The sequence below is a fragment of the Equus asinus genome, chromosome 24, assembly GCF_041296235.1.
Source record: "Equus asinus isolate D_3611 breed Donkey chromosome 24, EquAss-T2T_v2, whole genome shotgun sequence".
NCBI classification, from domain to species: Eukaryota; Metazoa; Chordata; class Mammalia; order Perissodactyla; family Equidae; genus Equus; species Equus asinus.
Genome location: NC_091813.1, coordinates 28,721,591 through 28,865,769, shown reverse-complemented (window position 1 = coordinate 28,865,769; position 144,179 = coordinate 28,721,591). Strand labels below are relative to the sequence as shown.

The window sequence follows — 144,179 nt, the reverse complement described above, 5'->3', positions numbered from 1 at the left end:
AAGCATAATTCTGAGCTCTCTTTGTACATGCTAATTCCACAACCACCAGATGTAAAAGCCACACAGAAATTCCTATAGAGTATTATTAGCTTGCAAGGAGCAGAATTAAGATGCACAAAAGTATCTTCTATAGCAAGTAAATATTTTGGTTTTAATTACATTATTACCTTGTTTTATGCTACTAATTACTACAATTTATTGTATAATTGACTCTCAGAAAAAAATATCACCAGAGCAGTTCTGCAGGCTTAAACTGACGATAGTATATACTAGTGATTTTGCCTAAACTCTCAATTTACTTAAAAATATAAAAGGAAATATTATTGGTAATAGGTTTGATAAATCTCTTTCCTGTTCTCCCATTAATATATAAAGTTCTTGTGTACTAAATTATTTGCTGATTTATTTCTCTATAAACCACAGGAGAATTTTTAAAAAATGTATTTTCAAGCTAGGGACAATGTATTAATCTGTCTCTATTCCCTAGCACCCAGGCCAGAACTTGAAACTTAGCAGGTGCTCAACTAATTTTATTAAATAAATTAATGAATTAATCATTTAAAGTATTCCTTTAACATCTTAAAAGCATTATTGTTAAATACTAGCTAGTATCTATTTCACCCTTTACAGATTAAAAACTTGCAGCCTTTAGAGCAAAAGACTGAACATTAGAAATAATAACAGTTTGCCGTAGATTGAAAACAAATGAACTCAGTCTGAGACTCGGCAGTCATTCATAAGCCACTTGAGCTGCCTGCCCTCTTGTAGTTTATGACCTCAGTCAAGCCTTTCTAGTGAAATAAAGCCTTGTGTTCACTCTGGGGCCATCTATTGTTCTCTCTGTAATTTGTACCAAATTTTAAAGGTTATAAATACTTGCAGGGAAGCATAGTTGCTGAGCTGCATTCATTCACACTGAGGTGCCTTTTTTTTACTAACAACAAGACCAGGGACTGGCATTTACTTACTTCATAATAAGCTAATTATACATACCTTTGAACTCAGGATGTTCTTCAAATGCCATGATTTATGATATCCTCCTTGGTCACATTATAGTCAAACTCGTCAAATTCAACTAGGCCAACCTCATTCTCCTAGGAGTGGTAGCTAGCAATAAAAAGTCAAGAGCTATTTCTTACATGAAACTGTATATACTTGAATTCTTTTCAGATTAAAAAAAAACCTCTGATAAATTATGTTGCAAATGACAATGAAATGAGTGAAAATAAGCACAGTTAAATAGAAAAATTTTCTCTGTCTGCTACTTCTAAGCCTATTTCTGTGCTTTTTGTCTAATTTTTCTTGAACCAATGTGCCCTCTAATGGTTAAAATAAAAATATAATCAGAACCATAAAAGAAGTGCCAACATATTAATTTCAAAGACTATTTCTATTTAAAAGATACTTCTTTGAGTCAAACCTGTGCCTTCAAGATTAAAACAGATATGTCTTTAATAAAAACAAAGAAATATATGCATTTTATTTGTTCTGTACAATGGACAATACAAATGAGGTGCAGCAAACAGACATTTGTCAAATAGACTTAAGTGTTAGTTCCTACTAAAAAGTGTCAAATATTTTTAATGATGTCTATAATTAAGTCTTACATGTGCTGAAGTTGAAATATAGATTGGGGTTATGCCTATTCTAATAGTATAATTTAAGCATTTAATATAAGAAGATATTATGCTAAAATATATTATTTTGGTTCTTCCTTTGTTTTTATTTCTCTAACCTGAAATGAAAGTCCGCCCCAACTTCTAAAAAATATAAACATATGTACACAAGAAAAGTTAACTAGCTATGCTATTTGTTCACAATTTATCCCCAGTGTTCATGCTCTCTTATTTTCGGTTCAGCTATAATATCAGAAAGTAATAGAGATTCAGTAATTACCCAGTGAATGTGACCAATGGCAATAGCCCACTGAGCTAAGGTAGGGATTCAGGGAGAAACTGCTTGAATGATTTAGCTTGGCTTACTAAATTCAGGCAAGTTATTGTAGTTTTACAACACAATTTATCTCTAAAAGAATTTAGTCAAGACAGAAAAACATATATACGGAAAATATATTTAAGTCTGTCTATCTAGAAGAGCAGAATTGAAATGAAAGGCATAAACAGAGAATATCATGCTTAAAGATTCTCTGTTTTAACCATTATTGTTAGTACTTTAGATAATTTGCTTCTTATCAAAACATAATAGTATGTCTATAACATGGAATTTTCAAGTACCTTCCAATTGTTGATGCATTAAGAAAACTCACAGACTTTTCCCTGCTTCAGAAAGTAAAGACATATTTTCCCTGTTGTATACACTGGGTAACCATCGCTGAGGTGCAGTGCGCTACCAAATACTACACAAATACAGTGCCAGAAGCAAGATTAGAATTTAGAATTACTTATGAACTTTGCTGATTTTGGCTAGTGCTTTGTGTGCATCACAGGAATGTGTTATTTTGTTAGAGAAAAAAGTTACATTTTCCTGAATTAGGTTTCTGCCTTTATCTATCAGCACTAGTTTTATAGAGCACATTCTGTATTCTATAAATGTATTAATTTTTTTTATTTTAAGTGAATACAAAACTATCAAAAGGGCTACAGACTGAGGGAGAAGAAACCTGGATTTCAGTTCTATTTGTGCTCCCAAGTGAACTTGAGCAAGGCATGGAAGATTCTGATCCTCAATTGCTCACCCTGTAAAGGAAGAGATTGAATTAGATAATCTCTGATCTCCCTTCTCATTTAAAACTGGAGGGTTTTTTTAATAGTACACATGGAAAAATATATAGGCATTTTTTAAATAAAATAGAAAATTACAAGATGCTAGTTAGCTTTTTTAAGATAATATAATTTTTTTCTTTTATATTTTATCATTGCTCTTGACCATTTTGCAAAAATACTTGATAGTATTCAAACAGATTAGGTGTGAAGAAAATATCTGGTGAGTGCACTTTTAAACTATAACCACTGAAAATTAATGTGAGTAATTCCCATTATCACTTGTCCTTGTTAATGTTGCTTTTGATTAAGTTATCTTTTGTTTTGTTTTGTTTTTTGGCATATGTTTCTACTTATACTTTGAAGACAGCAACTATTTCTTTCTCATGGTATCACTATTTAATAAAAGGGTCCTGAATAAGATTGATCAACACAATCAAGACTGAGTTTGCCAGTTTAATGAATACAAACAACTGAGACTCAGATGAGTAAATTAATAATAAAAGAGGTGAATGAGTGTGTTATAGCCTTAAAGGAAAATTTAGACACAATATGTCAAAGGGTTTTAAAGTATATGTAATAAATCTATGTTTGCATCAAAATCAATATAAAGATAAATGACTGGAACTAGAGATATCTTGGTTGATAAGGATGAAAATAACTGCCTTAAAAGACCAACACAACTCACATTAGAACTGGCAGTATATTGCCACCAGCTTTTGAATCTCATAATTTTCCAGTATAAAGAGAGCTGGAAATCAAGGAATAACTGGCCCAGTGGTTCCTCGTGATTTCTTAGCACAGCCTCAGTGTGGTGAAACCTCTATCGAGGTCTCCACAGTTTAGTGGTAGCCAGGATCGGAAGCTATGCCAAGCAGCCTTAGTGATTGACTAGAAATCTCCCTTTGCCCTTGCTTCCAGTAGCTCCTTTGCATCCTTTTATTCCCTAAAAGCAAGAGTAAGTCTTTCCTTTCTACCAACAAAAACTGAAGCCAAAGTTGAGTATATAGCTCATGTGTAAATCAAATGAACGGTCAGGAAGCTCCATTCCCTACCTTTACTCCTCACCTCAGTCTGATACTCCTTTTGCCTCTGACTGCTTGCCCTGGGCTCACCACGTGGTTATCATTCTTTCTCCCTTGAAGCCACATGTGAGACCCACACCTTAGGAAGGACAAGGAGGGTCATCCATAACTGCAGCCTCATTCTTTAATTTCTGATTTATAATATCAGATATTTTGTACTGGTCTCTAAGCATCTACACAACCTCCTACCCTGGGCTTCCAATTTGTTATGGCCCCTAGGATTAAAACCTCTGAGATCTGCTCAGGCCTTCAAATATTATTGCTATTCAAGACCTGCCTCCACAACCATCAATGCTAGATGCATGAGAAGCAGAATAAGGTGATGGTTAAAACATGGACTCTGGGGCCAAAATACCTGTATTTGAATCCTAGCTCTTTTGCTTACTAGTTTTATACTTTGAACAAGTAATTTAACCTCTCTAGACCTCAGTTTGCTCTTCTATAAAATAGAGACAAGAGTAGCAACCTCATAGAGTTATCATGAGGTTTAATCATGTTTTTATGAATAAAATACTCGAAATAATTCCTGGTACATAACAAGTGATCAAAAAATGTTAACTATTATTAAAATGGCCAGTTTAACTTTTTCCCTCAGTCATAATGGCAGAACAGTAAAAAAGCAATTAAATTAATTTTAGTGACTCAATCATCTGGCAATCTTAGTTTCTATTGTTTATAATCGAGGTGCTCGTAAATCCTCGTCTCCCAGTTTACACCTTTATTGTTGTCCTGGGGTAGTTATTAATAGCAACCTCTTTTTTTCCCAGTGTCCAGATTTGGACAATAAAGTATGTAATCTCCCTAATTATCAGATAATATATAATGTAATTAGGAGAATGAATTAGATGGCCTCTGAGGTCATGTAAAACATGAGGGTTTTTCTTAAAATATATAGGTTATAAATGGAAAGAAATATATGAATGCTTTGTAAATAAAGTCTAAAATATTATAAAGCGTTATTAACTTTGCTTAAGATGACATAATTTGATGGCTTTTTTATTTTTGTATAAAAGGAATTTGACTTCCATGTGGACAGCTACTTTTATTCCGCTTATTCAACATGCACGGCTCTCTCTAGCACTGTGCCCTCACTCCCCTTCAGTTCTCCCTCCCCTCCCTAGATGCTTGCTTTCCTCTTCTCTCCACTAGATGTGAGCTAGATTGAGGAGTGGTCAAGAAGAAAGAGAGCTTCTCCCCTCTCCTTACACTCGACTGTTAAATCAGGGTTCCCCCAAAAGCTGGCCAGTCTCCAATCCAAATCTGGTGAGCAATTACTACAAAACAAATATTAACTGGACTTCTTAAATATAGGGATGAGAAAAACAGATTTGTAAGAGTCCTCTGTCACTGCATGATATCTATAGAATGACAATATCGAACCTGAGAAGTAATAACCTCTTCATTTAGCTCATTACTAACATTTTAAAGTACTTACAGCCAGAAATAGCTTCTGCAGGATGACAGAATTTTTTTAAGATTAGATTAAAATACACCACATGAGAATTGTTTTTATTTATCTCTTTTCTATCATACAGTTTTTCCAATTTGAATATTATTCTATTTATGTCCATCTTTAAATTAATCACATTGCTTTATTATAAGTCATTGATTGATAAAACTTGTAAAATTTAGGCCAAATAGATATTACTTGTAAAGCATATATTGCAATCAATACTACTTACTTAAAAAGTTGATTGATTATATAAACATGGTTCACAATTATGAAAAGTAGAGATTTTTCTATACCTCAGTAGACATGCAAAATTTAATCTTAAATATGAATCACACTATAATTACTTGATTGTTGCAATGAGCTGAAAGAAAAAAACACACAAGGATCCTGAAGAGAACAAGAAATTGTGAAAGTAATCATAGAGGGAAATAATTGTTACATTTATGATTCTTTCAATTATGGATTACAGAGACGACTGCACGACAACCTCTTCAGTTTCAAGACAGCATGGTGTTTTATATAATAAGACTCTGAATAAAGCAACTATTACCAATAGTGTTTGCAACTTAATTGGCTACCTTTGAAGCTAAAAAGGTCTTTTTGCTTTCTAACTTTGATTCCCAGCTATATTTTAAAAACATTGGCATTCTGTCCAGCTGTTTAACCTCCACTTATGTTCTCAGATTCTCTGGAGGATAGTGCAGGTACGTTTTACTAGAAGAATAAGCACAAAGGAGGAATAAGCACAGAATCTGTTAAGCATCTGTAAGTTTATGTGTTTATCCAACAACATGCCTACGTGGCACCTCTGCTGTATTATAATTACATTTAATGTTAAAAGGAACATCACCTAAAGCCACAAGGAGAATTTGTTAAGTCCTCAAATAAAACCAGCCTCTAATGCCTGGCCCATTTACCAGAAATAGTATTAAGAAGGATGCATTCCCTTTTTAAAGGTTTGTCTAGAAAAAGCCTTGCCTTAAACAGTCTTTGGTTCGATGAAGGCTGATGTTCTCAAAGGTATCTGCCCCAACAGAAATGCCAGTTAATGAGGATGGCAGCTTGAGAAATGACAGTTTCACTGCCCTGGTTTAACCAACCAAAAAAGAAGGGAGTTGTAGTGCAACCAAAAAAGGGAGAGGCTTACTAATATAATAGTGTAAAGAGGGAAGAAAAGAGGGTGAAAATGTGCACCTCACAATTAAAAGGGGAGATCGAGAATTATATGACCTAAAAATCCTGGAAGGTTAAATTTGGGGGGGGCGGAAGGACAGAGGAACATTCATCTCAGGCAAATTTCAATGATCTGTGCCATTTTTTTTCCTCTAGTGAGGTCTCAGCTATAATATGACAACATCCTCTTTAATTCATGCCATAGAAAAGAAGTATTTATTTGACATCTATTAAGTGTCATTCGATCAGTAATACAAACACAGAAAGTGTAAGAGAGTGTATTATTAGAGACAACAGTATTTAAAGAGCCATACACTGATTCACAATGTGAACTTTCCCACTGTGATGTTACCTCAAGCAACTCGGTATTTTGACGAGTTTCACTAACACTATTTCTGTTTTTCCTGGATGATCTGTGCTTATATAAAATCATTTGGAAGGAAGTAAATGCAGTTCTGGGCAGTAAGATCCCAGTCCTGGCTCCCACTTCATCAGTCCCTTCAGGGAAGGAGTCCTCCTGTCCCGCAAACATTTCCTCCTGCTGCTGGCCCTACATCCCACCGGCCCTGAACAAAGGTATGTTATAATTTCAGAGACATTGAAAGGCTCCCAAAATACCTCCCCATGAAATCCAACACTGATAAATTCCCACTTTCATGGCTTTTCCTGTACCTCAAAGAATTGATTCCAGAAAGCCCTTATTAAAATATAGATATGTTACGAAAGACCTAACAGTTTTTCATCCACTATGAGAGCAATACCAACTTCGTAATTTCATAAGCTCTTTGTTAGAAAAGGCGAGGAAAAAATGAGGTTAGTTTTCATTCATTCAAACATATGTTGTCAATCTACTACAGCTAGGCTAATTACTGGGAATCTCAAGACAAATTAAACAGTGTCCCTACCCTCAGAAAGTTTACTATCTGGTAGGGAAGATGGATTTATATACAATCATTTTATTGCATATACTAGATGATTCTTAATAAGGAATCATTTGATAACAAGGAATAGAAACTCAAGTAGGCAAGCTAAATAAAGAAGATATTAGCATAAAGAGTTAAGAGTGTCTAAAAAGCAATTGCAGTCTCAGGAGGGACTCCAATAGGAACTGATAAACCAACGAGAACCAAGACAGCTCCCCATTCATTCTCTCTTTCTTAGCATATCTCTCGTATATGCTTTTCCCTGCAATTTTCCTACCTTTTCCAACCTATCAGCTCTCTTGGTTTGCACATATGACCACATCAACATTGGAGACCATAAGATCTTACTCATCCAACACCTGTAGCCAACCAATTCACTCTCTCTCTATCCCCAATTCCTTGGAGAGAGAATCCGATTTAATCCTACCCTAGTCCAAGGGCAGAGTCTCTTAAAAGGAAGTGTGGGGATGAGGAGAAAATAATTGCCATCTCCAGTCCAAAAGGTAATAACAAGGTGAACCTTGAAGGAAAAGTAGGCATCTTCTAGAGAAACAAAGGGGAAAATGCAATCCAAGTAGATAAAATGTCACATTCAAAGGCATAGATGGAGCCAAGCAGCCCGTATAAAGATTCCTGTATAAAGATCCATGGCCAGGAAGCAATTGATGAGGCTGGGAAGATAGCCAGGGAGCAGATGACAAAGCACTTTTTATGCTCTGCTAAGGAGGATGATTTTTATCTGGTAGCTGATGGAGGTGGGGTGTCAAAATTTTTAACCAGAGGAGAGACAAAAGCAGACCTGTGTTTTAGAAAAAAACTCTAACAAAGGGTGAAGGATGGACCACAAAGAGACCAGACTGAATGCACCACTCAAGAAGCTATTGCAGTAATTCAAACAAGAGATGGTGCAGTCTCAAAACAAGGTCATGGCAAAGAGGATATAGAGGAGAGGAAGGATTCAAGAATATTATGAAATCAGAATCTAAAATGGAATGGAGTTAGTTCAAAAAAGCGAAGAATCATAGCTTTGACACGAGGAGAAGGAAAGTCTAAAACAAACCAAGGCAGGTGCTAAGGGGTGCACTAGATAAAGGGAAAACACACTGGAAGAAGGGATGGGCACAGAAGAAACACTTTGCATTCTTTCCAATCTTTCCTTCGGGCAGCCTTTCCTATGGTCTCTGAATATTTTAACCCAAATGAACAAATAAAAGCAGACTCCAAATCTTCAAGACGCGAGCACAAGGGGCAGCAAAATAATTAGTAATCAAACTTAATCAAAGACATACTCTAGTTATCCCGTCATTTTATTAAAATGTCTGTCAATTCAGCCTATCACATAAAAGGACAAGAATTCATTCCTGGTGAAGCCTTAACTTGCGAGTGCTGGGCCCTGTTTCACTATGTATTTAATTAGAAGTTTTCACAGAGTTGTTTCCCTTTCAATTACAAGAATAAAAACTAAAAAATGAGAAATGCGAACTTCTCAGATGATCCTATGACTTTGAAGCCACATATCTGAATATATGATCTCTTGCTTTTGCATTTAGAAGCCCTGGGGAGCAACATTATCAGACTGATTATGAATGCGTATATTTTCATAAGAATATGCAATCTTAGCCAGCTCAGCACAGGACACTGAAGTGAGTAAGTATCAAATTAAAGATTATTCTTTTTTGTGTGGAATTCACTCTAGCCAGAAATTGAACAAGGGGATTTAAAATCCAAAAACAGTGGGACCACCTCCTGAGACATTATTAATTATTAGTGGGCCCTAGTCTTCCAGTTTCTTATCTCCCTATACACCCAATGCTCCCATTGCTTTAAATTATTATCATTATTTGTTAAATGCCTTCACTGCGCTTGGTACCCTGGCAGGCACAGAAAAAAGGTATCATGCCTGCCCAGGGGCTTTCTACCTAAATTGCACAGATATAATTTAAGTTTGAAAATGGGTTGTAGTTGTCAGTTACAGTCTTTTATAAAGGCTTAGAGCAACAGAACAAAACTAAGAGTATATAAGTTCATACGCCTCCTTTTTCCCCCCTTGGGTCTTCTTTATATTCCACAGCCTGGTCTACTAACCCAGAAAGCAGTATCACAAAAATATGCCACAGGTCAGTAATGAAAGTCCATCAAGAGCTCAGAGGAAATTATCAACACTTAGAAACAATTCTGTGTGTCTGACTTCTCACCTTGCTCCCTGCTGTCCTGGGTGGGGAGGCTGTGTTCAGAAGAAACAGCAAGGGAGGAGAGTTGACTGGAGGGTAAAGCCCCAGAGCTGACTTCCCCTTCCCTGTCCTTGCCCCACCCAGTCCAAGCCTTGACATCGCCAGCAGTGCCCACACCCCTATCCAAATCTTCACCATCCTCTCAGAAGCCTTGTTCTTCCCAGACGTCTATTTCAACCCCTGTGACAAATGTCTGGAGGCATTGTCTGAAACTTAGGGTCTGATTTAGGTCCTTCTATATATATTTGTGTTTCCATAAACTAAGTATACTAAAGAAAGGAAAAATGGGGGTACCCTTTCACCTCTATCTGTTTGCTCCACATCTGTTAATAATTAAAACAATCCTTTTTAAAAATCAAAAACGCTGTGTCTGTCTCAAGGTCAAATGGATGATAGGGCAAAAGCAGTGAATCAGGGCTCTATTTCACCATAGCATGAAGAAAATCCCAGAAAAAAACACAGGAGACAGATGCGGAAAAAGAAAGCAGGCAGACCAATCCTTGGGCCAGTGAAGAAAACAACAGTTAGGGAGATTGGTGGAAGGAAGGGGGAATTAGGAAATGGCCTGAGGCTCCAGAGAATGATTGGGGGTTTACTCTACTAGAAAGTTCCCCACCCCATAACCCCACTGCCACTGCAGCCATCACCAAATCAACACCACCCCCTAGGTCTCAGCCCAGCCTCTACCAGTGGCCTTGGGATCTAGCACCAATGCTTTCTCACTAGGGCATTCCCTGCATCCTCCACCCAGCAAAGAAGAAAGGGAGCAGCTGTTCCCAACTGCACACAGGGGCACCGGGAGATACACCCAGAAGTTCAATCACTGAAAGTCATTTCCTGACACATCATTACACATAGTGAATTAAATAAATTTGAACTTACATGTTTTTCCTTTGAAATATATTTCTTGAAGGCAAAACTCTTATCTGAGCATGAATATAGTAAACAGTACACATGGTGCATGTGTAGTACATATGCCAAGGATAAGTCCTCATATATCCACAGCATCATTGCCTACTGGTTCTACCCTCTGCCCTAATTCCCACAGACCCAGCTCCTCAGTCACTGCAGCCCAGCAAAGCACCGCCACTGTGCTCACTTCTACAACTAACAATGTGCAACTCTGCTACCTCTTCTGGCCTTCTCATTTGTTTCCTATCTGTATCCATTCCCTCCTGTATTCCCTCCCCACGCATGTGTTACACACACATCTAGTATCATTGTAAGATTATTTACTGAGTGCCTACTATGTACAAGATATTGTACTGAGTACAAGGCATCATTAAGTTCAGAGTCCCTGGAGTTTTAGCATTCCATTCATGTCTGCTCTCACCCACCAATTTCTAAAATGTCAACTAGGTCTTAGTCCACTGATGCAATATGAACCTAAGTTCTTATTTCTCATACTCCTGGCATTTGTCTGGAGATTCTTGAATGCATGCCTAGTTCTCTTCTTACTGATCCTTTGCAGTCTTATTGTTTGGACCACCAAAACCCTAGCCCATTTTCTCAGAATGAACCTCAGTCGTTCAATCATTCAAATAAATGAAATTGCCTTCAATAGATAGCTCAGTGAAACTGTTTTACAGAGATTGTATAAAAGTAACTTTTAAATGGTTATGTGAAGAGACAACTCTGAGGAGATAGGGAGCAAAAGGAGATGAAACTACAATAAAAGTAAAATAAAATTAAAATAATTAAAATTCTAAGAGGTACAACTAAGAGGTACATCTGTGCCATGTTTATTGAAAATACAGATTTTGAGGGAAAAAAATTGAGGCAGAGGTGAGCTTTCACTTGACAAAAAGATTTACAGTATCACTTTGCAATATGAATAAAGTATGGTTCAATTAGTAAAAATATATATCTTTTCTGGTATATATGGATATAGCAAATCTGTAGTATTTGTACACTAATCACTCAATATAAGTTTGTTAAATAATAAAAGCCCATTTCTCAATTTTTAGCTCCCATTTCATCTTCAAAACCTTGCCAAATATCTACAAAAATAAGAATAACCAGGCGGGAAGCATATTTTAAGAAGAAGTTAAATGATTTAAGATTGAATCTGTCCTGTGCATTCTCTTTGCTGCCCAGACAAAGGCTAATATATGATTGTCAGATCTGGAATCCATAAATGTCATAAGCACAAAGCTGGATAATCCATATCAGCAGGCAGGACGGAGGAGGGGGTGCAGAAGACGAAAGAGAGAGAGAGAGAGAAAGAGAGGCAGAGAGATTACATTTAAAGAAAACATTTTATAATCAGTTTCTAAATGTTGGTTAAAAGAAGTTTTAATCTTATTGTAATGTATTTTTTTCCTAGTTTCTGTGCTGCCTAAATTCTTTCTATCCAAATTACTGCTTAGAGGTATTTCTTCCTTGCCAGTAAATTCCTTTTTTCCTCCATCTTTTCTATAAATCTTTTACTCTTACGTTTCTCAAGGTTTCCTCATCCTTGCCTCCCCTCCTCTTTTCATTAGTCTACGTTACTGATCCTTCTCTCAACCATTTTATTTTTTTCTAAGTTTTTCTTATCTTAGATCTGGTTTGTATACAATCAGGTCAATAGATAACGGGAGTAGCTAACACAGGGGCTAAAAACAAGTATAAGAACAATAGCAACATCATCTTATTTTTAAATTTTCTAAAAAATCAGCTTTTTGTTTTTCTTAGGGAGGATTCTACCTTTCTTTTTATTGTTAAAAGCATCTTTACTCAGTTAAAGGTATAAGTGTGAATCAAGGCTTCCAACAGGAGCCCAAACCCCAAGCTAGAAACCCAGAGAACTCAGGGTCTGCAAAAACTTGCCAGTGCCTCCACTTTTTGATGAGAATAGATTTGGGTCTGGATGAAGTCACAGATGTGCCTCTGAAGAAACAAATGTCAGCTCGACCTATTAAAGTCAACCCTGAGCTAGGTAGCAACAATGAGCTGGGGATTAGCATTGACAGCTCCCTTAATGTGATTCTTTTGGACAGGGATTAATTTAATGTGTTGCTGTCAAATGAAACAAAAAACGAGATGGATTTACTAATGACTCTATTCTATACCACACACTTTTCCACCCCTGATCTATGTCAGAATGAATCTGACAGCAAAAGAAATAATTTTAAAAATGAAAAGAAAGAAGGCATTGCCTTCTCGACAAACTTTCAAGAAGGGAGTTTTTACTGGGCTCCCAAGAAGGAGGATGAGCATAGGGTGCAGGTCCACATGAAGGGAGACATTGGGAGCAGTCCCGTCACCACTTCCACGAAGACGCAGAGCACCAGGGCCAGGTCCTGGGGTCTGATCCCAGGCTTTGGCACGAACTGGCAAGATGGCCTTAACTTCTCCAGGTCCCATTTACCTCCAGTGTGAAAGTAAAAGGTTGTATTATGAGGCTTCTAAATTTCCCCTTAACTCTAAACTGCTAATCTCTAAAAGAGGGGGCTCCCAAACCTGCCAGGAGCATTAGCCTTGTTGCAAAGACAACTCTGCAGTGAGGGTGTGACAGAGAGGGGGCGAGTCAAAGAGCGAAGGTTGATCTTTAGCAAAACGGTTTGCCAAGTCAAATGCTAAAGCCTCCTTAAAATAATTTGGATTCTTCTTTGTTCTCCCTAACAAAGAAACTTTAATTCGCAGTTCTCTGCGAAGAAAGACAATGCAGACAAGCCATTTTCAGGTGAAAGGTGTCTCGTCAATTAATAATTATTGAATAATCACCAAGGATTGGCAGGAGCTATTCATCGAATAGGGTGCTCATAACATGAAACTGCATCGATTTACAGTATAGACTGTTTGGGCATTATTCTTTCTTGTGATTGTTTTGTTTTTACTTCCTAGGAGATGCACATGCCCCCAGTCTTAGGAATTTGTGCATATTCGTGTAAGTTACCGGCAGGTTAGTAAACAGCCCCGGCCTCCTGATGTCTGGATCTGGTCTCGTTGACAGGGACGCTCCTCCGCAGAGCTTGAGCCCAGGCGCTGGGAAACGCTGTCCCCGCCTGGCGCCTGAGCCCTCGGACGTGCGGTCAACTCGGTACCCACCCGGTGTAGCCCCCGCCTGCAACCCTCTGGGCGCGTTGGTGGGTCCGGGGGCCGGGGAGGGAGGCTGGAGGTGCGGACCTCGGGATGGCGTGGCTGGGGGATTCGAGTGCGGTGCGGGAAGAGCCTGGGCGCGACCCGGAGCGGAGGGATGGGGCGCCTCTCCGTCGCCGGAGCCCAGTGCCGCTTGTCTCTGGCTCCTTGGCCCAGACTCGGCCTGGGGAGGAGACGTCTGGAGAGGCCGCGCCCCGGTAAAGTGCTCTTGTTTGCAGAGGTAATGACCGCTCCTTGCCCGGTCGCCTCTGCTGCTAGCTCCTGGAGCGGCGGCTCCAGCCCGGCTCGGGCTCCTCTGGCCCTGCGCATCTTTTCCCTGGGTGGTCGGCGCTATCCCGTCAAAGCTCGGATCAGAGTCCAGAAGCGGTGAGAATCCTGGCTCTGGCACTTAGCTCGGCGACCTTGAGCAGTTACCTAACCTCTTAAGGTTGATGTTTTCCCACCCGTTAAGCGGGACCGAATATGCTGTCTCCGTGGGCTCCCAGTAGGATGAAATGAGAGGACGAACACCCAGCCTCGAGCTCAGTGCCCTGCCCTGTCTTCGTTCGATTCTGCTTCTTTCTCTTTTTTCCATATTCTGCCTTCTCTCTTCTCTGGCTTTTGCAGTCATTTTTGATCCTGTGTTTTACCTTGGTTTTGTCCCCCAATCTCTCGCAGAATCCTTTTTCTTCTCTTCTTTCATTTCTCCTTTTCCTCCCCTGTTCATTATTGTAGCCAACAAATTCATCAAAGATTTGTTTCCGCTTCCTAGACCCTGGGCTCCCCAAGGCAAATCCCCATAATCTCCATCCGCCCCCTCCCCGGGCGACCCCAAAATAATCGGGCAGTCAAGAAAGAACCCTGCTTACTAGGTAAACGCAGTCTCACGCCCCACACATCCCCTCGCCCCACTTCCAACCACTAAATTTCTGCTACGCGGGGCCCCTGAGACCACCGCAGCCCTGAGGGCAGGAGCCGCCGTGGCTTCTTTGTCACTGTGTCTCAGACGCCAGGCCCAGACATCTATGCAAGGATTCAGAAAACGTGCGCAAGCGACCAGCGGGAGGAACCAAGAAGCTGCAACCGGAAACCAGCCTTGCAATTACTGAGCTTGATTTCTTACTACAGAGAAAAACAAACTTACGTATGATGTTCCATACTCATATATGAATATATCTTTTTAAATCTTCAAATAAGCCAAAAGATACAATGTAAAAAAGAAATAGCACAAGATCTACTCAGGTGGTTTGTTTTTAAACCATGTTCCGTAATTTCTACCTATAGAACAGAGGCTTAGATCAAGTTATTAATTATTGAGATTGGTTGGAAGAGAGAGAAGATTGAATTGTCTAAAGCTTGAATTGCCTAAAAATGATGAGCTGCATTTATGCTCATTTAATGAAACATTTTAAAGATCCTGATAATGTTCTTTAAAAGAACAACAAAAAACTACTACAATACACACTATCATAGTATATATATTATAAAGAGTACAAATAAAATACCATATATATATTGGTATATATGTATGTTGGGGTGTGTGTATGTATATATATATGCCATACCATAACAATAACCAAAGTTTGTAAAAGAACTTTTTTTTAAGAAGCAAAAGGCTAAGGGGAAAAAAACTCTTTTAAAGAAGCCTAAATAGAGAAGTTTTAGTTGCTTGCCAGTTACCTCAAACCTAAAAGTATCAAGTTTCCTTTGAAATTATTTCTCATTTTTATTAGAATCTAATTGAAGATCACCTGTAAAATGTTGGGGGAAGGAAGACAGTGGAGAAATATCAATTCTATGCTTAGATTTTTGAAAGAGTAAAAGAACCACAGTACCACCTTGTGGGGAAGAGAGATTTTTTTCATCTTCTCTATTAACAGTTGTTTTATTTCCCTGTACTATATCTCACACACACACACAATTTTAAATAAAACTAAATAAAGCCATTTAAGGCACAGGACAAAAACTTAGGTCTATATGAATAAATTGTGACAAGGTGCCTTCTCTATCATTTTAAACACACTAACATGTCTACATCAAAATAACCTTTAAGTTTTATTAAGTTAAACACTAACAATATATGGTATTAAGAAATTGTGCTTCTAATACCAGAAATCAAAGGTTAAGCATGAAACAGTAAATATAAAATTATGTGCACATCCTAAAAGAAGAATAATTCTTTTAAAAATTGGTTTAAATTTCACTATTAAATATTATTTATGGTTTTTAAAAAATACTTTTCTTTGTTCAGTTGCTAGGATCTGGAAAAGGCATATTCTTAGATAAATACAAAGTAATGTTTTATTTTTTAAAGTCGCTTGTCTCATTACATTTAAGATTGGCAGAGCAGCCAGACATTTATAGAACCTATATTTGTTAGTTTCGCAAAACTGTTCTAGTCACTTTGAGGATATAAAAAGGGCATAGATCATAAAGCTTGGATTTTAAGGAGTAAGATTATAAGACTCTAAAGCTAAAAAATGCAAAATAAGAACTGTTTCATTTCTATTGTACATCTGGAAATATCTTACACGACACGAATGTTTCCTGCTCTAAACGTGTTTTCTGTAAGGCAAGAGAGAATTCCGGGGTTACCTGTAGGCATTCTTTATTCTCTGTGCTTTTGAATCACAGATCTGGTATATCCCTCTGACCTTCAGGAAGGACTAAATCAAAAGCATCCCGGGAAGAGACCAGTGTATTTCAAACTGTGTTCAGCAGAGCCCTAGGGGCTGTCAAAAGATTATAAGGGGAGGGGAACACTGAGAGAGGCCCCTCACTCTCAGCTTCCACCAACTGACTCTGCTTTCATCATTTTCACATACAGCAAGTCTGTCTAGGATTGAGTTTAAACAACAGGCTCCATGGCTTTAGAAATGTTAGAAAATCACTAATCTAACCTAACCTATTTTGTTAGTTAGGTCTAGTAAAGAATGGCTATCAGAAATGTCCTGATGCTTCTTGCGCATTCATTAACAAATACACTTTAAGAGCAGCCCACCATGCTTCCATGTACCTCATTCTTTCCTTTAAAAAATAGTGCATTACAAAATGTATACAGGTTGGCTGTAAAAAAAAAAAAAATACACAATTAAAACAGAAGTATATTAAATTAAAAATCTCCATATTACAACCCCAACCCACTCACTTCCCAGGAACAACACAGTTAACATTAGGGTTTGTACCTGCCCAGACACTCTTTCTCCATAGGCACAGACACCCCCACACAGAGTATTTGTTTCAAGAAAACAGGATCATATCACCTGTGTTTTCTCTCTCAATAATATAATATCTTTCTCTGTCAGTACATACAGAATGACCTTATTCCTTATAGGGACTCCATATTGATGTATGTAATTTACTTAATCTCATCTCTATTGTTGAATATCTGGATTTTTTCTTTTATATCATGTTTTTGCATTTGCTCTTCCCTCTATCTAAAACACATTTTCTACACTCCACCTGGCCAACATCTACACAGACAAGTTTCGTTTTTTTACGTTACATCACAGTAACCACACCATCAACCTATAAGCAGCAACAATTTCAAAATTTTAAAACATAATTTCTCAATACAATATACTCTCTACCTGAACATTTTAAACACAATAAAATGGGGCTTTTTAGCATATTAATTTCTTCATAAGAAAACAACAAACCTACCTCCTTTTTAGATTTTTCCCAATACCTCGAGAATGGGATTTATGCTTCTTGGAGAGCAATTTGACTGCATCTGTCAATATTTAAAATGTGCATATTTTTCAACCTAACACCACAGTAGCTTTTCTATAGGAATAGTCACACAAATTCATTAATTCATTCAACACATTTATTGAACCCATCTAAGTGCTAGTTACTTTCCTAGGTTCTTATGGAAGATTGGTTAAAAGAAGAGAAAAAAACTCAGGGAGAATACAGTATACTGGAATAAATCTACACTAGATAAATAATCATATAGTATGTTTGTCACTATTAATTGTGATAAATAGTAATAAGAAAAATACATTATAATAAACTATTTTAGCATTAGGTTTTCTTCTCAGAGGGCTAAAAATGTTATAAAATATCTCATTGTACTTTACCTTTTAGACCCAATCTTTGAATGGTATATTTCTACAGCATCTCACATACGTTCTTTTTTAAAATATATATATATATACCTCAACATACAGACAAGCCGCTTAAGTCTAATGAATCTTTGATTGAGATTGACAAATTACTGCTTTCAGCTCATTTTATAATTTTAGTCTTTGTCCCAAATTTATTCAGATATTTAGGCTTTTGTTTCTCATCAGCCCTTTCATTTTTCTATTGTGAATTCATTTTTAAAATAAGGATAAAATATAATAAGATATTCAAATCTTAAATAAATACTCTTGCTTGGATAAAGCTAAGAAGATAGGTGAAGCTAAATTTTTGGCTGGTAGTCAGTGCCAATCCTGCACTATTTCAAAATCATTGCTGATGGTTTAGAAGAGTCCAAATTCAGTGCACAGAAAGTAGTTTGGGTGTGTCAATGTTTAATGTATTAAAGTCTGTACTTTAATACATAAAAGGAATGTGTGAAAGCTAAACCCAATGAAATATAAAGTGTTTTCCATTCTGTTGGAGGACTAAGGGCTAGAAAAATGGTGTGACCCTTATCAATGGTTTAGTTTTCAAGGACGTCATTTGTAATAGTATCAACAGATACCAAGATGAAGCTAAGTTATGAACCCACAGAAAATTCAGACATGTCTGAGTATATCTAGAGGACAAGTGAGCTCTGGCCACCAAGATCTATTTCTAAGAGACCAAGGATGCTCCAGGAAATAACTCATCTTCAGGTTAACAGAGACTTAGGGGTACCAGTCTGACCCAAGTAAGGGCAACAAGCTAGTGTCAACAAGAAGGATGATTTTGGCCATGTTAGCCAGCTTATGTGAGACATGTATAGAGCCTCCTTGAAACCACTGGCAAGAATTTAAAAGGTCAAAATGACCTCTGAGTGGGCTGGGGTGGAGAATGGAGGGGAGGTGATAACCAGAGAAATAGTATTTTGTTTCTGTTAATGTGACCCTGTGAGCCTTGACTCCATGTTTTTGTTTTTTTGTTTTTGTTTTTGTTTGAGGACAGTTAGCCCTGAGCTAACATCCACTGCCAATCCTCCTCCTTTTGGCTGAGGAAGACTGGCCCTGAGCTAACATCTGTGCCCATCTTCCTCTACTTTATATGTGGGATGCCTACCACAGCATGGCTTGATGAGTAGTGCCATGTCCACACTGGGGATCTGAACCCGCGAACCCCAGCTGCCAAAGTGGAAGGTACACACTTAACCGCTGCGCCACTGGGTCAGCCCCTTGACTCCATTTTTATTCTGTATCTAGTGCACCCTGAGGGAATATGAGTTAGACAAAATAACACTAGGCCTTAACTGGGAAAAGTCATTATGAAACTGACACTGTGCCAAGTTCTTTCTTTCAGGTTTTAGTTGATTTTGAATTTTGTAAGCAGAGTTCTTTTCTGTTTGAATCATGAGAAGAAAAGATAAATACTGAAGAAAGATTATTTGAGGGCTCATTAATGACACTAACTGGTATAGATCAATGTCCTGAAACTATGATGGCGTCTCTGGAGGTTGGAGCAGGAAATGACTGGGAAAAGGCATGAGGGAATTTGCTAGGATGATCATAATGTTTTATACTTTGATCAGGTTTGGATTATACAGGTATATTCATTGTTGAAACTCAGCAAATGTATACTAAAGATGTGTGCATTTATTATTTGTAAAATTTACCTCAAAAGAAAAAAAATGTAAAAAATATTGAACTCTTGTTAATAATATGAAGAACAAAGTATTTAAGGGAAAATGTACCAGTGTTTACAATTTACTTTCATCAGTGAATACATCAAAAATTAAGATGTATTAATGGGTGGGTAAAGTGCTAAACAGGTAGACAAAGATGTGATAAAACAAACAAAATAAAATGTTAATTATAGAATCTAGGTGGTAAATATTTGGGTGTCCACAGTAAAATTATTTCAAGTTTTCTGTCTGTTTGAAAACTTTCACAATAAACTATCAGGGAGGAAAATTAATTCTTTAGGTCTAAGAAGGTTTGAAGTCTGAAAGGGGCCAGAGTAGGCTAAGAAAGGATCTGTTTATACCCCATCTAAAACCAACAGAGAACCAGAATGGGATGGGAATAGGCAAGATCAGTATGTCAGCTCATCTCATTTCCTCTGCTTCTGCCTCCCCCAGGATCCTCCAGCACCCAGGTTATATTCATTCTCCCACTGGAGAGTCAATCTTCACCTGGTTATCCAGCCGTCCCATGTGTTAGGCAATCAATATATAAACAGATATAGCTGTCCACTATATAACCACTCCCAACACACACACACACACAATCATACTCCAAACAGACAAGATTAGAGGTTGACACACTTGCCCACATTCCCAGTCTCATTACTGGCTTCCATGTTGCTGTCTGAGCCTTCTGCTCACAGTCGGGCTTGGAATTCAGTACCCCCATGATGACCAATGGGCTTCTGGGATTACCCTGCCCCTTTCAATTTCAGCTCTGGGAAGCTCTAGTTGTAAGGGCAGAGTTTCTGTTTTGGTTCCTGTTATCTCATCAAGTTTCTGTGGTCACTCTCCCAGTTTGGTGCCTGAGGCCCAGCCTATCACATAAATAGATGATGACTGCTGTACCAGAATGACCCCTAGGATAGACAGCTAAAGAAGAGGGCTAGAAAGGGTCCTTGACTTGAAAAGCATGAAGCTCAAAAAAGGGTTGGGACAGTAGAAGCTACATCTACAGAGCCTGAGGTTAAGTCACATAGTTATGCAACAAATATATTTAACTTCCTACAATGTACTAGGCACAATGCCAGGCACTGAGTAATTTGGTGGTGGACAAAGCAAATATAGTCTCTGACTTCACAGAGCTTACAGTGGTAGGAGAGGTAGTAAATAAACACTAAAAAACCCAAATATATACAAATACATATACATATTAAAAATTTATTATAAATACTAAGAAAAAATAGAGTTCTTTGATAGAATATTAAGGAAACCCACTTTAGACTGGGTGGGGAGGGAATGTCTCTCTGAAGAAGTGTCATTTAAGTGTGACCACATGAAGTGTTAAGGGAAAGAGAGAGACAAGAAGGAGGGGAGAGGCGAAAGTTTGTGAGACAGATTTATGTTAGAGGAAAGGGAAGAAAGCTTGTTTGACTGCAGCAGCATGAGTAAGGGGGTATAAGTTCTTGGATAAGGTGTCGGACAAGTGAGCATAGGCCAGATCTGTGCAGTCCTAGTAAGCATGTTAAGGCCTTTGGATTTTATTTATTTACAACAATGAGATACCATTGGGTTTTAGCAGAGGGATGAAATCTTTCTGAGTGCCCCCTGCCCCAGAAATGGCTCCAGTTCTGGGTTCCAAGTCTTTGGAATAATACAAGAATGTCAGCGCCAAAAGGTCAGGGATGTTTTATCTGTATTGCTCTATTCCCGTGCCTAAAATAGCAGGAACTTGGTAAACATTTGTTGAATAAACAGTATATCTCTAAGGACAAATAGGCCTTCTTTATGATTGTAGATTTCGGGCACACTCAAGAGTTTCAATAGCTCCGCTCTCCTTTAAGCATCTAACTATGGTTTCAACACCATAGACACTTATTGCTTCACAGAAAAGAAAAGCCTAACTCTCTAGCACATACCCCAAAAGCTGAAAGGCTTTTAAAACAGAAGTCTATTTAGTGTTTTGATCACAAAAGATTTGTTGGGGGAGAGAGAACAATGGTTTCATACAGTCTATATAGTAAGTATTAGGAAACCTACAGTTGTAAGTGCAAAAAAAAAAAAAAGCAAACTGTGAAGGGGTGGTGGGAGAGTTTTGGTGGAACAGTTGGGACTTGATGGTTCATATAAGTAAGAGTTAAGGAGTGGATCTCCAGGCACCACTGGACCGAGATGCTCAGGCATTGTTATTAGGATTCTGTCTCTCTCCATACATGCTTCAATTCCCTTTACAGGCTTTGTTCTCAAGCAAGCTCTTCCCAAAGGGTTACAAAGACAGCTCCTAGCAGCTCCAGGTATACAGACTACCAGTCTAGCATCTCTAGCAGAAAGTGAATGCCTCTTTCCCGTAATTCCAGCCCAAGACTATTGGCTCTGATTGGCCTGACTTAGTTTATATATCCACTCCTGAACCAACGACTGTACTATTCTTCATGGCCACACCTAGATGGTGTTCCCATCGCTGAAGGGGGCAGTAGTTAACCTCACCTGAAACTCAAGCACAGAGAGAGGTCATTGTCCAAAGGAAAACCAAGATGCTAATACGAGAAGAAGGGGAAGTGAATGTTAGGTGGACAAATAAAAAGCTAACTACTAAATGTTAAGAATTATTTCTATGTGCAAAGAATATTGAAAACAGAGAATGACTAATAAACAATTGTTTTTTTCAAAGGAATGCACATATTATACGAATACAAACCTTCAAATAACAGACTTTGTGTATATAAACTTTGCGCTATGTTTCCTCAAGGTTCACCTGAGTGCAAATTTCAGGTGAACATTCCAATCAATAAAAGCACATGAAAAAAAAACCATAGCTTTTAATTTATAAATGTTTACCCTGACATGTGACAGGAAGGCAGTAACCATTTACAGAAATTTTATGCATTTCTAAGAATGTTTTAACGATATTTTTTAAACTGAGCTAAAAATTGCTACAATGTGGAAAGCTAAGTGTGGTACTTATTTCAAACTGATATATACTATTTTGCATAATATTAAAAATTATTTCTGTTTTGGACCACTTATTTACTAGTCAAAATGTATTCAGTTTTGAGCATTTTTATACTTAATCAAAAACTTAAAAAATCTTCAGTGTAAATATGGCTGAACCAAATATGAGAACGTTGAAAAATGCTAATCTCAATGAGACATTAGTGGAATAATAAAGTAGACCTTGAAACAAATTCTACAATAATGAAAAGTCATTCTTGAAAAAGAAGAATGACTGAAGAGGAAAAAACTAATTAAGTATACCAACCAGATATGCAAAATCAGCAAGCTGCAATCAATATGGAAAAGCATAACAGAGGAAATGTATTACAACTCCAAGTCTTGCAATGCAAGCACTAGGAAAAGGAACTAAACACATTGAGTGAAACCAATAACTTTCTATTAACAACTATTAAGATTTGCAAGAACAGTATACATTTGCAAGAACAGCATGTAAATATAGCTGGAAACAACAAAATAAGCTCAACTTTAAGCTTCCATGAGGGCAGAGTTAAGACTAAGTAATCGTTAGTCTTATTTATTGCTATATCTCTAAAGCCTAGAATAGTGGCACATAGTGGATGTTCACTAAGTTTTCTTCAATTAAAGAATGGCATACATAGTCACTGTACCCATTTATTTCCATTATTTAAAGTGAACAATTTGGTGGATCACTTGGTGATCTCAAAATGAAACCAGTTAATCCAATACAGCATTTATATGAATGTGAATCTACAATCAAATACACCCAGTAAGATTCTGCCAGTCAGATGTTGGGGTACGTAAGTTTTTAGGCCTGAAAAAGAAACAAAAATCCTACCCACTGTCTGTATTTTGTAGACTTGTACTGCCACAACCAAGATTCTACCTTAAAGGCTAAATAGCCTTTAAGGACACTATAGTCTAGTGGCTACTACTGTCTAGATTCAGTAAATCACTGTTGCTTGATAAAGGAGTGAATAAATGATTTAGGGCTAAGTGATCCAGGAATAGACACAGCAACCCACTTGCACTGAGCTGTGAATTTTAATTTTTTTTAAAAGTTAACTTTTGACAACCTAGCCAAGAGGGGATAGAGTTGACGCAGGACTTTTTCTTCTGTAAGAGATAGTCTTATACTCTGTTTTAGCCATAAAGTATCAAGAATAAAAGTAACATTTTAAACCCTAACAATTTCCCCCAATATAAACACAATCATATTTATATAGTCAATTGAAAACCTAAAGTAAAAAAGTATCTTGAAAGAAATACAGTCATTTAACTTCTTGTTCTCTACATATCCTAGGTCTCCAGCATTCTTTCTCAAGATCTAATGGCACTTCAAGGCTAAATTTTTAATCTGGATTTCACAGCTTATTATAGTCCTGCAGCTAAATTTTGTTGCTTTCAGAAATCATTTGAGTGCTAGTTTGATATATTTCAATTGGAGGTGAATTATCAATTCTGATGACATCTATTTTTTTTTTTTGATAAATTAAGCTAGAGACACAAGAAATAATGTATTCTTTGTTTTCCAAAGGGGATCAATCTCAGGTTTATTAAAGTTGATAACGAATCATTTAGAAAAAGGTAGAAATCAATTGTGAGCAAGAAAGTTAAGGTAAGAAATACTATACCAAATTGAAACCAAAGACAACTCCATTTTTGTTAGTTTAATAAACACCATATGTCAATTCAAATATGCTATTGTTTTCTTTTAATGAAGATGGCTTATATTGATTAATAAACTTTTGATTTGTCTGGATGTATGAGGAGGTGTAAAACTTACTCTCATTTAGATTGATCAAGATTTGTTTAATTTGATCTCAGAAGGAAATTTCCCTTTAGGTTGTGAATTTCATCCAGTTTGGATCAGGATAATGACATACTAACCTTAAGTAATTGTCATTTATCAAGGAAACCAGAAGTATTTACTGGAAAAGTTAAAGAAATTTAGAGATTTAAAACCCTAACATAAACTGAATGATAATATTTGTTATTTTCCATCCTCCCCAAATTACCAATTTCTACCTAATGCCATGCAGTATAACATCATTACACTCGATGTACTCATTACAGTATGATCACATTCCTGAACACCCCTGAGGATTCATTCCTAAGGATTAATTGACCTTACCCTCTTTAAAATGTCTTACTCTGCTTAAATTCCAACTTTAATTTCTTCTCTCTGAAACCAAAGAATTTCACCACACCACAGCCCAAGTTTTAAGCATACTTGGCCTTAAATCAGTAGTAAATGATCAGATAAGAAAAGAAAGGGAATACTATATAAAAAAATCATAGTGATGCAATCCTAAAGTATAATTATCTCATCAAATAAATGAATAGAAAAAGCTCCATATTTTTCCAGGGAACGTCTATATTCAAAAAACATTCTTCAAAGAAATAAGTTAACACTCATTTGTCTTAAGGGACTCCAATATGCCCAAAAGCAATCTGATCATCTGATAGCTCGATAGAAGCCTAGAACTAGTAATCTAGCTCTAAGCCTTTAGGCAAACAGGCTTTGGTGATTTTACAAGGAACTTCTGGGGCCCATTAAAATGAGATGCCTTTCTATGGTTATAAAGCTAGTTGTCTTTTCAAACAGTGCTCAGTGTTGATAAAATGATTTTATAGGACACTAGTGAGGTCATCACAACTGTACCAATATCTTTAAACACATTGCCCCTTTCAAGTCTCCTTTTGTTAATCTACTCTAATTGTTCCCTGCTTAACTAGGCTCCCTCTCTCCAGGCCCTCATTCAGAAGGACTAGTATACAGTATTGGCTTTTTAGTTCATATGGTCACTAGTGGTTTCGGCAAGGAGGAGTCAAAAGGCTAATCATATTCTGAGTGAACCAATAAAACTGAGTTATTGAATTTACAAAACCAAAGATTACAGCCAAGATCAAGGCATCCTTACCAAGGTGAGTTGTCCCATGCACCCTACTGGAATCAGTCTTCAGCTTCAGTCAAAAGAAATGTATTACAAATCAGAATAGAATCACTAACATCAACTTTCTTCTTTTAAACAATAGGAAAATGGGGTGGGCCCAAGACTAAAACATTATCAATAATTTTTAATTCTTCAAAATTAATTACTAAAATCATTTATTAAAATACATGCTCCTGCCCATATGTACCCTTAACAGTTCTCAACTCTGACTAGGCTGTGAAACAGACACTAAGGCTGGCTCAGGCACATCTTAGACGTACTGGATCAGGATCTCCTGCAATACTAATCACTGACTGATCTGTAGGCTGTGGCTAACTTCTGTTGTTTCATCATGTCATCTATTTCTGTTCCTCTATACAGTATTCAATTCATAGTAACATTTTTGAACACCAAATATCTTTTAGGCATTAAACTATATACTTTCACATACCATTTCAAATACATTAAGATTTAGAGATGGAATGACATTTTAACATTTAACAACATTGATATGATTCATATCCCTATTAACCACACCAAAAAAATACTTTAATATTGATAGGAATATGCATAACTCATATAGCATAACTCCTTTAGCTCAATACTGACAGCACGATTACTCAGGCTTCAAATATTAAAAATTTATCAGATGATTTCTTTATTTAACAATTCAAGCTAAAGCTACCAGCCTGGGTTTAATAATCCATGCTAAAATTCTTCTGCACTTCAGGTAGGAGATTGCATTAAGGAATAGTTGTCATAATTCCACTTCCTAAATGTCTTCTAACACTTCCAGTACTTTTTCAAATATCTGAGCACTAAATATTGATTTCTCAAACTTATCAAAAGTGATAGAACAAGTGAACATTGAAGATCAAACTAAAACACCGTTCAGGGATGATTTTCATTTAGACTATTTCTGTTAACTTTCTGAATGCCTCTGGGCATAACTGATAGACCCTGTTACTTTTCTAGTACCATGTGTTAAAGTTTAAGTGCGTTACATAATTGAATTGATTAACAATTTTTAGAAGATTAATTAGCATCCCAAAAGAAATTTAACAGACCTTTTCATTAATACCTTAGTCTTGATAGTACCAATTTTCCTCTCAGAACGCTTTGAATTCCCAGAGATGGCTTCTAAATACGGAGCCTCTATTTACTTAATGGAGTTTTGCGCCACTAAGAGTAGCTCTGTGGGGTGCTAGGGAACTCGGAGGAAGACATGAAATGGGCTGCTTACCAATGAGAATGCAAAGTAGGCCCTCTCAGCCTTGCAGGTTTCAAGCACTATACATCCCTTACCCTAATTACAACTTTAGAAGAGTGGAGTGGTTGGTTTGTTGAAATAATGAATTGTAGATGGCATCCCTTTTAGTGGAAAGTTTTAATTTGTGATTCCCTGAGGCTGTGTGATATGAAACACTCTTATTTACTCCATAAATGAAGTCAAATTGCTTCTGGAATTTCTTTTGAGAAAAACTATCTAAGAACACTGATGTGACATATTAGTCTGTGAAATAAAAAATTTAATGAATGCGCTTTTGTAGTGAAGAGCACTATTTCTATGAAGGTTACTTTTACTTCTGAAGTATGTTCTTGTCTCATTACGTTTCTGCTTTTAAAAACTGAGGCTGAGGTACACCATGATGTTGAAGCTTGCCTCAGAAGCTCAGAAAATAAAAATCTGTCTTTTCTGTCTGATTTTACATCTATTTTGGTTAAAATATCAGTTATTTCTGAAAGCAATCACTAGTCCCACAATAACTTTATTATTAAATTTCAATTAAAAACACAATTCAGGTGGATTAAATAGGAGTATTTGGAAAGAAGAGGAATTAAAGTTTACCCTTGCAAAATCTAGAAAGAAAGATATCCTAAAAATTAGTAATTTTAAGTTGGAGAGAGATTTAAATTGACCAGAAGAAAGCATTTTCTTTTTTCTTTAAAGATTGGTACCTGAGCTAACAACTGTTGCCAATCTTTTTTCTTTTTTTGCATTTTTTTTTCCCAAATCCCCCCAGTACATAGTTGTGCATTTTTTTTAGTTGTGGGTCCTTCTAGTTGTGGCATGTGGGACACCACCTCAACATGGCCTGATGAGCAGTACCATGTCCGCGACCAGGATCTGAACCGGCAAAACCCTGGGCTGCCAAAGCGGAGCACACAAACTTAACCACTCGGCCATGGGGCCGGCCCCTAGCATTTTCAAAACTCACAAATACTTAAGAAATCTCCATGATAAATAATTGGTATGCTACTTGTATATCAATTTAGCTATTTATTAAATCTTCCCTCAATGATATTATAGAAAATATTTGGCTAACCCATTCCTTATATGTGAAATAAATTAAACAGTATTTACTTAGAAATGTAGATACTCATTTATGTTTTAGAAAATTATTAAGTGTCTACTATCTTTCAGATGTTGCTCTAAATCCTGAGGAGACAGTGGTGAACACAATGCTTATGATCCCTGTCCCAGTGGAACTAACATCCAATGGCAGGAGTGGGGAGGGGGTGGGAGGACAGAACATAAGGCAGCAAATAAACAAGATAATGTCAGACAGGTAAAAGGCTAGAAATAAAATAAAACTGAGTAATGGATAGAAAGGGGTAGAGAGCTGACGGTGGGGTAGGCAGCTAATATAACTACCTCAGGGGTGTTAACTGAGCTGAGACCTAAGTGATAAGAGAGAGACATCTGTGGGAAATTGCAAATCCAAGATGGGAACAACTTGGCTGTAGCACTATTACACAGGAATAGAAATCTAACACATATAAAAACAGGCCTTCTCCTAACATTTGTGGGGCCTCAAGCAAGACTAAAAATGGGGGCTCACATACTGTATGTCTAAATATTTATGAGTTCTAACTCAAGAGAACAAACTGATAAAGAAAATATAGTCCATCCTCCTACCTTGACAATATTACCTGCACCAGAATGTGGTGGTATAAGCAAAGCTGGCTTTCAGCTCCTGACCTATCCCCCTCTCCTCCTATTCTGGACTTAATTCTACACTGCAAGGATCCTTACATGCCCACACATGGATACTCCAACCTACCCATCTGAGCCCATTCACACCCCTTCCCTACTAAGAGATACCCCCTGACTAGCCCTCAGGAGGCAAGACCCAAATCCAACGGATACTGTTGAGTTTTTCTCCTGTGTAACTTCTCAGAAGTATTCAACACTGTAACACCCTTTTATCTTGGTTTCCACATCATAATTTTATTTTTCCGCAAATTTCTTTGTCAGTTCCTCCACCTCCACCCATACCTTAAACATTTTATTCCTTAAGGCTCTGTTTTAAGTCTATTCTTTCTCACTTTACACATCGTCCCTAGATGATCTTATCCATTTCCATGACTCAAATTATTGTCAGCAGGCCAGTATCTGTTTCTCCAATCCATCTTTTTCCCTACAACTAACTGCTTACTTGATAATTGTACTTGGAAATCTCTCAGGTATTTCTACCTCAACATGTCTAAAACTGATTTCTTTATTCTCTTCTCCCCCAACCTTGTTCCAGTCTTCCCTGCTTCCGTAAACAGTATTCTTCCTATCCAAGTTGCACAAGTGAGAAATCTGGGAATCATCCTTAAAATTGCCCTTTCCTTTACCTCCTTCCCCCACATCCAGTCAATCACTAATCTCACCAATTCCATTTCTCGGTATCTCTCAAATATATCCATTATCTATACTCCTTATGCCGCTATCCATATTGTCAAATCACTATTATTTCTTGCCTTGACTACTGCAACAGCCTCCTAACTTGGTACTTCTCAAACGTTTTCGTGTCATGGCACAGGCAGAAAACGATGATATTGTAAGATACTCTGGGTTCAACTGGAAAGGATTTGGAGGTAACTATTTGGGACTTAATAAAAAAAATAGCATTGCTTTTCTAACACCATTTAATTTTTTTTTTTAAAGATTGGTTGAGCTAACAACTGTTGCCAATCTTTTCTTTTCTTTTTTTTGTCTGCTTTATCTCCCCAAATCCGCGCCCCCATACATAGTTGTATATCCTAGTTGCAGGTCATTCTAGTTGTGGCACATGGGATGCCACCTCAACGTGGTCTGACAAGCGGTGCCATGTCTGCACCCAGGATCCAAACCAGCGAAACTCTGGGCAGCCATAGCAGAGAGCGCAAACTTAACCACTCGGCCATTGGGCTGGCCCCTAACACTATGTAATTTTGAAAAATAAATACAACGTATTAGAGACAAGGTTAAATATTGAATTTGTATAAATATCAAATATAGTTTTCAAAATATTAATAGGAATTTTTAATAAACTTTCCTCCATGATATATAACTTTTTAATATAAGACTTTTATACTTGAGAGGCTGGCCCCGTGGCCAAGTGGTTAAGTTCACGTGCTCCACTGCAGGGGGCCCAATGTTTCGTTGGTTCAAATCCTGGGCGTGGACATGGCACTGCTCATCAAACCACGATGAGGCAGCATCCCACATGCCACAACTAGAAGGACCCACAACAAAGAATATACAACTATGTACTGGGGGGCTTTGGGGAGAAAAAGGAAAAAAATAAAATCTAAAAAAAAAAAAGACTTTTATACTTGAAATGCCTACTATCAATTCCTGATCAAGACTTTCTAAGGATGATCTCTTCAAATTCTTATAGTCATCCTCAAAGAGAAATTTTGTTCATACAAGGAAAAAAGTGTTTAAATATTTTTACAACCATTTTAAAATTTACAATGTAATGTTCAAATTTCTTGTGATAATATGAAAGGATTCTGAAACCAGTTGAACTTTTTCATATCAAGTATTTCAAAAACAATGACAGAGATTTTATCCACAGGACACATGGCACCATCAAAGCAGTTGCCTTGCAGCTAGCTTGGTTGACGGCGGTGGGGGTGGGGGGGAGACGGACAGTTAGCTACAAACAGATATGTCAGCTTTATGTAATGTCAGAGAATGCCCTGAAGCTGCACCTGCCAGAAACCTCTATTCTGCCTTTGCAGGCCTACTCTTACCAGCCACACTGTTGGCACCTGGAACACAAATCCTTCCAAGAGCAACACAGGCTGCAAAAGACCTAGGATGACAATGTGGGGAGTAGAAACTATGGGAATGAACTCAAATATCAAAGAAACGCAGGAATTTGGGGAGCTGCCCTCCAGCAGTGTCACTGAATTGCTAAGGGGTTGGCTATCCTCTGTGTCCTGCAATTTTGAATACAGTACAGCAGAAAACTATTTGTGAACTTCCTGGAGAGAATAATATTTGATTGAGTTGGGCTAGTTTGGTTCAGGGACAGGAAGTAAAGATAGCACTTCCTAGGTACAGAGGTCAACCTGATAGACGTATGAACAACGAACATTTGTTGGCTGCATACCCAGCAACCATTCCCTGCTTTGCCCCTCCTGAGTTTTCAGATTTTTCTTCTGGTTAGCAGCTCCTCCTTCTCAAAACCCATGCTTTGTGAGTCCTGGTTCTAAGTTTCTAAACAAGATGTTTACAACCTCAAATCTCCTTTCCCTCATTCCTCACTCAAGGGTACAATTGCCAAGGGCTTTTGAAAAAGAAAGTTCCCTGCTCTTCTGAGATAGCTACCGAAAGAGATGCTCTCTGAAATTGTACTGGACAGTGTGACACGTCATATGAAAAATGAAACTGCTGGAGCATGCCTTCTCAATGAAGGTGGTATCACCTCTAAGGGGGGGAAAATTAAGGAGAGAAGAAATTTACATTTTATTTATAAAGCATAAATACGCATTCAGTACACAAACAGATATACAGCATATCTGTGGTATTAAAACCTTGGGAGGGCCACTAAAAAAATCTTAAAAGGCTCCTTGGCGGGCAAAGGGGGAGACAGTAATGAAAAAATAGTTGAGAAACTCTGTTCTAGAGCAATGGCCAATACCAGAAAATGCAGAAGACAATAACGGAAACTCAATTTTTGATGCTATCATTAAGTTTATGAATCAAATGACACCTGAAGCCTCTTCTGGCTCTTGACTTTCCATTTAACTAAGCCAATAAATCCTCTTTAATGTTTAAACTATTTTGTGTTGAGTTTCCTGTTACTTCCAACAAAAGTGATATTAACTGATAAAATATGAAACTCTTTATCTAATGTACTACACATGCCAAGGCAACAGAACTTTAAAGTGGAACTATTTTAGTCTGTTTCTGCTAAGTCTCCATGAAAATAGGTGGCAGGTGTCCTTATATCCAAAATGAGGCAAGTAAGATGAGAATCCCAATTAGAACATGCAGAGATGGTGGGAAACAGATTTTGAAACTCCTGGCCCTTATCCCCTGGATAGTATAAAAGTGTTAAAATTGAAGACAGAGTTGAAGGTTAGAGTAGCTATTAGGACATTGACATGAGGGTGGGTGGTAGAGAGTGCTCAAACTGGGAGGGACTTCGAGAAGACCACTTAAATAGTTTGAAATGTATCTCTGGAAATTTGTGGAGACACGATAGACTGGTGACTGAAGCTGACATGAAATTGTGAGGTCCATGATTCCATCCTTAACTCATGAAAATTAAAGAAGTTATAGGGAATGCAAAGTCAACACTGAGGTGAACTAAGATGGGTTCAGCTCCCCTCCCTCTTTTTTCTGGATTCAAACTGTCTTACTTAGAATTCTTTGATTGCAAGTGACAAAAATACAATTTGAATCAGCTTAAATGAAAAACTGGGAATTTACCAGTTCACATAACCACTCACAGAATGGGAGAGGTGGACCGGATTTGGGGGATGACTGGATGCAGAGACATGAACACTCCTGGGACCTTGTCAGAAGCTAGTGAAAAGGGGCCAAGCAGACCAAAAGGTGGTCTGCATGCAAATAGGACAATTGATTTTAGACTAGTATCAATATCAGAAGTCCAAATCAGTGGATAAAACACAAAAGCAGAAGTATTAGGGTAGATGATGTTCAAAATCATCCAGGAAATTCACTTTGAAGTGCATTCAACAAAGATAAATGTACGTTTGTATGGGTGGATGGACAGATACATGATAAAGCAAGTACAGTAAAATGTTAACGGTGGAATACTGGTGCTAAGTATATAGGTATTCACTGTAAAATTCCTTCAACTTTCCTGTATGTTGATATTTTTCATAAAATGTTGGGGGGAAATCAAGGAGGAGAACAGCAGCACAGCTGTAGTGATTAGTCTATTATCAGCAGGATTCTAGCCCCAAACCAAAGGTATAGAAAACAAATTTTGCACTCCAGGGAAAAGGAGGACTGGCAAAAGCTATTCATTCATCCAGAGTATGTAACAAGAATATTTTGAGTTCCCATTTGGTAGCATCCACTGCATTAAGATCAACATGTTAAAGAGAAATCAGATACAACCTGCAGAATGATAGCACAAGGTTAAGGAGTGACCATTCCAGTTTGGGAATTTGAGTAGAGAAATGACAAGATAAAAATGGTTATCCCATTGGCTTAATCTGGTTCCATTTGGTGATTAGTGCCCTACCCATCGTTTTACATGTAGAAATAAAGCCCTGATTTCTCACTTGGACAACTGAGTAGATGATGGGATCCTTCACAGAGACAGAAAATGTGCGTGGAAGAACATATTTGTGGTGGGTGATAACTTGAATTTGCTTTTGGAATCTTCAAGTTTAGGTGTTTATGTTACATCTAAATAGAGATGGCCAAAAGGTCTAGCATTCAGGAAAAATTCGAGCATTGGGAGATGCATGGATTTAGCATCATAAAAGTGGCATAGGTGGTGAAGACCCTGAGTAAGATCACGCAGAGAAGTGTACAGTGATAAGAAATTCTTCTTTCCTCTCATTCTTTTATCCACTAACCAAACTGTCATTGAGTGTTACTAGAACTATGAATTAAAAACAGACAATGTTTTCCAGGAGTTCCTAACTTGATTGCCAAATCAAATGACCTATTTGCAAACCCAAAAATGTTGAACTTCTCTACAGCATTTATTTGGTTGGTTACTCCTTAATTGGAAAGCTCTCCTCCAGTGATATTAGGATCATCATTCCCCTCACTTTCTCCCTTTCTGTACCTTTTTGGTCTCTCACTGAGACTTAGAATTTGACATTGGCAGGCTTTCATCTCGGGTCCTTAAACCACCATCTCTAACTCCAATTTTCCCAGTTGGTCTTCAGGTCAAATTGACTAAATAAAGTTTAACAGCTAGTTCAAAACTAAAAATTGTGTTGATAGCACAACACAGGCAATACTATCCACCTTGGAGATATACCGACTTAGGTTCTACTAGCTTGTGAGGGTCATAATTGTTTTAATCTCTCTGGGCCTATTTTCTCATGTCCTGAAAATGGCAAAAAAAAAAAAAAAATCAGTTAATTTGTAAGGCTTTTGTTAAGAACTAAATATACATGTAAAGCATCTAGCATAGTGCTCCACACTTGATACCTACTGTTAATACAACCCATAACTTCACATGAACACCAATTACGCCAAATTACAAATATCTACCTTACCTAATATTAACTTCTGTTTGTGGGCACTCAGCCTAGACAGTGTTACTCAGGTTACATGCAGTGGCTCGCTCTGTATTATTTTCTTTAGAATCTCTGACAGCGTCAGGGAGTGGCTCAAAGTAACAGTAGCAACTCCTTCCTTCCAGGCACCACATTGGGGGAAACACGTTTTCCAAAGCTTCTTAAAGAAACAATTCCTCTCAGCTTACTTTTAGCTTAGCTGAAAACTAAGCTTCGTCACAAAAATTCACTTCAACACTATCCCGTCCGTCTGCAGGTCTCAGAGAAAAAAGGAAGTGGGGTCTTAACACAGGACGCCAACCAGAGTTCAGAGCTTGGCTTTTTATCTTTCCCGCGGGTTCCTAAAGGACCAACCGCACCGACACTCCGGCGCCCTCCGCGCCACTTCCGTTCGCGCATTTTAATTACGACACTGCGTCAGCTCTCGCGGTATCATCCGGTTGCGGAGGCCCTTTAACAAAGATCTCGCGAAATTTGTTCTACAAGTCCAAGATAGCCTCTCACCCTCCCCTACTCCACCCCCCAACCTGTCTTTCCTTTCTCCGTCTCAGTCACAAAATTCTCCCCTCCCCTCCCTCGAGCTCACGGCCTTCCTCCTGTTTCCGATTTCTGGCCGGAACCGGAAGTTTAGTGGGCGGGGCCCGGCGGCGGAAAACGCAGCGGAGCCGGAGCCGGGACTCGGCTGTGGCCGCTGCTTCTGTCCCCGCCACGCATCGCCGTGGCTCCAGGGTGAAGGTCGGTCCGGAGGCGGGTGGGCGCGTGTCTCCCCCGGAGTGTCCGGGCGGCAGCCTTCCCTGGCCCCCCGGGCTCCGCGAGGGATCATGTCTACAGCCTCTGCCGCTTCCTCCTCCTCCTCGTCTTCGGCCGGTGAGATGATCGAAGCCCCCTCCCAAGTCCTCAACTTTGAAGAGATCGACTACAAGGAGATCGAGGTGGAAGAGGTGAGCGAGGCCTGGCACGGGGCTCCGGCCCCGCCCGTCGCCGCTTCTGCTTTGGCCCGGCTCTTAAGGCGCCTCCCGTCTCACCCTCCGGGCCCCGCAGGGTCCACCCCGGAGTCCCCACAGAGACTGGGTGTAAAGGGGACTCTCCGCGTTCAGCTGCTCCGGGGTAGCGCTCTTTTTTTCTCACTTCGGCACTCTTGAGTTTGGATTTGATAGTCTAGTGCCTGGATTTGGGTCATCTCAAACAGAAGGATGGACTGGTGAGGTAGTGTGGTCCTCCAGTTATTATGTCTGTAAGTAGTAAATTCATCAAAGACCGCGGCCGCTTTGGAGTTTCAACTCACTAAGACGTGGTGTTCTTAAGGGCCAAGGATTGTTTTCTGTTCGACTTCTAGCGCAGTGCCTGGCACGTAGTGGATGCTCAATAAATGCTTGGTAAATTAGCACATCGTCGTGTCTAATAAAGTGTTTCCCGAGTACCGAATGGTTCTCAGTTTCGCCGATTCCGCAGAGCAGTAGTCGTAATATTAAATCTTCTGCCTTCAGTTTCACTAATTTAGATGAATTTCACCATTAGTAATGTAGACTGGTCTAGAAGAAAAGATATTTCCAGTAGCATTTTCTGAAGAGATAACTAATGATTTCCGTGACAACCAGAATATACCACCAGACAAATCGCTGTTAGAAAACCTGAATCCATTCTTTATTCTGCAATAATTTGTGTTATTTTAGAGCAAAGTAATAATGTGCCTTTAATACATTGCTTCTTTTCAGATTCACAGAGGAGTAAATTGGTTATAAGGACCATAAAATTTAGAAAAGTAAAAACTGTGTATATATATTTTAAAGACACACTTCAGAAAGTGTTAAAACTTTGGTTGAAAATAGTATTTATCAGTTGCCATTTATTTATCATTTTTAAAGATTATTAAGCCCTTTGCTTAATATGCTGTAAAGAACCTGTACGTTCTCTATTGTAGATTCTCAAAGAGTTATCTCTACTTTAAAAATCCAAAATTATTTTTAGGGAATGGCAAGCTGAAAGTAGTGAGATAATTATCATTCAACAAATAAAATTTTTTCTATGCAGGTTTTGGAAGAATAATGGATTACTCAGTCATATTTTTTTATTGCATGAAGTGACCTTAGAGATCACTGAGAACAACCTCATTTTACAAGGTAGTGTAAGTGGGAAGGAGGCCTTTGCAGTTAGAGGAACGTTCAGAATATCAGTTATGCAGCTTATTAGGTGTGTGATTTAGAGCAAGTTTCCTAACTAACCCCTTTGAGCTTTACTTTACTTAACTGTAAAATAGGGATAATAATTTCTATTTCATTTTATCTGTATAACAGATCCTGTTAGGCAGTATGTGCAAGACACCCAACACAGTGCCTGACACATATTACTAGGAAACAGTTCCAGAGAGAGACAGTGACCTGCTTTAAGGTCACATGGCTAAAAGAAGGACCTGTATTTTGAAGAGAGGGGAATTTTTGTGTGTGTATGTGTGTTTTCTGTTGAGGCTATGATAAATTCCTTTTTCAGAAGTGGATAGTTGATCCAGCTTTCATGGCTAACATTCTTTCTTTTTTAAGAATAAAACTTCAGTGAGTCAGTATAAAAGAATTGCAGTTTTTAAATAAGCATTTACGTCTACTCTGTGGCAAACTGCTATGCTTGTAGACTACAAATTGTTATATAATAATAACTTGTACTTCATAGTCTAACAAATGCTTTCACAGACTTACATCATTTGATTCTTACAACCGTAGTTTTCACACACTACTTTCTAAAGCACTTATATTCTTGCTTCTTGGAAGAATGAAAGTTACTAAGGAGACATCATTTTGTTGCTCTTCCACCAAAGCCATTTAACTTCTGATTAGATTTTTATGTTTCCCAAGACCCTCTTTCAGTTTAGATAATGTTTCAACCTTTCTTTGGTATATTTAGGACATTCTTGAGGAGTAGATTTTTGGTTTTAGATGAGAATTTCTAATATTAGGCAGTCATTTAGTTTTTTTTTTTTCATTTTTTAATACTAGTTTATTTTCACTTTAGAGATTGACTTTGGATCTTTCTAATGTTGAGACTATTACATAATTTCCATCATATTCTTCACTTGCACATACTTTTTTTAATATCAGTTTATTTTCACTTTAAAGATTGAATTTGGACCTTTCTAATGTTGAGACTGTTACATAATTTCCATCATCATTTGCCCACATTAAAACAGTGTTATATAATCCAGGGTGCACCATGGGCACTCAATAACTATTTCTCATCTTAGAATCTGCTTCTAAGTCAAAATCATGAATAAGAGAACAGAGGAAGATGACCAGAAACAAAAAGTATTTTACATTGTTTTCAGTATTTTGTATGGTACAAATATATTGCCTATAAATAAAATTATATTCTATATTTTTCAGATAACAATGTAATTGAATTAGCATCCTATCAATTCAGTTAGAAACTATGTAAAAAAAATACTCCAACCACAGACCAAATTTGCAGTCATTTAATAGTGCATATTTTTTAAGCATCAGCTGATTTTAATCCTTACATTCCTAATATTTTGACTCAGTAATATCAGCGTGACGTTTCCTAAATTGAATTCTGATATCAAATTATGTAAGGTCTCAGCTTCAGAAATGTATGTAGGTATTTTTTTTTTAAGTCATTTAGTTTTTACCATTCTGGATCTGAGTATAAAAATGTTAGAATAAATTGTGAGGTATGTACATTGGGGACGAGGTTGCAAGAAGCAGTAAAGGCACTGCAGAGTAGTGAAAAGCGAACTGGGCTGGGTATTTAGAAAATTTAGATGCTGTACTGATTCTGCCATAATGTATTTCAGTAACCTTGAGCAAGGCACTTCATTTTTCTGGGTCTCTACTTTCTCGTGTAAAATGTGAGATTGAACAAGATCATTTAAGGTCTCTTCCGGTTCTAAAATGAAAACACATTTGTTGTTTCCAGTATTTATGCTCTATTTCCATGGTAAACTTTGACAGTGATCATCTTCTGTGGAATGTAGTTGGTGACCAAGTAATCCTGGTTAGACAGGGCAAGTGATATCCCCATTTTGCAGATCTTGACAATTGGTCAGAGTTTGATTTGCCAGAAACCTCATGCCTAAGTAAATGGTAGAGCTGGCAATTGAATTTGCAGTTTCTCACTTCTGAGTCAGTTGCTCTTTCCGTGGGATTTATTTACAGTGTTGTTTTAGTTCTTTCTGAAATATTCTGTAACCAAACCTTATTCTGAGGATGGGGAAACAAAATACTGATTTCCTTTACAGTAGTTAGTTGAATACTCTCCTCCTGTGCACGAATACTGCTAAGGTACTGTGAAAGACGAATAGAATAATCCTAGAGTTCTCTCCTTAAAATTTTTGACTTACTGTGAGACTAGAGTAAACACAGAACAGTAAATAATTACATTTTCAGAACCATAAATTTAAAACTATGAATATAATGTAAATTGAGCACTTAAGCCAAAATAGGGTTAATCACAGAAGGCTCCATTGAGTGGAAGAGAGTTTGAAACTGGATTGTGAATGAAGTAAGCATCATAGATTAGGAAGGGCACTAAGAGGAATTGTCTTTGCAGTTGTTCCTCTGGCTAGAATGCCCTTCCCCCCAGAACTTTGCATGGCTGTCTCCTTCTCACTGTTCAAGTCTCACCTCAAATGTTACTTCCGTAGAGGAGCATTCCCTGAGCACACTAGGTCTTTGTCACTTCTGTTATCCTTCATGGCGCTTATCAGTACCCAGAATTGTATATCCCCCAGCAAAATGTAAGGTGCCTTACTCACACTTGTAACTCCAATGCTTAGCACCTAGAAAGTTTTTTAATAAATATTTGTTGAATGAATAAATGAAGTTACCACAGCATAATCATGAGAATTCAGTTCCCATCTGGTTCTCTTAAATTACATGTTATAAAAACCAGTGGTTAAGATAAATGTAGTGATTTAAGGCAGCATTTACACTAGAAATGAAATCTAATTCTCTTTCCAAATGTTGATTCCTTTATACCTAGCAAATAACTTTTGTCTAGCAGGGGCAAAAGATGCTGTAAAGGATAAGATGCCATGAGTAAGCCGTTTATTGGTGGGCCTTTACTAAAATGCTAAAAAGACCCTCTTTGGCATGGTTGCTTTTTTAAATGGAGACCCACAGTGTTGACCTAAGTGTAGCATATGAGCAAAGCGTGTATAAACATTGCAGCATTTATATGCTCTTAAGCTTTATAATAGCGACACAAAAATTTTGTTTAAGGGGAAATGAAGAAAGAACTTTGACAGTGATATATATTTTGTAGTTTTAGGTTATAGGTATATGGGCAACTGATAATAGAGAAAAACCTGATTTATAGTGGCCTGAATAAACTGAGTCCATAGATTTATTAGTCAGTTTTTAATTATGGATATCCAAAATTATTAATAAACTCTTCCATGTGAAATTTAGTGGTCGTTGGTTTCAGTAGAAACCTGGAATTGTTATCACAGTGAAGAGGTAGACACAGCAATAACTTTTATATTGTGCATGTGTAGCTTAAAAGATGACAAGGGCATATTATTTGAAAGAAAAGCCTATTAAATGGGTCAGATGTCTTATGACAGGCTTTAAAAGACTACAAGAACAATTCAAAAGAAAGTTTGAATAATCAAAGCTTTACTTTTGTGTTATCAAATCTGTCTTGTCAGCAAATGGCAATTGCACTCTGCCACAGTTTATTAATAGATATTGAAGTTCTGAAATAGTTGGAGGCTCCAAGTTCTAACTAATAAATGTAAGATCTATGCTTGTTCTGTCATGTTCCAAATTTCTAGCCAGAGCAATGGCAGCATAGCCAGGGTCTATTCACATAGTCCACAGAACAGGGCCAAACCAAACTGACAGCTATAGTCACTGAACTAAAAATAATATGAATGGGGGACAATTAAGAATTATTTCTTAGTAAACTAAGAGCGCAAGGGCATACGTCCTGTTCCATTTAGTCTAGTTTAGCTGTTTTTTTGTTTTTAATAATTTGACTTGGATGAAGGAATGAAGTAGTCTTCCGTCCTAAAGAAAATTAGTCTTTAAAGGAATTACTTTCTCTAAATACAGACAACAAATTCTGGTTTTGATTTTTATGCCTTTTAATACTAATCACACGGAAATATTCTATATACCATCTCTCATGTACTTCTGTTATATTTTTTGTTAAGAAGTTAAATTTAGAGCCAGCCCTGATGGTCTCGTGGTTAAAGTTCAGCGTGCTGTGCTTCACCGGCCTGGGTTCGCTTCCTGGAAGCGGAACCACACCACCCGTCTATCAGTAGCCACACTGTGGCAGCTGCTCACATAGAAAAACTAGAAGGGCTTACAACTAGAATATACAACTATGTACTTGGGTTTTGGGGAGGAAAAAACAAAAAGGGAAAGCTGGCAACATATGTCAGCTCAGGGCAAATCTTTCCTGAGGGGGAAAAAAACGAAATTAAGTTTAAATCTGCTTTACTGTATGAGACTAAAGTTGTGGACCCGAAACCAAGAGGCTGAACCACAGGAGGAAGGATGCATATCATAAGAGAATTAATCTAAGAACATTTTAATTTAGAAAACATCCATAAATTTAGAAGGAAATATTTCTAAATTGACTTCCCTTTTAAAACCCAAGTACTCTTTGAACTCCTCTGTTCTTCTATTTTTACAGATGAGGGATTTTGAAAAATATCTAAAACATTTATTTCTAGGTTCACCATTTTGGATGGATGTCTTTGATGGGAGAGTTACTTATACTTTGGATGTCTGCCCCTTTTTACACTCTTTTTTTTTGGAGGAAGATTAGCCCTGAGCTAACATCCACTGCCAGTCCTTCTCTTTTTGCTGAGGAAGATTGGCCCTGAGCTAACATCTGTGCCCATCTCCTCCACCTTATATTGGGACGCCTGCCACAGCATGGCTTAATGAGCGGTGCATAGGTCCACGCCTGCGATCCGAACTGGGGGACCTCAGGCCGCCAAAACAGAGCACACAAACTTAACCGCTGCGCCACCAGGCCAGCCCCCTTTTTTACACTCCTGGTGAAAGTTGATCTTTGGGGAAAACTGTCATTCAAAATAATTGTTAATGATAATGTGTTGAAGAAATGTATATTATTCAGATATGAATGCAATCCAAAAAGCATATTTGATTTGTGAACTTGAATTCGAAATTTAATAGTAAGTAAAAAGTGACTTCCTTTCAGTGTTTGTAGTTTGATTATTAGCTTTTTCAGTGTTTACCTCAGTTCCCACTGTCTTAATTTGCCATCTCTGCCTTTCTTTTCTGTTGATCTACCATGTTTCACGAAAAGCAGTGGATTGCTCACGAGAATTCTCCTTTTTCTTTCTTCTTGTCTCAGTGCCCTGGAAAACTTTCATAAATAATATCGACAGCAGGGGAGTGCTCTCTGGTATTTGTGATGGCTTCCACTGAAGTATCTTGTCTTACTGTTAATTATGTGTTTAATGTAACCTAATACAGTCATTCTCAAACATCAGAATCACCGGAAGGGCTTGTTAAAACACAGATTTCTGGGCCCTACTCTCAGACTCGGTAATTCTGGGTTGGAATCTGAGAAATTAGATTTCTCACAAATTTTGAGGTGATGCTGGTGCTTCTCCCCCAGAGACCGCATTTTGAGAGCCATTGGCTTAATGCTTTTGCTGTTTTTCTGTCTGCTTTCTTCTTGAAAGTCTTCTTTTGGCTTCTTGTGACACTCTCCTGGTTTGCCTGCTTCCTTATTGATTGCTCCTTCTCAGTTTTTCTGATTCTTTCTCCTCTGTTTGTGTTTTAAATGTTGAAGTGCTTCAGACCTCAGTTCTGGGACCCCAGTATTTACATATTATTTTTTGGTGATCTCTTCCCGTTGATTGACTAGAAATACCAACTAAATGCTGATGACTCTCCCAAGCTTTTATCTCCTGCCTGACTTTTCCTCAACTCATGTTTCTGCTTTGTTTCTGGGTATCTCCACTCAGGTATCTAATACGCATCTTAAACTTTATATGGCTAAAACAGAACTCACTGTTATTAAAAAAACAAAAATCTGCTTGCTCTATTCTCTCTTCTCATTCATTAAAGTGTTGCCTAATCTAGACGTTATCCTTGATTCTTCTCTTTTCCTCTCCACCCTTCCTGCTGCATGGAGACCATCAGCAAGCTCTTTTGACTCTACCTCTAAAACATATCCCAGATCTGCCCATTTTTCTGCACTGCCATTAAGCTTGTCCTCGTTAGGAGAGCTATTCTCTCTTGCTTGGGCTGCTGTGATAGCCTCCTTCCTGGTCTTATTTATATACTTTAACTTTCCTACAATCCATTCTTCACATGAAAGTTAGAATGATTTTTTTTTTAATGTAAAATCATATTATGTGTCTCCTCCTTAAATTCCTCCACTTGCTTCCCTTTGTACTTAGACTGAAATCAAAACTCCTTTTCATGGTGCAGAGAGCTGATCAGAATCCAGACTGCCTCTGTCTCCAGCCTCAGCTTGCATCACTCTTCCCTTCTCCTACTATGCACCGCCCACACCAAACACTGCAAGTATTTCTCCAGGTCATCACTAAAATGGCACCTTTCTCAGCGAGGCCTTGCAGGACTACCCTGTTTAAAATTGCATTGGGGAGGAATACACACACACACACAAAATTATGCTCCTTTTCTTAGCACACTTAGCATTTTCTAAAATATTATATCTTTTTCTTATATGCCTTGCTTTCTCTTTATTTGCCTCCCTCCCTAAGAATAGGAGCAGTAAGAGCAAGGATTTTTGTTTGGTTTGTTCACTTCTATGTCTTGAGTGCCTAGGATAGTACCTAGCCTATAGATGGGGTTCAAATATTGTTGAATAGGGAATGAGGGGTTTTTTTCCCTTTACATTAGTTGTTTCTTCTTTGGTTGTTCCTTGAGTCATTCAAATATCAAGGTAGTAACCTTCTCAGATGGCCTTCCTCTGCTCGTCGGCCTGAAGTTTCCACCAGTCTCTTTGTTATACCTTCTTATGTTTTTGTTTTCTACATGGCATTTTTTTAGTCTAATACTTTTCTTATTCATCTTTTTATCTATTGACTGTCCTTTCTCCCCTTAATTGAAAGTACACTCCATATAGATCAGGGCCTTTGTCTTATTTACTGCTCTATCTCTGGTATCCCAAATGGCACCTGAATATAGTAGACATTGAAGAGATATTGGTTTAGGGAGTAAACAAATGAAGTTCATCATTGTCCTGGCATAAGCCTCACTTTTTCCCCTTGAAAGCAGGAGACCTTGCCCATTTCTTTCTGCTCACTGACTAGGCCTTCCGCTTTGATGTTCATTGATCCTTGAAACTCAGCTGAGCTCTACATTTAGTTCCCTGTCTTTGAGCCGTCTACAGCCTCTGATATGTGTGCCAACGCTCTGCCCTACGCAAGCCTCCTTCCTACTGTCAGAATAGTCTTTAATTTTCAGTTACCATGCTTTTCTCGTGGGAAGAGTTTTTCTGTATCATTTCCATGTCTGTTGGGGCTGAGATAACATGAGTAGGGCCTCCCGCTACCTATCTCCCTTGCCAGTCTTACTCATTTGTAGCTTCCCGTGTTGGCAAAGTATATTCTATGAGGCTGCCTCCTCCTGGGCATCTCAGTGAGAACTGGGTGAGGGTTAAGTCCTTTCTGCCCTCACATCCATAAGTGTATCCCAGAAGGGGAGGAGGTGATTCTTGAGCCACCTTCACAGCCTCTCACCTTTGGCTCTCTTCAGCTGATGTTTAAAAAATTGTGTTATTATTTTGTCTTGAATTTCTTCTCTACTTCACTTGCATCCCATGAAGGTAGGGGTCAATTCTTTATATATATATATTTTTTTCACCCCTAATAACTCCACATTTGTGCCATTTGAAAAAATGGAAAGTCATTTTTTAATACTGTGATATGGTGTTTTATAAGAAATATATGTTTAGTCATTCAGATGACGAAAATATATTTCTCATATATATTCCATCTTTGTCCGTGGTTCCTGGCTCACAGCTCCCAAAGCCCTCCAAATTTCCTTCCTAAGTGATGAGAGCAATAAAGATGTCTCTCTCTTTTTTTCTTTTATGTCTTTTTTTATGTCAATGAGTTACTTTTGAAGCACACCTTAGAATCGGGGCTGGTTGCCAGGAGAACCAATCATGTGATTAGAGGGTTGGAAGTTTTAATCCCAACACCACCACCCCCGCCACCACCACCACCCCACCTCTGGGGAGACGAGAGGGGCTGGAGGTTGAATCAGTTACCAATGGCCAGTGATTTAATCAGTCCTGCCTATGTAATGAAGCCTCCATAAAGACGCTAAAGGATTGGGTTTGGAGAGCTTCAGGGTTGTTGAACACGTAGAGACGCGGGGAGAGCAGTCCACAGAGAGGGCTTGGAAGCTCCGCACCCTTTCCCCATACCTTGCCCTGTGCATCTCTTCCATCTGGCTGTTCCTGAGTTATATCCTTTGTAATAAACTGGTGATCTAGTAAGTAAAATGTTTTTCTGTGAGGTGCTCTAGCAAATTAATTGAACCCAAGGAGGGGGTCACTGGAACCTTTAATCTGTAGTCAGTTGGTCAGAAGCTCAGCTGGATTGGGGGGGCAGTCCTGTAGAACTGATCCCTTAACCTATGGAATCTGATGCTCTCTCTAGTTAGATAGTGTCGGAATTTAGCTGAATTGCAAGACACCCAACTGGTATCTGAGAATTGCTTGGTAGTGTGGGGAAACTCGCCTCCGTACATTGCAGTTAGTGATCAGAATCATTAAGTACACAGAAATTTTATTCTTTAAGCATTGACTCTGCTTCTAACGTCACTCCTTTGAATTCATAGCAATTTTTTTTTGTCGTATATTTCAGTTTATGTGTACAACCTTGGGCATCTTGGACTTTCTTTATCATCATTTTAGATCTTTTGTTTCACCATACATATGAAATATCTTACGGCCCTAATGTGAGTGGAGGCTTCTTAAGGCCATGGGTTCTCATCATACATGAATATGCCTATTTTGTCTTTCAGGGTGTTCCAAAAAACTGCTTTCTTAAGCAAAAGGGAGAAAGTTTATCATGTCCTCGTTTCCCCACATTTTGTTCCCATGCTTTTAAGTCAAAAGATCAGAGTCAGCCATCATCTCAGCACTAGGTGGCACTTGTGCATCACAGTCAGTCATACACACCTGACAGTTTTTGTGACAAGTGCATGATCCACATATATGTTTGGAATCCGTGCATGGGCATTCCTGAGAATAGGAAAATGAAGCAAGAAGAGACCTACTAAGTACTAGTTTCCTTGATGTATTTGTAAATACGTGGTTGAAGAATAAATTAAATTACTTCATAATCATTATTTCTTAGTAATATCAATAGGTAGGCTGGTCTCCATCCACAGCTTATTAGCCTAATATCCCCCTAAAGTTGAAATTTGTTTTAGGACCTGTTTGCTATTCATCGTGGTTAATTGTGAGAAATGAGTAGCACAGCTCCTTCCACTGATTCCTACCCAACTCCAAGCACTTATTGTTCTTTTGTAGTATTTAAGGAAATGCCCGGTTTTGACTTATGAACCTTATAGATATTCACTGAGGAAAATGTAAACATCTCCTTTTTACTCTCAAGAAAACAAAAGCTGAAAGATGTTAACTTGCCCAGCATTAATTGCTAATAGGTTCCGGAACTTAGATTCGAACTAAAGCCTGTGGATTCCAGAGCCCAGGCGTGCTCTCCATTATTCTAATGCTACTAGTTTTAGCCAGTACCTATTCATGTTAAAGTAACTGGATGACAAGTGCAAATGACTGATAATTGCTTCCTTTCTCTTATGAGAAGTGTGGAGGAGAGCAAGAGCCTAAACAGCAGGAAGACCCTGAGTACCGGGGGGTTGGAAAGGGAAAAAGGGAAAGTCACCAAAGGAAAGACTAACCACCAGAGGTGCTGGCCTTCTTTGGCCTAGAGGCAGCCCAGTTTCCTTTAAGCCAATGATGAATAGAAGCTGAATATAGAGTGAATTGGTTATTATATACCCTAGGCTTCAAATCCTGGGTTTTCTGAATACTTACTGACCAGTGGGATCTTGGGCACTTTGCACTGTGTGACTCAGTTTACTTACCTTTAAAATGGAGGAGGATTAAATGTGTTAATACATGAAAAGCTACCTGGCACATGGTAAACATTCAATAAATGTTAACCTTGTGTGTGGTTTTTATATGTTAAGCAGCATGAGAAATGTCCGTACCACTTTGCGTAATGTATGAAGTAGAATTTGAGCAATGGCTAGAGTGGCCGTACATCCCAGTTTACAACTACTGTCCTGCTTGTTACTGTTAACACCCCCTTCTTTCTCTACAAAGAAGCCGATGTTGATGATAAACTATTTGATCACCCTAGCTGCAGCTGACTTTGTTATAGAAGAGTTTTGTGCCCAGGATTTATTTGTGTAGGTTTGTGTGAAGCGAAGACTCCTCCTCCAAGGGAAGCTGAAACTGGTACTTTCTGATATATAATACAGATGTATGTGTACAAATTAGGATCTCTAACATTCTGCTGTTAGACTGCCTGACTTCAAACCGCATTTGCCATTTACTAGCCATATAGCCTTAGGCAAGTTAGTTTATGTCTTTAAACCCAGGTGCTTCCTCTGTACATTGAGGATAGCATTAGTACCTGTCTCCTAGGGTTGTGTAAATGAGGTAATGGAAGTAAAGCACTTAGCTCATTGCCTGCTACATAGAAAGTACATGCTAAAATGAGCTGTACTGGGAGGTAGATTTTTCACTTGAGGAAAAGGCATTGACACGAAGTACTTAGATCCGTTGAAAGTTGGAAGATCGGAGTAAAGGACACTTAACTTTACAATGATAAAATCTGATGATTTTGTTCTAACAAGTATCAGAAGCTATTTTTTTGTTTTGTTTTCTTCTTGTTCTTTTTATGTTATAGTAAGTTCATAGAAGTAGAGAGAATAGCATGAGAGAACAATGAACCCTTGAGGGTACCCATTGGTTAACTTTAACAATAATACAACACATAGCCAATCTTTATTTTATAACTTTTTAAAAATAACGTTTAATAACCCATATTTTACATATCATAAAATTCACCCATTTGAAATGTACAATAATTTGTACAAATATACTTGTTTTTACAACCATTACCATAAATCAGTTTTCAAACATTTTCCTCACCTTGGTAGGATTCCTCTTACCTGTTTACAGTTAATCCCAATTTCCACTCTCAGCCCCAGGCAACCACTGATCTTCTTTCAATCTGTGTAGATTTGCCTTTTCTGGATATTGCATATAAATGGAATTCTACATTATGTGGTCTCTTGTGTCTGACTTCTTTACCTTAGCATAGTGTTTTTAAGGTTCATCCGTGTTGTAGCATATATCAGTAGTTCCGTTTTCTTGACAAACAGTAATTCATTCTGTAGATAATAACACATTTTGTCTATCCTTCACAATCACCAATCTTTTACCATCTATATTTTCATCCTTTCCCGTCTACACCCTATTGGATTATTCAAAAGCTATTTTTAATTTCATGAATATGATAGGTCAAAACAGTTTTTAAATGTTCCTGCTTTTTATTTTTTCTAAACCATATTCTCTCTATCCTCCCATTCATCTTGCCTGTTTTGGTTTGATTTTGTCTCCAACAGTCTTTTTTGTTTGTTGTTTTTGGTTTTACTTGAGAATGAAGAAGTGTCTAGACCATAAATTTTCAAAAACAAAGACAAGTGCATGTCATTCTCTCCTCACTTTAATAAAAATTCATACTTGTTCAGTGGCAAATCCAGAGAGTACTGGTTTCTGAAGTCTTCTTCAATTAGTCTTTCAGATTGGCTTCAGTGTTATATGTTAGGCTGGATCTATTTGTTTCTAATTCTTAGGGTGTTTTTTTTTTATCTCAGGTTGTTGGAAGAGGAGCCTTTGGAGTAGTTTGCAAAGCTAAGTGGAGAGCAAAAGATGTTGCTATTAAACAAATAGAAAGTGAATCTGAGAGGAAAGCTTTTATTGTAGAGGTAAGTTGAGATGTCATTTCTGTTGTCGTATCTTCACCCATGATACATTGTGAATTTAATATTATGAAAAAAAGTGTTTGTCAAGTGTAAGGTTGGAATTACTAAGGCATTGGTAGTGGGAATGGAGAAGAGGGAATTAATTCAAGAGCTGGGAGATGGAGTGTAGGGAAGAGTGTACAAGTAGGCAGAAAGAGTGCAGATTTTAGGTCAGAGAGACCAAAGTTCAAACTCTGGCTGCACTACTTCCTACCTGTAGGTATAGCAGCTCTCCTACCCTCTCTGAGCCTTATCTTAAAGGTCCCTCATCTTTAAGATAGAAATTATAATACCTACCTTGCAGAGTTGTGAGAATTATACAATATCTATAAAGTGGCCACCAGGGCCCAAAATAGAGTAGGTGGATTATTCAACCATAGCTATGAAGATGATGATAATCACAATGACATGACTTCTTCTGCTTTGCGTAAGTCAACTCAATGCCATCTCTGGATGGTGTCCTAACATTTCTTGGGAAAGTTAATTTCTTCTTCTTATATGTGCTTACATGTACTTATCTTGTTCATAACTCCTGTTATAGAACTTTGAACATTGCTTTATTTGTTTACATGTCTGTCCCCCAACTAAGCTCTAGAGCGGTGATTCTCTGCCATTCTGGGCAGGGCCTTAGGACCACAGTGCCTGCTACATAGTAAATAGTGATTTGAATGATTACACAGTTGATTAATGATTAACATTTTGTACAACCCTAAGAGTTTAAAGATGCTTTGAAATCAGTTCTTAAAAGATTAGCACTTTTTTGGGGGCCAGCCCGGTGGCTGAGTGGTTAAGTTCGCGCGCTCCACTGCAGGTGGCCCAGTGTTTCGTTGGTTCGAATCCTGGGCGTGGACATGGCACTGCTCATCAAACCACGCTGAGGCAGCGTCCCACATGCCAAAACTAGAAGGACCCACAACGAAGAATATACAACTATGTACCGGGGGGCTTTGGGGAGAAAAAGGAAAAAAAAATGTAAAAAAAAAATCTTAGAAAAAAAAAAAGATTAGCACTTTTTAAAAGAAACTTTAATTTGTTACAGCTTCGGCAGTTATCCCGTGTGAACCATCCTAATATTGTAAAGCTATATGGCGCCTGCTTGAATCCAGTAAGTTTGTCACTTTTTCATTGTCACCTGTCTATAAGAAATGACATGGCAGGTGTGTGCAGTTGTATAGTTTATGAAGCTATATTGATTTGTTATGTTAGATTATTTCTGAAAAAAAATTGTACTTTATGTATTTGTTTCTAGTCTTTGAGTAACACAGTATATTGGAGGAGTTGTCTTAGGTCGTCTTATCCAGTAACCTCATCTTTTTATGAGGCTTATGATCTCCTGTGACAGCACCTACTCATTAGCATAGGAGAACATCCCCAACTTCTTGTGGTTATATTTTTACGTACATCTCCACTCTTAGACAGTGGGCCCCTAGAAGAGAAGATCTTAGATCATGGATACTTTTTTTTTCCCTCTAGTGACATTCACATGGTAGGGGCCAAAAGAATGATTTTTAATGCATTTATAAAATCAAAGGTTGAACTAAGTTATCTGTGATGTCCCCTAGAAGCTACAGCTCTGTAGTTAATTATTCTGGCATGTGTTTCCTTTAGGTGTGTCTGGTGATGGAATATGCTGAAGGGGGCTCTTTATATAATGGTGAGTGTCATTAGACCTGTCTTTAGTAGAGTAAAATAATTGAAAAGCTTTTAATATAAACTATAAGTTACTTAATGTTCTTCACAATTTACCCTCAGAGTCCCAAAAGGAGGTAATTAAAAAAAGAAATCAGCTCAAGATTAAAAATGAAAAGATGCTACAACATTAGTATATGAAATTTAGAAGTCTAAGTATATCAATCTTTTAAATGGATGGTACTTTTCATAATGTTAAAAGCATTTAAGTAAAGTAAAATTTGCTTTTTAAATAGATTTTAAAATATCTTCATACTTTTTTTCCTTTTGCTCTATCTTAGCTTTGAGCCTCCTCATTTTAAAACTCTTTAACCATACTTCCATTTCATTCTGCTTTCTTTTGATTTCTTTTCAAAAATAAAATTGAAAACTCACTTCATAGAACATTTTAATTATAACAGTGGAAGAAAGCTGTGTATCATCTGGTTACCTTTATAGAAGAGAGCTCTTTCACTCTAAGAAATAGCAACCATATATGTAAATGTATTGTCTCTTGTTATACCACTTGTATAAAATAAATTGTTGCATTTTATTTTTTAAATTAACATTATTCTATGTAAGTTTTTACTTATGTTTACTGCCTATGTGTTCATCTGTTGTTAGTGGGTATCTAATATGCCATTGTTTTATTTGGGTGAACTATTTCTAGTTTTTAACTATTATAGAAAGCATCACTGTAAACATCTTGATACATATTAAATTGCTTCCTTCTATACTGTTTCTCTGTATCTCTTATAGTAGTGTGTCATATTGCTTATAGTTTATATTATTATTTCAAAGGCTGATCTATCAATATGAAAAAGTTGGTAATGTATATTAATTTTACTTGAATATATGTATAACATTTAATAGAAGCACTATTGAATGTTAGGTACTTATGTGGTAGTTATCCATTTGAAATTATTAGATATTTCCATCACTTTATTTAGAAAAGACTTAAAAGCACGATTGATGGGAGCATGTGTAGAAAAATACCCAGTCATGTGTATTGTGATTGTGCTTGTGCTCACCTTGTATCTTTTGTTATATGCAATAAAGTTCTTTTTAGTTTGTGCCTTTGTTTTGCAGTGTTGCATGGGGCTGAACCACTGCCGTATTACACTGCTGCCCATGCCATGAGTTGGTGTTTACAGTGTTCCCAAGGAGTGGCCTATCTTCACAGCATGCAACCCAAAGCTCTAATTCACAGGGACCTGAAACCACCAAAGTAAGTTCTAGTCATGTGGTGGCTCTCTCGCCACCCCTCACCCATCCCCTAATTCAAGCTGATTGTTGCACATGAGTTTCTCTTTTCTATTCCCTTTTGGCTTGCATCAAGAGTGTTTATTTTTAACTCCCGTTTATCATTTAGTCATTTATCTAAGCTTGCATTTTAGAATCTTGTCTTTAGTGGGATTTTTATTTTGGTCAAATTTTTATTTTTAATAACTCCTACTTTGGATTAGCGTACTTCTAGAATCATTAGTCTATAAATCTTATTTCGCACCTGCAGTATATATTATTGTCCCTAGACAGTTAGTTCCATGAGAACACAGACACATCTGTCTTGTTCCCTGCTGGATCCCTAACAACTAGCACAATGTCCACCCATAGCAGACATTCTAAAGAAATTTATGGAGTGCTTATTATTTGCCCTTTCAGATGAAGGCAAAAGGGCATGTCTGGCATCCCGGATTTCTCCATCTTAAGGATCCTGGGACTTGGAAAGATCTTCAAAATTCCCTAAGTAGGCACTTTAAAAGTCTAAAACTTTTGGGGTTTTTTGTTTGTATAGGTGCTCAATTCAAGAAAACATACATGTGGTATTTATTGTCCCCTTTTTTCTCTAATTTTTTTCTGTATCTACCCGTGACAAAGTAAAAAAGTCCCCACATGCCCTCTCCCCACCACGCATGGCTGCCATATCAGTCCTCAGATAAGAGGTTCCCCCTAGGAAATCAGTCTCAAGTATTCCATTCTCTTGATACTGGTTTAAAGCATTAAAGTGTCCCTTCTGGATGTAACTTGTCACTCTCATGTCTAATCTGATACACTCTACATAGGTTCCAGCTTCTTGGAATCACTGTTCTCTCTGGTGTACTTTATTTCTACTCCCAGCCTTAAACTGATTTCTCTTTCCCCAGTTCCCTGGTCAAATGTTTAAGCCCCAGATTCATGACACTTTTATTTTTTTTAACTCCTGAGGCTGTTGTCTTAGCTATCTATCCTGGCTGGTAAAGAGGAAATCACGTAGGCTTTTTCTCCTGGTTGTGGAGATTGAGTCCTCCTTATTCACCCTATAGTAACACAGAGCTGAATTATCAAAGCAAACTCATGAAAATCATAACTCTTATCCAGCAACAAATTGCCTAATGATTCAAAGGGTACAGGCAAGCATCAGGCATAAAGCATTCTTTTCCTGCAAGAGCCAGAAACCATCAGATGCAACTCCCCAAAGTGTTCCTTTTCTTCTACATTAGGACCTATTTTGACTTTGGAATAACTGGCTAGTTATTAAACGATATACGTGAAAATATCTCACAAAACTTTTCTAACAGCTTTTCTATTCTGTAATTACACAGCTTAAATGACTACCTCTGTTCTCCATCCAACCGCACCCCATAAATCCATCAATTTTAGGTTTATTTAACCAGCCTATTTAGACAGACCAGATATGTCCTAGTAAAATCATTGTAGATAGGGACTCTCTTTTTGTTAATAAATACCATTAACATGTTTACAAGAGGTCTGGTCTAGGTCATTCATTCCTCCTGGGCATTGTTGTGGTTGGACTCACCTGTAGTATTGCAAATCATCTTTGGGGCACGCAGTATTCAACTTGGGCTTTAGCATTAGAATTGATTTTTCACAATGTACTTGGGAAAAGAAAGTTCTTTGGAATGGCTATGCTTTCATGTACCATTGCAAGTACAAGCACACATGCTATATTTTGTTGTCACTGGAAATTCCAGCGTACAGATGCTGTGGTCAGGTAGAGTTCCTCAGAATGGCATATAAAGAAGACACCTGCTGATTTGGTTGGGTGTTTTATTCGCTATCAGTTGGTGCTTTTGCCCCTTTTCTGTTTATCTTTTGCAAGTTCATTGCGTGTTCTTCAATAATAAAAATATGGTTTTGGTCCTAACTGTGTGAAAGTAAGCCTACAAAGATAATTTAAGTTCATATTTCAGTGAGCCTTAAATGTCATGCTCAGAGCTTGTGAATTATTAAAGTCTTATGAGTAAAAGAGTGCTAATTGTAATAGTAATAGTATATAAGTCATTCAGAAAAATTACTGTGTTATCTTGATTGTACCAGAATGAAACAGGGAAAACAGTTACAGAGTTCTTATCTTTGGTAAAGAGTAGTAAGAGCTGCAACAAGAACAGTGAAATGGGAAAAATGTTTTTGTTGAAGTGCATATAAAGGTAAATTACATTTAGCATTCTTTCCACTTTCTGTTATCATAGAAGTATTTGTGGCATTATGGAGATGACAATAGTAGTTTATCTGGCTCATCTTAGTTACGTTTGACTAAAAGAAAACTAATTTTCTAAATAATCTCTCCAGTTAGAATTTTAGTACAAAATTATATACAAGGAATTTAAGTGTCTCAAGCTCTACAGACTGAGCTAACTGGGTGACTATATACAAGGAATTTATAAAACTTGTCCTTAGAATGAATCCCCATATACTGCTGTTGAATACTACTGCAGTATAGTATGATGACACAAAGTACACTGCGCATCTGTATTTCTCTTTGTTCTCAGAAGGAAAACCTAAGTAAGAATATGCTGCTTGGTGATCGTGCTTAGGTAATACAGCACCTAGGAAAGTCAGAATCTTAAGTTCAGAAGATTTTTCTGGAAATCATTAGGTCATTTTAACCATAATAGAGTTATATTCCTCCCCCCAACACATACTCGAAATGTAAAAATGGTTTAGGCATTGAGCATTTTTAGAAGTCTCTTCGAAATAAGGACATTGAAAATGAGGACCATTTTTTTCCTTCTTATATATTATTTTGGTTTACTTTCTTTAATTGTGTGTTATTTTTAAAATAATACACGTTTGTGATTTAAAAACAAATTCAGATATTATAGAAAAATATGACATAAGTCTTTCCTGCTTCACATTTCTACTCCTCAAAGGTAACCAGTTTTTTGGGGTTTTTTTGCTCAGGAAGATTAGCCCTGAGCTAACATCCATGCCAGTCTTCCCCCATTTTATATGTGGGTCGCTGCCACAGCATGGCTGACGAGTTGTGTAGGTCTGCATCGAGCATCCGACCCCACAAACCTGGGCTGCCAAAGCAGACTGCGCCAATCCCAACCGCTAGATCACAAGGCCAGCCCCCCGCTGTTTTATTTTTTAAGTATATATTGGATTATACTATATACAATTTTGCTTTTTTCTCTTACATGGACATCTTTTCATATCAGTATACACAGATATTTACCTCTTTATTTTTAATGGATAAATAATATTCCTTATTGCCTGTTAAGGAAGGTGACTACTTAAAATAGAAACTATTCTCGGCCTTAGGAGCAATCTTAGACTTGGAAAACTTGATTTATAGAACTGCTTTTAGAAAATACAATGCTACTGAATCATTTGACGTTTTGAGATTCTGTAAAGTTTTCAGTGCTCTAAATTGGTGCTTCTCAAACTTTCTTACCCGCCTAGAACTAAGTTATGGTATAATATAATCTCAGTAGGTCTGAGAGTAGAGCCTTCTTAAGGAAAGTTGCATGTGAATTTTGCATTCAACTTCATATATCATGCTATTTGTTTTAAAGTTAATGTTAGGATGTTAAAAATACCTACAACTGAGTAAAAGTGATGGTCCAGGGAGACATGCCAGCTTTAACCTGGGCCTCTGTAGGCTCTCTGCCACTTATCCCAGCATACGCTGATATACTGGCAAGGTTTCATATGCTTCTTTGAAAAGCACATAAAGTTTAAGCCGTGATATGTATGCTTTTAAATTCTAACATCCTGTCTGTACTTGTAGGGATTGAATAGAAATATGGCTTTGATTCTTATTCTCACATAATAAGAATTTGATACTGCAGCAATATGGCAAAGCAGATGAAGTGAAAACCATCCTACAGCAAACCCCCAGAGATGCTACATATTACAACAAACATCCTTTTACATGTATGGATGATCTTACTAAAAAAATAAGGGAAATCATCAGGGCAAAAGGTGGAGAGAACTGCTCCCTGAGTGGGAAGCAAGCATGGAAGCCAAGGGCTCTACTGTGAGCCTCGGCCAGTATCAAAATGTGAGCGCCAGGTTTTACTGGCCCCCGTGTAACTGGAGACAGGTTCTTTGTTCTGTACCAGGTGAGGTAGCAGAACTGAGACCTCTGCATAAATTCAATGTCCTTGGAGGGAACAACTTAAAGAAAAGCGGGCTAGAAAACAAAGTGTTCTGACAAGGCAAACTTCTCTCTCTTAACTGAGAGTCTCCCCCCCTGCTACTTTGAGTTTGCATTTTCCCTACTTACACAATCAAGAAAACCCCAACAAGACAGGTTGTAAGTGCTTTGGGATTGATAGTGTCTCAGGACATCTAAGAGTGAGTGAAACTCCATTTTAAAGTCATGTACTTTCAATCCAAGCCTTTAGATTGTTGCAGATTAAGATCAATCAAATGTGAAGCCACAATAAAAATTACCACACCTATAAAGATGCAAGTTCCCATGAGCGAAAATCAGCAGAAATAAACAAAGCAGAAATAAGCCCTCAAATATTAAGACTCCAAATATTTGGAATTATCAGATATAGTATAAAGTATATATGCTTAAATTATTTAAAAAGCTAAAAGAAGGAATTAAAATGTGCAAAAAAAATGAAAACTATCAAAAATGACCAAAAAGAACTAAGAAAAGCATTTAAAAATGATTAAACTTTTAAGTAGCAGATATGAAAAAGGCGATGAGAATTAATGAGCTATAAGATATATATTGCTTATCAGCCTTTTAGGTCATGATATAGAGAATGATTTATATTTTTAAATATAATTAGCTTCTTTTTAATAATAGTAAGCTAATAAAAATAAAAAATAAAAATTTTAATAATAGTAAGCTAATAAAAAATAGTAATAATAAAAAAGTTACTTTCATAGTTCTTTTTACACTTTCAAAATACTTTACAGATTTAGTTTTTATAGGAGTAACAAGTTACATTGGGATATGAAAACTTTAGATTATGAGTATTAGTTTCTTAAAGGAATCTTAATAGCTGAGTAAATTAGTTGTTTTAACACTACCTGCTGTAGCCGGTATGAGGCTTGTCACAATAGAATTTATTTCTCACTCATGTGAAATCCAAAACAGATATTCCTTTTTGGCAGACGACCTTGCATATGGTCATTCAAGGACCTTAGTTAGGCGCCCTCCATCTTGTACTCCTGCCATCTTCCAGGACTTTGGGGACCTCTGCATTCAGCTAGCAGATAAAGAAAGAGAATGGAGATCCTCTATGAGAGGTTTTTTGAGCCAGACCTAGAAGTGACCCATGTCCCTTCTACCCACATACCAGTAGCCACAACTAAATCTTAGCCACACCTGCCTTCAAGGGAGGTTGGGAAATGTCCTGTATGCTCCAGAAGAAGAAGGGATGGGTTTGATAAGCAGTTGGCCAGTCTCAGCCCTGTCTGCCTTTTGGTCCCCCAAGATCTTTACTATTAGCACAGGTAGAACCACTCATGCCCTTTGCCCATTAAACGTCCCAAAGGCTCTTTGATTCACCATCCAGCTCACGGTCCAGGATCTTAGGACGATTTGTAGTCCTCTCCAGCTGGTCTGGATGTGGTTCCTCACAGTCTGGAAACAAATGAAACAAAAACACAAGTTATCTGTGTCTTCTCCCTCCCGCTTCCAACACACATGCACACGCAATGGCCGAAGAGAGACAGGACAGTGAGTGGAAGTCTCCATTGGGAAAAGGGAAGAATGGAGGCATACAGCAGTTACTGGTCTGTAGGGATGAAGTCCTCCTTTGTCTAGTCCCTCTGCTGTGGAATTGGGGAAGGTTTCTTGATCAGACTCTGATTCTGCCCTTGAAGAACTACTCCCTTATCCATTGCTCATGACTCCTCACCTCACCCTTTTGTAGGCTCCGCCCTGTCCATCTCCAGAGGCTTATACTCTCTTCAGAAGCTGTACAACTTTGTGGCCTACTCCCTGCTTATGCAGATCCGGGGTCCTGAGAGTTGTTGTAAAACTCAAACTGTCAGAGGCTTTTTTATCCCAGACTTGTGGTTTCTTTGGCAATATAATTTCCTTAAAAGTAGGCTTTTGATCTCCCATGTTCCAGTTAGTTCCATGTGCCTGTGACTACTACCAGAATTCATTCTTAGACAAAATCTTAAACCTGGTTTACTTAATTCCTGGCCTCGATGTCTTTTCTCAACTGAATGGAGACACCTTGAGGACATCAAGTTCAGGTGAGAAGTATTTTCTCTTAATTTGTTCTTTGCTGCAGTGCTGAGTCCTCATGGGCCTTTGTCATTCTTAGTTCCTGCTCTTTGGAGTCTGGAAGCAGTCAGCTTTTCCAGTCTTTTAAAGCCACAAATTATCACAGGAGACAAATTTTACCACGTTTTGCCACATCTTGCCACATCTTTGCATAGATCTCTATCTTTCCAGCCTCCGGTTGCAGTTTTCTTGCTGCCTACTACTAAGCCAATGCCCAATATATTTGGTTTTTGTTATAGCTTCATCCACTTCAATATCATTTTCTTATATTGGTTAGAGTGACACTGTTGTAATAGATAAGCCCTGAAATCTCATGGCTTAACAAAGTACAGGTTTTTTCTTTTCACTCATATGAAGTCCAAAATGAATGTTCCTGATTAGTGGGCAGTTTTTCACATAGTGGTTCAGAGTCCCAGGCTCCTTGTGTCTTGTAGTTCATAATCCTCTGCATTCAGTGGCATATGGGGAAAGGAAAAGGAGTATATATTTGGGAGATTTTTATGGGCCAGGTTTGGAGGTGAAGTACATTGCTTTCACCCACATTCCATTGGTTAAAATGGTCATATAGCCACATCTAACTGCTCAGAAGACTGGGAAATGTAATCTTGTTGTGTGTCCAGGAGGGAGAGGAAATGAGATCAGTGAACAGCTAACCAGTCTTGCTGCATTAGGCTAAACTAAAGACTCTCATTACTCTTTACCATAAGTTTAATAAGAACAGAGCAGGTTTGCAGACTTTTGGACCCGGATCCACAGTAAGAAATACTTTACAATCTATCCTGTGTATACACATCACTGTGTATAGAAGTAAAACAACTTTCGTGAAACAGTATTTAATCTTACTAGTTGTGATGTACTTTGATATTTTCTATTGTTTTGTTTCTTAAAATGGTGTCATAGTCTGAATTGATTTTGTGATTGATTTTTTAGGTTTCCAGCTCTATGATCTAGATTTTTATAATACAGATTTTATAACTAGGTTTCTGCCTGAAGCTTGAGAAACACTGGGATAGATAGATTAACTATAAGGGGCAAGTGATTTATGAAGGTATAGATATCCATCCGGTCCTGTTTCAGGACACCATATTGTTGACCTACTAGAAGTTTTTTAAACCCCATGTTTTGTTTTGGCCCCGAGAGAAGTGTAGTCAGGAAAGATGGAGATGGAGATGGAGACATCAAAAAGTGGGTCTAACAGTCCCTCTAAGAAAACTGGGTTATGGCCAGTTAATTTTTACTGATACTCCTCTCAAGTATTGAGCTATCATGCTGACCAGGTAACATTTCACGGAAGTGGAATGGTGACATTTTGCTTAACCCTTTCTATTTTCACAAAAGGCTCTTCTTTTATTATAGAATCATATATTGGTCTTAAAACCTTAGGTTTTCTGTTTTGGTTTTTTTTTTTTTAACAGCTTGCTGCTGGTTGCAGGGGGGACAGTTTTAAAAATCTGTGATTTTGGTACAGCCTGTGACATTCAGACACACATGACCAATAACAAGGGGAGTGCTGCTTGGATGGCACCTGAAGTTTTTGAAGGTAAAATGACAAAAGCATAATGTGATTGGTAATCTGCCTTATTACTCATGTAAATCCAATATGTATTTATAGCTTTTCCCTGTTTCCGTGGTTTTATTTCTGCATAGTACATAATTATAAGCTAGATACAAAAGTCTAAGGAGGTATTAAATAAATGTAGCCTTAGATCTTAAATCGAATAGCAAGATTTAAGTTGTCTAGCACCTTCTATGCAAGTTCAATCATGTGTACACTTCATCCTCATTCTCAGATTCTGTAATTGTAAAATCTCCTGTTTGTAACCCTAAGATCAGTACTCGGTGCTTTCATGGTTATTCTCAGGCCTGCACAGAGCAGGAAAAAATTTTGAGTCACAAAACACACGCATTCCCAGCTGAGGTCAAACAAGGCAACACTCTGCCTTCTTGTTTCAGATCTTATACTGTTGTTTTTGTGATCTATTTAGTACCACATTTTTTCACTTTTTTGTGCCTTTTGTTGGTGATTTCACTGTTTAAAATGGCCTCCAAGAGTAATATTGAAGTGTTTTCTAGTGTTTCTAAGTCTACTGTGATGTGTTTTACAGAGAAAATATATGTGCTAACCAATTTTCATGCAGGCGTGGCTTATAGTCTCTTGGCCATGAGTTTGATGTTAGTGAATCAGCAATATATATTAAATAAGGTATTTGAAGCCGAAACACATGTAAAGCAAGGTTATGTATTGATCAGTTGACAAAATGTTGTGAAGAGGCTTGCAGGAAAAACCTTGTATTTCCCTAGGAGCAGATGACTCAGTGTTCACTAATTCAGTGTTACTAGCAACTTTACAGAGCAGAAATACCAGGAATAACGAGTCAGTTGTGCTTTTGTATTGGTTTCCTAGCAATTAAAACTTCACAGTCTCAAGTTTAAGTGAGCATGCCTTAGAAAGAACACAAGTAATTGGACAGTTACATGATACTAAAAACAACAAGTAAAGGATAAGCTTATGTTAACTTTCTTTTATATCTCCATATCTCACTCAAGTTCTAAAAGAGTGATTCATAAATTTCGTGCTAGGTTTCTGTATAAAAATTTCAAACTGTCTTTTAAATGAGAAAAGTTGAACTGAAGATGTATGATTTGTATGTTAGGAAGTGTGAATACCCATAAAATTCAGATACATTCAATAATCAGGTTCTGATTATGGCTTATTTCTTTTAATTTTGATGAATTTAAAGTTTCTTGTTTCTTTGTAGCCACCCAAAAGAGAAATTTGCTATGCAGCTGGTCACTTGAGTGGAGCTATTTTGCCATAAAATTCTATTAAAAAGTTAGTAGACAAGCAGGTGTTAAATCATACAAAATTAGGGGCCAACCCGTGGACAAGTGGTTAAGTTCATATGCTCTGCTTTGGCAGTCCAGGGTTTTGCCAGTTCAGATCCTGGGCACGGACCTAGCATCGCTCATCAAGCCGTGCTGAGGCAGCATCCCACATAGCAGAACTAGAAGGACCTACAACTAGACAATACAGCTATGTACTGAGGGGCTTTGGGGAGAAGAAGAAAAAAAAAGATTGGCAATAGATGTTAGCTCAGGGCCAATCTTTAAAAAAAAATTACACAAAATTAATGATGCCTCCTGTTTTCAAATTCATATACAAAATACATATAATTGGCATTGTTTTATAATTATTTATTTAAACCTTTCTGCGAGTTAAAATAACACAATATGGAGAGCCAAAAGATTTGTTTATACGAAAGAACCCAGAAATAAAAGTTCCTGTTAATTGTTGAGAGCAACCAAGCTCAGCTCAGACGATTAGCCTATGTAGATTCCTTTATATCTGAAGGGTGTCAGCGCCTGTGGTGCAGATTAGATTGGAACCTCATTGTAATGCTTACAGTGCCCAACTCAGAGCAGGCGCAGTACGCATACTAGATGCGCACGTGGCTATCGCTGCCATTGTTCATTCTTATATTGGGTTGTTTGGGGGGTTTTTTGTTTAATTTTTTTTGTTTTATGGCTGTTTATTGTGCTGATTCACCTGCCAATTTAGTAAACCTGTAAATTTTGCTACATAATCTGCTCACCGTAAATTTGTTATCCATAATTTTCACTGCTTACAACTTATTTTTAAGTTTTCACATTAAGAATTTCATCTCACCAGATATTGAAAAGAAAATCCCAGCACTAAATTAGAAATTTCTTCTGCTTTGATAGTAGAGTAATACTATCCATTAAGAGAATGGGGGCAGAAAATTTAAAATTAAGAAATTAAAGAAAGGAATGTACAAATGCTTCCTACTCTGCCCCTCAGAAAGTACAGTCTAAATAAATAAAAGATAAGCCCTGTGCTTGTTGATGCAAAGGTAGAAAGTGACCAGCTTTCTAAAGTGGATTTTTTAGTGCATTATTAATACTTAATTCATGAAAAAGGTGTGTTTGTTACAAAGACTTAAGGTACTTCAGACAGAGTAATTTCTCAACTCTACATGTGGCATGCTCTTGTTTTTGTACACAATGCTAATTCTTAAAATTTACGAAAGCAGTTATTTCTGTAAGTGATGTGGAAAAAAGTCTTGAAAGTATCCTACCCTTTTTTCTAGGTAGCAATTACAGTGAAAAATGTGACGTCTTCAGCTGGGGTATTATCCTTTGGGAAGTGATAACGCGTCGGAAACCCTTTGATGAGATTGGTGGCCCAGCTTTCCGTATCATGTGGGCTGTTCATAATGGTTCGTGAAAAGAAATTTTTTAAATGTTTTGTATATTTCCTATTCAGAAAATTGTTTCTCCTCCAAAGAAGACCATTTATCCCTAATATTAAAATGTACAATTCTTTGTTACCAGAATACTTTCCTACCATCAGTCTCCAACCCTCCGCCAACCCCAAAATCAGGCAGGGCAGGGCAGGGCACGGTCCTGGCCTTTGCACAAAGCTAGAGGTCTGCACACTGTGCTAATTAGAGAAAGGCCATGCCTGGATGGCCAGAGCCCACTACCTAAGTTGGCTCTCTCCAGGGGATAGGGAAGCATCGGACTGGACTCTGTGGAGAAAATAAAATTTAAAAATGAAGTAAATGGATAAAATGTGTCACATGGTTAAGATAATTTGGGAGCTGAAGCCTTTTTCTCCTAAGGAAGCAAGGGTTTCACCGAGGAGAGAAAGCAAAGAATGATGTTGAGTTGTTTCTTAAGCTTTTCATAAAGGCAGAACACAAAGTGCTTCACATCCTCTTTCCTTGTGTCTTCTCATTCATCCTAATGAGCTGAGTACAATTATTGCCGCATTTTACAGCTTTACAGAAACTGAGACCTAGAGAGGTTAAATAATTTGCCCAAGGTCACAAGATTAGTAAGTGGTATTGCTGGGATTCAAATCCAGATCTTTGTATTCCGGTGCTCTTATTTTTAAGTTGTGTTGCCTTATGGACTCACTGGCCTTGCATCCCACCTGTTCCCTTTTATACCTCTATTTATGATGTTTCTAACCACCCATGATGTTAGGATACATCTTACTTATTAATCAAGTTACTTCCCATTTGCTTTGGAAAATAAACTCCATGAAGGGAAATTGCTTAACTTTTAACATCACCCTCTGTTATTTAATTTCTGTCACTTGAGTATAATCATTCTGATTAATGACGTTTTAATCTACTATCCCACAAGCAGTACGAACACATATCTGCCTATTTAAGTCATTCATAGACTTGTCCAACAGTACCTTCATCTGAGTAATTGTGAGCGCGTTTACCAGTTTCCTGTACTACCTTTCATTTTAGTGACTTTAATGTCATTGTGGAGAATGCTTGAACATCGACCAAGACAGTCTGTTTTCTTTTTCTTTCTGTCAGTTGTCAGTAAATAGCTGAATGTCAATGAAGTAAGGAATAAAAGAACTAACTTGTTAATTGATGAAATTACAAAGATTTCATTATATTTGAGGACTTCTTTAAATTAGAGACCTTAGTAATAATATTACAGTCTTGGTTACTGCACAGAAGTTGGCAGTTTTCAGCTTATGAGATGACTGATTCACAGCAGCCAAAAGGTTTGCCTTCCACAAGAGAGTCACTTGGGAGGCCAGTGAGTATAACACCAGAGTTGATGACTTTTAGATGTGGAAGATGATTTTTCAAACACATTTGAAGTTTTTGCAATAAATCTAAAAATAAATATCTCAGGTAAGATTACCTCAAGCCAGGATTTTATTTTTCTTAATAAAACACATTAATCCATTATTATTTGTTGAAAGACTGTTTATAACGAATGAAATAATATTAATTCTCAGTCTTACTGTTACCCTAACACATATAGAAATTTTAATTTAACTCTTCAAAAAGTAACTATACCTTTATTAGCCTAAAGGACAGAAAGAGTACTTTTATTACTCCAAAAAAAAATCTTAAATTACAAGATCTATAAAATAAATACTGCTTTGGAAATACATATACAAAACTTATACCATTCTTTGGGTAAATACATTCTTCCCCCCCCCCCCCCCAATTTTCAATTGTAGGTACTCGACCGCCACTGATCAAAAATTTACCTAAGCCCATTGAGAGCCTGATGACTCGTTGTTGGTCTAAAGATCCTTCTCAGCGTCCTTCAATGGAGGAAATTGTGAAAATAATGACTCACTTGATGCGGGTATAATCCTTCTTTTGAGGGGCTTTGGGTTTAGGGGAATTTGATATATACTGAGTTTTAAAGGGGTTTTAAAGTAAAGGGACGTTATTGCTATTTTCTGCTTTATACTATTCTGTATTTTCCAAGTTAGAATGAACATTCATTGCTCCTATAATCAAATGAGGAGACATTATTTTGAGAAACGAATATCTAGTTCTTTATAATGGAAAGATGGCTAGACTCCGTTTCCAGACTTGCTTTTTCCTCCTGCTTAACTTAGTGGACAAATGTGTTTCTGGGCATGTTGCTTCATCTGTAATGAAAGAGATGCTGAGTTAGATACTCTCTAAAGCCTTTCCGGGGCTTAGGTATTTTATGACTCTAATGCTTGCTAAAGTAAATTTTAAATTTTCTTTAGCACACATCTTCATCAGGCAAGCAGTCTTTTATGCAGGGCAATAGAGAGATTGCATTCTCAGACATTTATTTAAGTGATTTTGACCTTTTGGTTTTTCATTACGTATTTTCAGCTTTTCATTTGCCATTAAAAAGTTAAACTTCCTTCTAGGATTTATAGAATTTTTGAATTTAGAAGAACCCTTTTAAATGATTATCAAAATTTCCTAGTCTGTAAATCAAACACTTCTTTAGAATTATTTGAATAATTTTAGGCCTCTAGTTTTTGGTGCACTAACAAAATCTATCAAATAGTACCTTGACTTTAAAAAGTTCATGAAAGTTCCTGAATTTCAGAACAGTTTGCTCAGTGAAAGAATCTTTCATTCTCCTCAAATATAGACTAAGTGATTTCCTAAATGGGTGAAGATTTAGTTTGTTCATTCTATTGAAAATAACTTAGGCAAACCTGCTTCAACTTCTTACCATCATATTCGGATACCAGCTATATATAGAATCCTGGGCCCTAAAGATATGTTCATAAGAAAGCAACTTAGTCTCTGTAGTCAGATAGCTTTAAACACTGGCATATATAAATTGTTCAAATTGTAATTGTGCTTATATGTGCTTTGTCTAATTTGAGAAAAAAACTTTTCTTTTTTTTCCCTAAATTCTAATTTTTATCTATCCCGTGTTTCCAATATTACATCTTCAGTTCAAAGAGGGACATCCATAATCTATCCTTGATATTTAAAATATTAGTCTAATAATTATTCTATGGCATACCAGTCTCAGTTGTCAGACTAAGAATCATTTCATCAACTTGGAAGTTTACATTGCTGCTATGAGAACATAAATATGTTTCATATAATTATGAGAAATGATACTATTGTATTTCCTGTGTTTCTCTAGAGAAATATTTGCTATTTTCTTCAAGACTATCTAGGCTCTGTGTAAAATGGATACTTAGGTAGATACATGGCGTTGATCATGGTTGAAATTCAGAAGAGTAGCACATTATTGTTATCTTTGTAAAATATAAAACTTAGGTATTTACAGATTCATTCTATGCCTTAGGGAAAATAAAGCACGATCTTTGCTACATTGAAATTCTACAACAAGGAAGTAATTCAGACGTACTCTTCAAGTTAATTTTTACAGGAGTTAAATTTGTATTAAAGAAATTTTAAATTGTGATTTACCTTTTTATATATAGTACTTTCCAGGAGCAGATGAGCCGTTACAATATCCTTGTCAATATTCAGATGAAGGACAGAGCAACTCTGCCACCAGTACAGGTAAATGGATAGATTGGAAGAGTAATAACCTAATTTTTTTGTGTCTCTCTCCCCATGAAATTATAATCAAGAACCAGTGAGTGATGTCCCCATTTGCATTGTAATTTCTTCATTACATATGATTGACTGCAATTTGAGTTTCCAGGTGTATCAATCTTCATGAAGGTGCCCAGATTAAAGAGTTACTGAAGACCCGCTTCCAAGTCCTGGAATTCTTGCATGGTTATATATAAAAAGATTGAATATTATATTGCTGTGAGCATCATTCTTTATTTTAAAAAGTTTTTACACAGACACTGTCAGATCAAATAATATTAGAAAGTATTGTAAATATATATAACAACATAATTTCTTCATCATGAATACCCTACTTTTTGGTCTTTGTAGAAGAGTCTACAGAGACTCTTATTTAAGAAGCTGAGTTTTAGTTCAGTTTTCTAAATATGAAGTTGTAGTGGTATTTGTAGTTTGTGGTCATCAAAAAAGATAGTCTAATACTCTAACTTAGAGAAACTGTACTTCTCAACATATATGGCATTTTAAACATTTCATTATTAATTTAATTACAACTAAAAGGTTTATGTGTATATGTTCACATATATTTGTCCATGTATTTATCCCAGACTTAATTTTTTTTTTTTAAAGATTTTATTTTTTTCCTTTTTCTCCCCAAAGCCCCCTGGTACATAGTCTTATATTCTTCGTTATGGGTCCTCCTAGTTGTGGCATGTGGGACGCTGCCTCAGCGTGGTTTGATGAGCAGTGCCATGTCCGCGCCCAGGATTCGAACCAACAAAAAACTGGGCTGCCTGCAGCGGAGCGCACGAACTTAACCACTCGGCCATGGGGCCAGCCCCTTAGTATTTTATTTTTACTAACAAATATTTGGACTGGTCTATTTTCTCCACCTCAGAAATAATTATATTTATTTTAAGCTGGTTTAGTCTTCCGCTAGTTATTCCCAAATTCCAATTTTACTGAAAATCTTTTGAGGGGCTCTGAATCCTAAAATGAACTACTCTAAAATGACATTATTTACTTCTACCACTACCTTCAAACCCTCCTCCCGTTTCCGTACTGTGACCCTTAGTCCTTTGATTCTTCCACCTTTTCACTGACCCTCAGTCCTCTTAGATCCATCCTTCCTCCCTCACTCCACTTAATTCCAGGCAGCTATTATAAATCCTTTAGGAATAATCCTCAGCCTTCTAGCCCTTGTCTCAGGGTTGTTTGGCTAAACTGTAAGCCTAATTAAATCTGACACTCAGCTTACTCCTTGCCTGTACCAGTGCAGCTGAATGTGACTGGAGATGACACATGGTTACTATCCTCCAGTGCCTCTTTAGAGCTGCTGGACAATTGTACTGTATTTTAATCCGTCTCCCCTCTCCTAGATGACTTAATTTTATACTTTAGCTTCTCTCCTCAAACTTCAAACACCTCCTCTAACCTTGTTTACTATTTTTCTGAGAAAATTGGAGTAATCAGAAGATAGCTCCTACAAGTTCCCCCACTACATCTACCCGCCTGCCTGTACCTGTGCCCATCTTCTCTACCTTGTCTTCTGTTGCTGTGACTGAATTCTCCATGCTCCTAGCCGAAGGCAAGCCTGTCTGCTTGTGCATTGTATCCCATCTGCTCTTATCAGTTCTTCCTTCTGTGTCCTGTTCTTCTGGGATCATTTGCAGAGCATATATAGTCTGTATTTGCATTTTCTAGCTTCTCTCTTCCCATTCTCTCTTGTGCCCTCTTTATTGAGGCTTTTATTATACCACTACTCTAGAATTGCTCTCGTCGAGGTCACTGGTTATGTCCATATTACTAGCGCTAAATGAATGATTTTCAGTTCTCATCTATTTTGACTCTCAGTAGCATTTGACACAGTTCATTACTCTCTTCTTTACAGCACTTTGGTCTCCAGTATACCATACTAGCCTGGGTTTCGTCTTACATCTCTGGCTACTTGTTCTGATGGTTTCCTGTTCTGGTTATTCCTCATCTTCCCAAGCTATAAATGTCAGAGTGCCCAGGGCTCAGTCATTTGGCCTCTTCACTTATCTGTCTATACTCATTCCCCTGGTAATCTCATCCAGTATCATGGCTTTATATACCATCTATTTGCTGATGTTTTGCTCCATCCCACACCTGAATTTCATACTCGTATATCCAAGTACTTGCTTGATACCTAGTAGGAACTCAAACTTAACCATTTTCAAACTGAGCTCCTGATGACTCCCTTCATTCTCACTCCTCCCATGGTCTTCCCCATCTGATTCATATAAGCCACTTCATTCTACTAGCTCAGGCTAAGAACCTTAAAGTCATCCTTGACTGTTAGAAGACTTTTTAGGCATTTTTGTTCTCTTTGTGTGCTATCCTTAAATTTCATTTAAAATGGGTTTGTTGGGTATCTTCATTAGCTTGTAAAGTCTTATTTTATTTTTATTCATATCTTGCTAGTTTGGAAAAGAATTTAAGTTACATATTATTGAATGAAGCATTTGTATTATTCACAGCTATATTCATAATTGTTTCTGCTTTCCTAGGCTCATTCATGGACATCGCTTCTACAAATACCAGTAATAAAAGTGACACTAATATGGAGCAAGTTCCTGCCACAAATGATACTATTAAACGCTTAGAATCAAAATTGTTGAAAAATCAGGCAAAGCAACAGGTTTGTTTTACTATTAAAAGTAAAATCATGTGGTAACCTTAGTTATAAGATTGTACTAAGCAGAAGTTATTTGCTGTCTTCCATTATACAAATCCTGAATCTTATTCCTGAAGCAGACAGATGAGCTTAAGAGTAGAAACATATAATGAGATTCTCTTACCATTTATTACCAGGTTGTTTTCCTTTCTGATGATTGCTGCCTTTGCCAGCTGTGCAAAAGATGATCTCTAACTTTAATGGTTGATGGTTAAAAATATAAAATGGGTATTTCTTGGCCGTACTACCCTGTTAAAGGAGTTGTCCTAAATCTGTCGTGTCATCTTGTTCATATTTATTATATTTTTGCTGTTGTTAGTTTAAAAATATTTTAAGGAGTGATTTTATTCATCTCATCTGAGGCATTTAGGTTAACTAATAATTGGGGCATTTAACTCCCAACTCCAGTGACCAACCATTCCTAAAGGCCAGCATTTGCAGCTTGCTCTCCCTTACCCTTGTAGCTCCCTCTCCCTGAAAACTTCCCTTTTCTTTCAGACTGGAACAGAATCCGTAAGAATCCCAGTTGATATCTTCCTCCTTCTAGACTGCCCAGGATTTTTAAATCTAAAGAGCTTCAGTAATTCAAATTGACCTGTAATTTTAACAGAGTGAATCTGGACGTTTAAGCTTGGGAGCGTCCCGTGGGAGCAGCGTAGAGAGTTTGCCCCCAACCTCCGAGGGCAAGAGGATGAGTGCTGACATGTCTGAAATAGAAGCCAGGATTGCTGCGACCGCAGGTAAAAAGGAAATAAAAGTCTGAAGAGGAGTGAAAATGGTAGTTACAGTTGTTTCAATAGGGGAAATGTCAAGGTTTTTTGTGTCTAAAATTTTTTTAAAGCAGAAAGTAGGCTTACAATATACTTTCTAAGCTTCTAGCAATAATTTATACATTTATTTCAAATTCCGTATAAGGAAGGTATGACTTGTAAAATTATTTGGATCATAAAATGTACCTTCCTAATTATAGATTTTATTGAATGTAATTCTTTCAACTCAAACATGAGCTGAAAATCTAAGTGAGAGGTTGGAATTTTGCCAAAACCAGAATGTTTTGGAGGATTTTGAGTGCTTATACTAGAATCTTGTGCTGAACTCAAGTAATAGTGAGTATTTTGTTTTGAATTTAGCGAAAAAAATGTACTCCAGATCCAAATATGATTTGGCCTTACTGTCTGCTCCTACTCCTTCCAGTGGCAAAAAGTAGCTAAGTTGGTTGTGATCAATTCTCTTAATTGTAAAATAAAAGATCATTATAATTTTATTTGATCTTGAAAAAGGTAGCATTTAAATTCCATTTTTTCAGTTCTTAAAATGATTAATTATGGAACGACTGGTCAGCACAAAAACAATTATATGTTTTGTTATCTGAATGAACTTCTTACCTTCTTTTCTAATCAGGTTTCATTTTAGTAATGCTGGTTTAATTTATTTTCTTTCATATTCCCCCAGGAGTGGAGGGGAGCCAATTATAAAAGTAAATACTTTTCTGTTGTGGAAAATGTGGAAATGTAAACGAACAAAAAAAGCCCAGTCTTCCATAATTGTCCCACTCAGAGATAAACAAAAAACCAGTCTTCCATAATTGTCCCACTCAGATAAACACTTAACATTTTTGTGTATTTACCTCTGGTCTTTTAACTATGTATGTGTATACATGTGTATTTCCATGGGTGTTAGCATATATATTTTTTAACTTAGCTAACCAGGTTTGTTGTGGGGTTTTTTTAGGTCTTTTTAGACATTCATTTAGTTTTTTTCTAAATAGAATATTCTCATTTTGTGTGGAGCTTTTTTCAGAAAGAAGTTGTCCAGGGGACCATCATAGTATACTTGTTTTCAACTAATCTTGATCACTGACTTTATTAGTTAGCGTTAGAATTGGTTAGATATAACAGAACATCCAGAATAACAGTGTCTTTAACACTTAAGCTTTATTTTGCACACGTGCACAAATCTGGAGATAGACTCCATGATCATTAGGCAACTGGGCTCCTTCTGTCTCTTTGCCACAATCCCTTTTGTGTGGCTTCCATCTTCAAGGTTACTTTGTGCTGCAAAATGGCTATTACAGCTCCAGTCATCACATCCACAATCCAGACAGCAAGAAGGAAGAATTAGAGCAAGGCCAAAAGGGCACATACCCAAGCTCCTTCAAGAAACTTTCCCAGAAGTCCCTGCTAACAGTTTCCACATAGAAGTCATTGGCCATAGTAATAGGATCAGATGGCTACAAAGGGAAGAAGGATCTACGATCTTTTATCTGAGAACGTTGCTGTCCTGAGTAAAGTAAGGGTTCTGTTGCTGAGAAAGAAAAAAATAGAGATTTGCAGGAGACTAGCAGTCTCTGCCACAGAGATGGAGCTTCAGAAATGATCTAGTTGAATGGAGGTCACCAGCCACTCACAAGCCCTCCTGGTGTCTATGAGTCACAAGTGTTTCTGTTGAGTGAGAGTGTCTCAGTGTAGTGTCAGATGAACAGTGCACACACAGAGATACTCTCACACTTTGGGGAACCTTCACTTGAGGAATATCAGTCAAGTTAGGCCTGCCAAATAGTGTTTGCTACCCTAAAACAGGAAGTAGTGTTATAATAATTTTATATCTTTGCTGGTAATTATAAAACTTGATAGTTTCATATCTTTGCTAGTCAGTTACTGCTTTATAATTATTCTTTACAGAAGTGATATTTCACTAGGTTAAAGGTAACCACACACATTTAAATTACCCTAACTATAGAACAGATGCTATTGAACGTCCATTGAATTTTATACAATTCAGATTTTTAAGAGAATTGTCTTACTTTGAAAGGTTCATATTCTCCAGCGTTTCGACACTATTCGTGTTTACCAAGATTGTACCCTAAACTTTGGAAACTACAATAAATATTCAGTTTACTAGAAGTATGTGTAAATATTTATAGTCATAAAAACGTACGCTTTTCATAGTTGGTTCAGTAATTATCATTTAATCATTGAATTTTATTTTATAGCACACTTCAAGAAATGCCTAATTGAACATGTACTCCTGTGTTTGTGACATTAAAACAAATTGATAGCTTCTTTCTTTTTAACTCCTCTCTTCCTTCCCACGTTCATCCCAGCCCCCCATCGCATATCAGTGGTTTCAGTTAGGTAGATTGTTTCTGTGAACATGTTTGAAATTTAGCTTCCTCAGTACCCTGCAGCTTTGTTTGTCTGTGTCCTATTTTTTTTTTCTTTCTGCTAATTAAAGCCAGTATATGAAACATCTTGTATTGGTAGTTATTTGCTCCTTAATCATGCCTTTTCTAAGCATGCATGAAGTTATATAGTTCTGCATGCCATTCTGCATGAAGTGTTATTAACAAAACTATTTGAAAATTATTATTTTTGTAGTTAATCGTTTTCTGTGTTACTGTTTGTGGTTGTTTGCATGTATACTGTATATATGTGTTTTTACAGCCTATTCCAAGCCTAAACGGGGCCACCGTAAAACTGCTTCATTTGGCAACATTCTGGAGATGGCAGCATATGTCCCTGAGATCATCTTATCAGGTATCTTAGACCACCTGAGTTGGTCTAATAGCTGTGGAACTGGAATAATGATCCCTGGTACTTATAAAATGCTTCTTGCTCCAATTTTTATAGGATGTGAAAATAGATACCTTGCACTCAGTAATTAAGAAGATAGATTGAAAACTGTGTATTTTTATCTACATTGAAGCGAGCTTGACAGAATACCTAAGATCTCTAAAAGTGAGAATAAAATGGAAGGCAAAGTATACCTTTTCACAAAAGGGAGAATGCCAGCCCAGAATTCTACCAACTTCCTCTCATCTTTTAAGTGAGCAGATGAACTGAACCAAGACCTTTTTTGTATCCAGTAGCATGAGGAAACAACTATTGAAAAGTACTTGTTGTCGTTGGCTCCTTTCCTTCCTTGGTTACTACTTTCTAGGCTCACTCTAGATTTCTATCCCAGCCTCTTTCCCTTGGTAGCAAGTGAAATATGAAGTTGAGAAAAAGAGTTGCTAAATAGCATTTTGCCTTAACCTGGAAAACAGAAATAAAGTAAAACTAAATGAAATTTGCTGTTTTGCATGGTATCTTGCCAAAGAATCATGATCAGTTCTGATTCTTGTATATTATCAGGAGAATCTTCTTGCGGGTTACATATTTTTATATTTAACTCACACATGGGTCTGAAATTGGTAAATTGCTTTTATTTCTTATGGTGATCATTTTATAGACAAATCTAAATCACCATTTTTGATAGAAACTTAAACGGCATATGTAACCTTCAGTATTGGTTATTATTTGTTATCAAAATTATCATTTATTTATCCCTCTGCTTTAGGTTTTCCTCCACCTCTTTCCCCAAAATTTGGTAAGAAAACACATAATTTTTCCCACACACATTCATGGGTGTGATTTGGGTGAATTCTCCATCACCCTGTACTTTGCCTGTGTTTGTGCTTTTAGGATAATAATTGTGTTATAGTTGAGTATCTAGTGATTCTTTTTTTTTTTTTGAGGTAACATTGTTTTATAGCATTATATAAATTTCAGTTGTACATCATTGTATTTCGATTTCTGTGTAGACCACGTCATGTTCACCACCCAAAGTCTGCCATCCTTCACCATACACATGTGCCCTTTTACCCCTTTCACCCTCCCCCTTCCCCTCTGGTAATCACCAGTCTATTCTCTGTGTCTGTATGTTTGTTTGTTGTTGTTGTTTTTACCTTCTACATATGAGTGAAATCATATGGTATTTGTCTTTCTTCATCTGACTTACTTCACTTAGCATAGTGCCCTCAAGGTCCGTCTGTGTTGTTGCAAATGGCAAGGTTTCATCATATTTTTTTTTTATGGCTGAGTAGTATTCCATTGTGTCTATATTACCACATCATCTTTATCCATTCCTTCCTTGATGGGCACTTAGGTTGTTTCCAAGTCTTAACTATTGTGAATAATGCTGCAGTAAACATAGGGGTGCATAGATCTTTTGAAATTAGTGGGTGTTCATGGTCTTTGGATGAATACCCAGAAGTGAAATAGCTGGAATAGTGGTTCTTTTCTCCTCTAGTAAACTGAAAACTGTGAGGATAGAGACCATTTTTGTTATTTATTATTGATTGTATCAGCAGTATCTGGCTCAATGCCTCACACATAGTGTTTAATAAATGTATGCCTATTAAATAGGTGAACAAGCCATTATTGAGCTCCAGTGACTAGGAACTAAGATACATATAAAATCTGTATAAATTATAAATATGTATAAAATACAAATTCTAAATTAAGGGCCATCTTGTCTGTATAAAACCATTTTATATGAGGATAATTTTTATTCTGGTTATCAAAATGGCTTATTTTACAACATCGTCACTATTGCTGTTCAGAGAGTAGAGTTAATCCATTTCTCACTTAGTAATTTTATTTATTGAGTCATAGGCTGCTTCCAAAATCAACAAAGTACTTGAGATCATTTTACGTGTACGCTGAAAGATACTATGTTTGAGGGAATATTTTGAATAAAGAAGTGGCAACATTTAAACATACATACTGCTAAGCTGTGATTATCTTACATGTTTGAGGGAATCAGAAAAATTTAGGCAAATAGTATAATCTTAATCCAGGTCTTACGGGTAAGCATTAAGAACAAACACACACACAGAGTGGGCAGTATAGACAATACTATACAAGATAATAAGGGGGAGAGCAGAGGAGAAAGAATAGTAGTCTCAGTGGTTCTCAACCAGGGTAAATTTGCCCCCCAGGGGACATTTGGCAACATCTGGAAATGTTTTTGCTTCTCACAACTGGCAAGTGCTACTGGCATATAGTGGGCAGAGCCAGGGATGCTGGTAAGCATCCTCCAATGTACTGGAGAGCCTCCCACAACCAAGAATTATCCAGCCTAAAATGTCAACAATGCCGAGGCTGAGAAACGCTGGTTAGATGCTCTGTGTGGCTTATAAAGTACTTTAAAGTTCATCATCTTAATTGACCTTCATAACAGTCTCATAACTAGGTTATTAGATAAAATTATAGCCATTTTACAGATAAAGAATTTAGATCTGTTGATGTTGAGTGGTTTTCCCAGAGTCAAAGCCAGGATCCAACCTGGATCTTCTGACTGCAAATCACATCTGTTTTCTCCTCTTTTGTTTGAGTCAGAGAACATAGAGTAATTCTGCCTTGCTCCTCCTTACGGTTTGTGTTAAAGAGAGCTCTTCAGCCAGGAGACCCTCTTTTCTGACATTGGTTCCTTATGGAGTCAGGAAACCTTAATTCTGCTCTTAATTGCCAGAGCAACAATGCTGTTCAAATGGAAATAGTATTCAGTAATATATTTTATTAAATATTCTTATTGCGTTTTTTCTAGATATTTAAACATTAACCTAATCAGTTTTACTTTCTTTAATAAAAGAATGCAAGCACTAGACTTGAGACAATTGGACATAAAAACCAAACATTAATTTGTTCTTAGATTGTATTTTAAAATTCAGTATAACCCACACTTTGGGAATATCTCAAATGTCTTACGTGGCCATTTTAATTATAAAGGAGAATGAGGTTTAATTCTCCAAATTTCTTAATACTTTTTAAAATTTTTTTCCTCAAAGTTGATTTCCCACAAGTTCTGTGGAGTTACCAGATACTTCTTGATGTATCCAAACTGGTATTAATTGGCATTGGATCCCAGTTAGCATTTTTTAAAACATAGCTATATTTTTTGTCTTTTATGGATAAGTAATTTAAGTAATACTTTCCTTTGGCCAAGGGCAGTATACTGAGTCTAATGTACTTCTTGGAATGAGCTGCCTCTCTTAATAGCATTCCTTTAAGCATTACAAAAATTTTTATGTTTATTTATTGGCAATGTACAAATTTATCTTTTCTGAACTTTCTTGCTTCTTGCATTTTTTAAAAACCAAGTTTTAAAGTTTTTTAAATCACCCTATTACTCTAGAGAATTTTTTTGATACATCTTTATAATGACTAAAATGCCTAACCTAGTCATAGGTAAACGAATTCAATTTTTGTTTTTTGCTTGCTCTTCAACACTGTTTTATACTATGCCATCGTTCCTATGAGAAAGAGCAAGCAGACTGTGGCTAACAACAATCTTCATCAATTTAGTAGTCTCTCGGGTCATACAAAAATGGGCCTTTAATACCTTAGGACTTCCTATGGATCAAACTACATAATTTTTTATACTTCTTTTACATTGCCCTGGCTCTGAAGAAGTATTAGCAAACTCCAGTATGGATAACCCTCCCTTCTGCTTCCCACCGCTCACAAAGAGTGCCTGTAGAGCAGGCTGGCTTCTTATTACCAAGCAAGACACATAGTTAAAAGTAAGTTACCAATACAGTATTATTTTTTTTCTAACTCTTCATTTGTGGAGAAGGTCCTGCCAAGTAACAGTGTGCTACCTAAGCAGAGTAAATGTAAATGTAGAAGTTTCTTGCCCAGGGTTTAAGCCATTTGACCTGCAGTTTTCTAATCCGTTTGTTTATTGAAGATGATAAACTGATAAATTGGAATGGACTTTGAGAAAAGGAAATAGGCTTTCTTAAATGTTTTCCATTAAAAGTTAAAGTTTTAAAAGCATAGTCCTTTATTCTTTTCTGCCAGTACATTTTAATTCGTATTACTTTTATTTAAAGAAAAGAAAATGGGTGGCAGATTATTGGATTGCTGTAAATTTTTCTGATTTTTTTTCCCTCCAAGACTTTAATGAGAATATATGGGGGTTTTTTGGTTTTTTTTTATTTTGAGGAAAATTAGCCCTGAGCTAACATGTGCTGCCAATCCTCCTCCTTTTGCTGAGGAAGACTGGCCCTGAGCTAACATCCATGCCCATCTTCCTCTACTTTATATGTGGGACACCTGCCACAGCATGGCTTGCCAAGCGGTGCCACGTCCACACCTGGGATCCAAACCGGAAAACCCTGGGCCAACAAAGCGGAACATGGGCGCTTAACCACTGAGCCACCAGGCTGGCCCCAAGAATATGGATTTTTATTTGGTTTTTTTTTTTTTTTTTTTTTGTTAAAGATTTTATTATTTCCTTTTTCTCCCCAAAGCCCCCCCCAGTACATAGTTGTATATTCTTCGTTGTGGGTTCTTCTAGTTGTGGTATGTGGGACGCTGCCTCAGCGTGGTCTGATGAGCAGTGCCATGTCCGCGCCCAGGATTCGAACCAACGAAACACTGGGCCGCCTGCAGCGGAGCGCGCGAACTTAACCACTCGGCCACAGGGCCAGCCCCCTTTATTTGGTTATTTTACTTGAATTTTCTTGACTTTCCCACATTTTGTTTTTGTTACTTTCCAAGCTTCCAAGGATCTATTTTCCCCCCTTCTTCAACTTAAGTACTCAAATGAAATAGGGCTTATGAATTGTGAAACTATATTAACACATTCTCATAATAGCATTTGATCGGATATTAAAAGAATACCTAAATTCTACGTTTCTTTTAAAAATCCAGATGTCAAAGATGAACAAGTAAAATGACAAAAAGTTACAAAACAGGAGCAACAACTTTTTCCAGTTTAAAGCATAGAGTAAGAGACCGAGTAGTTAAGAGAGCAGATTTTGTTCTTGGCTCCAGCATCAGTAATCAAGGAAGATGAGCAGTCCTGCCCTGGAGTCCTTGTGTGCATAGGTATAGCACTTAAGGAAATCAACTGTGATTATAATGCATTTTGAAATCCACCAGAAAAGAGTACTGTTAAATACATATATGCATACCACCTGTAAAAGATTTAATTGTAACATTAGGCTTCTGGACTTCCTCTCTAATATAAAATTCCTGTACATAGTTTATACAAGATTGATTGCTGTTACAAAATGAAATAAATTTCCAATATGTGATTTGCAAAAGTAAATTTTCCAAATACTGATAGTGTATGACTGTTGTAACTATAGTATATTAAAATGTCTTTTAAAAAATTAACTAAATTGGCAAGTTTTGTAGAAATTTATATTTAAACAGTTTTTATTAATATTATAACAGCGTAGTCAGTAGTTCTGAATTTTTTTCTTATTTAAGACTGCATTATAAGGCTTGATTTCATTTTAAGCGCTTGAAAATTCTTTCATCTGTGCTATAGATAAGCACTGCCTTCATGTGCTTCTGTTTGAGAACCTCGAACAGCGGTGCTTTAGTATACCTTTTGTTATTTCCAAGGCTAAAATAATATGGCATAACATTTTAGAGTGATAGAATGCTTTAATCAAAGAGAATTTTGTCTTGCGAACTGTTTTTAAGGATATGATAAAAAAAGATTGAATATGCAAATGTTTTTGAGTCAGTCTTACTGAAATATATAAAATATTTTTGCCCAGGTCTCTGAAGAGCCTGAATTTAATTGATATTTATTGTTTGTAATATCATTCTTAAAGCTGAAAAGAAACTTGAGGTGTCTTTATGATTTCAGCTGCATTTTGATCTCTTAACTGAGAAAAATTTAAGGAATATTCACTTTTAATTCTGGTCAGGGACATTTAGCTTTAATTGTGTATTGCTTGTTTAAAGAATATAAGTAGTTAAGTAGAATATAGAAAGGCCCAAACATATTTAACGGAAAGGTAAATGGCAGGTTTCTAATACTTATGTGGTGGTGTTCTCCTTCAGAAGTTTCACCTATCTTAGTTAATTGGCGAACAGATGAGGGGTGGAAGGGGCATTCTGTAGGGCTTTATAGAATGCTGGACACTGGGGCTGAGATCTGTTCAGAGACACCTGGGCAGTATTTTGCTTTATCAGGAAAAGAATATAACCATTCTAATACTATATTTGGTTCAGGAACCAGTACATACTAATGTTTATAAACATTCCTTTAACTGTAAGTATGTAGATTATTACTGCAATTTTCCCTCCCTGAATAGTGCAGTGCCAATAGGAATAGACGAGATAGAAAGAATTGAGCTTTGCTAGATCTGGCAAGTTCCTGCCTTGCACAGATAGGGTCATTAGCATTGTAAACCTTTGATTAGGGATGCTGAGGCCCAAGGAGAGCTATACTGAGATATACTGTACCTGCTTCTGCCATGTGTAGCCACCTCACCTTCAATAAAATCTGTATTGTGGCCAAATAGGGAAGTTTGTCTGTCCTGTCAGTGAATATTTTGGACCCTGGGCACAGACATGTCACCACTCATTAGGCCATCTTGACGTGGCGTCCCGCATGCCACAACTAGAAGGACCCACAACTAGAATATGCAACTATGTACTGGGGAGATTTGGGGAGAAAAAAGCAGGGGGAAAAAAAAGAAGATTGGCAACAGTTGTTAGCTCAGGTGCCAATCTTTAAAAAAAAAGAAAAAATTGGGGCCGGCCCCGTGGTTAAGTTTGCACGCTCCGCTGCAGGCCACCCAGTGATTCGTCGGTTTGAAACCTGGGTGCGGACATGGCACTGCTCATCAAACCACGCTGAGGCAGCGTCCCACATGCCACAACTAGAAGGACCCACAACGAAGAATATACAACTATGTACTAGGGGGCTTTGGGAAGAAAAAGGAAAAAAATAAAATCTTTAAAAAAAAAATCCATAAAAAAAAAATTGAACTCTAACCTAATAAAGCTGGTTTATTAGAAAGCAAAACTCATCAATAGTAATTACTTTCCTTTGGGAGGAGAAAAAAAATACCCCGAAGGGCCTTTCTGAGGAATAATGCAGAATTTGTTGAAATTAGTGAAGAAATATGAAATTTATGGCAGCCTAAACAAGAATGTATATTTTTAAATTACACATTCACTTTACCATGAAATAATAATATAGTACTGCAGTGTATAGTGCTGTACAAATTTTTTAAATCTTGTGTATTTTACACATAAAGAGAGCAGTATCCCATAATTTTTAATATTCAAAACTTATGAATCTCAAAATTTCCAACATTTTGGTTAAGAGATGACTACAGGAAAATGTAGTGTTGATTTTTACGTGAAGAGAGTCTTCAGGAAGTTTGGAAAATAGAAAATAAACGTAGTTAAGGTAAGGAAAACTATGAGCTTACTTAAACCAATAAGAAAAACCATAGAAGTGACTGGGACCTAAGCCAGCAGTCTCTGGAGGGACTCTGTGTTCACATACCAGCTCAGGAAATGAGTTGTACTTGAAGGACCAGCTTTTTGAAGAGAGAGTTTGTTTTTGTGACATTATTGTAAAAGTAACTGAATTGATCTATAACTGCTATTCTAATCACCCTTTCTTTTTTGAGGGGTGTGATGGGTAGGATGGGCTAGAGACGTAGTGTATTTCTTTTGTTGATCTTACTTAGTAAAAAGTTATTCTAAAAAATATTTGTTCTCTATCATGAGTCATAAAAGTTCCAAAATTCGATGCATAAGAATACTCAGGACATCATTTGCAGGTTTTAGATTCCTTGATTAGGCATCTGTTGACATCATATTGCCCCTTGTTTCTACTTTTTTTTATTTATACTACCATGTGTAACATAGATGTGCACGTATCAAAGAACCATGAAAAAAATGTAAAATAAGCGAGTTTCTCAATAGTATTTAGTTGCAAAAAAAGTCAGAATCAATCAAAGTTTACTGAGAACACATCCAATAATTTTCATTTGCAATAATAGGAGTTTGATTTTTTTACATTCATATTTCTAAATTGTGACTTAAAACTTAATGTTGGAGCAACAAGTATTTGTTGATTGCAGTCCTTTTTTGCTTTGTGTGAACGATGTGCCAGATGGTTTCTGCCATGGTTGTGCTAATTAAAATGCATTGCCTAATATTGCTTGCTTTGACTCATGCTGTAGCTTGAAGATTTCTCATTTTTTGGCATTTATTAACTTTCAGCTCTTCCTTACTCTACTTCCTTAAAAGTTTTTACTTCCCTTTCCTCCTACCCCCACCTAGATATGAGTTTGTTTTTGTTGTTATTGCAATGATGATGTAATGATTTTTAGACATATGTGCTGGGTGGTTCCCCAGATTCACAAATGTTGCTAATCTGAAAAGAGAATTCCAGACACTTTTACAAGCCTGTCTCATCTAAGCTAATTTTAGAATGATTGTGTTGAATGAAATGTGCCTAAAATTGCTGATTAGTCACAGTGGTAGCGATCCTTTTTATCCTTGGGAAACAGGGATGGTTAAAAGTTTTCACAAAAGTATCTTAGTGTGCCTGATTCAATTAATGTGCAGTTTGTTGTTATATTAATTTGTAATCAAAAGTTGGAACTTGGAACAGAATGAAATTTGAAGTAAATTTGAGTTAAGATTATGCAAAGAATTCTAAAGCATAGCTTAAAATGAAAAAGAGTGATGATGTCTTACACTTTGAAGGGTGGCTGTAAATTTGAGTTTTTATATTCACTACACGTATTAGTAAAACATCATTATTCTGTTGTAAGGTCCTTTTAGTTTATTTGCCAAATAATAATGGGATCACATGGATTAAGATGCTAAATTATTTTGCTGACTGGTTAAAATAAGTTACTAGGGATCATGGAAATATAAACTTTTAAGAATGAATTCTTTCTGCCACTCAGGCCACAGCTATTACAGCGCATGTTTTGAGTGCTGCCCACTAGTTGAGAAACTACGTAATATAACTTTAAGAGTCAGAAGAATTTTGAGTATCGTGTCAGCCGTTACCCATAATATTTTGATGTTTTCTTTTAGACAGCTGATCTCTCATCTTAGAAGATAATGTGTAAACAGCCATATTCCCAAATAAAAATCTGAGTGAGGCTATTGTTTAATTCATTCTATTTTGCTGAAGGCTTACATTTGTAGAATTCTTTCATAAACTGATTTTTAAATTATTATTAGCATAGAAGTTCCTAAAGCAGCATTAACACAGTAGCCCATTTCTACAAGCTATATATTTGGGAATGGAATAAGAGTCATTCATCTCTGGTAGGAAATTAAAGAGAAGTTGTTCACAAATAATAAATTACTAGATTCTGACGAAGACTAATGGGATTAAGTAAGTGTGACTTGGTATAATGAATTTAAGCCTACACATTCTTTTAGGCCTTGAACAGAACAAGATATTGCTGTTGGTTAAACTCAGTCATGTCTTACAACCTGCTAGCTGTCTTGCTGTAGAAACTGTAACGTAAGGCCCTTGAAATAGATGCCGTCATCAGCCCCAGCCCCCAAGCATTCATCTATTTAAATACATGGCAGAAGATGGTGGAAGAGAGTCCAGCAGCTATTCGTGTGGTAGGGGTGGCTATTGTGTTAGGGCATACTTTTTTGTAGGCCAGCAGCTTTTGAGTTAAAACACTGCAGGTGTTTCTCTTCCTTTCCTTATCTTTCTGGGGGTTTTCTTGGGTTGTTTTGTTTTGTTTTGTTTATAATAAAGTCACTTATTCTTTTTCCTACAAACATTTCGTGTAGATTCAAGGAGCAACAAATTCCAACTACCTACTGTAGCAGTTAACACCCTTATTGTCTGCTTGAATAAATTTCAATATTTTACTTTTTTTATTTTTTCAAAGGCAACGGACAGCCAAGACGTAGATCCATCCAAGACTTGACTGTTACTGGAACAGAACCTGGTCAGGTAAGACTTAACATTCCAATTCTCTGTCTTTGAAGAATAATAATGGGCAGAAATCAAGAATTAAGTATAATATATATATACTCTGCAAAATTAGTTTTATGAGTTGACCTAATATTGTAATAGAGTTCGTTGCCAATTGAACTTAAATACTTAGAAAAAAAATTATAGGTGCTATTATTAATTTAACTTGAAGGATAATTTATGAGAGATTGATTAATTCAATAGTGCTCTCTATCTGTTATTTGGTTTTTATGTATGCTTTAATAAGGAAGTATTCAGTTTTGTAATTTAACAATTTGTCATTATCATTGTCTCTAAAGTGAATCATTAGTATTGTCTCCTTTTAACTAATGAGGGGAATAAATATTTCCCCAATACGATGTCACTTCTTTGGGATCACATAGGTACTGACATACCTGGAGGACTAATCTGGTAATTTTTCATTTCACTGGATTTATATTTTTGTGAAATATTCTTAAGACAATATTTACCAAGCAGATGGATAAACTCTAGAAAGACTTTTCTCCCAGTTGGTAAAGTTTTCATTCTTCATCTTATATTTCTGGATGCTCTTCTGAACTCCCCTGATCTCTATCACTGCTTCTTTGTAGATGATCCAGACGGTGCTAGAATTTAAGCCATTTCTGACTAGTACAGAGCTTTAACCAACCAAGTATATAAAAGTAGCAGCTGAGTCATTATTTCTTTTCTGTTATTCAGGTTAATAAACGACATATATAATTTATATCATATGCTTAAAATGAGAACTAATTATGAGGGGTTTGTTATTGATTTGTTTTCAGTTGTGCTGAAATAAATTTTATGAGCACAGCATGCATCTGAAGTAATAAAAGTATCACATTATGGTCTATATTCATGTAAAATTATAGGATTATGTATTATAAACAGTGTGATTTAATTTATGGTAAAATGTATTAGTAGTTTTCATCCTAGATAGGTGTTTTAATATTATTTCATTTTTATATCATACTTTAAATTCCAGAGATTCTTTGTAGTCGTTAATAAAAATTTGAAAGCCCTTTATAGCCATCAGCTTAACTAACAAAAACCACTTGAGATGTTTAAATGATAAATATCCTTAATCTTCGTTTATATTAGGAAATATTTTTACTTCTCACAATGCCTAAACACACACGTGTATACAAACACATACATAAAATATTTATACATATATACACATTAATGTATTATGTGTTTTATGGTATTAAGTGATGTTAAATCTTGATTTCATTTATTTAATAACAACTTTTTCAGTATATCTGCTTTTGTGAGACCCCAGAACTTTTGAATGAAGTTCCCTGCTTTCTCGCCTTCAAATACTTGAAGCGTTAATCAGGGCATTTAGTAACAGTTTGACATCTGGTATTTGCTTTGATTCCTTAGAGCTTGATGAGCTCAGCCTTTTTAACCCTGTTTACTATTGCCATTGATATTCCAGTTATGAGAAACTCTAGCCAAGTGTTCCCCCTTTGACTAGGAATGAGAAGCTTGCTCTAAGATAATTCAGGGGCATCCGCTAGTGCGAGTGCTTTTCTCTGTGCTCCATAATAAAGGCATTGCTGTCATTCAGGACTGACCTCACCACACCAGGCCTTACTTATTTCTTCACAAGTTCTGTATTGAGATTGTGAATGTTACCCTTTTATTTACAACACCTGCAGGTAGTAAAACACTGGAACTGAGGCAGACTATGGTTGTGGGACAGTCATTTGCATGAGTTGTCATGGACTGCTCCGAAAGATTTGGAGTGAAGGGTAGTTTGATATGGTAATAACACCTGTTCTAAAACAGATGATATATGGCCATTGTATAGCCAGTGCTTAAAATTGATCAACTTTTTCAAAATTACTTAAGTATTACAAGCTTAAAATGCCTGATATCCAGTTCAGGATGAGAATGGCTAACAGTAATTCTAATGTACTATGAAAGCATTTTCCCCCGAAAATGTTATGATAGAATCTTTTTAATTGCTCTTGAAATAACATTCATTATTTTAAGGAGAAAAGTGTGCACAATATGGATTTTCAAAATTGAAGGTACAGGTCTTGTTAAAGTCTGGACTAAGCAATAAGTAGCCAGCCCTGGTGGTCTAGTGGTTAAGATCTGGCACTCTCACAAGCATGGCCCGGGTTCATTTCCAGGTCTGGGACCTCACTACCCACCTGTCAATTGTCATACTGTGGCGGCTGCATATGGCCGTGATGCTGAAAGCTCTGCCACCAGTATTTTAAATACCAGCAGGGTCACCCATGGTGGACAGGTTTCAGTGGAGCTTCCAGACTAAGACAGACTAGGAAGAAGGACCTGGCCACCCACTTCCGAAAAATTGGCTGTGAAAACCCTGTGAATAGCAGCAGAGCATTGTCTGATACAGCACCGGAAGGTGAGAGGATGGTGGAAAAAGAGTGGGCAGGGTTCCGCTCTGCTGTACACAGGGTCACTAGGAGTCAGAATCAACTCAACAGTGCTAACAACAAAAGCAATGATTACACAGATGCATGGAGGTTTTTTGTTTGTTTGTTTTGGCCACAGAAATTGATAAAGAGCATGAAGAAAAGAATTTGCCCACCCAGTACAATCATCAGAGGAAAAGAGAGAACTTACTAATACAGTTTAACATTGCATCTCATAGAGGAAAGGGAACTGACCAGAGTTTGTACTTTGCCTCTTGATTCAAGGCTGATCTTAATGAAATCACTTAGACTTTCCATCTGTAAACTACAGTGAAATTGGTTGTTTTTATACTGCCATTTCTATTGAGAGGAATCGTGAACGAAGCAAGCTTCTTAATTAAAAGTAGTTGTGTAAAAGATTGCATCCTCACAACATACAACTCACTTTTAAATTGATTAACTCAGGTTTTTATTAATTCAGAAAGCTTCTTAAGCACACGTAATGGATCTTGCTTCCTAGATACTTCGAAAAGATACTGAGAAAGAAAAAAGGAGCGTCTCATGTCCAGGAACTGGTCTGACACTGAGACCTCAGTGGGTTAGAAGCAAGACATAAGCAGTTTCTCAGAATGCCGGTAGACAAGGTTGTGCTGAGACCATGATAAAGTGAAACAAAACAAGACCATTTTATAATATTGTCTAAGCACAGACAAAAATGTCACTGTGCCACCCACAAGATACCAAATATTGCCCTCTCCCAGCTGACGTGAGTGCCTGCTCCTTCTTTACCAAGTGCAGCTTTATCCTTGCTCTGTTCTGCCCTCCCTGTAGAATTGCCCCTACTTTGTGACAGTAGCCAATCTAGAATGAACCCATCGTTTCTTGGAGCCCCTCTAAAATCACTCAACAAAAGCCCAAATCCTATAATAAGCTCTTTCTAAAACCCTCTTACTGAGACACCGCAAAGTGCCCCATGGCGAGTGTTCGTTCTGCTTCACTGCAATGAATATTAAACCCAACTCATCCCACTACAGATGCGTTCTTAGTGTTCTTTGGTTGGGGGGCGTTGACAGTACCGAGAAGGCGCAGTCCCCAAGGAGCTTCTTTGGGCAGATCAGACTTATGCCCACATCAATTAGAGAACTACAGTAATAACAGCTACAATTTATTTATTGTGCACCAACTTTGTGCCAGTCAGCCCTTTAATATATATTATTTAAGTCTTAACCTTACAAATTTGATACTTTTTATTTTCCTCATTTTGCAAATGGATAAACTAAGGGCTAAAGAAACTCACCTAGGTCTTTTACTTCCAATACATTGCCAGTAATTGCTGCAACCAAGTTTTGAATCCGGATCTGATTCCAGAGCACACAGACTCTACATTCTATCATTCCATCTTGCCTATAAAACTGAATGTAAGGCATGTTAAAGTAAGCCTAGATCTCTTCAGTTTCAAGTATTTTGGCTTCTGTTTGCATCATCATTAATTATTTAAATATAGTTTTCAGTGATGATGAGTTTTAGCTATATCATATTGTTGAGCAAGGCTAACCCATCTTGGTAATAAATTTCTACCCATGACTGTACAAATTTATTTTTTATACATCTGGTTGAGCCTTTCTATGTTTCACTAAAATGATACATTCTCACATATGCCTGCATACCCCTTCTGGAATGGTATCCAATATTGATCTATTTTTAAGATTTCTCTTGGAGGGGACTGCAGTCGGTGAAAGTCACAAATGCAAGATGATACAATTATGATTATTTCGACAATTAGACATACTACTGTATTTCTATATGGGCTTTAGAATCTACTTTTACTAGGCAGATATGTTACTTGGGGCAAGTTCCTTAATTTCCCTGAGCTTCAGCAACCTTATCTCCCAATGGGGACCACGACACCCACCCCTTGGGGTTCTTATAACACGTGAAAGTACCAGACACACAGTAGAAGCTTAATACATGTTGTGTGCCTGTCTCCTCATAGAGTGCCTCCCAGAGCTTTTACCACTTTCCTGCTCTCACTATAGTGTGTTACTCTCCGGAAATACTTTCCAAGTAGCACTTGGAAGGAAGTAAAATCCATTGGCATTCTGTTCTTTGTGTGTCATAAAGGAAGCTTCTGTCAGGGATCATGAAAAGTATTTGCCTTAAAGGCCTTTTATCACATATCAAGAGATGTATTATCCTGCATTGCTATTATTTATTTAAGTGATATCATTTATTATATTACTTCTTTTGTTCATCCTCAGTCTGCACCTCCTTTAGTGTAAATAATTTTCTGTTAAAGCTCTAAATCAGTTTTAAATAATTCCTGGTTCATAGTATACCTTTCTGTTGGAGAATTTAAAGAACATATAATAATGAAATTCTTAAATTTTCTTGTAATGAACTATAATGAAGCTAGAATTAGGTTGAGCCTATGCCTTCAGATTAGAAACAGTGTTTTCAGTATGCCCTGTCATGTATAGAGTCAATGGAATTATCTGTGACTATCATAATGACGGAAGTACCCTTATAAATCCACATTACCAACTGATTCCCATTTCTTTTTAATATTTATATTATTCAGCTGTTACCGTAAGCAAGAATATCATGTAAATCAACATTTAATCTCTGTTTTGTGCTTGTATAATTTTAGCAACTAAGGAGATTTCTGGGGATTTTAAATAGCTTTTAAATGTCAGTCTAAATAGCAGCATTGGCCATGAATTCTTGACTTATGAAAATATTTTCCCAGTCTTTCAGGTGAGACATAAAAAGCAGAGCTTTATTTTTGCCTGAAAATAACTCCCAATTCCTTTTTACAAATATAGAGATAAAGTCCTGGTCAAAGTCCAGTTCGGCTTCATGGCTGCTCATGATAACTTGCCCCTGTGGTTTAAATTTGGCTTAGTATTCTTTTGCTGCCTTAAATTGCTGTGGCATTTCTGTACTCTCGTAACCACCTTCGTATTCAATCCTTGTGGTAAGTCAAGTTTCTCTATATCCTTAAACTTTGCACTTTATATGAGAATAGAATAAAGTAGTTGTAAATGTCTTGAAGGAAGGAGCAACCTAAATGAGTTTTAATAGTTTGAGAGCACTTATGGCCATCAGAATTTTACAGTGAATTTTTCTAATAGCTTCTGTAAAAGACTTTTTTTGTAATGGGTTGTAAGCAGTAACATAAATTTAACCCACAAACTAGTTTGATTTTTTTTTTTTTATTGTCAGGTATTACCTGTTGCTCTTATTAGTGTCTTGTATTTTTAAAGTACTCAAAAAATAGTTATGGCTTGTTTTTAAATATTTCTTCAGTTTTTTTCCTACAAACATGTTAGAATATTATATTATTCATTGAAATACCAATTCCTTGAAATATAAAGACTTAGTTAATTTATGGATTTAAATTTAACTCATTATAACTTTTCTTGTAGCTTTAAAGAAAGACCAGTTTTGAAGCTTGACCTAAAAATGTTATCCTTATTTCTTAGTTTCATAGCTAGAGGAAGTCTCAAGTAGAACCAATGAGTAGTGTGCACATGAGCTGCTGTCTAATAGTTTTTTGGAAAGTAGAAGGTGAAAAGAAATAAGTAGCAAAGAATTCTTTTAGAAATATTTAAACTTAATGAATACTATAATTCATATTAAGTCCAAATAGGATTATTTGTTTTAATGTAACAAATGTTCAGTGGCCTTTTTTTAATAGACAAAAATCCATTCCATTCTTATATTATATAAACCTAATTCTTAGCTCATACTGTATCTTAATTTCTCGTAACTTATATTGAGTCTCATGTCACAAGCTCTTAAATTTATTTCTTCTCTTAAAATGTTAAAGTAAGAATATTAGCATAAAATTAGGTTGACTCTGAAACCCTCCCCTGCTAGCACTTTGAAGAAAAATAGAAATTATAACTATTGTCAAATCACTATTCTTTTCTTTTGTTTTTTGTGGGGTTTTTTTGGTAAGGAAGATTTACCCTGAGCTAACATCTGTTGCAAATCTTCCTCTTTTTTTGCTTTAGGAAGCTTAGCCCTGAGCTAACATCTGTGCCAGTCTTCCTCTGTTTTCCGTGTGGGTCACCACCTCAGCATGGCTGAGTGCTGGTGTAGGTTCACACCTGGGATCTGAACCCATGAACCCGGGCTGCTGAAGCAGAGCATGTGGAACTTTAACCACTGTGCTACAGGGCCAGCCCCTCACTGTACTTTTCTTAAATCATCAAGACTTGCGCTCAGTCAAAGAAGGTTAAAAGGACTCGAGAATAATGTCATAATATCTGTACTTGTTAACCAAGGGTAGCAGCATCCTAAAAGTAAGAGTGATATATTTCATCATGGTTCTCTTTGGTGTATATTCTTGTTCTTCTTATATACAAAAGGTAAATAAGCCTAAGCACCAATCTTACATCTGAGTGCCAGCAGCTTATGTTGCCATTTTACTCAATGAGTATTTATTATGTGGTTATTGTATATTCAGCAGTTTCCTAAATCCTGGGGAATATAATATAAAAGTACACATGGTCTCTGCCTTTAAGAGATTATAATGATTTTGAGGAATCACAACTTTGAGGGTAATATAAAGCATTTCCAGCTCAAGCTGAAGTTTATGTAGGAATGGACTATAAATACAGCCAAAATTCAAAGGAGAAAATGTCTTTGTGATAGAGTTTAGTCACTGAATATATTTTATGAAAGAACTGTGATTTTGATCTAGAAAGTGTATTGTTAGGTGTTACAAGTCTCATATATTCTTATATTTACAACAACCTAATTATCTACCATTTAGTGAGCATTTTTATTGTGTCAAGACACTTCAGATACATTATTTCGTTTGATTTTTTACAACCTGATGAGGTAGGTAATAATGTCATTGTTTTATTATTGAGTTTTAGAAATTAAATAACTTACCTGAAGCCGCACTGCTAATAAATGGCAAACCAGAGACTCAAACTCTGGATTGTGTTGTCTCCAGGGCCTGACTTCTTAACTATTACTTCTTCTCATCCATACTTGGTAAATGAGGAGCCTAAGGCTCAGGAAGGCTGAGTTACTTGTTCAAGTTCACACAGCTGTAAATGGCAGAGCTGAGATTGAAACTCAGGTCTCCGAAGTTTTTGACTAAGTCACATGAATTTGCTGATATTTGACTGTTTTTGACCTATAAAAATGGCATCTTTATGTAGTTCAGTTTTGTACTTTCTCTTTGCACTACACCGTGTTATCCTTGAATGAATATGGGGTCAACATTAAAAGTAGGAAGGGAAATGAGAGCTTAAATTGTCAGAGAAGAGATGGTCTGGCTAGGTAAGATAAGAGGGTGAGGAATGCCAGGGTGAGAATTTCAGACCTGATCCAATAACAATCAGTAAATGAACGTTTTGTGTTCTGCACACTGCTAAGCACTCCTCACCCTCAAACACAGGATCTGGCTTTGGGCACCAAGAACCAGGGCTATATCAAGAATGACCACATAGTGTTGAAGGGAACCTGAGTTGAGCCTTACAGGTTGGAGAGGAATTAACAAGGAGGAGAGAAGAACAGAATGAGCAGTGTGGTATATAGGGCACCTTTATAAGTGTGGTGGGAATGAGCTAAGGTTTTGGAAAGACCAATCTGATAAGGGATTTAAAATTGTTTATGGTATAGAAAAGCTTTTGGAATTTTTGAAGCAATTTCAATAGGTACCCAAGATGAAAGTAATATTCCATCAATTTTTCTTCAAAATCATTTTATGATTTTTATCTCTGAAAGTGTTATAAAAGTGTCTTTCACTATTTAGTATCCTCAATCCATTGTGAGTTTCCAAGGCTTAAAATAATAGAATCTTCGCACTGGATGGAACACTACAGGTTATCACATCCTTAACCCAGCCCCGACCCTTCACCAGATAAAGAAAGCAAGACTTCTTGAAGTAGGGACCAGCCCAGTGGCATAGTGGTCAAGTTCACTTGCTCCACTTCAACAGCTTGGGATTCTCAGGTTCAGATCCTGGGTGTTGACCTAGCACACAGCTTGTCAAGCCATGCTGTGGGGGCATCCCACATACAAATAGAGGAAAATTGGCACAGATGTTAATTCAGGGACAATCTTCCTCACCAAAAGAAACATCTTCTTGAACTAAACTAAATCAGGCATTACACCATAATTAGAATTCTCATCTGCTAATCTCTGCACAAGGGTATGTTCCACTACTGTATTGCCTCTCATTTTACTTGATGCAGTCTTTAATTTGAGTGTTTCTATGTTTACATATTGAAACTGGACATAATGATTCTTTATGAATTTATGTATTTTTTATGTTTTACTTTACATAACTCCATATTCCGTATTCTTTTTTGAGTCTCCTGTTTGGGTATTCAGTAACACTTCAAGAAAAAAGGTGCTTTTAAAAAATATTCTTATGAAATCCATTTTAGTTTATATGTCCTTTGAGATGTTATAACATATGAAATATTAATACATAGACAATAATATATTTAATATATAAGGTCTGAAACCTGATGATAACATGAACGTTCATGATCCTACCAGCCAACTTAAGAAATGGAACATGATCAATTCTCGTGTCTCTCTCTCTGTATTCCTCACCTATGACCTCCTTGTTATCCTCCCACCAGCCGACAATGCCATTTTCTATCATATATCATGTTTCTAGACTTTTCTTTAAATACCATGTATCTGTTTCAGAAATTCTCTTAAATGGAATTTGTTTATTAAATGTATGTTTCATAAATGGGTGTTAAATTTTGTCAAGTACTTTTTATTGCATCTATTGAGGCTTTTCTCCTTTAATCTGTTAATGTGATGAATTGGGTTAATAGAATTCATAATCTCAAGTGACCTTTGCATTTCTAGGAGAACTTCAACTTTTTAAATGATTTGTATTGTTTTTACATTGCTAAATTCCATTTGCTAATATAATTTTTAGGACTTTTGCATCTACTTGAATAAGTGTTGGCTAGTAGTTTTTCTTATACTGTCCTAATTTATTGATCAGGTTTTACTGCCTTCACAAAATGAGTCAGAAAGTGTTTCTTCTTTTTTCTAGAATAATTTCGGTAAGATGGAAAATGTCATTATTTTGAATGTTTGATAGAACTCACCTGTAAAATCCTCTGGGCTTGGTATTTTCTATAATGTGTAGAAATTTTGGTAATTTATCTGTTTTTTGGACTTTGTCCGTTTCATTTTAAATTTGTTTTAATTTACTAAACAAAATTTTTATAGTATTCTCCCATTTTATTTCTTTTTGGGAAACTTATAGCCTGGTTCTTTTTCCAACTACGTTAAATCCCTAGCTTGTAAGTTGTCACGGCTTCTGATTTTTTCATATAAATACTTAGAATTAAATGTTTTTCTCTAAGTCCCTCTTTAGTTGCATCTCACAAGTTTTAGCGTGATTCATTTTAACATTCAGTTCAAATAATTTCTAATTTCCATTTTGTTTTCTTTGACCAATGAATTATTTAGAAATGCTTTTAAATGTCTAAACATAAGGAGTTTTTAAGATTAATTTTGAATCAATACAAAAAGATATGGTTTATGTGATACGAGATTTTTTTTAACTTTTTTGAGATTTGTTTTATAGCTTAGTACATGATCATTTTTCATAAACGTTCCATGAGTGTTTGAAAAGAATGCATATTCTCCATTTTTTAGGCATGGAGTTCATATTTTTAGATCAAGCTTGCTTTTTATGGAGTTCAGATTTTACTGTGTGCATGTTCTATTTTTTGTCTGCTTTTATATGTCATTTACAGAGGAGTATTAAAATATCTCACTACGATGGTGAATGTGTCACTTTCTCCTTGCAGTTTTATTGTTTTATCTGTTTGGAAGTTATGTATAGGTACAGCATATAGTCTAATGGGTACAGCATATAAATTTTGCGTTGTTATATTCTGAATTGTCACTTATCATCATATCTCTTTCTGTAGTAATTTCTTTTGCTCTAAAATGTATTCTCTCTGCTATTAATGTAGCTACATAACTTTATTTGGGGTAGTTTTTGCCCAGTTATCTTTTTTCATCCTTTACCTTTATCTTTTCTCTGTCTCTGTGAATTAGATATATCTCTTATAAACAGCATTTAATCCAGCCTGACAATCTCATTTTTTAAATGTCTCAACTGGAGAGTTTAATCCATTTGCATGTATTATGGTTACTGATAAATTTGTTGCCTCTTACTTTATACTTTCTCTTCTTTCTCTTTTTTCCTTTTTCCTTCCTTTCAATTGAGTAAATATATTTCTCATTCCATTATTTTTCTCTCTGATTTGAAGTTATGTATATTATTACTTTTAGTAATTACCTGTGAAATTTCAACTCATGCCCAACCTAAAGTTAATATCTTTACCTTCATCCTGAACAATGTAAGGATTTTTAAATCTATACTCCTCTCACTTACGCTGTTATTTTTCCGATTTTAGTACCATCTTATTTGTTTGTTTGGTAATTCTGTAAGTTAGTTATTGTTTCCAGTGTTTAATATTTTCAGCATTTAGATTTGTCCTTGTGTTTACCAATATTCCTGACTGCAACTTGGCGCTTCCATCAGGGAAAAATTTTTCTTCTCCCTAAAGTGCATGCTTTAGAAATTCTTACAGTAAGAGTCTTATGGGTGGTAGATTCAGTTTTTGCTCATCTGAGAATGTTATTTTGACTTCATTCTTCACATTTTTGTTGGCTGAACAATTCTAGGTTAGCACTTATTTTCTTTTAACAGTTTGGACATATTCTTTCTGGTTTCTTTCTTTCTTCTGGTTTCCCTTGTTGCTATTGAGAATCTAACTAGTGTTCTTTTATGGATAATCTGTCTTTTCTCTCTGGCTGTTTTTTACTATCTTCTATTTGTCTTTGTTTTCTAGAATTTGACAATAATATGCCCCATGTTTAACTCAAAGTTGTGGGTTTTCTCTGATTTTTTTCTGGTTGGAATTTGTTGTGGTTGGGATTTTTTGTATCTTCCATCCATTCTGGAAATTTTTTATGGATCCCCATGGATATATTTGTTTCCCCTCCACCTAGAGCCAAGACAGACAAATTTACTTGCTATCTGCTTTTGTAGGGTAGATTTTTTTTCCCCTCATTCCCTCTTTCCCTGAAAGTGAAGCCTTTCTTGGGTTTTAGCTTCAAGCAAGTCTTACTCCATCCTACAAAGCCCCAAGAGTTAATACCTGTTCTTCTGAGTGCAGCAGGCAGTCCACACAGAAACTGTAGGCCATGGGTTCAGATGAAATTACCAGGGCTAGCAGCTTAAATATTTACTAGACTCATGATCCTGCTTTGTTTCTGTTCTCAGAGCATTTCTGTTACTTTCTTGCAAGCTCATCAATTTTTAGGAGGCAATGAGTATGAATTCATATACACACACATATATAAATTTATATTTTGTATATAGATAATCTTAGAGGATTTGTGTTTTTGCAAGAGTGTTTTGAAACCTTTGCTGATAGAAATGGAAGTCTGTCCTTTGCCTTATAATGGAAATTTTCTCTCTTTTTTTTTTTTAATAAAAATCACCGTTTGTCCCTTCTTCCTACAGGTGAGCAGCAGGTCCTCCAGTCCTAGCATCAGAATGATCACTACCTCAGGACCAACCTCAGAAAAGCCAGCTCGAAGTCATCCCTGGACCCCTGATGATTCCACAGGTGACCAGTTTATTTCCTCACTATAATTATGAAGTTGAATTCATCATATTTACTTTCATTTAGTTGTGTCATTACTCTGATTTTTACAAAGGCAGGCATTATACAGTAGGTTAGATGTTCATATTAATAAATCAAATATTTAGCAATAAATTTTAAATGTCTTTTTGAGTACCAAGACAGAGACTGCCTTGCCCTCTGCATTTTCTCCCCCAGAGACGAAACATATATTTTGAAGATTTGTTTTGGGATTTTTCCAAATAGGAAGATATTGTATATTTGATACTTCAATCTGCCATTTTCCTATTATGATCCATCCTGCTGGATGACAGTAGTAAATTCATTATCTTTTAAATAACTAAAATCAGCGGAATGGTAAAAAGAATTATCTTCATCTCAGTCTTTTATTTATTTATTTTTTAAAGATTTTATTTTTTTCCTTTTTCTTCCCAAAGCCCCCGGTACATAGTTGTGTATTTTTAGTTGTGGGTCCTTCTAGTTGTGGCGTGTGGGACGCCGCCTCAGCATGGCCTGATGAGCAGTGCCATGTCTGCCCAGAATCCAAACCAGCGAAACCCTGGGCTGCCAGAGCAGGGCATGCGAACTTAACCACTCAGCCACGGGGCTGGCCCCTCAGTCTTTTATTTTTAAAGACACAAGATGTCATGTATTTTAGTGAGGAAAAATTTCTAACCATTGACCTTTAGAATCATTTTTAACTGATAGGGAAACTTCATTTTAATTATATAAATATTCTATTAAATAGACCTTAAAAAGCCTGTTAAGAGTGTTAAAACTCCCTAACATGAATAACTAACTGGTCAAAATATTAGTTTAAAATCTAGTGATAGAATAGTTTCACTATGGATAAGCAGGATATTTTGTGCCTTGGTGGAATTAACTTTTCCTTAGCATTCAGAGAATACTCTGGTAAGTACTCAGCTGTATGCTTCTATAAAAATTATTATTTATATGTTATTATGTCAGAGAGGGAAAGATGAGCTCTTAGACCTTGGAAAATTAAACCATTCGGAATTTTATATAAGATCAACTATGTTATTAATAGTGGCAATTAAGTTGAAATTAAAAAGTCAGCTTTCTGTCTTTACAAACTAAAATACTGCTTACAGTGTTTATAGATATTTGGCATGATTTAGTCAAGTTCATAATTTAATTTTAAAAATTAATCGGGTAGCTTTTCTCTGTGTCATGTAAGATAGCACTATGTTTAGCCAGGGGTGTACTCTCTAGTTTTAGTAAGTTTAAATTTAGTGGTGGCAAAAACTCCTCTGAGTTTTACCCCCAGCACAGCCCAACTGAGCATTGTTCAGAACATTCACCACTGCTCAGAACATGTGCAGAATTCATCATGACATGCTTCTCCTCAGAGGTAGGCAGAGAGGTACTCTTGACAGGTTTGATCATTAACATTCAGATACTATCAGCTCTTTTTGGTTCCTAAACTCTCTGGTGAGGAAGCATTGACCCTGACATTACAGCATTTGCCTAGACCTGGTAGTCAGCTTGGCAGGGCCTCCTGACTTCAGCCTAGACTAATCTAGACGTGCCATCAACATGTGGCAGATTGTGAATTCGTGAAGGTAAAATCAGAATTATCATATGTCCCTCTCACTTAACTGCTGTGTTTTCACTTTATGTGTTCTCCCACCCTTCCAACTCCCATCATTTTTTTCTTTCCTGGGACCTAAAATACAACAAAATATCAATAGCTAGAAATCGTACGTATGTCCAGGTTGCAATATCAATCGAATTTTGTCTTTGCCTTGAAACATACTGCAAATGTATTGTTATGATTTTTAAATAATTTTAGAAAAGTTGATATTCTGGTTTAAGTTTATAATTAATGAAGTTCAGCTTTCACTATTTCTAGAGAAAGTATTAATAATCAAGCTAATAGAATAAATTACAGGAAGAGATAGGTAAAGACTTTTTCTTTTTTGAAGGGCCGCTGACTCAGGAAAAAATCAGAAGTGCATTATAAGTAAAAAAACCTAATTAATTAGATTTTTTTAATTTAAAAGGGGAGAGTTTTCTATGTATTTTCAGAGAAAAATAAAAAGCATAACGATTTAATAATCATAGCGTATAGTAAGTGCTCTTGTGTTTCTATGCATAATATAGTGTGGGGATAAAGAAAAAGACATCCATATGCAAGAGCAACTAGAGAGAGAGATGCCTAGACTCAGTAGAGGGTGCTGCAGAGGGAAAACCTTACTAAAGAGTTTCTCCACGCATAGTACTTTGCCAAGATTGACATGTAAGACGTGGCCCATTGCTTGCAATCTGATTAGAGTCCTAATACTAATACATTAAAAATAAACTTATGTAATAAAATACTAAATTTGCAGCACAAGCTGAGTGCTGTAATAGTAAAGAGAGAAGTCAATTCAATTAAGACCTGTCATAGTCTGCAACTTTTTCATAAAATACTGAAATTTTTTCTTTAGTCATAAAGCGGAAAGAAGACAACATTCTACATGAAGGGAACACAGAGAATATGAGATTGTTATAAGTATTATGTTTGAGGGGCCAGAAAAGATATCGCGCCTAATTTAACCAAACAAATGTGAGTCTCAACATTCAGGAAAAGAGGTTAGATTTGATTAGCAATTGAAACGTTAAAAAAAATTTCATGAAATAACCTTGCTATCTTGTGATCAAATATTGCTATTAGAGACTAAAAGGTAAATTTCAGTTTAAATGATTGAGAAAGTGAAATCTCACTTTGTGGTTTTAGAGAATAAATAAATTCAGTAAAGGACCTTAAGTTCCCCACCATCAAAGGGCTTTAGTTGTTTGAATAGCACAATCCTTGGACTTTTTTTTCCACCCCCAGAATGCTGTGAAACATTGATGATATACTTAATTCTGAATACATATCGAATAGAGGATACTGATTTAATAAGACATATCACAAATCAAAGATTTAAGAAAGAGGAATAGAAGTGGAGATGTTAAATTGGAAAAACTCTTTTAAGACCTTAATTTTTCTCATAAAGTCATGGGGGAATCATTTTTAATCAACTTTAATTTTTTGGAAAATAGTGTTCCATGGGAGCATAATTTGAAACTACTGTTGGGGGTGAGGAGAGGGTTGGTCAGAGAAATAACAAATTAAGTGTATTTCTTGTTTAACCATTTCAGAAAAACATTTATGTCAGTATATGATTTTAGAGTGGCTCCACTGAGTAATGCTATTCTTTGTTCTTTATCACACTACAGTATTTAATAAACATTACTTTTTCAATCTAAAATGCAAACTTATTTAAAATTGTCCTTCCTTCCTAATTCTGCATTTCATGTTAATACCAAAATAACCGTTACCACTAAGTGTTTAGTGCTTACCGTATGCCAGCATTGCCTGGTATTCCTTACGTGCATTATCTCATTTGGTCTGATTTAGCTTAGCTTTTGGAGTTACTTGCAAGCACATTCTCAGTGGCTTAAAAAAAAAGTAGAACATCAGTCAACAATAAATTAAGAGGTTACTGAACCATCAAACTGTCTTAGTTTTTATTGTATGGGATGCAGTGCCTTACTGTCATCCTGACCTTGCCTTTATCCACACCACTCTTTCAGGGAGTTACTTATCAGAAAAAGGGCTGAACAAGTCACTTGTTGAGCCTAATTATTCTCTACTAACAGTGGGAAAGCAGCTGCTTCTCAAATAGAAAAGTCCATGTTACTTCAGGGTTATCCTGCCTGCTTCTGGAACTGTTGTACATAAATGTTAAGGTTAAGAGGAGACCATTTCATGCTTCTTTTGCAAGTTGTTGTAGCAGTTTTACCTCTTTTGAAATACAAATCGAAAGTTATCTATCCCTATAGTTTGATAAAATTGACTAGTTATTTGAATTAACCCGTTTAACTGTTTTGGGCATGACGTTGAACCACAGTTCCCATACTGTTCATATGTGTAATATACTCCCATCAATAACATCTCTCATTTTCTGCGGTGATTCTCTTTAGAGGGGCGGAATGGGGAGCTCACACTAGAATCTGTATAAATTGAAGGTGACTCATTGGAAGAGAATGTGTCTCTTGCTTTCCCTCTTTCCCTGTGAAGGAACACTTATGTTGCCAGAGTTGACCTTATAGCAACCTTATAGTAAAGTTAGCAGGATCAAGGAAAGAAAGATCTGGGATTTGCTTAGGTAGTCTCAGTGAAATCTAAATTTAAAATATGAAGGTCCCATATCACTGTTTTTGTTTTCATTAAGGACCGAAAAGCTTTAATATTACTCAATTTATAGCCAACTTATATTGTTTAAGTATGAGAGTATGGTTGCATTCTAATTATCTCTGGCAATTCAATATCCTGTTTACCTTGAGAATTCAAAAATAGAAGTTTTTTTTTTTTTATTACCAGTAGCATTAACTTTGATTTTACTTTAGGAAAAGACACCAGTATTGCATGCGTTCTTTCTTGCTTTTTGTTTACACTTATTTATGACAAAATAAATAAAATACATACTTGAATTCCAGATACCAATGGATCAGATAACTCCATCCCAATGGCCTATCTTACACTGGATCACCAACTGCAGGTAAAGGAGTACTTTTCAGTGAATATTTACCTTTTCCTTAGCAAAAGTTTAGAGAATTTATCTTTAAAGCTGACAGTTGTGTTCCTGTCATTGTATATTCATTTATTTATGCTTTTGGTTGACCTCCTTAAACTTGTTAAAAATAAATGATTCTTTCAGTTAGGTTAATCACATTTAAAATTGGCAAAATCATATGTTCTTATCCTAACAGTCATCTTAAAATACTCCCATATCTTTGTTTAAGACTGCCAAGAATAGCATTTTTGCTCTTTAGCTTTAGTGTATTAAAATACAAAACCCATTTAAGCTCATTTCTACTTAGTAGATTTTGTGATACATTGTCATTTCACTGAAAATATAAGTAATACAATTCAGTGTCTCCTCATGAGTGTGAGAGCTATAAACGTCTTTTGGTATAATACAGTCTGGCAACCTGAAATGTAAAACCTGAAGCCAAGAGTCATGGTCCCTGTAACAACGAAAGTGTTAAAACAGCAAGTGTAAATTTAAGTTCTGAGCTAACTCTAACAGAAGGACACTGAGATTTTCTAGGGCATGGTTTAAACTTGTTTTTAAAAGGTCATTGCTTTAGTGCTATAAAAATATATCAGTGTCTGTCTTAACTCTCAGCTAGATATTAAGATTTGATTTAATTATGTCTTAACATTCCTGATTTATTTTCAGCCTTTAGCACCATGCCCAAACTCCAAAGAATCTATGGCAGTGTTTGAACAGCACTGTAAAATGGCACAAGAATATATGAAAGTTCAAACAGAAATTGCATTGTTATTACAGAGAAAGTAAGTTATCTTTTATGAATAAAATAGAAACACATTAGTATTTTGAGTTTAAAATATGTTAAGGTGCAATATTGTTTGAAGACTTGAAAACTTTATAATTTTTAGAATTACTCATTAAGCGTATTTCCAACTCAGATTTTATATATGTGTGTACACTTAAGTTTTAAGCTCTCTGGCTGTTTCTCATGCAAAACTCAACCCTTGTGAATGTATCATATTGTATTAATACTGCAGAAAATAAACTGGTGCTACGTAAACATGTTTTTTATGTTCTCAGAATTTTAATATTAAAAGCTATTTAGATTTATTGTTAGAAGATTTGATTGTTTCCTTGGACATAGGTAAAATAATTTGATTTACTAATATTTAGTTGTACTTTATCTTAGAAGCATGTTGCTATATTCTTTCCAGGTGTATGTTTAGGAGAGTAGAATTGCTTACTGGAGGGCCTTATTTCATACCTGTGAGTGTTTTCTGGGAAGTTTTATACACACACGTGTTTTTCTGAGACTTATAGAGACTGCCTTCCTCTCTTTTTTAAGAAATACAGAATAATTTCCATATTCCTTTATTTGCGGTGTCTAAAATAAAATACTTCAGTTTTTTTAAGCATGCCCCTTCTGAAATTTTATACCTCTGAAGCTGATTTGTGGTGGTAACTAAAACAAAGTGTTGTAGGAAAAAATCATGACAACTGTATGTATATATCGCAATAGAATTCCCTTTATTAATTTTAGTCTAAATGAATGAAAATTCCTTTTTCCTGAAGTAACTTGTGGAAAGTTTTCTGTTTGTGTTTCAAAGAAAACAGAAAAAATAGCTTCATCGCAATTTACTGATACAGTGATTTAAATGAATTCAACTCAGTATCTTAAAGGTGAGGCTGGATAGGAAGTAAATATTAGAGTCTGCAAATTGTAGAACGAATTATGGAACTGCTGGTACTTCATGTTAACAAAAAACTGGATTTCTTATTTCACATATTTAACCTGTACTTTTGTCATGCTTTAATCATTTGAAAGAGGAGTTCTCTGCTGGGGGAAAAAATGATGGATTGAGGGGAATATAAAAACTTTGACAGTTTTAATCAATTTTAAATATTTTAAATGAGAAATATTACTAGGAAATCTTTTTGAGGACCTTTCATTAATTATTCAGTTATATCCGGTAGCTTTGCTTTAGAAGCTAATATTTAATATCCACCAAATAAAAGAGAAAAAAGTTCATCAGGCTAGAAAAGACTCTGAGGATCTTTCCTGAAAATGTTTGCAAAAGTGGGTAGCTTAAAAGTAGTGCTTTATATTGTTCTCACTGTTTTAAAATAAGAAAGATTTAAGTTGATAGCATCTATTTTAGTTAGCTTGCAGATGTTCTATTAGCTACCACTTCGCACTATGGTTAAATAGGATTGTGACTTCAGACTGAATATAAGTACATGAATATAAAAGTAGAATGTGAATGATAAAAACTTGTGTTATTTTCCTCTAGTCAAAGCTCTTCTCAGACTTTTTTCTTCCTACACTAAAGGGTTACCAAATAAAATTTTCTGAAACTTTTGTTATACCATTTCATCTGTTTTCACTCTTTGTCCAAGTACTGTTACTTATTAAAAGGATTATGATGTTTGTATGGTTACGTTAGAAAGAGTGGATGATAGTTTCCATTTCACCCCGTGACTATATTTGAGTAGTGTACCTAAGATGCATAATGACAGACCCAGAATAAAAGTTCTAATTAATTGAGCTTTCATCATCATCTATTTAAGAATGAATTTTTCCATCATGTATAATATTTTTTTATGTGGTGGTTGTTTTTAGGCAAGAACTAGTTGCAGAACTGGACCAGGATGAAAAGGACCAGCAAAATACATCTCGTCTGGTACAGGAACATAAAAAGCTTTTAGATGAAAACAAAAGCCTTTCTACTTACTACCAGCAATGCAAAAAACAACTAGAGGTCATCAGAAGTCAGCAGCAAAAACGACAGGGCACTTCATGATTCTCTGGGACCTTACATTTTGAAATATGCAAAGACAGACTTTTTTTTTTAAGGAAAGAAAAACCCTTATAATGACAATTCATGAGTGTTAGCTTTTTGGCGTGTTCTGAATGCCAACTGCCTATATTTGCTGCATTTGTTTCATCGTTCATTTTCCTTTTCTCATGGTGGACATGCAATTCACCTGTCTCCTTGCATAACATGGGGGCACCTGTGACTTGAATAAGCAGCAGTTCTCAACTTCGGATCAGATGCAGTGAACCGCGGCTGTATATGCATGCTCATTGTGTGAAGGCTAGCCTAACAAAAACGGGGTATCAGACTAGCTGCTATGTGCAAACATCGTCTTTTGTTTCGAGGTGGAACCTCAAGAATGATTTTGTTCTTGTATCTCATCTCAAAAAACAATTTTTTTTCCAAAATATGGTATATACCAAGTTAAAGACAGGGTATTATAAATCTAGAATAATTGGTGGTACATTATAGAAATGCAGAACCTTTAGGGATAGTTCAAAGTGAGGGCTTTAATGCCAGCATCCTTGGATCAGTACTGAAGTTAGTTCCATCCATAAGATATTTAAAGGTAAGTGGCGGCTGCTGTATTTAATAAAAACATATTTCATTAGACTAAAATTTGACTATGATACATTGAACAAAATGGAACCTTTTTTTTTAAGGTATAAAGATTTTTAATTCTGTGATTGCGTGTATATGTGTTGAAACTGTAAAGCTTTTATGATTCTAATATTAATATCTCTTAAATGAAATTAAAAGGTAAATGAACACAATCCAGCTTAAATGATCATTCCTTCCTGCAATGATTATTGGATTGTTTTCCATATATTTGAAAAACTGAAGAGAAATAATGGAAAATGGAAATAATTGCTCCAGCTAATAGGCTTGGGCTTAGTTTTCTTTTAAAATACCAAATAAAAAACCTGGCAGATCAGGAGAAGTTAGTAAGGAAGTTAAAGAAGTAAATATAAATTCATCAAGTATCTTATTTATCAGTAGTGGAATAATTGATTTTCCTTACAAGCCCATCCTAGAATGTCTGCTGCCTTTCAACACTCTTAAGGGAATTTCAACACTTATAAAGAGAAAATTTATATTGTTAACAGTAACTTTGCTACCAACTTTGAAAATAAAAGTAATAATAAAACTTCGTTGAAATAATAGACTATATAAGCTCTATTTTTTCAGTTGCTATTAAAATAAATTACATTTTGATACCAGTGCAAGGTATCTTTTAAATAAGGATGTCATCAACCTCATTTTTATAGCATTAATGTTTTATGAAGAGAAAATTAAAGATGAAAGTGTAATTGCTGTGATTATTAGAAGTATATCATGATTGTATTGTAGTTTTGCTCTATTTCAGATAAGCAAGTTAAGAAGTTATCAAAACTATTCTTAAAAATGCTAAAGCAGGTAACTTTTTCTTCCATTATTTTTCCCTCTTCCCGCTAAGTTTTATAATGTATTCCTTGTGTATACGAGCAATAAAGGTAAAGGGCAGTTTGTACTAAACTGTGTCATTTTTAGCTTGTTCAAAATCTATAATTAGAAAGTTTCTGGTAAATAAATGTCCACAATCACTTCATTTAAATAAAAGAAGGATTATCATTCCCAAATAATTTGATTACCTAGCTGAAAGTGATATTAGGCTCATCATATTAATAGTAAGATAAAATTGGCACAGAAAATAACTGTAGACTGAGGAAAAGTGGAACTCATTCATAGCATTGCTGCTTGTATATACATCTGTCACTCCACCAAAAGGGACCTAGTCAGTGTTCAGAGACTTTTCTAATTATCTCAGAGCATGAGATAGCCAAGCGTGGATGCTAAGGCTTGACTTTTCCATTAGGATTTAGCGTTATAGATTTCAGAGTTTATTTCTAGTCACTAATGTGTTTTTGCTATACATTACATACTTAAAGGGAAATTTTATTATTATTATTATTACTACATGCAATCACTTCATAAAAATATCCAAATAGGTAAATGGAAGAAAATAGTAGTTTAAGTCATGGTGCCCAGTGCAGAAAAGGCTGTTGAACACTTGCTTGTTTGTTTACAGTAAGTTCCTGGGCATTCTCGGTACTATAATTGTCCTGGACGCTGAGTGTAGTTCAGCCTTACTTGATTTTTAAGTAGTTGTGTTGCCAAGCTCATACTTTTTAAGTCCTGAGTCTCCTTGATGATGGGAGAAAGGATAGCAGGGATGATCAGAATCCACAGCCAGTTTCATCAGTGTCCTCACCCATCAAACCTTCAGAGGTGTTTACAAGGAGCCAAATTTTTCATTAATTCTGGTTTTACCATTTATTCTAACCCTCTGCTTTTTTGGGTGAAAAGAGCAAACAGACGAGCAAGTGGCTAAAGGGCCCCAGTCTAAGAAATTCACAAACGATCCCTGAACAAGCCCTAATGCGAGTTATTCTTGCCACCAGGGAAGGAAAACAAAGCTTTTATCTAATCTAGAGGGAAATACTCCTCAACAGTAAAAATAGCTTTTTTGAGTCAATTAAAAATCAGTTAAGAATATTTACCTTATAGCAACACAGCATATTGAAGAGATGTGTTTAAAAGTTGTTTACAAACGTTTGAGTATTTTTGCTGAACTGTTTTAGAGTATTGAATGTCTTTTTTTTTCTCCAAGCTTTTTTCATGTTCGTGGTTTCAGTTTCAGCTCCTCCCTGTAGCCAGAGATCGCAGGCCTTGCCTGCGAAATTTTGTTTCTTTGTGTAAGTGTGTGTGGTTTTCAGCAGTCAGCTCCTCTCTTCAAATGCTAGGAAGTTCTACTTCTACTTCTGTCATTCAGAACATTTTATGTAAAAATGATGTAATGCAGAAATTCTTGTGCATACTGTATAATTGAAGGAAGCTTTTTAGATTTATTTTTGTTTGTAATAAAATTCAGATTGTTATTCTAAACTTATTCATAAAAATGGTGATTGATTTATGTCAGCAAATGAGCTGTGAAGTGTTCTGCCCCGGCAGCATGTTTACCTTACACAAAATCGAATGAATACTGAAAAGTCAGTATTCTCTAATACTCAACACTGTGGTCACATAATCATGCTTTTTGAGAGGCCGAGTGATTGGCCATTAATATACCCTCTCCTCCAATTCAAACTTTTGGTTGAATGGGTGCTTTTCACAATTTTAGTGAATGCTGATTTCTATGAAGTACAACATGGCATACGTTGCTAAGTGATTCTTCTCATTAGAAAGCTTATTTCTCGTAGTATGTCTAACTTACATGAAGTGTTTCATTCCTACTTCAACCTACTAGCTCCCCAACCAAGGTATATGCGCACGCGCACACACATTCTTATAAACTCTACCTTCATTAGTAAATCAGTCCGTTCATTCGAATGCTCATTACTTTAACAAATATTTGTTCAGCACCTATTATAAGCCAAGCGGTTGTGGCTAATACCAAATTACATATCCGTTTCAGTCACTTGGTAGATGGTATTCCCATTTCACAGATGGGAAAATAGGCTCCTAAAGGTTAAGACTTGTGCCTGAGTCTGCTTTTCTGTCATCATCTGTTTTAAGCAGAATCTCATGCAAGGGGACTCTGGCCACAATCAGCCCGTGAGGTGAAGAAGAGCAGAGGAAAAATTTTAAATTGAATGACAAAGAAAGGAAGGGGAACATGAGGTGACTTCCAGCTTGCAGGCTCGGGCTTTGTGATTGCGCTATAGGTAGCAGCTAACACTGAGACCAGCATGTGTCTTTTAAACCCGTCTGCTCTAAACCTCTTTGCCATATTCTAATTTAAAATGTTCACTGAGTTTTGAGGTGCTTCAGTTTCACATTCTTCTGTTTGATAGATGTGGTGTCTTCATTCTTCTGCCCTCCCAACCCCCACCTGAAAGATGTGCTGAAAATGGAAATACAAATAATGATATGAGGCTTGGTCTGGAAAGCAGACTTTTTCTCCTTCTACAGGAAAGCGAGGCTTAACCCAGGTTTTTTCATTGTCGGTTTGTTTTTTGTATTTTTGCTTTTGCCCTTTTTTTCTTGGTCTTATTCTTTGGTTTTTCATTGGGATATGGTTTTTATACCATAAACTACATCCATTTAAAGTGTGCAATTTATTAGTTTTGACATGTATATACTTACAAAACCACCCAACCACCAAGATGCTGAATAGATTTCTCTCATGCCCCTTTGCAGTCCACCCCTCCCTTCACTCCAGGCCGCACACATTGATCTGCTTTCTAACAATATAAATTAGTTTGCATTTTCTCGAATTTTACAAAAATCATACAGTATGTGCTCTACTTTTTACCCTTTTACCCCTCTTGAATAGTTGTTTTAATTCCTTTGAGAGGAAATATTGATTAAACCATTTTTAGTGATACTTGAAAGCCTTTCAGTATCAGTCTTTGACGGAAAGCATAGGTTTTAGGAGGCTGTAGATGTGCCCAGTGTGGCCTGCTTGATTGTGCAGTGTTACCATCTTCTGAAACATTTAGATCCCGTTATTTTTATGTTTTTACAAAACCTTAATACTTTGCTCACAAAATCCCTTGAATTTATTTGTTAAAGTAAGCCTGTTTATGTCTGTATTGCTTTGGGTGTTTGAAATGTAAATGGACATGACAAGTAGCATATTAGTAGATCCATGGTAGTTTTCAGCAAGGGTGGTTGATCAGTTTAACTTCAAAACAAAAAAATTCTGTTTTTCATTTTTATTCACATTGCGGCTGCTTTTTGCTTGCTCAAAATCCTAGGAACGACTAGGTTGATTATTACACCACAGAACATTATACAAAATAATATTTTAAGTAACAATCTTCTTTAAGAAGTATTTGACACAGTTTCTCATACAGATGCTGTCAGTGGATCTACCTGGTATAGAGGTGCCCATAGAAAGAAATAAGATTGTGTTGGCATATCGTGCTGCTTACCACCAGGACCTATGCTCTTTTTCCCTCAGGAATTAGTCACTGCTCTCAGAGTTGCTCAGGTCCCCTGCCATGAGGTCCCAACAAAACTGAGCTTCTGTTTATGTGAACCGCCCTTCATGTCAGTTTTTTCAGTGAAGCTTTTTTAGGAAAAATGGTTATATAACTATCTGAGTCCAAGTAGTGAAGTGTGTTCTTTATCCTGTAATTTAATGGTCAGTAATATCTTATAGATGCCATATGGCAATAGAATAATTGCTTTGAAAGCAGCAGAAGTTACTGAGCAAATACTGAAGAGCAAAAGTAATTTATAGGATGCAGTTACCTTTCAGACTTATTGCATGTTTCTCTTTGTGGATACCTCTTTTGTTATTACAGCAGTGACTACATTAATCATCAATTGATACATTTACTAAATTCAAATTAGAGACTGAAGAAACAGGAAAATGGGTGTACCTTTTTTTATGGTTGAAGAAAAAATGGTGATTTCCCTCATCACACGTTCTCCTGACTTTTAATCAGTATCCTACAAAGATACTAAACTAAATGTCCATCTAAAATGTCATGAGCATATTACTTGGAAAAACTGATAGCACTCTTGTCGCTTTTGCCTATACCATGAGAATCTTTTAACAGATATTGTTTCTTTGAGGATTGGAAACATTTCTTTATTCTCTAAGCTGCATATGAAATTGATGAATTTGTATCTTAGAAAACAGATTTATTTGAGTACATTAGGGTTATTATACTAGTCTTACTTTAAAAATTCGTAGTAAAACTCATGTGTGGCTACATACGTCTGTCTTCCCATTCATGATTCCACGTTTTATGTACAGGAGGCTTGAGGAATTGGCCAAATTTCCTTGGCCTAAGCTGAACATTTCTTCTCCTTTTACTTTCTTTTTTCATCCACATCAGAAAATCCCTTAGTCTCAGTGCTTCAAACCATGTACACTATCTTGCTGTTATTCATTAGAGCATAATTCTGGCTGCCCAAAATAATGGCTTAAACAAAATAGCAGTTCTTTCTTTCTCATAGAAAAAGTCTTAAGTAATATGATAGTTGCGCTCATCTGCATCCCAGCCAAAGAGGAGAGGGAAAAGGCAGGAGCAGTGAAAGTACAAGTCACTTATACTCAGACCCATTTCCAAGAACTCAGTCACATGGCCACCCTGCCTGCAGGGAGGCTGGGAAATGTCTGTGTAATGGGCAGCCATGTGCCAAACTAAGAGGTGGGAATTCAGTTACAAGTGAAGGATCAAAAAGATTTAGAGGACAGTGAGTGGCCTTCACTACACTCCCTTGGGAAGGAAACTAGGCCACTGCCTTCACTTCCTCTGTCCCCACTCAGAAATAAAATGGTTATAGGAAAAGCTGACCTCTCACATGAATGCACAGGTAATTTGCGTTTTTATTAGTGTCAAAATCTGACCAATATGCTGTACGATACTTAAAAATTTTCCTGTATTTATAATTGATGCAGCTTAGAAAAGTAAAATGTCCAAATGTGAAGTTGGAGCACTTTAGTTGGAACACTAGGGGGGAACCAGACTTGGAGTACATAATTTAGATATTCAATAACAGACAATCCAGGTTAGAAAAGAAACTTTCAATTATGTCTCAACTGAATGAATGAATAGAAACTTTGGTAGAACAACCCCTTACAATGGGAAAACAAAAATTAGCCATAAGAGGAAAAAATGTTTAACAAACTTAGAGATATCATTATAAAGGAACAAAAGAGCTAAGATTTGTAAGTATATACTATGTTTCAGGCATTTCTTAAATATTACGCTTGCTTTAGAGATAAACTGAAGCCCAGAGATGTTTGAAAACTTGCCCAGCTAGTAAATGACAGACTCCAGTTCAAACCCAGATATTCTAAGCCTCACGGCCTACCAAAAAATCTCATTTTTTAACTAATGTAGAACTGGGAATGCTTTTTCCTCCTAGACTTAATAAAGGGGAGGAGAGCTAGATTCCTAAGCCTATTCACAAAAGTCTATTTGGTCTTTAATGGAAATGAAATAATAATGCCATTAAATGGAACAATTCCAACAAAGACTGTGAGAGAAAAGAGGAAAATGCAGTGGTTGATGTCTTCAAGTGTTGGCATTGTGGTGATTTTTCCCTTTTAAAAGTCCCTTCCCTTTTTATTGTTTTCTGTGAAGTAAAAATAAAAACCAGGACAGGAGACCGCCTTACACATCACTCTAACCATCTTTCTCTGGCAGGACCCCAGGGCCCTTTGCCATGGGCACAACAACTGGAGCCCTGGCATGAATCCTACAAGGACAGGAACTTCCCCTCCCACCACTGGCCCCAACCTGGATCCCTGCAGGTAGGGGTGGCCCTGAGAGGAGGGGATTCCAAAGGGTCTCTGGATTTGGTGAAAATGAAGCAGAGTCCCAACAAGAGGAATGAAGATATGAATCAGAACTTTAATGGCTTTAAGTTTTTTTTTAAAGAGTGCACAATTTGGGGGCCCCAGCCTCTGAAATTCTGCTTCACAGTGACGGAATATGACCCAGGGATATTTTTTTTTCCAGTTCCCCAAGTGACTGTTGCACAAATTTGAGAATTACCTACACCATAGAGCAAATAGAAAGGGTACTGCAGCTGTAAATTTTCTAGATCCTAACCCATCTAGTACTGTGAAAGCTAAGAAGATGAGTGTGATATTGTGGTTTATAATAAGAAATATGTGTTTAGTCTTTTTCCTCTGTTCCTGGCACTCAGCTCCTAAGACGCTTGGAATTTCCTAGGTGGTGAGAGTGAATGATGTCTTTTATTATGTAATCAGGTGACTTTTTGGAAAGCTCCATGTGGTTATAAGGTTGGAATTTTCAGTCCCAGCCCTGGACCTCGTGGAGGTGGGAGGGGCTGAGATTGAGTTCAATCACCAGTGACCGATGATTTAATCGATCATGCCTGTGTAATGGAACCTCCATAAAAACCCCAAAAGATCAGGGTTCAGAGAGTTTCTGGGTTCTGAACACGTGGAGGTGCTGGAAGAGTGGTGCACTCAGAGCATGGAAGCGCTCAGCCCTCTGCATACCTTTCCCTATGCATCTGTTCCATCTGGCTGTTCCTGAGTTACATCCTTTTATAAATTGGTGATCTAGTAAGTAAAGTGTTTCTCTGAGTTCTGTGAGCAGCTCTAGCAGCAAATTAATAGAATCCAAAGGAGGGTTCGTGAGAACCTCTAATCTGTAGCTACTTGGTCAGATGCACAGGTAATAACCTGGACTTGCGATTGGTGTCTGAAATGCAGGAGGAGCAGTCTTGTAGGACTGAGCCCTTTACCTTTGGCATCTGATGCTGTCTCCAAGTAGATAGTGCCAGAATTGAGTTAAGTTGTGGGACACCCAACTGGTGTCCAAGAATTGCTTGGTGTGGAGGAAAAAATCCCCACTAGGAATTGGAGTCAGGATCATTAATGAGTCAGAGAGAGATAAAAGCTGCCATATTCCTAGAATTCACAAAAAAATCTGAGCATAGAGATAAGGATAAGATCAGAAAAGATGCAGAGGCAGAGCTTTCAAAAACTACAGAAAGGTAACCCAAAATGATGTTAGATAAGTGAAGGGGGGGACTGCCTTTCTGTGTAAGGAGGGATACCTAAACATCAGAAAATCAAGAGTTTTGAGTATACACACTTTGTCCTTTCCACCACTCCCATTGTTACTGCACCAAATCAGGCTTCTCTTGCCCAATGTGCATAAAGAAGCGTGGGGGATCAGAATTTACCACCTCACGATGTGTCTCTTGGCATGAGGACTATTTTTGGCTGGTTATTTTTTTTAAAAACTGCAGATATGGGAAAAACTGAAAACCAAATAGAAGTTATCTTTTGTAAGAGACATGTACATTTGTAAGGGAAACCTCCATTTGTAAAGAGGTCTCCGTCCCTGTACCAGAAAGAGGGGAATGACTTTATCTCTAGAAACTCTTATCAGTGCAGAAGGCAAGGACTTAAATCTGCGTAATAACCTCCTTTTTTTAAAGATTGGCACCTGAGCTAACATCTGTTGCCAGTCTTGTTTTTTTCTTCTTCTTCTTCTTCTCACCAAAGTCCCCCATTACATAGTTGTGTATTCTAGTTGTAGGTCCTTCTGGTTGTGCTATGTGGGACGCCGCCTCAGCATGGCCTGATGAGTGGTGCCACGTCTGCACCCAGGATCCAAACCGGCGAAACCCTGGGCAGCCAAAGCGGAGCGTGTGAACTTAACCACTCAGCCATGGGGCCAGGCCCCCACCTTACTCTTGTTTACTGTGCTTTTCTGGTAGTCTCCCATAACTGACTCCCCCCACCCCTAACATCCCCTTTGTCTTTAGCTGAAGATAGTATTTAAGGTAACAGCCTTTGCCATTTTGGTGAGTTGCTCAGTTTTCTTGGGTTTCTCCCATGTATACATGTTATAAAGCTTTGTTTGATTTTCTCCTGTTATTCTGTCTCATATGAATTTAATTCGTAGCCCAGCCAGAAGAACCTAGCAGAGGATTTGTCTTCCTCCCCTACACAAGTCAATTAATTACAGCATCAGCCTTTGGGAAAGAAATCAGCTTTTTTTTTTTTTTTTTAAGATTTTATTTTTCCTTTTTCTCCCAAAGCCTCCTTGTACATAGTTGTATATTTTTACTTGTGGGTCCTTCTAGTCGTGGCATGTGGGACGTAGCCTCAACATGACATGATGAGCGGTGCCATGTCTGCACCCAGGATCTGAACCGGCGAAACCCTGGGCTGCCGAAGTAGAGCATGCAAACCCAACCACTCGGCCACGGGGCTGGCCCCAGAAATCAGCTTTATTCTGTGAAATCAGTCTGCAGGGAGATGGGGTGTGTGCCTTCAGATCTGTCTCCCTGATTCAGGACTTGGGGTGAAATTTAAGAGGTTGAGGGGAACAGGCTAGCATGTGGAAATGCAGGCAGGACAGGTTTCGATTGGTGGCCTTCAAGCATTTATTAAGATTGTAAACATTTATGACAGGGTTCTAAACTTTTGCAGTAGGATTCTAAACATTTATGATGAGGTGGGGAAGGAATTTTAACGCTAGATCTTCCTGAATGAGGGACTGCTGGCTTCTGATAAGAGTCTGACTTCTAAGTTCCAGTCATGTCCCGGTCCTTTGCTTCCATGGGGAGGAGAATGTTTGGTTCCATGGTTATTTCAGGTCAAGATGACTTCTGCACATGCTCTGAATATGTGTGACTTTGCAAATTTTCTGAAAGGCAATTCTTAATCACTCCCTTGATAGGAGATGGGGTCAGTTGAACTGGTCTCGGAGGGCCCGCGGTTACACCATTTCTGTGCGAGATGCATAGAAAGTAAAGTTGAAACTAGAAATCGTTTTAAAGCTATACTACTATACAATTACGTTTATCACAGCATTGAGTAAAAGGCAACCTAAATAACCATTAATCAGGGTTAAATAAATTATGGTAGAGCTACACCATGTAATATGATATAGCCGTTAAAAAATATGATGTTTTATAGTTGGTGTATGTAGCTGTCCAAATTGAATGCTTCAAAATATTAAAAGATTGACACACCAAGAAGTAGAATTTATAACAAGAATGCAACATTTTTTTAAAATCTATCAGTGTAATTTATTATATAAATAATTTAAAGGAACTATACAGTTATACCCATAGATGCTTAAAGGACATTTGATATTTACAAATAGAAGGATTAAAATGGAATTTCCCAAACTTGATAAATCCACTCATTTTAAACCAACAGCAGTTGTCATTTTAATCAAATCTGAGACATTTTAATTAAAATCTAAAACAAAACGGAGATGCGCTGTCATCATTCAACATTTTTTTAAGTTTTAGCTAATGAAAAAAGCCCCTAAAATAGAGTACTTAGTCATTATTCTGGAACATCCAGTAAAAACACTGGAAATTAGAAAACAATATTATCTTTATTTGCAGAATATAAACGTATATAAAAAGCCCACAAGCCTCTACTTAAATTCTATTAAAATTAGAGAATTTGGTAAAGTAACTGTATCTGATATGTGTCAAAATCAATTGTTTTTCTCTATAATAACAATAGTCAGAAGTAGAAGTGAGGTGCCGGCCCTGTGGCTAAGTGGTTAAGTTCGTGCACTCTGCTTCAGCAGCCCAGGGTTTCGCTAGTTTGAATCCTGGGTGCGGACATGGCACCATTCATCAAGCCATGCTGAGGCAGCATCCTACATGCTACAACTAGAAGGACCCACAACTAAAAATATGCAGATGTGTTCCGGGGGGCTTTGGGAGAAAAAGGAAAAATAAAATCTTAAAAAAAGTAGAAGTGAGTTTTTTTTAAATCTTACTGACAATGGCAAGAAAAATAAAATATCAAAGAAAACATTTAACAGGCAATAGGAAGGGCTGAAGAAAACTATGGAGTCTTAATGAATAGTATAAAACAAGACGTGAACATAACATTTTCATAAACATAAATGAGAACATAAATGAGAAAACAATGTCATAAAATTTTTCTGTGGCTATACGTACATATAGAGTGTTTGTTTAATGTCATTTCAATCAGAAGTCCAATGGAGTTGGGAGTGGATTTGTTTTGAACCAGACAAAATAATTTTAAAGTTCTTAGGAAATAAATGCTCAACAGTTGAGGTGTAGTTTTACATACAGATTACATGTATTTAGGTGTACAGTTTGGTGACTTTTAGCAAGATGTATATAGCTGTGGAACCACCACAGTCAAGATAACTGAGTTTCCCCAATTCCAAGTCTCCTGTGCCCCTTGATAATCCACCCTTCCTCCACCCCCTTCCTCAGGCAACTACTACTCTGCTTTCCGTAACTACAATCATTTGGCATTTTCTAGTGTTTAATCCTGCAGAATGTAGTCTCTTTTTAGCTGGCTTTTCATTCAGCATAATGATTTTGATATTCACCCAAGTTGTTAGATGTACTAAGAATTTGTTCCTTTATTTATTTATTTTTCTTTTTTTTTTTGAGGAAGATTAGCCCTGAGCTAACTGCTGCCAATCCTCCTCTTTTTGCGGAGGAAGACTGGCCCTGTGCTAACGTCCATGCCCATCTTCCTCTACTTTTTATATATGGGACACCTACCACAGCATGGCTTTTTGCCAAGCAGTGCCATGTCAGCACCCGGGATCCAAACCAGTGAACCCCAGGCCACTGAGAAGCAGAATGTGCGAACTTAACCACTGCGCCACCAGGCCGGCCCCTTATTTGTTTATTTTTGAGCAGAGTTTCATTGTATAGATACAACACAGTTGTTTATTCACTCACCTATTGACAGATATTTTGGCTTGTTTCCGGTTTTTGGCTCTTAGAAACAAAGCTCCTATGAACATCTGTGTTCGAGTTCTCATGTAGACGTGTTTTCATTTCTTTGGGGTAAATACTTAGAATAGCGGTTTTATGATAGGCGTATGTTTAACTCTTCCAGAAACTGCCAAACTTCTCCAGTGTGGGTGTACAACTGTGTTCCCACCAGCAGTGTGTTAGAGTTCCAGTCGCTCCACATCCTACTCAACGTTTGGTGTGATGAGTCTTTTTAATTTTAGCCATTCTTATAGGTGTGTAGTGGTATCTATTGCAGTTTTAATTTGTGTTTCCCTGATGACGAGTGATTTTGAGCATCTTGTCATCTGCTTATTGGGCTTTTGTATAATTTATTTTGTGAAGTGTCTGTTAAAATCCTTTGCCCATTTTTTTAGTTGTGTTGTTTCTCTTTTTAATACTGAGTTGTAAGACTTCTGTATGCTCTTGTTACAGTTATTTGTCTGATATCTGTGTTGCCAATATTTTCTCCCAGTCTGTGGCTTGCCTTTTTCATTTTCTTAATCATGTTTGTCAAAGAGAAACAGCTTTTAATTTCAATGAAGCCCAGTTTATCAATTTTTTAATTTTATGTTTCATGCTCTCTGTGTTCTGTCTAAAAAATGTTTGCAAAGATTTTTCCCCATGTTTTTCTTGTAAGTTTCCCAGTTTCAACTTTTGTCTTAGATGTGGGACCCACTTTGAGCAATTCCTGTGTTTGATGTGAAGTAAGGACCAGTGTTCGTTTTCTTCCATAAGCTGTCCACTTGTGTTCAGCACCATTCTTTGAAAAGATTTTTCCCTCCATTTTTCCTCCTTTCTCTTAAGCGCCTTTGTTGAGATCAATTGACCATATGTATGTGAGTCTGTGCGTGGATTCACTATTACTTCCCATTGATCTTTATCAAACTGAAGCCTTAGCAAGTCTTGAAATCAGTAATATAAGTCCTCTGACTTCGTTCTTTATTAAAATTGTTTTAATTTTCATATAAATTTTAGTATCAACTTGTTAACTACTTTTAAAAAAAGCTTATTGAGATTTTGATTGTAATTGCCTTGAATCTATAGACCAAGTTGGGGGGGATTAACATCTTCACAATATTGAATTTTCCAATTTATAAACATGGTGATTTTCTCCCTTTGTTTAGATCTTTTCTAATTTTTCTTGGCTATGTTTTGTAGTTTTTAGTGTAGAGATCTTGGACATGTTTAGTTATATTTATTCCAGAGTAGTCTGGTAGCTTCTATGAAAGGTAAAATCATAATCTTGGGCAGAGCATTTCGACTTTGAGGAGTCTAGAGGATAAAGAACACCTGTATATAAGGACATAAATACTAACAAGTTATGTGAAAGACTGCATAATGGCCAAAAAAAATTTTTTAATTAAAAAAATTACCCTAAACAACAAAATGTCTATCAATAGGAAAAAGATTGAATTAATTATGGTAAATTGTGTAGTTTTTTAAAGGAATGAATTAGGTCTGTATATATTGATTTGGATCAATGTCTGTGACCTATTGTTACTTGAAAAAGAACGTTGAAGAGCAGACATATGATGCTGTTTTGGTCAAAAAGTTTAAAAACAAAAAACCTGTATATATAATATGACATGCATATGAATACAGAAAACAGTGTGGAAGGATACTCTTAACAGTGGTTATCCCAGAAAGGATGGATGGTGGTGGAAAGATTATTACAATTTTTGTATATCTCTGAATTGTTTGGCATGTTTAATGAAAATAGTAACTTTGTAATTTAAAAATTTAAGCAAGTTTGAAGAAGCAGGAGGCAGAGGTAGAGACAGGACAGTGGGACGTCGTGCATTAAAAGGTGCAGTGATCCTCAGGGGTACAAGTTGCCGTTGGAGGGTGGGAATTACAGGTGATTTGTATTTTCTGTATTTTCTAAAAGATTCTGCAACAAGAATGTATGAATTTCTTGGTTTACAAAAAGTGATTTCCATTTTGGAAATATTTTTAAAAGTAGTAGTATCAGATGAATAGGGCTTCATAAAATGCATTTATAGGCATTCATAGCATATATAATGTCACCAAACCTGCTGTAGACCTGCAAAGATAATTGTTTTTAGATCATCGAGAATATTCTTTTCTTTTTAATTGATCTCCTGTGATTACTACACTCTGTAAATAGTGTGACAAGAATTCTAATAAATGAGGAGGGAAGTAAGGGAGGGACGGAAAACACAGGAGCACAGCATAAGGAATTGGTCTATAACCATCTAGAAGAGGACAAATTCCAACTAGCAGTTTTTCAGAATATTTCTACAGCCACATAGATGTGAATCATAAATCTCTCTGCACCCCAATAAGGTTTTTGATCTGAAGCACACAAGGAAAGCTTCAGGAAGTTGTGTTGTCTCCATCGAGGGAAAGAAACAGGCAAATTCATAAATCAGTAAGGAGATGGGGCCAGCCCCGTGGCCGAGTGGTTAAGTTCTCGCGCTCTGCTTCGGCAGCCCAGGGTTTCACTGGTTCGGATCCTGGGCATGGACATGGCACCACTCATCAGGCCATGCTGAGGCGGCGTCCCACACAGCACAACCAGAAGGACCTACAACTAAAGAAATATGCAACTAGGTACTGGGGGGATTCAGGGAGAAAAAGCAGAAAAAAAAAAAAGATTGGCAACAGTTGTTAGCTCAGGTGCCAATCTTAAAAAAAAAAACAAAAAAAAGCAAATCCCAGTCTTTTGCCTGCCCCTAGGACACTCCATTTATAGACTTGTGAGCAGACTTCAACAGAATACACGTGGACAGAAATCTTGCGTAGACAAAGCTCCTAAGGTGATGAGATGCGGAAACCAGGAACCGGAGGAGCTGGGCCCTCCTCGTGCTCACATACCTTTACTAGCAATGGAAAGCCTTTAACTTTGTTTACTCATTTCCTGAAGTAGATAAAGGAGAAGTTTCCTGCTGTGCGTCTGTTCAGGCCCTGCCAACAGACGGCACTTGTCAACCACTTGAGGACATGACAAAAGACAAGAGAAGATACTAGAGAGAGACCTTAGGTTGAAAGCTTCCTTACCTTCTTCTCACACTCAGGAGCAACCAGTGAGTTTCCTGTGTCCAATATTAGCCATCCCACCTATCAGTTAGAACTGCGCGCTGCTAACTTAAGTGACTAGCTTAAAATCAACAGAAATCATGTACTCTTTGAGTAGGTCTATAAATCAAAAAATACAGGAAATCTGCATTTATTTTTCTTCCTTGCCTAAACAAGCTAGAACCTGAACCAGGTTTGCTGCCTGAAATGTTTAAACTTTGCAATAATTGTTCTTTAGAACTTCATTTAGGATCTGAGCAACCTGCCATTCCCCTTAAATAACAACCTGTCACAGTGACAGATGCGGAGGTGGTTGGTCTGCAATGCAAAAGCAGGCTGTTTCCAGCACACTGTTCCACGGATGAGTAAGAGGCAGATCCATTGAAATGAAACAATGAAATTTGCCCCTACTCAGACACAGTGCTTCATTTATTTGGGGGGGAAAATGTCTTATTTTACTCTTAAAAGTAGTCATATGGGCTTAGAAGTATTAAATGTTTGTTACTTAAAAGAATTTGTTCCAGATTCTCTTATCCTGCTGACTGCTAGGAATGGGGCATTTTATTATCCATTAAAACATGACATTTCATCTCATAGGACTGTCCTCTACACACTGATTTCAAGAACACGTGGATATGCTCCTTTAATTTTTCCTTGGTGAATAACCATCTATTTTTTCAGTGATTTATAGAGTTAGAAAGAAAAGGAGGAAAAAGAAAAGAACTGTAGTAATGGGAACAAGGTCAGACTATTCACTGACATAACAATCTCCTGTTTTTCTTATTTGTAATTCCAAGGTAAGCGTGCCAGCTATAGATGTAATGGGAAAAGTACATTTCTGCTTTCTCTTACATCAGCATTCATCAAATTGCTCCTGGATACAGAGAAGGAGCTGCAGTCATCAAATGCTTTGGAGCCAGAAAACAGGAGGGTTGTAGCTGACCGTGAGGGAATAGCAGTTCCCTGGAGGAAAAAGACTTGGAGGCCAGCCCCTTCCTGTCCTGACTGGATGTGCCTTGCTGTTGGGAGACTCCTGGGAGAGTCAGGAGCCCTGGCCCCAGTTTCTTCATCGAGTCAGCACGGAGGTGGTCTAGATCCCCTTCTAAATGCCTGTACTCTCAGTGTTGCTAATGTTACCTGTCCCCATTCTCCACTAGGGCTCATTCATTTCTTCTGTCTCATATATTCAGGTGTTGAAGACAAGAGAAGAATGAATCAAAATGTTGAGGGAAAAATAGAATCCAATGTGTATTTGTTGATTCCTCCTTTCAGAAGATTCTAAGTCCTTTCATTTACAGCAATGTTAACATAAATTCTTCACAGCCCTTTTGAAAATGTCTCCTTGATTTAGGAACCAACCAGTAAATGTCCTGTGAACGAATCTTAGAGTCATTCTCCTCATGGACGATCTCTAGGACTGTAGGGAGAGTCCTGGATTGGGTCCAAATTGCTGCTGCTAGAGCAAGGGATGTATTTGCAAGACCAGCATAACGGAAAGAGTCTCTCTCAGATAAAATGGCAGGGTAGCGTTCCCAGATACAACGTGTGACCCATTGTAAGTCCTGCTGTATTAAACCTGAGGGACTCTGAGAGAAACAGCTGCCTCGAAACATAAGTGGAAATTGAACTTAATGCTCTAATCACCATAAATTGTAGCGATTATTTGTGTAAAACCATCAATGTACACTATGACTAAATGAGTCATTTACGGAATATCCTTTCAGTTATTAACTTGGCATAAATACTAATCCCTGAAGATTAAGTTGAACACTAATCACTTTGAGCATTCAAGGACCTTTTGTAATCCTGAGTTTCATATTTACATATGGTAATTTCCCCAGTGGTAGCTGAGTAGGGCTGATCATTGCTATGTAAGCAATAGCATATGACAAGGCGTGCTGTAACAAGGAGCAGGGTTTTCATCTCTTCTCCCAGCTCCTCCCCCTCCATTCCCAATTTGAGCTTAATTAAAACTCCTCAGAACTTGGCTCTGTTTAACGAGAGGGCAAAACAAGCGCTGAAATGCTGATGCCTCCTGCATTCTGCCTGCTGGGTCAGCTCATTAAGGGTCATGACGATAGCACATCCAGGGTGGCCTGGCCACAGTTCAGGGCAAGGTGCCTCAGAGCAGAATACACCTCAGCAAGTAAATCAGCAATTTGCCTGACTTCTAAAATGTTTTAAAGATGAATTTTAATTTTTTAAAGTAATACATACATAGAGTTTTTAAATCAAATTTATTTTCTACAAAATGAGCAGCCGCTTCCCCACCCCCTGCTCTCAGTCCGTTTCTTCTGTTTACCCCATGTTTGTAAATAACATACCTCTCCCATTCGCCTACCCTTTCATCCCAATATACTTAGATCACAGTTGATATTGCATTGTTATGACTAGATAACTAGTGTTCTGAGCTCAGCCAAGTAATGTATAATTATACTGCCTTTCTCTTAAAACCCTTTGTTTCTCCCAGTGCCTTTTTTCATTTGCCTATAGTTTTATCACCTTTTTAAATAAATGTTCCAACAGATGTATCACTCATACCTATCAATAATTTTTCATATTCTCATACAAAGTTATAGCTCCATTCCCCCCAGAGCCATCATTCAGCAGCCTCCCAGTACAGTTCCTCCAGCTCCCATTCAGACTTGGTGCTCTCCAGGCCAGCCCTGAGCTGTCATGCTGTGACTTCCCTCCGCTGCTTTCCTGAGCTGGATCCTTGTTTCCTGGACTTTGTCTTTCTTTTTCATGGTTTACTCCCTCATTTGGCTGAAGCATATCATCCAGCAGTTTCTTCAGAAAATGCACAAGCGAGGCAAACTTTTTGATTCATTATATGCCTGGAAATGTCTTTATTCTTCAGTAGCTGCCCGATGGCCCTTATATTTCTCCCTGAGGTGCACCCAGTTTTATGGTCTCTGCATTCCCTGAAGACTGGGGACCTGTAGGTCAGAGAACCCTAAAATGGGCTTCTTGCTCACCTGTTCTGTGGACCATTCTAGGCTGGGAGAACTGATCTTTTCAGTTTTCAAGGCTCCACCCTCTTAGCATATAAGGAAATTCTTGCTGCCTCATAGTTACATACTTTCTCTTTCTTTTTATTATATCCTTAGGCTTTTTCTGCCCAGGGACATGGATTGGGGTGAGGAGAAGGAGAAGGCACAAATGAAGAACTCAACTGCCTGAAATTTACTCTCTTTGGCCTGTGAGGACTTGGCAGTTTTCAAAGACAGGGAATGTGGGGTAGTATTCCTTCTCTCAGGCTGCCATTTGTCCAGCAGTTGGGGCCCCACCTCACTGTGAGCCACAAGGTGTGTGCAAGGCTCACATGCTCTAACACCTGACACTGAATAATCAGGATTGGCCAATCTCAGGGAGAGGGATGAGCTGTAATCTATAAGAAAATCAATACCATTTTTTCCTAAAGGAGCCAAAGCAATTTCATAATCTTATGGCAAGGGAGAGGGAAGGGACATCCAGAGTACAGTTCAAATTAAGGGGAAAAGGAGAAGAAAGAGATTTACATTAGGGCCAGCTCCAGTGGCCTAGTGGTTAAAGTTTGGCGCATTCCACTTTAGCGGCCCAGGTTCTGTTCCCAGGTGCAGAACCACACCACTTGTCTGTTGGTGGCCATGCTGTGGCAGCTGCTCACATAGGAAAAAAAAAAAGGAGGAAGATTGGCAACAGATAGTAGATCAGCAAATCTTCCTCAGCAAAAAGAAAAAAAAATTGCATTGAAAAAGATAGATTTGTGTAAAAAAGATTTCCAGCAACCGCTCTTTCCACCACCCTTCTCCCTTGCCTGCCTCCCTTTGTAGAGGCTGGAAAGACAAGATTTGCATTTCAAGTTCCTGTCATATGGTTGGGGTGGCTGAGTGACCAACATATGGCCAATGGGCAGTGGGGGGGAAGACTGCTGGGGGGCTTCTGAAAAAGCCCTCTCTTTCCAGACAGACAGAGGCTTAGAAGAAAGCAGGTTTCTGCTCCCATCTGTCCCTTCTGCTTAGGACGTTGTATGAGGACCTAATGCATGGAACCATCATGTGACAGTGGTGACACAGAGCCCCTGTGTAAGGATGATGGAGCAGAGAATGTGAATGACCTTAGTGAGCTGCTCCACCCTCCCTGAGATCACACCCTCCAGACTTCTTATTAAGGAAGTAGTATATGTCCCTATAAAGAAGCCACAGCAAGTCATGTTTGCAGCCACTTGGAGCTGAGAGCACACCTAACTGATCCAGCAGTCAGGGAGAGCCTTTTCCCTACCACCACACCCCTGCTGTGATCCTCCATGTGACTTGGCTCAGTCGTATCCACGCACCGGGGATGTGGGCTACTCAGGGACTCAATGTCAGGTTCACCTTCCTGCTTACCATTCTCTGAGCATGCGCCGTGATAGGGTGATGGGTTCCCCTCAGGGCTGGAGTCCTGCCTTGATCTTGCCCATTGCAAGCCCTAATCCCACCAGCCCCCACGAGGGACTCTGTTACCAGCTGACCCATGCTTGGGCTGGCCAGTTTCCTGCTTGTCTGACATCCAAATATGGTCTATTCCCAGATGCCCCATCCCGTAGCTCATGACACTTGCTGGATCTTTCCAAGGTCAGCTGCTTGCTTGAATGGCCAGACAGTTACCTTCTACTGGACACCTTGTTCTCTGGACACCTGCTTGGCTGAACTGCCTTCCTGACCTTCAACTGAGTTTGCTGGCCTTTGCCCTCCCAACCTTCGCCCAACCCCAGGGAGGTGTCTGGCTCCATGTCCTGCCCCCTGAGTAACATCACATGTGCCAAGCAGATGGCATCCAGGCCATCTGTGTCTTCTACATGGTTGCTAGTCTGCATTTCTTCCCTCCTTCTGTTACCCATTATATTGAAGTTATGATCTGCTTCTACTTCTTTTTTGAGGCAAGCAGAGTCTAAATGCTCACTAAACTAAAAGTGAATCAGAAGGTTGATAGGGTCAAAAAGTAGCAATGGCTCAATTGTGTCGGTTTTACTTAGCTAAAGGAAAAAGTCATCCCCAAAGGAGTATTTCCCTTTTCTAAGTATTCCTAATGCTGTCCCAGACTGTCCTAGATTTTAGCTTTTTCTTATCAAGTGTCTTTTTTTTCTCTCAAAGCCCCAGTACATTGTTGTGTATCTAGTTATAAGCCCTTCCAGTTCTTCTATGTGGGACGCTGCCACAGCGTGACCTGAGAGCCGTGTGTAGGTCTGCAAACCAGCAAACCCCAGACTACCAAAGTGGAGCACGTGCACTTAACCACCGTGCCACCGGGCTGGCCCCATCTATTAAGTCTAACTGACATGAAAATTAAGTTAAATTGTATTGTCAGGGAACAAATGTTCTTTTTTCTTTCTTTCCGTAGGTGATGATTTTTTCAGTCTAGGAATTCAAGAGAATACTTTTTATTAGTTTGATCAGTGGCAAGACACCATGACAACCAAACCAAGGCTCCTCCAGCTGTTGTGGCTTCAGAAAGCTGTGTTTTACTGTCAGGTGTATTGCCCGAGTGCACTCGCAAGATGGCAGCACAGTTTTCCCAAGTCAGATGTCTCAGGCGTGTCCTCGCTCTGCACGTGAAGGAGCAGGTAGGGTTGTGCAGATAGGAGGCCCCAGTTGCCGTGGCCCGCACAGCTCCTCCTGTTCCGTTTCCCCATCCTCAGAAGGTGTTTGTTGCTGCTGCAAATGCGAGCCACTGTTCTGAGTGTATTCCAAGTATTAATGTATTCAGTGTTCACAAAAACTCTCCGAGGCAGGTACCATTATTATCCCAGTTTACAGATGAGGACGCAGAGGCCCAGGGAGGTGAAACAGTTTGCTCAAGTTTGCCCAGCTGGTGCGCAGCAGAGGTGGGATTCAGTGCAAGGAGCGTGGGCTTGTAACATTTATGCTGAAGTCTGAACACTGCTTGGGGAGGTAATGGGTGAATGTTTTGAGAAAATGCGTAAGGTCCTGAGTAATACTGAAGTGAATATATTTTTTAAAGTTATATCCTAAAAAGAGTAAAATATTGACGAGCACTTACAACCTGAGGAGTCCAGTAGAACTATAATGTCTTTACTTAAAAATCAGTTGTTTCTGGGGTCAGCGTGGTGGCATAGTGGTTAAATTCATGCGCTCTGCTTTGGTGGCCTGGGTTTCAGTGGTTTGGATCCAGGTGTGGACCTATGCACTGCTTATGAAGCCACGCTGTGGCAGCCTGGCCACATATAAAGTGGAGGAAGATTGACATGGATGTTAGCTCAGGGCCAATCTTCCTCAGCAAAAAAAGGAAGATTGATGGCAGATGTTAGCTCAGGGCTAATCCTCCTCCTCCTCAGAAAAAAATCGATTATTTCTGAGCTGATAGTCTTTAAAGAGCTAGAAAGTCATGAAAAAGGAACGAAAATACCCTACTAAAAACTATGTCAACATTTTCTGCTCTTTATGAACAAAAGCAATGATGAGGGGCTTGTTCACCATTGAGAAGTCTGGAAAACTCAAATGTGATTAGTATTTTATAAGGATGGAGGTATTGTGAAAAGGGGGAAGAGGCAAGCATTTCGACAAGTGTCAGTATCTGGGAGGGTTGGAGTGAACATCTTCCGGAAAAGAAAGAAATGATGTTAACTGAGAACGCACAGGAAACCCCCAGGAGAGCCATCTTCATTCTGACTCCTTTCTCATGAAAGAAGTCATTCATCTACCCTGGTGCATGGCGCTGGGACACCAGGACAAATGAGTTTCTGCCTTAGGTTAATGGGAAAAACGAAGATGGTGAAACAGGCAATGACCACCCATTGTGATATGCACCATTACAGAATTAGGTCAGAGAACTGGAGTTAGCACCAAAGGAGGCCCCATAGTAACTTGGGGCCAGGAAGCATCTGGAAAGAAGTGATGCCTTTGAATGCTGAAGGTTTAAGTTGGCCAGTCACATATTACGGAAAAACATTTCAGAAGTAGGAGCAGAATGTTCAAAGGCCTGAAGCGAAAGAGATTGTGGTACCCCTTGAACTCACTAGTACCAGGGGCCCTTCCTTATGGCTGGAGCAGAGGGTGTGGGGTGGGCAGGGAGGCAGACAAGCCAGGGGAACGGGAAAGGGATGAGGTCGTGATGCATCTTTATGTCCCTGGAGGGATATAGACCAAACTGACAGCCCCAGGGAGCCTTAGTCCAAGTCACTGTTGGTAGTTGCATCCTTCCTGCATCCCTGCTCTGCTCTTGTTTTCCTGCAATCCATTTCCAAGGAAAGCAAGAGTGAGCCTGAAAACACGTAGCTTGGACTGTGACTGTCCCAGTTTAAAACTCTTCAGTAGATTTCCCACAGTTTTTGGCATAAGATCGAAGACGCTTTACATGCCTACAAATCCTTACCTTGTCTGGACATGGCCTTCCCTTTCACCTCCACCCGTAGTCCCTTCTTCTTACCAGTGACATGTTCTCAACAACCTTCTCTCCAGGAACTCCTGCACAGCCTCTAGGTCCCAGCTTAAATGGTGCTTCCTCAGAGAATCTTTCCTTGATCCCAATCTAAAATAGTCTCCTTTGCTATGCGTTTTTCTTTTTTTGAGGTGAAATTTACCAATCAAAATTAATGATGTTAAAGTGAACAATTCAGTGGCATTTAGTACATTGACAATGTTGTGCGACCACTGTCTCCATCTAGTTCCAAGACATTTCATCACCCCAAAAGAAAACCCTATACCCATTAAGCAATCACTCCCTATTCTTTCCTCTTCCCAGCCCCTGGCAACCACCAATCTGTTTTCTGTCTCTATGGATTTACATATTCTGAATATTTCATATAAAAAGAATCATACGATATGTAACCTTTTGTGTCTACCTTCTTTCACTTAGCTTAATATATTTGAGGGTCATCCATGTTGCAGCATTTGTCAGTACTTCATTCCTTTACATGACTAACATTCCATTATATAGACATACCATATTTTGTTTCTCTGTTTATCTGTTGATGGACATTTGCGTTGTTTCCATCTTTTGGCTATTGTGCATAATGCTGCTATGAACATTTGTGTACAAGTATTTGAGGACCTGTTTTCAGTTCCTGTGAGTGTATACCTTGGGATGGAATTGCTGGGTCATATGGTAATTTTGTGCTTAACTTTTTGAGGAACCACCAGCCTGTTTCCACAGTGGCTCTATGCTTTTTTTTTGAATCATCCTATGCATCTCCCTGTTTCTATTTCTTACCCACCTTGAAAGCTCTGTAATTGTCCTGAGCATGTCTGATTTATTCACTGATGTGTCCCCAAAGGCTAACGAGGTAGGCACTCACAAGTATTTGTTGGCTGAACAAAGAAATGAGTGTGTGTGACAAAACTGGTTCACAATTTAAACAGATGAGTCTGGATGCAGGTGGTGGATGGCTTAGAGGGGCCAGGTGTGTGAGAGACCAGCAAGAGCTGGCTGTGTTATTCGGGAGCCTGACTGGACCTGTTTTCCAGGTGAGAGACCTTCATCCAAGCTGTCGTAAGTCCCAGCACACAGCCCAGCACAGTGTATTATCCCTGTTTGCTTGACGTCTTCTGCTATTTGGCTGTGAGTTCTTTAAGGACAACCACCAAGTTTTTTTGCACATTGCCAGTTGCATAGTAGATTCTCAACCAGTGTTGAGTGAGTGAATATGAATGGAGACACAGATAGTAATTGTATGATCTGGGGCAAGAGGCTTAACATTTAAGTCGTAGTTTCTTCAGTGGTAAAATGGAGACAGCGATGCTCTCTGCCTCATAGGATTCTTATAAAGGATAAAAGAAATGAAGCCACCAGGACTCTTGCCACCAGGCTGCCCGTGGAAGACACTCATTAATGGTGCCAGGTACTCTTTATAACTCTGCAAACATAATTAGAACAAATCGGCCCAAGGTAAAGGGACAAGATTTCAGCCTATAACACAGAAGAATGTTCTAATGTAAGCTTTACAAGAGCAAGGCTACATCCATATTGTTCTCTTTGGCATCCCCAGTACCTGACACAAGGCCAAGACAAACTGTTGAGTGCACGTGCAGTAAGTGACACTGATCAAAGGTGGAATGGCAGCCTGTGAGGTAGAGGGCTCCTGGTCACTGGAAGTGATCAGGTGAACACTGAGTGTCCACCTGTCAGAGATACTGGAGAGGGAAGCCCGCCCTGGTAGGACGACAGACAAGTTGGCTGCAGAGGGCCCTTACAATTCTAGGATGGTTCGTATTCTTTGATCACCCTTGTGAGATGGGAGACTCCTCCAGAGCAAGAATTGGAAACAAAGAAATACAAAAGTGTCTCTAGAGATGAGGGCTACCGAACATAGTACTTGTATCATTACTCATGGGGAAAGGGAAGCACTCAAAATGCTTCAAAACTGAAGATGGTGAAAGAAAGTGAAATTTGGAATTTTCTCAGGAGTCTAAGTTTAAGGGTGAAGGAAATCTTCATAGAAAGGTAGGAGCCTGAATCTCAAAAAGATAGCTACACTCCCATGTTCATGGCAGCCTTATTTACAGTAGCCAAAACGTGGAAACACCCTCAACATCCATCAGCAGAGGAATGGATAGGGGAATGTGGTGTGTGTGTATATTCCATTATATATATAAAACAGTATATATATAAAATTCCATTGTGTGGAATATATAATATTCCAATATCTTATATTCTATATAGTATTCCATATATTCCAATAATGGAATATATATAGTGGAATTTAATATAGTCAAACTCAGAGAAGCAGAGAGTAAGATGGTGGTTGCCAGGACCTTGCTGGGGGGGTGGGGGGTGGAGGGGAAATGGGCAGATAGTGGTCAAAGGGTACAAACTTTCAGGTCTAAGATGAATAAGTTCTGGGGACCTCGTTTACAGCATGGTGACTATAGTTAATGATAGTGTTTTGTGAACTTGAAATTTGCTAAGAGGGTAGATCTTAAGCATTCTTAAGCGTTCTCACCACAGAAGAATAAGAGAGAGAGAAAGAAAATGGTAACTATGTGAGGTGAGGGATAGGTTAATTAGCTTGATGTAGTGGTCATTTCACAGTATATACAAATATTAAAACATCGAGATGAACACCTTAAATATATACAATTTTTATTTTTCGATGATACCTCAAAAGGTTTAGGGGGGAAAAAGTTAGGAGTCTGAGACTTGTATAATTGTGTTTTGCTTAATGTGCTTTTCTTTAGCAATTTTAGAAACCTTTGTTATTTTCCAGTTTGAAAATTCTAAATATTTTCATTGTGGTGAAATATATATAACATAAAGTTTACTGTTTTACCTGTTTTTAAGTGTACAGTTCAGCAGCATTAAGTACATTCTGGTTGTTATACAACCTCACCACCATCCATCTCCAGAACTTTTTCATCATTCCAATCTAAATATTATTCTTAAATATTAATATTTCACCTAAGAAATCTGTTCAAAAATTGGAGGTAAGCTATTGATCGGCAATTAGCTTTAAAGAAAAAAAACGGAAAACCAATAGAATGTTATTTTTTTCAACATAATCAGATGAAATTGCTTTCGAAACCGATAAAGTAGCTGAATTTCTTGAATAGTAATAGTGCTTTCGAGATATTTTCTGTTTGTAAACTGATTTAAATGTTATTTGTTTGGAGGTCCAGAGAGATTAAAAACCATATGGACTTTGTGCATATCAATGACACTGGTCGATAAAATATCCCAAAACCTTCTATTACAAAAGTCGATTAATGAAGCTTTACAAGCATAGGTGCTACTGGAAAGATTAAAATTATCAGCCTCAGATAATTTGGGTACTTGGTCTATTTACACCTATTTGAACTACAGTTGCTTTCACAGCAGGGGTGTAGTCACCTCCACGTGCCCATATCAGAATCACATAGATAAGACCTGAAATCCATTAACAATCAACATCATTTTTGACAACAGAGCTAGTTTCTGTTTCTTCTCCAGCTGACCTCATGGGGCATCTCCAAGCAGCTCTGCTTGCGTGCTGGGCTCCGCTGCCAGGGAGCAGTGCAGAGGTGGGCCTGGGCCACACAAATCACAGTCACCCAGGGGACTCCCCCATGACAGCCCTTGACAGTACCTGACAAGAGGACACAGCGAGCCAGTTCAGACGAGTATAATCAGCTTCTTATTGTTTTATTTTACTTCCTCCATTTGATAGAAACAGAATCACCAAATTCAAAAGATTACTGGGCAGCAAAGGTAAAAGAAGGAAACAGCTAATATCAGACACCATTTCAAAAGCAACTGCCTGGATAAGGCTTTAATAGAATTTGCCAGTTTACAACTCTGAAGATGAAGAAGGCAAGTTACCATGGAAACAAATAGTCTCTTTCAAGAGAGACAGGCTCCTCTCCTAGTCTGAGCTCTTTCCAGAAGGAAAGGGGGGTAGGTGGAAAAAGACAGGCCAAGGATCTGCAACTAGAACAATGAAGGGAAGCTTTCTTCTCATTAGTAAAATTTTAACTGAAATTTGCTTGGAGGGTCAGCTCAAGACTATTTTATTCTCTTGGCTGTATCAAGTCCAATATTTTGAGATACTTAAGCAAAATGACATTTTATTGATAATTCCTTTAAATTTTTTTTCTTTATTCTATTAGTAACACATGCTGGTGACAAGTGAAACCCTCCAGTACACAACATAAATGGCAAAGAGGACTCACTTTTCCTGGTCTTCTATCCCCATCACACACCTTCTGAGGTAACACTCCATTGGCTGTTTTTCTCTGCCTTTGCCTTGTTCATATATATATACATTCAAAAGGATATATACAAACAAAAAAGAAAACAAATAACCCAACTAAAAAATGGACAAAGGACTTAAATAACTGTCCAAAGAAGATGTAAAATGACCTGTAAGCACAAGAAAAGAGCTCGGCATCACTGACCATTAAGGGAAATGCAAATCAAAATGTGATACCACAATGAGATAACACTTCACACCCACTAGGATGGCTATTATGTAAAAAAAAAAAGCCAGAAAATAGGAAGTATTGTTGAAGATGTGGAGAAGTTGGAACCCTTATGCACCGCTGATGGGAATGTAAAATGGTGCAGCCACTATGGAAAACAGTATGGTACTGCTTCAAAAAATTAAAAACAATTATCATATGATCCAGCAATTCCACTTCTGAGTAAATACCTAAAAGAATTGAAAATAGGGACTCGAACAGATATTTGTACACCCATGTTCATAGCAATGTTATTTACAATAGCTGAAAAGTGAAAGCAACCCAAGTGTGCGTTGACAGATGAATGGATAAACAAAATGTGGTCTATACATACAATGGAATATTATTCAGCCTTAACAAAGAAGGAAATTCTGACAATCCTACTATAAGACATTATGCTAAGTGATCTAAGCTTGTCATGTGAGGACAAATACTGTATCATTCTATTTATGATGATAAATAAATGGCAAGCAATAGGATATATTGGAGTATATGAGGAAGCCATTTGGTGTAAAATTCAGCCTGACCTTGTTTTTCCAAAAGGGCCCGATGTGACCATTGAGCATGCATTGTATATCTACTTTAAGCATTTACTATGTCCCAAAGACAAGGACAAATGCCCTTAAGATAAAGATGTAAATTCCCCTATGCTGGAATTTCCTTAAGGATAAGCATCTCTCCCTAGACTAGGAATTGATTGCTGCGCTCACCGTGTGACCACCCCTCTCCAACAACAGACTTGCTACCTGCTATGTCCATCAACTGCTGTGCCCACAAGGCAGTCTCATGACTATTGTAAAAGGGACATTCCTAACATACGTGATGTATGCTCTTTGTCCCAAGACTGTATATAACCACTCTGCACACCCCACTTCTTTGGGCTCTTCCTTCCTTCCTGGGGGGAAGAAGGCCCTGGGCTATTCTTCTGATCTGACTCATCATAAACTCAGCCCAATTTTGATTTATAGATTGGCTATGGATTATTTGCGTTGACAGTGAGGTACCTAGAATAGCCATATTCATAGAGACAGAAAGAGAAGGGTGGTTGCCAGCGGCTGAGGGGAGGTGGGAGTGGGAAGTTAGTGTTAAATTGATACTGAGTTTCACTTTGAGAAGATGGAAAAATTTCAGGAGGCAGATGGTGGTGATGATTGTACAACAATGCAAGTATAGTTAATGCCATAGAACTGTACATTTAAAAACGGTTAAAATGGTAAACTTTATGTTATATATATTTTAACACAATAAAATTTTTAAAGATAGATGGATGTACAGGGGTCTTTTTGTATATGTAGATGTACGGGATTTTGTTTTTGCTCTTGATTGCTTACTTTTACTAAAAGAATTATACTACACACATATTCCTCATGTAACTAACCCCAAACCTTAATGGTATAAAGCAACCATTTAATTATGCTTAGAATTAGGGATTCTGTGGATCAGAAATTTGACCTAGGCACAGAAGGGACAATTGTCTCTTCTCCATGGTGTCTGGGATCCCCTGGGAAGACTCAGAGGCTGGAAATGACTCAACGGCTGAGAGCAGGAATCATCTGGAGGCTTCCTCACTTACACATCTGGCAGTTGATTTTGGGTCCTCACTTGGGTTGTCAACCAGAACATCTACATTTGGGCTTTCCACCTGGGCTGTGCCTTTGAACTTCCTCACAGCATGGCAGCTGAATTCAAGGAGTGGAGTCCCAAGAGGGCAGAGTAGAAGTATATGGCATTTTTACAATCTAGCCGCAAAAGTCACATTGCATCCTTCTGCTATGCTCACTTGGTTGAGGCTGTTACAAAAATCTGTCCAGGTTCAAGGGGAAGAGCTCAAAGGGAGGAGTGTTAAGATCCTTTGTAAGAGGAGCATCTGGGAGGGGTGATGTTGGTGGCCATCTTTGGAAAATACAGTCTGCCACAACACATTCATTAGTTTGTGACTTGCTTTTACAATATTTCATTGAGATCCCTAAAAAGTCGGTAAAGATGTAGTTCAATTTTTCTCATTTCTTTATAATTACAAAATCATTTTAAAATCCCAAAGTAATATAAATACCGTAACAAAACTTGGGAAAACATAAAAGAAAAATCTATTCACAATCCCCCTCCTTCAACCAATCACAGGAATTGTTTTTAGACTTTTTACTCCATAATTTCCTCATAATGTATATAAAGTTTTGTGTTTGTTTTTATTTCACCTTTGCATATGAGCCCCCAAATTCACATCTCAACACTATCTTCTTTATTTTTCTTGTATGGACAAAACAAAAATAAGAGTGGGGTTCATCGAAGGATAAAGTCCTCAGATCAAAACTTTGGCTTAGCTTATCCTACCTAAAACTCACTAGGGAAGATCACATCAAGGCTTTCAGGTCCTCCATCTTCTTTCTCTAATGAACAGGAAGCAGAATTAGGACACACTGGATCTGGAAAAGTAATGTCAGCAGTGAGTCGTGCCTACTGCACAGTTGTGTAAGGAGCAGGCAGGTGACTGACCTGGGTGTGGAATGCCAGCAAGTGAACTTTCATTCACTTTTCTGCTTGGCTTTAGGGTTTCAACAAAATACGTGGATCTAGCATATTAAAGATCAGCAAAGCCTATGTCTTCCAAACGCCACTCTGAACATTACTGGTTTTCACTGGCCTGCTGTGAAATGAGAAAAATAATGACAATGTGGTAAGTTCTTCATAAAGCTAAAGTATTCAAGTTTTAAAAAGCTGGACTTTATTCTCAGATCATTCATTTTAATATTAACGTTTACTTTCTTTTATGACATAATACTCATCATAGATTTTCTTAGCATTCTTAATTAGCAAAATAAAAAGCTGGCCATTCTAGGGGCCTGCCAAGTGGTGCAGCGGTTAAGTTTGCATGTTCCACTTTGGTGGCCCGGGGTTCACCAGTTTGGATCCTGGGTATGGACCTACACACTGCTTGTCAGGCCATGCTGTGGCAGGCATCCCACGTATAAAGTAGAAGAAGATGGGCACGGGTATTAGCTCAGGGCCAGTCTTCCTCAGCAAAAAGAGGAGGATTGGCAGCAGATGTTAGCTCAGGGCTAATCTTCCTCAAAAAAACAAATAAAAAAATTTTTTTTAAAGTCCTCAAAAAAAAAAGCTGGCCATTCTGAACTTATTCTTCTTTAAACTTACACAATTTTACTGATCTGTGACCTCCCAAAGTCTAGGAAACACTGATCCAGTCCAAACTGACTTCTCGTGAAGAGCCTTTTGGTTTGATGTATAATGTTTGTCAAAAGGGATTACATTCTGAGGTGGGAAGAACACTGCTTGACATGAGAGGAGGATCCAAAACTGAATTCCCGGTGTGACAGTCCAGTTGTGTGGAATCGAGCGTGTCCTTTATGCTCAGAGCCTCTTCCCTCGGCCTTCTCCCCCGCAGGGCGAGAAGGGTGAGAGGCTTAATTGCTGGAACTGCAGTGCTGTGTAAGTGCTCCTGTCCCATCGTGCTGCATCCTCGGAGCTTTCCCTCACAAAGGCTGCTCAGCAGGTCCTGCAATAGCTGGTGGGAAACCACGAGGAGGGATGCTCCAACTTACCAAGTATTTCCCTGGGAGTTCCTAATTTCAATGAGAAGAATATTCTCTAATTAAAATGCCGCTGCAGAATCTTTTTTAAAACAAATTGCCATCTAATTTCCCTTTGATCTTTTTTTTTTTTCCACTTGGGTTGCAAGGTTTTAAGAATTTTCCCCAAACACTTTGAGTCTACAGTAATTTTATTTCATTCTAATTAAACTTCAAAGGACAAAATGCCAAGCCACCAGAAAAAGCTAAGCTTTTTTCTGCTTCACTGGTGCAAGAAGCATTTTCGGGACATCTACGCTGTGCCTGACATTGTGCTGGGTGTTGGAGAGACAAAGATGGATAAATACGACTCGGTCCTTGCGCTTGCTGGGTCCACTGTTTCCAGGACACCATCAAGCCATAAACAGAACATTGTAATGCAATGTGGTGACCACAGAAACACCATCACACAGCCATTTTATATAGGGCTTTGTGGGAGCAAAATGGCAGCCCTGGCTGAGCTGACACTTTAAATGAAATTTAAAGGATGACTACAATTTAGCCAAATGAGAGCATGAAGGACACGCCAGTCAGAGGAGACAACATAAGCTCAGGTCCGGGGGTGGGAAATGGCATTGATGTGGATCAAGGCTGCCCCAGGGAGAGAAGCCCAAGGCGTCCCAGCCTGCATGCCGATCTATATCATCCTCCAGGAAGCATAGGATATCCTGACCTGATCCAACCTGACTCATATCCAGAGTTATATGACCACTCGATAACCAGACCCCACCTGCACTGATACCATGTTAACAGCTTTTTTACATGATCTTTCCTTTGTCTTGTAAAGAAGTAACTCACATACCTCTGCTTTATAAATTTAGCCCTACCCTCAACCCATTGCAGCTCTTCACTGCCCATGGGTCCTGTCTCCATGTCTGCAGCTCTTCACTGCCCATGGGTCCTGTCCCCATGCTATTCTCTGAATAAAAAAGCACTACTACCAGACCTTGAGAGTTCAAGAAATCTTTCTTTCAACTCCTCAGCTCACCAAGCCCACCTCACCATGGCGTCTGGGGTGTGTGTGTGTGTGTGTGTGATGCATGTCCTTGTATACGTATACACGAGCATCTCTGTATGTGGGTATGCCCGTGTGTGATCATGTTTTGACAATAGGAAAGGGCTGGAGTAGGTGTGTGGGAGACCTTACTGAATGGTATGGGGACAAGCAGGTTAACTTGAAGCAAGCTGGCAGCATCCTATATTGTGTGTGGGTCGTGAGGAAGGAGATTCAAAGGTTTGTTTTATACAACCTAGAAAGAAGTAAAAGCTGACTCCTACACAGATAAATGGGACTTTAATACCTGTTTTGAACCCATACCTGTTGGAGGCTCTGCAGATACCAACACTGACCCCTGAAGGAAGAACCCAAGTTCTCCTGTAGAGGTGATTTGGGGTCCCTTGTCCTCCGGGCGCCAATCAAGGGCTCCCCAAGCCTTGAAGTCCATATGAATCACTGGAGATCTTGTTAAGATGCAGATTCTGATTCAGCGGCCCAGGATTGTGGATTTCTGACAAGCTCCTAGGTGGTGCCAATGCTGCTGGTCCATGGAGCACACTTTGAGTAGTGCGATCTTACACCCTTGTTGTCCCAGTCTTGATCGCCTGCCACACTAGACAGACCATAGGGGATCCACTGCCCTCAACTCCGTAGTCAACAGTGCAGAGACCCAGAGGACTATGTTCGGATCCTCCCTGTACCCGGGACATGGGGCCCCATGCAGCAGGAGTCCAGGCTGTCTGGTCTAGGAGGGCTGCTGGCTCCATGGACCTAGAAGGGTGGAAGTGGGGAGAAAGGAGGTAGAAAAATGGTGGTTTGGGGCTGGCACTTTCTCAGTAAATAGGCCCAAATATCTCTTGTGACAGGCATTAAGAAAGATACTAAAGTCTCAAGAAAAGGAAGCAGGAGCACAGGCAAGCCTCTGAGTCGGTACTGAACACTGAAGTGCTAGAGACCATATTCATGCTTTACACAATGTCACATTTCCTTTTCACCCAAAGCCTTGGCAAAGCAGACTGTAAACGCCTGCTAACTATGAGCAACTGCAAGTGCAGAGCAGTTCAGTGAATCCCCTGACCTCCCAGCGGGCATACAGTGGAGCCACAGTTCACACCCGGGTCTGCATGATCTGAAAGCCCAAGTCTTTCAGGGTCCACACGCTGTGTGCTGTCTTTTATAACGATGGATGAGATCTGGGCTCTGGGTTGGGCCTAAGGTGCCCTAGGGTAGGGTCTTTCGATATCTGAATTCAAAAGCAAATGATGTCAGCCATGAATGAAGGAAGTCCTAGGCCAGCAGGAAGCAGGGCTAGAGAAGGTGGTATCTGAAGGAGACCTGGTATCTGAAACCTGACCACCCTTGGACAAACAGGCCTGGCCCTCCTGATCCTGAAGGAGATCTGTCTCCATGTAGGCCAGCCAGGGGTCCAACAGGACACTCATAGTCTTGTCATGTGCAGAGGTAGGCAGACTGGTTTGTGGGCATCTTAAAGCCATCTTGGATGGAAATTTTGGCAGAAATGGACTATTTGCCTGAGAAAATAGAAGACAGAGCACTAAATGAGAAGGACTATCACATGACAAGGTATCTTAAACAAGGGAAGTGATCAATAATTGGTTGCTGCTATTACTATTATTATTGTTGTTGTTTTGGGGTGTGTTGTTTCTATGCATTGCCAGAGAACCAGCCAGCAGTATACTAGCAACATTCGTCAGCATAATTAGATTTTAAATATTTCCAGGAAACCAAAATCTAAATGAGTCCAGCCAGTGACCAAACAAACCAGCTGAAGCTTCACAATGTGTTATGGAGGAGCGTTCACCCCACAACATTTTGTATCACTAACATTCAGAGATCAGGATGCTGTTTGCAAGTCATCACTGCTTATGTCCACTTGTGCCTCCTCATTGGGCTATCACAGTTCCAAAATTGTGTTTCTAGATGCCAAGAGCCTTCCTATAGAAAGAGCCTCAGACTGGAGTTGAAAGACCCACTCTGCTCTCACTGACACTCTCGGTCTCCTCACCTATAAAATGGAGCCCATGGCACCTGTGCTGCCTGCCTCAGGACCAAGCAAGATGAAGTGTGTGAAGGGAGGTCAAACACTGCCCAGCCCCACACATAAAAGCCATGATATAACTATGCAGATGTCTTGCCATTCTATTCTAATTTGGGAATTATTTACTAAAATCTTATTACTATGCCCTCTGTGTTTCCTCTAAACTGCCTCAGATCCTTTGAAGAATCAGGTAGCATTTACTTACATACAAACATCCATAAAATAAAAGTCTTCATGGAACCTAAAAGCAAAATGACATGTATAGATCTAAATACACCTATATGTATATAGATATATGCCTGTAGGTAAATATATTATGTGTGTTTGCATATATACATATATGTAATTTCTCCTCTGTATTAAACTTAAAGGGTTACTTGTTAAAGCAGTTGAGACATTTGCACAATTAGTTTAAAAGATTATTATTTAAAAACAGAAATCGCTTGGAGCAGATGACTGGAAATCATTCCTTGCTGCAACGCAAATGGAGGAAGCTGTCTAATTCTTGGAAGTTTAGACATTCTTCTAGTAATTTAGCACAAAAATGAGCCTGGCTTAATCTGCTCTCCACATTTTGGTAATTTAAAAGGATATAACGGAATTTTATTTTAATGGTAATTGCAAATTCATGTAGAAAATGTAAATGCACATTTCATGATTAGCTTACAGCATAAACTATGGCTTCTATTAATGTATTCCAATTTGTAATTCTTTTCACAGTATGAGATTTGAAAGCTGTGATTAAAATTAATTAGGTTAAGTAAAGTTTATCCCCCCTGAGCACTGCTATTGGGAAAAAGCAAGAGGAAAATGCGAACTACATCTGGCTCTGCAGGAAGCTGTGTCTTCACAAGCAGGCGGCTGACTTCTTTTCTCCCCACAGAGGTTGCATGCTGCTTATTTGGCATATCTCAAGCACCATGTGTCTCCTCAAGGAGCTAATTGAACTATTAAACTATTCTTTGCTGGCTCACAAAACCACATAGGCTGTGACTACATCATCTTCCAATGCAGATATTAGGTAGATCCATCAATTGTTTGAACACAATAAATCTTGGAGGAGAAACACATACGTCCCGTAAACCTAAGGTAATGGTAGCCACCCAGAATTCAGTACTGTAATTGCTATGAAAGAGATGCCAAAGGAGGAAACAATAATGAAGATAATAACTAGAAACAATAATGAAGATAATAACTAATGAACACCTGTACAGAGCTCTCTGCTTTGTATACAATTGTCTTGAATATTACCTCATTTGATCTCCTCAGCAGTCCTAACAAGGAATCATTACTGTTGTCCCATTTCACAGATGAGGGCACTGATGTTAAGTGAGGTACCCAGGATCAAAGGGTGCTGGAGAGAAGACTCAGGTCTTCTGAGTTCCTATCCTACACTCCTTCTATGGCTCAGCTCTACAGCTACTCAAAACAAAACTTTTAACCTGGGCCTGGTCTATGTGTTCACAGTGGGTTGAAATTCATTACCAAGTCACACATGATATGAACCAAGGCAAAGGTTAACAGCTCCAGAGTGGTGTCATGTATCCCAGTAAGCAGAGCATAAATTTGGAGGGCCAGGAGAGGGCAGGGTGAAAAGCTGGCACAGGGACACCCTACTTCTTACTGCAGATCCTAGTTAGAGTTCTCCAGTCTTCCCTAACTGTCCTTTTGCTTGATACCCAGCAACTTGTGCTATGCCTGGCTCCTCTCGTTTCTTCTGTCACAATGGAGTCCCAGCTGTGGTCCAGGCCCTGGGAATACAGACATGGATGATATGCCTTGCCTCTGGGTTTGTCTGACCCTCACCCTGAGTCATGATGGAGCCTCATCTCACCTCCATGACGCATCCTACCTGGCTGTCCACACTGCCTAACCTGGCTTCTTCCAGGGAGGACTAGACGGTGCTATCTTTACTTGTGATGCTGTGAATTAACATGCTATTGAGAAACCTCTCCCCGGGCTTTTAAATGGCACCTCCAGTGTAGTGAAGAGAGGAGTCGCTTTCAAGTATGCAAAACTGGGTTTCATTCATAGTTCTACCATGGACCTTGGGTGAAGCATTTAATCTCTTCTTTGTTTTTAAAATCAGTCCTTTTGTCTACCAGCACTGTCTGATAGAAATTTCTGTGATGATGGAAACGTTCTACTTCTGCACTTTAAACATGGTAGCCACTAGCTACGTGCAGCCATTAAGCCCTTAAAATATGGCTAGAGCAACTGAGGAACCAAATTTTTAAATTTCTTATTTGATTTTAATTAGTTTAAATTTAGATAGCTGCGTGTGTCCAGTGGTTGCTGTCTCGAACAAAGCAGGCAAATGAGCTCTTAGGCCTCTTTCATCCCTAGCGCTCTGTATAAAGTAAAATCTAAATGTGGGAACCTCTAGCTCATGTGATGGTAGATTAGTGGGGAAGACGGGGGTGTAGGTGGGACCTAATGATGACCCTTATATCCAGCCACGTGGAAATCCACAAACTCCTGAAGACTAATACAGGACAAATCCTTACTTTTAAGGTGGAGGTTAGTGCAAGAAGAGTCCTTCTCTACTGCCAGAGGAGGTTGGGCTAAGGAAGCCCAGTTACATGTTCACGCGTGGCCAGTTCCTACCACATGTTGCTGGTGTGGTGTGGGCATCTGCTGAGATACCAAAAAGTGAGCAGAGACTCATCTCCAAAACTTTTTGCCTGCAGAGGCTCCCAGTATTCTTGCTCTTTCCTCCTGCTGCCTATCAGCGGGGATTTAGTGAGCTCCTCTAACTTCTGCCCATCTATGAGGAACACGTTACACGGAAATATGTCTTCACTCTGCTAGGGAATAAAGTTCCACTACAGCTGTCCAGCAATGGATAGACTAAGCAAACTTCTGAACTCCTCCTTACTAAAAATCCTTTCAATTCAACAGACAAGGACAACACTGAACCAAAGCTGTAGAAAAACAAGATGGATGAGACGTGGCCCCTGACCTTCAGGCAGGTACGGTCTAGGGGGTGAGTGAGAATTCACTGCCCTGTGCTATAGATTAGAGAAAGCAAACTATCATAGGAAGTTTATAAACAGGCTTAGATTTTTGTATTAGAAGTATTCCCTTGTGAGCATATACAACACCTGGTAAGTTTTTAAAAATAGCTAGAAGTATGTTTACAGATTATTAACTCTCAGGAAGAATTTTGAACCTGTCCCTTCAATACATCTACGAAATTTTATGTCTCAGGGACTCGGCACACTGTAGGATAAAACTCTGGTTTAACTGTTGCTGAACGAGGAGAACACCAGCCACAGAGGACAAGGCCAGCAGACCATCGCTGGATATTCTTAAGGCAACTGATTCAAGGGAACATTCCACATTCTGAAACCAAGGAGTCTCCAGAAATAAAGAGTATTTCCCTGAAATTCGGCCATTAAATGAAGGATTGACCTTTTACATGTTAGTTAAATTAAAAAGAACTAACAGCATGTGCTTCGAAGTTGGAGAACACAGTCTGTGGGGAGGGGCTGTCCTCCAGGCAAGGGGCAGAGTTGACTCCGCGTTAAAGGGTGGGAATATCTTTGTTCTCAGACCTTTCCCTTCCCCAATTCCCATCTTACAGAACCATAGAAGTTAGAGGTAAGGGGGATCTTGGAGTGTATTTTGTCCAGCCCTTCCATGTCACAGCAAGAAAACACAGGTTCCGAGATTCACGTACTCTCCGAGCGGAAAGTCGCAGCTCTGCCCTGCCTGCTGCTAATCTGACAAACAAATTCTGCTGAGTGTAAACCCCTCCCGCACAGCCCATATTCAGGTATGGGAGAAAACTTTCAGCGGGCTCTGAATGTTGCTGTTTGAGTCCCATGTCCCAGTGAGCAGAGCTGGACCGACCTAGAGAAGGAGGTAAAGGTTATGGTTTCTGGCTTTGAGGTCAGACATCACATTTCACAACTTTCTAGAACTGGCAACTCTGGACAAATTACTTAACCTCGCTAAGCTTTAGTTTCCTTTTTAAATAATAGAATCCACTCATAGTGCTTTTGTGAGGAACAAATGCAACAGTGAAGCTTTTATAAAGATTAAGCACTCCATAAACATTAACTGATTTTATATAAATATGACTGCCAAAAGCTGACTATTCTGAACTTGAACTTGTATGATTAGTCTGGGACCTTAGACTTAGGCAGACTCTATTCCTGATGAGACATGCGGCTTTGAGGGCATTGCTTAACCTCTCCTAGCCTCAGCTTCCTCCTGCACTGGGGCGCTCACCTGTCTCTCAGGACTGCTTTAGGGACTAAACGATACAGTGTATATAAGTGAACCAGTAATGCTTGCATCCAGGTGTTTAGCTATATTAGCATTTAACACATTCATAACAGTGCAGAGCGTCTCACTCTGCCTCTGCCACAGAAGGGGGACACAGAGATGGGCCCCCGTATTCTGTTGCAGAATTCTTTGGAAAGGCAGAGCAAGATGCCAAGACCAAGGGCCTGGCTGGTGCTGCTCTCACCAGCAGATGTATCCAGCAGATGCTGGAGAGCTGTTTATCTCTACTTCAGCGAATTATGACAAGTCCTCTGAGGGCAAGCAGAAGATCCTGTCACGCAGGGCCAGAAAGTTAGTGACCTTTGTGTCAGGGCTTCTCCATCGTGCGTGGCCGCCCCTTCTGAGACACCCTTGCTGTTGTTAGTGCTGTTGAGTCGATTCCGAGTCCCAGCGACCCTGTGTACAGCAGAGCAGATCCCTGCGCAGTCTTTTTGCGCCATCCTCTCACCTCCCGGTGCTCTATCAGACATGCTCCACTGCTTTTTGTGGGATTTTCATGGTCCATTTCTTCAGAAGTGGATGGCCAGGTCCTTATTCCTAGTCTGTCTTAATCTGGAAGCTCTGCTGAAACCTGTCCACCATGGGTGGCCCTGCTGGTGTTTGAAATATGGGTGGCAGAGCTTTCCACATCCCAGCAACACGCAGCCTTGAGGAAGGTGTCACATGTGAAGAGAATCGCGGGTCCTCCTCGCGCTTGACTCCTTTCCAGCAGATGTCCCCTTCGTCTCTGTTTATGTGGGGACTTCAGGAGAGGGTCTGCCTTGTATGTCCAACTTCTCTTATCTAATGCCAGCTCACAAGATACAATTACCTCCCTCTGCCCAAACTACAGCTCTTACAGTCAGAGAAAGGGGCCAGGCCCACACTAGACCTCTCATCCCCAAAAGGGGCTGCACCCACTCTAGGGCACAGGCACAGTGACACATTATATATTAATTTCTCATCTTTCTAGGATATCTGTTTTTGTGAATGTTCTATAATATACATGATAGATTAGTAGTGTATATATACATATATTTAAATAAATGTTCACAATGACGTGTGTGCTTAAAATTATTTTACAGATAGGTGTGCACAATCAAACGAGTTTGGAGACCTCTTCCCCAGAGGTCAGCTGGGCACACAGGACACACAGTGAGCCACAGCTAGCCCCACAGGAACGAGGGGCCGGAGACTGAGCTTAGGGGAGCCCGGACAGGTTTGTAGAATCCTGGGTCCTGGGAGAATTTCAGAGATCAGAGAGGGGCTGAGCGGAGCGGGAAGTTGTTCTGAAGAGGCCTCCACACAGGTCACACGGGAACTCCCAGGGCCAGGGCTGAGCCCAGGGAAGACATGCAGAGCCCTTGGTCTCCACTTGGGGGGCCATCACTCTGTGTAAACTCCAGTATGTCCTGTCTGTTGTCCACCCACCTCAGGGTATGTGTTGTCCTCTGAATGAAGTTTTATCCTGGTAAATGGGGGGCTGTGAACGGCAGGGGTCTCCCTTGCCTTTTTTGTTGTTGTTAACTCTCCCCATGAGCACATCCTGGACCGGGTCTTTCCCACTCTGGGATTTTGTTTGTTTTCTATTTTCAGCACTACCAAGGGAGGGGGTCTTCCCCTTCCTGGGGAAGAGGAGGAGGTTGGCTGGTTGGTTTTACTGCAGCGAGGGTGTGGGCATGGGGCTGGAGAGGCAGAATCCAGGTGAGGAGGGGCAGCAGGAAGTCAGAAAGGGGAGAACACCCTAGAGTTTACAAAGGGGCTTCACATTCAAACCTCACAGCCACCTAAACTCTGGTACTGTTAACTTCCATTTTTCTGAGAGACAATGGAAGGTTTCAGCCACTTCCCCAAAGTTACACATGAGCCAGTGACTCAGATGAGCCTTTGGGCACCAAGGCTGGTGCTCTGGGCCTTCCCTTGACTCTCACAAGCGTTCAATGCTTTTGGGGGATGATGAAATTAAATTAAGTTAGGGAATTAGCTTGAAAAGCTGTGAATAAAACATTTTTCTTATAAAATGTCTGTGAGGAAGATGTTGGCGCTTGATGATAGCTGCACAGCTGGGTCTGGCTGGGGGGGGTCCAGAATCCTTCCCAGACCGAGTCTTGCTTTTTGTAACCACTAGGTGGCAGTGCAAGCACAGCCTTTCAGGGACTGTCCGTGTCTGTGACAAGCCAGGGGTTTCCTAACCAGGCTAGGGTTAGTCATCCCACACATCCAGTGTCGTGGTATCAGTTTCGGCGTGTTTAGCTATCTGGAGTTTTCTCTGTGCTCTCCAGCCTCACCAGAAACTGCGTAGATTTGCTGGGGAGATACCTACTATGGGACCTTCTACTGAATTAGGTATAGTGAAGGAGGGAAAAGCTAAACTGGAACTCCCCACCCTTTGAATACCAAGTAATTGCCATCCCTCTGAGTAAGCAGGGCAGCCAGGATCCTAGGAGATGCTCCAGGGCTCCAGCACTGTGCTGCCGGACCACATCCTCAAGCTGCATAACGTCCCGGTCACTTTCCATGTTGTGACCAGCTACAGAGTACGTGTCGTTAAAAGGAAATCAGACACTCAGAGGTGGTGATTTACTGGGAGCTAATTTCTCCCAAAATATGATGTGGAGCATCCTCATCACAAAGAGGGGCATCTTTTGGGGTCACCCAGCCTGCCTGCCTCTAGAAAGGAGTACCCTGCACCAAAATGAATTACATTATTAAGATTAATGTATATTGCACACACAGTAAGCAGTGTATTATACATTTAATATTGATTACCTCATTTAATCTGACAATGACCGTAAAAGGCATATGTTATTATTATCCTAGTCTTCGAATGAGGAGGCTGAGGATTAGAGAGGTGAAATGATTTGCCCGAGTCCTGGAATTTGAGTAAGGGTCTCTCTGTTTGAAAGCCTATCATTGGTCTCACTGTACTAGTATTTAACACATTTTTTAAAGATTTTATTTTTCCTTTTTCCCCAAAGCCCCCCGGTACATAGTTGTATACTTTTAGTTGTGGGTCCCTCTAGTTGTGGCATGTGGGACGCCACCCCAGCATGGCTCGGTGAGCAGTGCCATGTCCACACCCAGGATCCAAACCAGCAAAACCCCCAGCCACCCAAAGCAGAGCGCACGAACTTAACCCCTTGGCCATGGGGCGGCCCCATCTTTTTTTTTTTTTAAAAGATTGGCACCCGAGCTAACAACTGTTGCCAATCTTCCTTTTTTTCTCTTTCTCTCAGCTTTTTCTCCCCAAATCCCCCCAGTATATAGTTGTATGTATTTTTAGTTGTGGGTCCTTCTAGTTGTGGAATGTGGGATGCCGCCTCAACGTGGCCTGATGAGCAGTGCCATGTCCACGCCCAGGATCGAACCAGTGAAACCCTGGGCCTCCAAAGTGGAGCACGTGAACTTAACCACTCTGCCATGGCAGGCCCCTAACACATTCTTTAACAGACCAGAGTGTCTCACCCCGCCTCTGCTCCAGACGGGGGCGTGCAGACGTGCCTGGTATTCTGTTGCAGAATTCTTTGGCGAGGCAGAGCAGGACACCAAGGTGGAGGGCAGGGCTGGGACCAGCATGAAGTCCCTGCAGGCCTGGCTCAGCAGGGGGTCTGCGAGATGGGCCCATCCCGAAGGCCAGGGAGGCTTAGCAATGGTCAGTTTTGATCCCGACCAACGGTAAGATGTCAGTAGTCCAGATGACAAGGCAGGTGGCTCGACAACAACGCAGCCAGCACGTGCGCCATGCTCCTGAGTGCCCATCTAGATCCACGCCTCCTAGTGAGTTTTATCAAATCCAGGTTGATGGAATGGCCATCGCTGCTTCCCCTTTGTGCATCTGGATGGAAACCCTCCTTAGGTCTCAGCCTCAATCTGGAGATAAGATAATACAAACCCAAGGATCGTGATTTCACTCTGGAGTTGCCAATTTTCCTCTAGTTTTATTTCCCAAATGCTCGTTCTTTCACAGGTCCACATCAAAATGAGAACAAACCGAGAGTGAGGTGAGTTTTTCATAAAGCTACATTTATTAGATTTAGAAGACAATCCTTAATTTTGAGATTCTGTCCTTCCTATTTCTTTATGGTTGGAATGTTTCTCTTGGGAAGCAGTGGAAGTTGATTTATATCTTAATGACGTTCCCTGGCAAAATAAAAACTTGACAAGTCTACAGAGTGCTCCTCTTTTCTTTTTCTTGTATAAAATTTTACAGATTAAACTCTGGGAACCCCAGCTCTGGGTAATCCTCAAACTTGGTTCACCTGAGCACATTGGGAGTGTTTCATATACTGCCATCTAGTGGTCATCCTCGCTCACACTTGCGGACTCCACCCTTTGAGAACATAACGTGGTGGGGGGAAGTGTATGTGTGTGTGTACTCAATGAGGTGCTGACAAGCAGAGATGTGTTAGCATGGAAAAATGCAGGGTTTGAAAATTGTATAGAAATATTCGGAGCGAGCCTCCCACTCCAAACCCATGTGGGCAGAATTGAAAGCAGGTGTGTGGGATTAGCACTCTGTATTTTTTCCAACGTCTACCACCAAAAGGGCAGCGGCACAAAAACGTTCATGCTCAGGAGTGCTATCAGCTATTAGGACGTGAGAAGTTGTAAAGGAAAAGCTTTCAAGAGTAAGCGTGAAGGGAGTGTGTCCACAATTTAACTCCTACCTTTGAACAACAGAGGTGTCCCTTCAGACCCTGGGAGGACCCGTCCGCCTTTCAAAATGGGTAAGTATCGATTTCCTGCAAGAGCCTGGTGTCCTTGCAGGGGGGCGTGGGTTTGCAAATATCAGGCAGTCCTCACCTCTTGAGTGACCTACATGTAGACAGAGCCTGTCCACCAGCAGCTAGTATATCCCCCCCCCACCCCCACCCCCGCCACCGTCCTCCATGGCTGCTGCAGCCTCTGGAGCTCTCTCTCCTTAACCTCCCATTAAACCTCCTCTGACTGGCTGCTTGTCTACCAAAGTGGACCGAGGAGGAGGGGCAGGAGGGAAGGGGAGAAATGCAAAAGCCCCAAGTCTAGCGTAGACAGGAGACTGGTGGTTGGCTCCTTAGAAGCCCTGCATCAACACAGCCCTTCTGAAACCCAGAAGACCTCGTGTAAAAGGGCCTTAAACCTTATGGTGTTCTGTAACTCACCTGAGTTGAGTCAGGGAAATTCAGGTTCTGGACACTGGTGCACAAGCGGCAGCCTACGACTTGCTAATGGGTTGTATTCTGAAAGGTCATGTGTGTATCGACACTATTTGAAATTTGAAATACATTTACCCATAAAACCAATGAGCTCCAGTGCTTATGTTCCCAGGCTGGCTCAGGAAACCCATCTAACCTACTCCGTGTTTCTGAGCTGCACTGAGGACCTCCTTTGAGCCACCTGAGCTTTCCCTGAGTGGGGCACACGGTGGGGAGGGGGAGTTCTGCAGAGACTTAATCATGGATTCCTTTAATAATTCTGAGTAGAAACTCTTAGCACATCAGAAGAGTACCCAGGGCCAAAAAACGAGAAATAAAAAATCTGAATGTAATTAATCACATTTGCTAA

General features: G+C 38.1%; 1 protein-coding gene across 2 annotated transcripts; it reads left to right on the top strand.

Annotated features, from left to right (window-relative positions):
- The first annotated feature begins 34,304 nt into the window (after positions 1–34,304).
- On the top strand, positions 34,305–103,454 carry MAP3K7 (mitogen-activated protein kinase kinase kinase 7). Of its 2 annotated transcripts, XM_014866698.3 has the most exons (17): positions 34,305–34,778; positions 47,724–47,834; positions 48,910–48,975; positions 49,479–49,524; positions 50,628–50,766; positions 58,440–58,564; positions 61,134–61,262; positions 63,047–63,177; positions 64,769–64,850; positions 67,397–67,527; positions 68,174–68,303; positions 71,007–71,099; positions 81,029–81,093; positions 93,046–93,151; positions 97,655–97,716; positions 98,401–98,516; positions 100,334–103,454. In XM_014866698.3, exons 1-17 carry the CDS (start codon positions 34,659–34,661, stop codon positions 100,512–100,514), a joined length of 1,833 nt encoding a protein of 610 aa, XP_014722184.1. In that variant the 5' UTR covers positions 34,305–34,658; the 3' UTR covers positions 100,515–103,454. The 2 variants fall into 2 exon arrangements, with proteins under 2 accessions (XP_014722184.1, XP_014722185.1); XM_014866699.3 differs by lacking the exon at positions 71,007–71,099 and having other exon boundaries at positions 34,356–34,778.
- Positions 103,455–144,179: the final 40,725 nt, after the last annotated feature.

Coding starts and splice junctions, on each gene's coding strand:
- MAP3K7 (XM_014866698.3), top strand. CDS start 34,659: ATGTCTACAGCCTCTGCCGCTTCCTCCTCCTCCTCGTCTTCGGCCGGT. Junction 58,565..61,133: donor GGCACCTGAAGTTTTTGAAG/GTAAAATGACAA, acceptor CCTTTTTTCTAG/GTAGCAATTACAGTGAAAAA. Junction 63,178..64,768: donor TAATGACTCACTTGATGCGG/GTATAATCCTTC, acceptor TTTTATATATAG/TACTTTCCAGGAGCAGATGA.